Source organism: Sceloporus occidentalis, unplaced genomic scaffold (assembly GCF_023333645.1).
Source record: "Sceloporus occidentalis isolate IW3139 unplaced genomic scaffold, rSceOcc1.0.p SCAF_1, whole genome shotgun sequence".
NCBI lineage: Eukaryota > Metazoa > Chordata > Lepidosauria > Squamata > Phrynosomatidae > Sceloporus > Sceloporus occidentalis.
Window position 1 is genome coordinate 168853698 of NW_028316981.1, and position 140023 is coordinate 168993720.

A 140023-nucleotide genomic window follows, 5' to 3' on the forward strand; every position below is an offset into this window, starting at 1 on the left:
TGCCTAGCAAGTGGAAGAGGCAACAAGGGGATCAACTGTTTGAGATCTGAACAGACAGGTCAAAATAAAGCTGCTTCAGGTCACTTTGGAGGTATGCTGTTTAAATGCTGCATGCGTCCTAAGAGGCTGGAAGCCACATCAAAGCCACGTTCCAGTCCTAAGGACTAGAACACAGCTTTGGCACAGCTTCTGGCCTGTTAAGGTGCATGTGTCATTTAAACAGCATACCTCCAGAGTGACTCAAAGCAGCTTTATTTTGGCCTGTCTGTTCGGGCCTGTAGTTAATGGACGTGGCAGGATTCTTAGGTGGGAATGACTGTGTTCTCCTGGAGTTTGTTATACAGTGGAAAAGAGAAGCTACGCATAGACACATTTTAGACTTTATGAGAACTGATTTCAGTAAACTTGGGGAAATAAGGGGGGGGGGTTGATCCTATAATCAGGAATACTAAAAGAGAAGAGAGTTCTCTCTCAAAGAGAACTGATGAGTGGGGATTTCTTAAAAGTGAAATATTACAGGCACAATTACAACCAGTTCCAATGATGAGGAAAAATGGAGGTATTTAAAGAAAGTTTTTTTTTGTTACATCCATACGAAATGGTAGGGCTGCAGCGTGGAGAAAACGGTGAAAAGCTAACAGGGAACAGAGAAAAGGTAGAACTACTTAACACCTTCTTTAACTTGGTCTTCTCCGAAAAAGAGAACAATGCTCAACCTGGGAAAAATGGAGCAGATGATACAGTAGGGGAAATGGAATAGGTAAAGAGGTAGTACATGAATACTACTCTAAATTAGGGGCTCAACAGACCACCCTAAAGGGGTGGTCTGGAGCTGCCTGTTTTCCCAGCAGAGGGAGCCTGCAGAAACCAAATACTGTGGGTTCTTTCTGGCGCACGTGGGCACCGCCACCAGTGCATCATTGTGCACTGTGTCGTGTCAATGATGCAAGCGCAGCGCCCAAACATGCAGATGCAGCGCCGTGCTTGCATCATCATGGCAACCCCGTATGGATGGGAGGCTGCCATGATGGTGTCGTCCGTACAGACTAGGGTTCGGGAGTGTGCGGTTGCTGCATGCTCTTGAACCCTAGAATCACTGCGGAGACGCCCCATCCCTCCCGTCTGTCTTGGGCCTCAATTCAAGTCTCCAGGGCCATATGAACTGTATCCAAGAGTATTAATAGAACTGGCAGAAGTAATCTCAGAACCACTTCTTTAAGAATTCCTGGCAGAGGTCCCACCAGACTGGAGGAGGGCAAATGTCCCCCCATCTTCAACAAGGTGAAAAAACAGAACGCCAATAATTACTGTGCAGTCAGCCTGACATAAAAAACAAGACATGCCAGACTAATCTTATCTCTGTTTCTGAAACTTACAAGCTTGGTAAATGAAGGGGATGCTTTTGATGTAACATAATTTGATTTCAGGAAGGCCTTTGATAATGTCCCCATGATATTCTTGCAAAACAGCTAATAAAATATGGGCTAGACAATGCTATTACCAGGTGGATATTGTTAGCATACCCTACACACCAGTGGAGCTTTGAATGCTTGTAACATGTGCATTTTGGATTGGTCCAATTTTGTTGATTTTGAATGATACTGTATTTTGCCATCTGGCCAACATTGCTGCCCCCAAAGTCACCCCTGGATAAGTTTTCTGGATGTTTTTATTTAGACAGGGTTTTGATCTCTGAATTCTAATTCTAAATGTGGACTGTAGTATGTGTGTAAGTGGTGTGAAGTTTTAATTTTTATTTTTTTAATTGAAATTATGTTTTGAATATGTTTTTAACTGTTTTAATGCAGACATTGCATTCCTTTTTAACTTTTGTAAATTAATATTTTAGTGGCATCTTTTTGGATTATTGTAAGGTGCCTTGTACACTATTTGTGAGAGAAAGGTGGAATATAAATCAAATAAATAAACAATTTTGGGAGTAACAAACAGCCATGAGTTGCTGGAAGCAGGGTCTCTATAAGAAATTACACAATTTACACTCATAAAAATCATTTCCCAAGCCACAGAGTACCCACCCTGTGCTAAAAGAACACACATACTTCAGTGCAAATGCTTTCGAAAAAGACGTCCCAACTATGATTTTGCCTTGAGGTAAAGAATTTGTGTAACTGGAACTGCTGCTGCACATGGACAAACTTTACACTAGGTAAGGCTATCAGTAAAGAAAAGGTAGAGGTCAAAAGATCCTGTTCTCAACTGAGTAGGTTAATAGATTGCCAGAGTGAAAACTGCAGAGGACTCCTGTGCCTTTAATGGTTGTGTAACAGAGTGTGCCATAGTAATTTGAGTATTGGACTATGACTCTGGAGACCAGTGTTTGAATCCCTGCTCATCCAAGATACCCACTGGATGATCTTTGGTAAGCCACAAGCTCTCAGCCTCAGGGGAAGGCAATGGCAAACCTCCTCTGAACAAATCTTGCCAAGAAAACCCTACGATAGGGCTGCCCTAGGATCATCATAAATTGGAAACTACCTGAAGGCACACAACATACAGCACAGCAAAGGGAATGTCAGCAGGTATTGCTCATAACATTTTCCTCAAGATAGGACTCAGCTGAGACAACATGGCAGATGATGGTCTTGGTGCAAATGGATAGACAAAATGGCTTTGGCTATCAAGTTTATCACACAAAGGAGATTAGGAGTTTATCTTGTGAATATCCTGGGAAAATTGTGTAATTACGTGAAACGATTTCACACGACGTCACACAAAACCCGCCATTAAAGTGGTCACAAAGAAGCATTAACGCACACCATTTTACTTTTGGGATTTCAACAACAATGCATTTCCGATATCACTTTATTTGTGCAATTGTGTGTGATAATCAAATGCCCAATTAATTGCCATTTTCGCTTTATTTGTTTGGCCAAAGCAAAGTGACACTATTCATAGGCAGCTGATTTTTGTTTGCTTGTTTGTTTCCTGGGTTGAGGAAATGCCTGGAGTTTCTCTCCTTGCACAAAAACAAAATCCATAACTATAAACAGTACAAACAATGCAAAGCTTTTGGGTGTGAAATCCCTGCTCTTTAAGAGATTTTGGACTTTAGCTCCCAGAATCCCAGATTATTGGCCAACATGGTTGAGGCTTTTGGGAGCTGAAGTCCAAACTCTCTTAAAGGGCACAGTTTGCGGACCACTGCTCTATAGGAAAAGTCAGCCAACCATTATATTTAGATTGCCGCAGTTGCAGGAGTGTACAATCATGTAAAACGCTTATTAACAGGTAGGTGTCTCTGGACATGAACTTGGAATGAGGTGGTCAAGATTCAACATGTCTTTTCAACAGTCATCACGAGAAGCCAGGGGTTTCAGTTGATGTATATTAGTGTTTATATCATCAATACAGACAAGTTCTCTTGGAAAGTGGTGTTTTTCTTATAATTAGTACAGGACTGAATGTTGCATGAGAGTTTGTCCATCAACCAAAGGTCCCACACCCTTCTCCACCAGCTTTCCAGCTTGAGATTTTCAGTCTTCCAGTGTTGCATAATTTCCATTCTGGCTGCTGCTATTAGAAATGAGATTAAATGCCTGTATATATTTCAAATGGATATTGCCTTTGTTTAATAATATTTAAAATGTTCAACAATAAAGGACCCTGGCAGAAACCAACAGATTGGTTAGTAATATGAGAGATCTGTTTTAAAACATCATTCCAGAATGCTTTTATTTTAGGACATTCCCAGCCACATGTGAGCACATGACCCTGGGGTTGTACATCTCCTGCAATGCTTGGCAAAGTGTTCTTTGTAATCCTTGAAATCTGTATGTGAATCAAGTACCATTTGTGTTTCACTTTCAATGTACCTTCCCTCACTACTGCAGCATGTGACATAGGGGGGAGATGACCAAATCCAAGACCAATTTGCCTCTGAAGTTTCTAGATTCAGTTCAGTTGGTTGCAGAGGGAATTTAAGTAGGTGTTACTTCTTATCTAGTGGTGTGACAAGCAACACCTGCTGAAATCCCCTCTTTTAAACATCTGTTAAAAGTACAGGGAACTTCTCCTGCACTTTTCATGGAATCCAAAGCCTGCAGGTGGTCACTTTGCTCTGTTTAAGAGTAGGGCTGGCCCTGTGTTATATACAAGGGGATGTGCATCCTCTTGTATCATCTGGGATTTCTTCTGCACTGCTAGTTGTGCAACCTTGCCCTCTTTAATTCCATCCATTTCACCTGAGGTCAGACAGATACTTCACAGAGCAAGATGTCCCCCTAGTGCTCAGCTGGACCTCCTGCTACTCCAGCAGCCACTGAACACAAAGCAGGCACTGCAGAGCATGCAGCTGAGTTGTGTTATATCCGGGGTCAAAATCACACTGCCTGCGAGGTGCATGGGCCCAGTGGGCTGTTTTTGTAGGTCGTGGACTACCTTGGAAGTCCTTATTGATTTTTAATTTTTAGTCAGATAAAGAACTGCTGCTCCTGGAAACCTCCTGGAGCAAGGTTTCCACTTTGAAATATAGTGAATCTTCTGCACAGCTTTCTACCAAACGGAGCTTTTACAAAACTGGGAGTAGATTTCCATTTTGTTTTCTTGAGATGGTGTGGACCATGACAGGTTTGGCTATATGTGAGGAAAATTGGCCCCCAGAGTTTACAAAACCTTGGATGGTAACACCATCACCAATCAAGCAAAGCACAAAACAGACAAATCCACACAGGGCTTCCATTTTAGTGATTTTATTATTGATTGGGCATAGATTTTATTAACCCAAATGGGTTGGCCCTCCCATTAAGCAGTGAGGTGATTTCATTAGACTGTTGATATAGGATGTCATCAAAGAGTAGGAAATTGTTGTGTTTTTATGCCCAGGGAGAGGTGCTTTGCCCCAGGAACAAGGAGAAGGAGATCCTGCCCCAGCAATCAAGAAATAAAACAGGAAAAAGTCAAGTATCCAGCTGTAGTACAATGAATATTTAGATAGATTGTATCTGCACTAATAAATAATCCAGTTTGACATCTCTTTAAACTGCCATGGCTCCATGCTATGGAATTATGGCTTTTCTAGTTTGTTGTGGTACCTGTAACCTGAGCTCTCTGACAGGGAAGGCTAAATGTCTCACAAAACTATAATTCCCAATGTTCCATAGCAGTGAGCCATGGCAGTTAAAAGTGATGTCCAACTGGATTATTTTTGCAGTGCCAAAACAGCCTTGGGGTGTCTCGATGTCATATCCTGGTGCCCATTCAGAACATGCAATTATAGTGTTACGATGCCACTTCAACTGCCATGGCAACATCCCATGTGTAGTTGAGGGAGAGGCCTTGAGAATTCTCAGCCAGGGAGCTGCTCTGGTGCCTGTGATCAAACTATAAATCACAGCTGTTCAAGTGGAATATAGCATTATATTTGTGTGGTGTGAAAGGACCCCTAGTCTGACGCAATCACCAAAATGCCATGGATGGTCCAGATGTCCAGGGCAAATTGCCTCATAATAACGTAGACAGAAGGCTGTGATACACCGTCCTCGGGCCTCATGGGCTTGCTTTATCTCATGGCAGCCATGCTATGCAAGAGAGGCTAGCTCACCTCCAACCATCCATGTTCCCATTTTACAAATGAGTCTGGTCGATTGGGGCCTGAGGCTGTGTCCTCACTGCAGAAATAATCCGGTTTGACACTGCTTTGTCAAACCAGATTATTTCTGCAGTGAAGATGCACCCTGAGACAGACAAAAGCCTTTTCAAATGCTGAAGAGGGTATGACTCCTAATTTTATCGACTTTGTACAGCGCTGTGTATAATTACAGCGCTATAGAAATAAAGTTTAATAATAATAATAATAATAATAATAATAATAATATGACAGAGCTATGTTGCCAGTGATGTGCAGATTAATTATATTAGTCTGTCATCTTTCAAGGTTGAGGGATGTTTTAAAAAAATTGTTTTGTTTGTTTTACATAAGCCTGTGGAATTTGTTTCACCAAAGATAATAGTGCATTAAAACAACAAAGTATACACACACCACAGGAGAGAATGGCGCAGTCATTCTATAGGCAAGCGCCTTGAAATGCATAGTCTGTCTCCTGGCACAGCTTGTTTAATTAGACATTTGGGTGAGATAATTCATAAAGGAACAGCCCCCTCCTGAGAATAAGGGGGAGGCTGGTGCTCTGGAGGCATATCCCCTCCATATTTACTGCCAAAGGCACTACGTGATTTAAGAGTGGCTGTGAAATTTTGGTCCTCCAGTTGTTTTGGATATGAAGTCCCAGGCAACATGGCCAGTGGCAGGAATGCTGGGAACGGCAGTCCCAAACATTTGGATGGGAAAAACTGCAGCACCATTATCTTAAAAGAATAATTGCATTGTGGGGGCAAACCCAACCAAATCAGCCTCTCTCTACCATCAAAGCATCACTGTTGAGTCTGCCATGGCTCAATGCTGTAGAATTCTGGAATGTGTAGTTTTGTGAGTATTTAGCCTTTCTTGTCAGAGAGATCTGGTGCCCCACCAAAAATCGCAGAATCCCATAGCATTGAGTCATGGAAGTTAAAGTGGTTTCAAAGTGCTTTATTTCTGTAGGGTGGCAGTAAACTACGAGAAGACAAGCTTCAAGGATTACATTTTGTGGGTTATGTAGCTGACAGGGCCCAAGCTATACATGACATGGAGCCCTTTTCCACTACATCAGGGGTCAGCAACCTCCGGCCCGCGGGCGCCTTTCCGCTGGCCCCCGGTTCTTCCTGCCGCCGAAATCGCCACCGATTTCGGCGGCTTCAGCCGCCATTTTGTCCTTCAAAATGGTGGCGCCCATTAAGAGGCCCGCTGCAGCCTCCGGAGCCCTGAAACGGGGCTCCAGGAGCCACACCGGGCCTCTGGGAGGCCCTCTGCAGCAGCCTGAGACCTGAAACGGGGCTCCAGGAGCCGCACTGGGCCTCTGGGAGGCCCGCTGCGGCAGCCAGAGCCCTGAAAAGGGGCTCCAGGAGCCACACCGGGCCACTGGGAGGCCCACTGCGGCCTCCGGAGCCCTGAAACGGGGCTCCAGCAGCTGCACCGGGCTTCTGGGAGGCCCGCTGCGGCCTCTGGAGCCCTGAAACGGGGCTCCAGGAGCCGCACCGGAGCTCTGGGAGGCCCATTGCCGTCGCTGGGACCCTCCAGGAGGGCTCCGACGGCGGCAGCGGGCCCCTGGGAGGCCCGTTGCCTTCGCTGGGGTCCTCCAGGAGGGCTCCGGCGGCGGCAGCAGGCCCCTGGGAGGCCAGTTGCCGTCGCTGGGCCCTCCAGGAGGGCTCCGATGGCGGCAGCGGGCCCCTGGGAGGCCAGTTGCCGTCGCTGGGGCCCTCCAGGAGGGCTCCGGTGGCGGCAGCGGGCCCCTGGCAGGCCATTTGCTGTCCCTTGGGCCCTCCAGGAGGGCTCCTGCGACGGCAGCAGGCCTCCCAGAGGCCCGTTGCCTTCGCTGGGGTCCTCCAGAAGGGCTCCGGCGGCGGCAGTGGGCCCCTGTGAGGCCAGTTGCCATCGCAGGGGCCCTCCAGGAGGGCTCCAACAGCGGCAGCGGGCCCCTGGCGTCAGGGGCCAGCAAAGATGGGGAGGCCTCCAGCGCTGGCGGTCCCCGCCGGCTCTTTCCCGGCCTCTGACAGGGCCTGGGGCCCCGTCAGGGGCCTGCAAAGAGGAGGTGGCCTGGCCCCTGCGGGTGGAAGCTCCGCCCCTGGGGTGGAAGCTCCACCCCTGGCATACGGCCCCGCCCCCGGGGGTGGAAGCTCCACCCCCCGGCTTCGGCCCCCCAGTTGTCTGAGAGACACCAACCCGGCCCCTGGCTCAAAAAGGTTGCCTACCCCTGCACTACATAATGATAGTGCTATGATTCCACTTGGCCATTATTCCATCCTATGGAACCTTGGGATCTGAGAGACCTCTACCTAGGGTAATGCTGGCAAACCTTTTCAGTTTGCCATGCTGGGGGCGGAGCTTCTGCCATCTGGGGGTGGTGCCATGTGCCAGAGGCGGGGCTTCCACCCTCCAGGGGTGGGGTTTCCACCCTCCGGGACAGGGCCTCTGGGACAGGGCTTTCCCCCACGCTCTTTCCCGGCCTCCAGCTGTCTCTGAGACAGTTAGAAGTCGAGGGAAATTGGGGGAGGGGTGACAGGCATGCGCCTGCTCCTCCTGCCCTTCCCTTGGCCTCCAGCTGTCTCTTAGAGACAGCTGGGGACCAGTAAGGGCCTGTGGGAGGCAGAAGCAACGGGCCTGCAGCCCTTGCTCCTCTCCTCAGGGCTTTGCCAGACCTCTCTGAGGGGCTTTTGCCAGACCTGAGGTGCCTTTCGAAAGACACCTCAGGTCTGGCAAAGCCCCACGGGGAAGAGGAAGCCCACAGCCCCTGCTCCTTTCCTCAGGGCTTTGCTAGTCCTGAGGTGTCCTCCAAAGGATACCTCAGGTCTGGCGAAGCTTCGCGGGGAGGAGGAGGAGGAGGAGGAGGAGGAGGAGGAGGTCCGTGGCACCAGCTCCTTTCCTCAGGGCTTTGCCAGACCTGAGGTGTTCTCTGAAGGACATCTCAGGTCTGGCAAAGCTCCACAGGGAGGAAGAGGAGGAAGCCCATGGCCCCTGCTCCTCTCTGAGGGGCTTCACCAGACCTGTGGTGTCCTCCAAAGGACACCTCAGGTCTGGCAACGCCCCGCAGGGAGCAGGAGGAGGCGCCTGCGCCCTCTCCTCCTCGGTCCTTTCCTCCGCCTGAATGGGCTCCAAGGGGCTCCATTCGTGTGGAGGAAAGGGAAGCTGAGGGGGGGGGAAGAAGGGTGGGAGGAGGAGCCAGATGCACGAGCCTCTGGGTCCTCCTGAGTGCGATTTTCTGGCTTCCCGCTGTCTCAGAGAAACAGCGGGAGGCCTGAAAATAGCAGACAGGAGGTGAAACGGGCATGCGTGTGCCTCTTCTGCCTTCTCCCTCACCCTGTGCCTGGCGAAATGGTGTCGCGCGCCACCCGTGGCATGCATGCCATAGGTTCGCCATCATGGACCTAGGATCTCCTCTGTTGCCTCTGACCAATCTGCAAGCCCCCAGGATTCCACAGGATGTTGACATAGCAATTAATATAGAATCAAAACACCGTAATGCTGTAGTGTGGAAGAGAGCCTAAGCAGCTTATTTGGCATTTTCTTTTTTAATTAAATGGAGGGAGAGAGGCTACCAACTGGACTGAAGCAACAGTTGTGGGAGAATTCTTCCTCAAAATTCCCTCCCTATCTGCTATTTGTCAACCGTGGGAGAGGGAAATACCTCTCCACTCCCATGGATGAAAGAACAGTGTGGAGAAGCTGAACATGAGCCAACAATGTGATGCAGCAGCTAAAAAAGCCAATATGATCCCTAGGTTGCACCAAGAGGAGTGTAGTGTCTAGACTGAGGCAACTAATAGTGCCATTCTATTCTGCTTTGGTCAGACCTCACCTGGAATATTGTGTCAAATCTTAGACACCACAATTCAAAAAGTATGTTGACAAGCTGGAGCGTGTTTACAGGAGGGCGACCAAAACAGTGAAAGGTCTGGAAACCATGCCTTACCATGAGTGACTTAGAGAACTGAGTACGTTTAGCCTGGAGAAGAGAAGGTTAAGGGGTGACATGATAACCATGTTTAACCATTTCAAGGGATATGATATTGAAGATGAAGAAAGCTATCCTCTCCAGAGACTAATACATGGAGCAATGGATTCAAACTACGGGAAAAGAGATAAACTTCAACATTAGGAAGAACTTTCTGACAGTAAAAGCTGTTTGACAGTGGAACATCTTCCCTCAGAGAGTGGTGGAATCTCCTTCTTTGGAGGTTTTTACGCAGAGGCTAGATAGCCATCTGTCGGGGCTGCTTTGATTGTATATTCCTGCATGGCAGGGGGATGGTGGACTGGATGGCCCTTGTGGTCTCTTCCAATTCTATGATTTTGAAACCTTGAGCAAGTTACACTCTCAGCCTCATAGGATGGCAATGACAACCCCCTTCCCCCTGAAGAAAACCCCATGATATTATAAATTGGAATGACTTGAAGACACAGAATCACAAAACAACAACTAACATTAAACATCCTTTCCCCATTGCTCTGTTCCACTCCAGTTAACAGTCTCTCCCCAACATGCTCCATGTTACTAAAAATGAAACTGTCTCCCACTTAAAGAGGGCCTAAGCGAAAATCCTATCATCTCATGAAATAAGAATCACAGCTCACAGTATACTTTATAGATGAAACCCGAGCAGAGTCTGGAATTGCCTCCGTTATTTCAAAATAGCATTCGCTTACTCACAAATTTAATCTCACATCACTTTTGTACTACTCATATGGCCCTCTCTTTACTTTACAACAGAACAATTTAAAACCCGTCAGCATTCCCAGATTTTTAAAAAAGCTTTTTCTTTTTCTTTATTTTCTTTTGCTAAATTTTGCTTAATAATGACTGTCTGTACCAGCTGGAAAGAATCAAGATAATTTTTGCAATGTTTTTATACTCTCCCCCAAGACCATTGTAGGCATAGGAAACATATTTTTAAAAAACAAGAGCTGAGTCAGAAGAAGGCATGGGTGCCATTTGGTGCCTTTAAAAAAAATAAGTTTCAAACTATTTATGGGTGGGAACACAGCAGGGTGTGGCATGGAGATGGACACCACCAAGCTTCCAAGGTACTAATGTCCCTTCTACCAAGAGAGAAGATGAACATTCACATAATCAGATAATGGTATCCATTTTTTTTTTGAACCACAGCAGTTTATTTCAGACTCTGGTAAAGGCTTTAATTCAGACTTGTTCCACACTGTGCCCCAACGAACTGAATACAGCTTCCCAGTGATGAGTTTTGTGCAGATGTTAGTACAGGTCATTTTCAAATTTTATTATCTATCTTTCATTGTTCTTTGACCCTGGTCCTCATATGGACTAGCCTCTGCCTGCACTGATATCCCACAGTACCATCTTAGCCAACAACAGAGTAACATCTGAGACAGAATGTAGTCCTGTGACTTTAACATCTTAACTTTTTTTTCTCCTGTATGATTTTTAACATCTTTGCCTGATGAAGAGGCAGTAAAAATTTGAAAGCTTGTATGATTAATCTTCAGCATAAAGGTATCGCTCTTTTGTGGATTTAGAAGTTTGTTGCATTTTGCCGTATGGTCAACCAGAGCTACTTCTGAATACACACACACATTGCTAACCACATATCCTTGGCTTGTTCCACCAGTGTACTTCATTTGTGGTTCAAGATCCCACATATTCTCTTTTTGTGGAAAATGATATTTAGCACCTGATAAATATCAGGTGAATGTGGTTCCCCCTCTTCGAAATAAAGCAAAGGATATTGTTCTTATAGCTTCCATTGTTTCCACGTAGCTGTTAAGGAGCAATCCTGTTTCTTTCCAGAGGTGGCTTTATCTGCTGATAATGGTTGCCCTAAGTTTATCAGTATTCCATCCAAAGATGTTTGGGGATCTTTTGGGAACTTGGATATCACCCAAAGTGGAGGCATGCTTGTGGCAACCCCATGGGTAAAACCGTGGGGTCGTGACCCTCTCTCAGGATAGCAATGCTCATCAAGATTGAGACGTGGCAGTTCTATTGGCAAACCATAGGACTTCGACCCTCTCTCAAGATGACAATGCTTTATCCATAATTAGATAGATAAGCCCATGTTGATTCGGCTGGCTTAGCTGGTCTCCATATCCTGCTTCCTTGCCTCAAGAGCACGCACCAAGCATGCACTGATCACGCACCTGTCATGCCAGTCAGATGACCTAGGAGCAAGGCTATCATCAATGATTGTAAGGAAGACAATGGACGGAAGTAAGCAAGATGACAATAAAAGGCCCAGCCAGAAGCCTGGCTGGGAGGCAAGCTTGTGAGGAAGCTTGTGCACCCCCATTCCTGTCTCTGCGTCTCTATGCCGCGACACATGCTGTCATTGTGTTTGTTCTAGGAGGGGTATGTAAGAAGATGTGAATCCACTCCCCCAAGGCCAACAGTATCCTGCCACTGACAATGATGGACGCTGTTCCTCCAGGGGAACCAGAGGGCTAGGGAATGTAATCATTGCCTTTGTGCCATCATAACAAATTTAAAATATTTCTGACTTATTTTTGGCAGATGTTCAAACAAGAGGTGGATAGATGGGATATAGAACAGAGATGAGGACGCTGCTGTTCTCCTTGATTCCTAACCCCAAGGGCAAGAAGAAGCTCAGTGCAACTTGGAAGGCAGCAAATGTAGAGGGGAGAAAGGTCTTCATGCACTACCTTCATCTGGTAATGAACATTTCCACCACAGAAACCATTCAAGGCCAAGCATCATAACCTGTCTTTAACTAAATACAATAGTATCTGATAGAGTGGCCCCTGGTGGCTCTCACACCAGCAGGTCACTGCATTCCTCTCGAGGTTTAGTTCAAAGCCATCCAAGGGGCAGAACCTATTTTGAGGGTGGGATTCAGCCCCTTGGATGGCTTCTTTAACATTTGGATTGTAACCTGGAATGGATCCATCACGTCATTCACACAGAACCCACCAGTGGCAAGGGTTCTGAATGTAGCCAAATAGCAATGAGTTTTAAAAATCACTCTGGTTTTAGGATTTAGCTTATTGCTAAAGTAGTTTAATTAAAAACCATTTAAGGCTAGAGAGACGGTGTGGTGTAGTGGGTTAAGTGCTGCACTAGGACTCCAGGACACCAAGTTTCAAATCTCCACTCAGCCAAGGAGACACAGTGGGTGACCTTGAGCAAGTCACATACTCTCAGCCTCAGAAGATGGCAAGAAAACCCTGTGATAGGTTTGCCATATATTGGAAATGATTTGAAGGCACACCACCACCACAATAAATGTTAGGCTTAGTATTTTTTTTAAAAGAAAACCTCCTATCAATTGGCCAGATGAGACAGTGACCAAGCCATCATGGACTTCTGTAGGAATCTGTATAAGCTCGCAATATTACAAAAATCTATGTTATTAGATTCCAGAAAACCATAGTTGGAAACAGTCTTTGAGAAAGAAAGGGATGAGAATCCATGGCAGAAACAAGGGAGACTCCATATTCCAAAGAATCACTGGCTAGCTCCCCTTCCCTAGTTCTCTGCTTAAACTTCCAAAGGAAGGCAGTTCTCATATCTTCAGTCAGATTATATTTGCGTCTCCATGCATTTATTTTCCAAGCAAGACCAGCTTAGTGTGGTGGTTTGAGTGTTGGACTATGATTATGGAGACCAGGGTTCAATTCCCAGCTTGGCCATGAAACCCACTGGATGACCTTGGACAAGTCGTATGCTCCAGCTCCAGGGGAAGGCAATGACAAACCTTCTTTGAACAAATCTTGTCAAGAAAACCTCATGATAGATTGCCTTAGGATTGCCATACATCAGAAATGACTTGAAGGCACACAACAACAACAACAACAACAACAAGCTGTCTTTTCCATATAGATGGCCATCTTAAAAGCATTCATCAGGCCACTAGTTCCTTGCTGAAATCCTTGCTCCATTAACCTCCCAAACTGTTCCTTTTAGATGCAAGCTACAGGAAAAGAGATTCCACCTAAACATTAGGAGAAACATTATGACAATAAAGAGCTGTTTGACAGTGGAAGACACTCCCTCAGAGAGTAGTGGAGTCTCCTTCTTGGGAGGTCTTTTTGTTGGGGATGCTTTGATTGAGCATGGCAGAATGGGGTTGGACTGGATGGCCCTTGCGGTCTCTTTCAACTCTAGAAGTCTATGATTCTGTGATTCTTGATCAAGGGAGCCATTGTGGTTAATGTCATGCAAGACCAATTGTGAAAATTCCTGAGATCTTCAGAGGAGAATGAAAACTACATAGGAAGAAGTTATGGCTATAATCATAATTGAGAAAGGGATGAAAATATAGGTGAGTCTGCCAACTTTAATTTTCCCTGTAATCATTTTTTAAATCTGAAATGCCTTCTGCTTCCTTGAAGAAGAAATTTGCATATTTCTCTAAATTCCTATCAAAAATTAACTCAGTGAAATTTTCATCCATCTACATTTGCCAAATTAAATAGACAGAGCTATTCCCAGCATGGAATGTATGTAGCCCTATAGCGGTTAAAACATGTGGAACCTGTCAGAAAAAAAGGGTGGCAACTCTAACTCAGCTTTACAAGCATAGCTGAATACATTGGGATTCAAACCCAGATTTTAAGAGCTGAGCACTCAGCTGTATGTGAGCGATGGGTGAATCAACCAGTTTAACTTTCTTGCACACTTGATTTTTTTAAAAAAACAACATTTTAAGTTAATGAATAAATTTGCAATTGTTTGATAAATTCTTAACATATAACAAATGGAATGAAATTCTCATCCATCTCTAGGAGGATGGATAAATGAATTCTCATGGTCTGGAGAAAGAATGAACAATGGAGAACTGAGAACAAATCAGAATATATTTGAAGCTGGGTTTTAAAAATAGATTTTCTAGTAAATCAGCATTTGGGTCCACTATGAGAGTCAAGAGCCAGCATGGTGTAGTTTGAGTACTGGACTATGACTCTGGGAGACCAGGGTTCCAATCCCCACTTGACTGTGGAAACCCACTGGATGACTTTGGGGAAGTAACACCCCCTCAGCCTCAGGCAAATCTCCTCTGAACAAATCTCTCCAAGAAAACACTTTAGAGTGACCATAAATGACATGAAGTCACACAACAACAACAAATCAGAGTTTTGGGAACCTTGGTATCTATTGTCCATAACCTGATGGTAAAATTCTGCATTCAATGCAGAACATCTCAGTTTGGGTCATTATTTTGCCTCCTTGACTAAAAGTTTTGCATATGCATGAGCTGCAACATGTATCAGACTTTTGCTAACACTTGGTCTTAGCTCTTAAAGATGTAACCCAGAAGAAAAAGGATCAGTAGGTAGCGTGTTGTTTATTTTTTCTCTGTAACATTTCTGACCCACTCAGCCACTGGAAAGGATCTTAGAACAGAATACATATCAATAAGAACAAGACATGACAGTTTCTGCTCTCAGGCTTATACTCTAAAATGATATGACACAAAAGGAGAAAGGGATGGGATAGGGAAAAGGAGAAAAAAATATTGGCTTAGATCAAGTATTGACAATGGTTGCCTAATTTTAAAAGCCCTCTGAACAAGATCTGTTGGGATCTCTGGCGGGAATAATTTGTCTCTCTGTCTGTTGCATGGTGAAAGAGAGGGAGAAAGACAGAAGGCAGTTAAAAAAAAGAAAAAAAAAAAAGAGAAATGGGGTGAAGAAAGAGGAATTAAAATTGGCTTTACCACCACCTTCCGCTGCTTTCAGCACTACCTACCACTGGCAAGAGGCTTGAGACAGATAACTCCTAAATGAATGCAGTCCTTGGAAGAAAAAGGTTGCCCATCCTCAGTCTGGACAGACCAATCATTATGAGTCAGTTGTTTGCAGGGGTTTAGCCATGGGGAGGCAAATGATGGTATGTTACCTCTTCCTCTATATAAGAATTCTGCTCCTCGTATCTCTGGCATTGCAGTAACTTCGCTTTGCTGGAGCATTAAAACTATAGTTTGGTCATCCAAAGAAAAAGGGTAGGCAAAGTTACCAAAGGAATGGTAATACAGCAAATGTAAGAGTTGACTTCCAGTTGTCTCACTCTATGGAATGCTAGAAACATGGAGATTGGAGGAAAATATCATTAGGAGGCAGAATTCATGTCTGGAGGGGAATTCCTTCATGTTGTCCTTTCCAAATAGCTACACCTCTTCTAGACTAATTTTCCTCAACAAATATACAGTGGGCTCTCCACAATTGCTGGGATTAGGTGCACAGGGCCCCCATGAAAGCAGGAAAATGGCAAATAAAAAACCACTAATATTTTTACCCAAGAGAACACCTCTCTAGGAATCTCTAGGCCATCCAGTGCAATGCTGTGGCCAACATCTGCCAGAAGTTGACTATAGAGTCATGCTGGAGGACCTACAGATGCCTAGAGAAATGTTTTCTAGAGTGATTTCTAGGTCCTCCAGTGCAACTGTATGGTCAACTTCTGGCAGAATTGCACTAGAGGACCTAGAGATTCCTAGAGAGAACATAGTAATCAAATCTGCAGATAATCAAATCTGCAGATGTCAGAGCCACAGATATGGAAGGCCAGCTGTATTTCATCTTGTTTCAAAACCACTGACGACAGTAGCCATCATGGTATACAAGTGTGAAAATAAGGCCTTGTCTGCATGGGCCAAAAGGCCCATTCCCCTTCTCCTGCCTACCTGCCCGCCCTGTACTGGAATCATCATGTCTGGATGATGTCCAGTATATCCCGTACCAGAGTTGGGACATAATGAGGTTAATATTTCCCTTCTCCTTTCCCTTCACCATTCCCTTCTCCTTTTGTTTCGTGTCTTTTAGATTGTAAGCCTGAGGGCAGGGAACTGTCTGATTAAAAATAATAATTGTAAGCCGCCCTGAGAGCCATTAGGGCTGAAGGGCAGGGTATAAATACCTAAATAAATAAATAAAAAATAAATAAGAATTTTCAAAAAAACTCTTACTTGTTGCCATTTCTTTACCACCATGGCTGTCTGCATTTCCTCTGCTGCCACTGTGGGTCACTTGTTCTGATGTCATTCTTCCTCCAAAGAACTTGGGATGATGGTGCATTGTTCTTTTCCCCTGCTCCAGTTTCAACAACAACCCCGTGAGACAGGTCAGTTTGGGAAGGCATAACAGGACACCAATGAGCTCTGGAGCTGAGTGAGGACTGAACCTGAGTTTTCCTCATTGTAGTCTCATTTTGTAACAGGCAAGAATGGAAATTGCAGAACATTTATTGCCTTTGTAAACCATGACCTGGATTTTCACTCTCTTCCTTTGTCACACGTGGATGTATGACAGCAACCTCTTTGTAGATAAAAGAAAACCTCAATTTTTGTCATACAATACAGCTTCTTAGGAGAATCAGTGAGGCACAGTGGTTTGAGTGATGGACTAGGATTTAATGAAGTGTATCATGGTAATTTGTAAAACCAATTAAAAAAATTTAAAATGCTAAATTCAGATTTTTTGTCAAGACCACATTTTATTGGAAGTAATGGGGGGGGGCACAATGGTTCAAGCAGTCAAGACGCTGACTTTGTTGATTGCAAGATTGGAAGGTTGACAGTTTGAGGCCCCAGTGCTAGATGATGGGTTGAGTTCCCATTACTAATCCCAGCTTCTGCCAACCTAGGAGTTCAAAAGCATGCAAATGGACATAGATAAATAGGTACCACTTCAGTGGGAATGTAACAGTGTTCTGTGCTTTCATGGTGGCCACATGACCACAGAGTTGTCTTTGAAAATGCTGGCTGTTTGGTGTAGTAACAGATATGAGCAGCACCCATTGTCAAAGGGGAAAACCTGAACGTTAACCTTTACCTAATTTGGGGGGGGGGGGGTTATTGGTAAAGAAGTGGGTAAGGTCAGAACAAGCAGTTAGGCAGACCTATAGCCAAGATGGGTAGAGTTTTAGAAAAATTGTTCTCCTCTGCCCATCTTTTAAAATACTTTGTCTTGTGTATGTGAAAATTGTGTTATTTTAAAAAACAAAACAAAACAGTGACAGAAAAAAATTATATACACTAAAAGTTTTTTTTTTTAAAAAAAAGCAGTTCTTTTAAAAATCAGTTTTAAATTTTTTTAAAGCATAGCAATTAGGATAAAAATACTGCACCCATGTAAAACAATAACGACTGTCATGCAAGAACCAGTTAACAGCCAAACGCCTGCTTGAATAACAAGTCTTTGCTTGGTAGAAAAAAAAGAACAGAGAGGAGGCTAACTTAGGGCTCAAACAGACAGGCCAAAATAAAGCTGCTTCAAGTCACTTTGGAGGTATGCTGTTTAAATGCTGCATGCGTCCTGACATTCATCTGAAATTTAAAAGCACTATTCTATCTCCCCATAGGTTTAGGGGGGATCAAAAGGAATATATTAAAAAGCTTCAAGGTTAGGCGGAATCTCAGATGGAATTAATGAAACAGTTGTGCAGAGACTTTCCTCGAAAGGGTTAAAGACTCAAGGATCTTCTCTTCTCTCCAGAGAAATGACTTAGATTACAGCTCTGGCCAAACTCCTTTCCTTGTCCATTACCTTGATTGTCTTCTGAAAGTGCTAGATGGATATCAAGCACTAGGAAGGCCTTGGCAAAAATATAATTGGAGTGGCTCTCCTTGAAAGACAAGCAATAAGACCCCAGCTGTCTCATTCAAGACCTTCTCTTTAGCTAAATTTGAGCAGTACATCTGACTTTGCAGCACCATTTCACGCTCCCAGGTTTCCTGGCCCGATGTTTTTTTCTCTAGGCAAGCAAGCATGTCATGGTGACATGTTTAGGATGGGACTGGACAGGATCCTTCAAGAATACCTTGTTTGTACTGTGTCCGGTGATCCCAACTGTGTTTCCTATGTGATTGATCTGGACACTTGGGGCATGCAGGGAAATGCATTCATCTTCTTTGTGTTTGGAGAGTATTTGCTTTGGGGAAGGGGTTTTAGAGGGCTTACTCAGCCTTTGTCATTCACATTTGGAACTGCTAATCCATCTTTTCCTTTTACCCCATTGCAGTTTTACATGACTGTCCATCCACCTAACAATGTCTCCTGATCTTTGAGAGAAATCTGATCACTTTACAACCAAGTAATTTAAAATGGAAATAAAGCAACAAAAACAACAGTGCCATCAAAATTAAAACAACAACAGATCAACAAGGAAGGATTGAATTAACTGAAACACAAAAAGCAAAAGAGAACTACTAAACCAACTCAGAGCACGCTTCAAATCTCACCCAAGTTCTTTCTGAAAAGACATGTGCTATCTAAAATCATGTTTACTGTTGGAGCTAGGTGGGTTTCCCTGGGATGGGAACTCTTGGGGTTTAAGGGGAGGGGGGGAGAGAGAAAAACTCTTGGGGTGTAAGGGGGGGGGACATTGTCCTAAAACAAGAATTCTGGCCCTGTATGGAATTTTCCTCCATTCCCCAAATTTTTAGTATTGAAGTAAGGTGCATCTACAGACTTAATACAGTAATCTTGCAGAATTAATACAGTTTGACACAGCTTCAATTGCCACAGCTTACTTAAGGCTCATGTGGTCCAATTTCCTTCACATTTTAATGACAATCTCCATGAGATACCAATTAGTTTTACATTTACAAAAGCAAGAATGCATGCTCATGATCACAACAATGTATAAGTAGTCTATATTTAGCTATGAATAGGTTTCTGGATCAATTCAAAGTTCTGGTTTTAAAGCCTTAAGTGGCTTGGGGTTAGGTTATCTAAAGGAATGCCTTCACCTATATAACGCTGCCTAAATACAAAGATCCCTTTCAGCTGCATTCAGTTATCCTGGAATGTGTGACCCCCAAATCATGAAATTCCCTTCCAAATTCTAAATTTCTTCAGGACAGATAAAGCATAAATATATTTTTCTTCACTGCTGTCTTTTGAGACAACCAATAGTTTATGTGCCTAGAGCAGCTTTTTCAAAGTACTGTGTATGGCTTTTCTTTCAGTGTTGCTTACTATAATGGGTCCTTGGTATCCACTGGGGTTGGGTTCCTGGGCACCTTGTGGATACCAAAATTCATGGATGCTCAAGTCTTGTTAAATAGCAAATGGTATCCCTTATATAATACAGCAAAATCTAAGTTTGCTTTTTGGGGTTGATACCTTTTTGGAATATTTTCAAACTGCTGATGCTTGAATCTGTGGATATGGAGGGCTGACTGCATATCTAAGTCCTTTTTCGTACATTACAAAACATACAGTAGTTCTAAAAACTGTCTTGAACATACTCGAAAAAAATGAATAAATAATGTGATCCTGCATGTTCAGTCTTGATGACATGTCCAGAACCTTGCTGGCTAGCTGGCTAGCTGGCTCAAGCCCAAATCTGCAGAATCCATTTTTTTCTTCTTAACAACAATTTTTGGGGGGTTGTCTCCTGTTTTCATTACTATTACCATTTCCAGTGAAGTCTACTCCAACTGGAAAAATAAACTGTTGGTAAGGGTGCAGGTTATACTTTGCCCGCCCTGATCAAAACAAGAGTGAGAGAGTTCAGAGAGGTTACTGTTAATGAAATAATGAAATTAGGCTTCTTTTTCAAGACAGACTTTTAAAAAGCCACTTACACTGCAGTCCTTGCTCAGAAGTGGACCATGAAGCTGAATGAGACCCTTACCCAGGAAAACATGCATAGAATTTAGTTACCTGTGGTACACATTAATGACACCTAGGTCAGTGGTGGTTCATGGACCAGTGTCAGTCTCTGGAGGTATTCCAAGAATGAAATAAATAGTTGCAACTAATGGCCAGAAATATGATAGTGGTCTTCATCACATTGGCAAAAAATTGCTGCCCCCTGACATCAAACTGCCAGAGAAGCACTGTTTTAGGTGACCATGCAAAGAACTATCACTTAGATTTTGGGCATTTCCTTCTTTACACAATGATTGATTTATATTCAAATATGTGAGTAAGTAACCTAGTGGCTTTTAGTTATGAGTGAGTTTTGCTGACAGCTTAACTTTAGTAGACTTATTTCCAAGCCTACCTTAGAGTGCTTATGTCACTTTGGATTTTTTAAAAACATTTTTTTAGTCCAAGGATTAAGAGATTCACAATCATTACAGGGGATTATAATCATCTCTGCTTCTTAAATGCTCTTTGAAAGAGTAGAGGGAAATCCACCCACACACCATGTTTCAAACCACCCTGAAGATGTTTATTGGAGCACAATCTGCTCTAAGTGCTTTTCTAAGAAAGAAGGGTGTGGGGAATCCCCTCTGTGTCATTCTCTTTGTTTTATTAGTTGGTTAGAAAAGTGCCGTCATTTTTCTGGATTGGGAGTGCTTTTAGTTTTTTAGAGAGCTGAGTGCTGAGCTGAGGCTTGGTGTCCTCTGTGAAGCGTTTCCAGGAATTGCCCTTGTGGCAAGATTTCAGCACCACGAACAGTGCTTTGCTGGAGCACTGGGTCCTGTCTCACTCACTCTTGCAAAGAACAACTGGGCTGCTGCTGGGGTTTTCTGGCTGTAGCTGTTGCTCTTGCAAACCAAAGCGTCTGCTTGTGTTTTCTCCAACTCCTTATTCCTTTCTTGCAAAGAAAAAGGCATCCCATTGTGCAAAGACACAATAGGAAATTTTGTTTTACAGTATTTTGACACATTTTTTCTAGTTTTTAGATGCCAGCAACTTAATTCAGAATATGGAATATATGGGTCTAGTCTACACTTAAGTGTGCACTTTGCATTCTCTTTGATGGTTAATTGTCTTCCCCTTCCTGCACAATTTTTCATTTCTTTGCCCCTCTGTCAAAAATGCACAGCCATCTGAATGCATGTGAAGTGATAATGTGCATTTCTGCTGATTTCAGTGGATACTCCAATAAAAAACTGCAAAACCCTTTTTCTGTGAAGTTTAAGGAGCCCCCCACCCCACCTTGCAATAAGCCTGAACCTCTGTGAGTCAGATGTGACCAGATCACATTCTATTCAATTGGAAAGAGAAATATTTTAAACATGTGGACTAGCCCATGGCCACCAAATGCTGCACACTTTTCAAAGCATATGAGAAGGAAAACAAGAAATGGGAGAGAAATATTAATCTATGGTGGAGCAGTCTGCCTCAGCAAGCAGTTTACTCTATGTTTAATACTTAAATAAGGTCTTGGTGTAGTGAGACCTAGTCATTGTAATCATTGTTGTTGTTGCTGTCATCACCAGGAATTCTGCTGGTAAACTTCACTGGAAATGGTAATAGCAATGAAAACAGGAGGCAAATGGCCATGGCTGCAGCAGTCATGATGAAAAACAGGCATTGGAGAAGTTTTATTTAGGGTGAGGCAGAGAGCCGGCATAGTACAGTGATTTGATTGTTGGTCCATGATTGAATCCCTGCTCAATCATGGACACTAACTGCATGAACTTGGGCAAGTTACACTCTCTCATCCTCAGAAAAGAACAATGGCAACCACCCTTTGATCTCATCTTGTGAAGAAAACATCATGATAGGTTTGTCTTAGAGCCACCATAAGTCAGAAATAACATGAAGGCATATAACATCAAGAAGAAATTTGGTGAATGATGGGATTTTCAAACTGGCTTCTTTGGCTCTGTAAAACTATTCAGTTAGTGGAGACTCAAAAGGCCATCTAAGGTAACCCAAAGGAATAGCTGGACATTCTATCTGGTCTGCTTGCCTGTTCCTAGCTTGTTTCCCTTTATTTCCCTGATCCCTTCTGGATGGATGTATCCAACTTTCTGATCCAGCTATTCTGCCCTGTCTCAGATTATGTTAGAAAAGCTGGGACTGTCTCAAGTTAGATATTTAATCCACTTCTTTATTTATTTATCAAACTTTGCCCAATAACCAGGATAGTATACTAATAATTAAATTGTAACATACAAAACAATAAGCAACAATAAAAGTACATTATGGCCTCAATCCAGTTGTTAGTCCCAACTAGAGAAACCCCACTGAATCAATAGAAATTGCACATGCTTTTTACTTACTATTCCCAGGTTCACTCCATCTACTCTAGCTGGGACTAACAGATTTAGACCAATAAAACCTAAAGCAAGAAGTAGAAAGAATGTAGCACATCAAACCTAACAGCAAAATAAAATAGTGAGAAGTTGTTTTTAAAGTGTTTTTATCTTGTGAGCTGCCTTGGGTCCCTTTTTGGGAGAAAGGCAGCATAAAAATGAAATAAATAAATAAATAAATAAATAAATAAATAAATAAATAAGAAGTTCTAAAAGGATGGAAAAATAGTACTTGAATTACCAGGGACAATAAAAAACCTTCCACCTGACAAGGAAAAGATCATAATATAGGTGCCAGGCAAGCCTCTCAAGGAGGGCATTCCACTGAGAAAGTGCTTCCAATTCTCTTTCTCTTGTAGCCACATGCTTTGACTCATTTGGCAAGGGCACCTGAAGGAGACGTCTGGATGATGACTTAGGCTCAGCATTGATAGACATGGGAAGGTCCATGTGCATTCAGAAGAGTTGGCAGATCTTTCATTCACGACCTGTGCTGGGTGTCCCCATTCTGTTCCATGAAAGGGAGCATTCTGTGTGTGCAAAGGAATATGCACATAAATTGATTCTCTCCACTGAAGTGAATGGAATAGCAGTTCTAGGCAGGGGTGGTACATGCGTGCCTCTGAGCTCACACAGCTGGAATACAATAATAACAAAGTACATAGTCACTGCTGCAGCTAAGCCCAACTACACCTCACAGCTGGAGTGTCACCAGGGTGTGTGTGGAGTGTGTGGGTCACACCAGGTGACACCATAAGGGGCATGGCACCATTGCTCTCCAAACATCTGACTTTTGGCAGAGCAGACTGTGGTGTTCACTGGCATCCCTTTAAAACACTGAAGAGATGGTGTGAGTGGGGTGATGCTCAGTGGGAGGAGAAAGGAGAGACTCTCATTAAAAAAAAATTTTTAAAATTCTTTAACATTTTTAATTTTTATTTTTTTAAAAAAAATCTGTAAAAAACCATATCCTACCAGATTTTCACTTTAACCACATGAAACTATGTACATGTAAATTCATTTAGTCTGTGTGTATGACATTGTAATTTAAAGATATAATTTTTACTTTGCTAGTTGTTTACATCACAACTATTACCATTCTATTCAGTGATATATGGGAATTCTGATTTATGAGTAACATCAGTACAAAAAGCATTACGAAGGATTCTGAATGGTGTGGCATGAGAGGAGGTCAGTGGGAGAGTGACAACATGCGTTACCACACCGGGTGATGTCAACCTTAGTGACGCCACTGCCTCACAGTGTAAGAGTCTCCCAAGACCTTGCTGTGCCATCATGAGGATTTGGTTAGCCCTGTCTAAAGTAGAGCCACTGAATCAGTTGCTGAATGGGGAGTGAACACATGGGTATACCCCATTGATTCAATGGCTCTACTCAAGACTAATAATACTATATAGGCAATTATATTTAATGGCAAGTGTGGATGGGTTTCAATGTTTATGTATATGTATATGTATTGGTTAAACATTGTGCTCCAGAAAGTTAACTTCTCCATTTAAACCAAGGAACACAGATTCTGTGTACCATGCTATGTTTCTCTCTGTGTTTTTTTTTTAAAAAAAGCTTTTAAAAGTTTTTTTGAAACTAGAAGTGGACTATGGGTCATTTCTAATTTTAGTGCTAGGCTGGTGTAGCCTGTGATGGGCCCAGGAGGTGGAAAAGAGCCCCATGGGCCCACTCAAGGTATCCAATCCTTCTTTAGAAAAAGGATATATATTCCAGCATCCCAATAAAAATTGAACGGCTACACATACAATGAAGTAGTAACAGGTGATAATGGACATGATCTTGCCATAATGTATGGGAAACACTGAAATGAATGATCTTTGGAGGTATTTAATAATTTTTCAGAGGAAGTCCCTGGCATAAAGGAGTTGAATGCTTTAGTCTAGAAGAGGAGTTTAAAATCTGTGCCCCTCTAGGTGCTGTTGTATCTCCCATCAGCCCCATCCAGCATGATTAATGACCAGGGACAATGGGACTAAACACAGTCCAACAATATTTAGAGACTCTCAGGTTCCTTATTCCTGCTTTGGAACACATATCACATTTCTTTACCTCTAATTCTCTGGTCATACATTTTCCTACTTGTTGAACATCCAATAATGAACAATTAAAATCACATGTAGCTGACTGTCAGTACTCACCAGTGTATCTCTTGAGTTTGGGAGCATCTGCAGAAATTCATCTGGGAATGTCAACATTCACATAGAAGTAGCCTCACTTACCAAATGTTGAGCATTCACTGTAATATAATACCTGAAACAGATAAACAGAAAATCTTCAGGAAAACCATATATACTCAGACTAGGCAAGTTTACTTTATTATTACAAGAGCACAACATAACACCAAAAGAAACATACACTGCAAAGCAAAAACTATCACATGACAGTGGCTGTTGCTTGTCTTCTATATCTTAAGAGTTCAGTCTGCTGTCTCGTTACAGTAAAGTATCTCTCAGGAGCTGTCCACAGAACAGAAATAATCCACTTTGACATAAATTTAACTGCCATGTCTCAATGCTATGGAATGCTGGAAACTGTAATTTGGTGAGACATTTAGCTTTCTCTGACAGGGAGCTCTGGTACCACGATAAACTACAGTTCCCAGCATTCCACAGCATTGAGCCATGGCAGTTAAAATAGTGTCAAACTGGATTATTTCTGCAGTGTGGATGCACTCACAGTGTGTTCACTGTCCCTAAATGGGAGTTCTAAGTTGTGTGAAAGGACATAATGTGTTAACCTTGCTGAAATCTAACAGATCCAGACGTGTTGCATTGACGGATGTGATTGTTTTGGAATCCCTGAATGGGATACACATGAATAAAATAAATATGTGCACAGGACTAAAATCCACATTTTTACGACGGCACTGCATAATACTGTGTACTGAATGACAGCATTGCTCGTCACACATGGTGTAATACAGAGCAGAGCAAGGTTATTCACTGCAAATGTCCATGTGGGTTTTCCCCTTCGTTTTCTTTGCCATTTTGTTAGTTTATAGACCTTGTCAAAATTCCAGACACAACCCTCTCCCCGCTCTCTCTCTCTCTCTCTGTGTGTGTGTGTGTGTGTGTGTGTGTATAAGCAATGGTGTTTCCTCTAGTAAAGTAGTCCATTGGATTTCCATGCAAATCCTGTCCTCCATGCTCTTCCAGCTATGTAGGACATAATATAAATTTCATAGGCCAAAAAGAAAAGGAAACTAACAAAACTGAGCTTTCAACATGAGGCAAAGAATAAAGTGTGCATCCCAAGTGCTGTTGCACATTTCATCCGAAGGCAGCTTCCAATGTGAATGGTTGTTGTGCACAAGGCAATACAGTGCAACACAGTCATGATGCAGCATGCAGTATTATAAAATGCAACAAATATGACCCAAGTGCCAGTTAACATGAAGTGTATGACAAGCTACAAAGCACAGTTGTCAGCATGTTCAACAAGGTGCAATGTCAGAAAAGCCATGGAATGTAAAGTGGTTATAATAAAGTGCAAAACAATTAGATGTATTGTTGTTGTTGTTATTGTTGTTAGAAGAGACCCTGTGAATGAGCTGGAAGTTCTTAACTTACTGGATGAGCACATGTAAACCTAATCAGCTTCTTTGAATGGAAGATTACGGGCTGAGTCCCCCTTGTCCGAAACGCTTAGGACCAGAAATGTTTTGGATTTTTTATATCTTGGAATATTTGTATATACATAACAGAATACCTTGGATATAGATGGTTGTTGTTATGTGTCTTCAAGTCACTTCTGATTTATGGTAACCCTATAGTGTCCCTATCATGGGGGTTTCTTGGCAAGATTTGTTCAGGGGAAGTTTGCAATGCCTTTCACTGAGGCTGACAGCATGTGACATGCTCAAGATCACTCAGCAGGTTTCATGGACAAGCTGGGAATCGAATCCTAGTCTCCAGAGTCCAACACTCAAACCATCAGACCACGCAGGATTGGACTAAACATGAACCTCATTTATGTTTCATGTACACCTTATAAACATAGCTTGAAGGTAATGTTATACACAATATTTTAGATAATGTTGTACATAAAACAAAGTTTGTGTGCACTGAACCATCAGAAAGCAAAGGTGTCACTATCTTTGCCATCTGTGTGGACAATTTTGGATTTTGGAGTATTCTGGATTTGAGAATTCTGGATAAGGGGGACTTAAACTGTACTGGAACAGTGAAAAGAGGATACCCTGTTCTCAAAATAAGGAAGACCTCCCCCCAAAAGTAAACTAACAATAAAAGAGTATGCATGCATAGTATGTGCAAGCTTGTGGAAACATAGAGAAAGGTGCCAGAGTCTAACACACTCCTCCTCAAAAAACAGCCTTCTCAGTGGCTGCTCCTAGCCTCTGTAGCTCCCTACTAAGAGTGTCTTACCATAAGTTAGCCCATTATTTCCTATCCTTCTCTCTTACTCACACAGGTCCCTTGCAATGTACGCTTCTGTATTGCTGAAGGGATTACAAATGCTTGTGTCTTGGTTTTATATATATTTTTAAAATAGGATACAGTGTATTCAGTCCACAAAGGATTTCCAGATAGTGTCTCTAAAAGTTAAAATTTTAAATTAAATTAAAATTAAAACTCAGTACAATAAAAAAAACCTTAAGTCTAAACATAAACATAAAACGAAGAGGCTTAAAACTATCCACTAGCATTTAAAAACCTACACATGTAAAATTTAAAATTTACAGTATTTCTTTTTATTGGTATTGTAATTCATTTGTTTTTTTTAAAATATATTTTTAAAAGATTTTGTTTTTAATCTAATTTTTTAAAATTGTTATCCAACCTGAGGAGAAAGGTGCAATATAATCTAAATAAATGAGGATCAGTTATTATGCAAAGATGTGAACTCCAGAAGTCCTCCTAAATGGCTAAAATACAAACAAACTTATTGTCCAAAGACACAATTGTACACTCTCATGTGCCTAATATACCGGTGTGCCCTGGGACATGATTACACAGCATTAGATTTGAAAATTACGTTGTCAGGCACATTAGGATATCTTTAGCTTATCATAAAAGACCATATTCTTCCATATCAACCTGGCTGTGGAGTTTATCGCACGAAGGAGATCGGGAGTTTATCTCATGAATATTCTGGAAAAACTGCTTAATTACGTGAAACAATTTCACACGATGTCGCACAAAACCTGCCATTAAAGTGGTCACAAAGAAGCATTAATGCACATCTTTTTTACTTTCAGGATTTCAGCGACAATGCATTTCTGAGATCACTTTATTTGTGCAAACTGCGTGTGATAATCATTTGTGCAATTACTTGCCATTTTCGCTTTATTTGCGGGATGCCTTAAATGTGCTTTAATCTCCCTTTAATGCTGAAATTAGCCCCAGTGTGATAAACTCCTTATGTTTTGACATCCCTTCTCTCTATCCACTCTCATAGATACACCTGGAGGATACAGGAGCAGGCCTTCTGGGTGGCTGCTCCCAAGCTCTGGAACTCCCTTCCCAGAGTAGATAGCCAGAAATCTCCTTGTTATCTTTCTGAAGGCCATTTAAGAGCTTTTTGTTCTAAAAAGCCTTTGAGAATTGAGTTTTTAGAGAGAAATGAATCTGTATAACATACTGGTTTTTTAAACAGTTTTAAGTGTTTATCATTTGAAACTGTTTGTAATCATTTGATAGTTTAATAACTTTCTAACTTGTGTATATGGGGATTTTAATCTATGTTGTAAACTGCCTTGAGTCCCAAACTTGGAAAAATGTGGAATAACAACAAAAGCAACAACAACAAGAAGAAGAGAGATGAAGTAGTTGCACTGGCATTCACCTCTTCTTCTCCACGCTTGCCCCCCTCCTGTACCTATCTGAAGTTGGGCAAATGAACAGGAGTGGGGAACAAAAAGCCCACCAAAGGAATAAGTGGAAGCAGCCATGTTTTTGCCACTCCAGTTTTATGACTCTGCTTAAATTTACGTGTTAGAAGGTCTGGGTTGCCATTTGGCCACCCCATTCTATGAATCTGTCCAAATTCAGGACCTCTCCCAAGACTTGTTACTGAGTATTTTCACCAAGCCCCCTTTCCTGCAAGCTGGAGGAATATTTTCATTACTTTGACATTTCAATGCATTTACTCATGGAGGAGACAAGAGATAGCTGGTCTGGAAGTACTGATAGCACAAAATACACCACAAAAACACAATGTCCCCGCCCTTTATGATGATGCATCTACTTTTGGATCACCTCCCTCCCTCCCCTTTCACTCAGTTCTGTTCGTGAAAAGGTTCATCTGCTGCCAGCCCTCTTTCTCTCTTCCCACACCCACCTCTGTGCCTTCTGCCAGGCTGGTGACACCTACTACAGCCTCCTCCTCTCTGTTTACTAAGCCCTGTTCTTACAAATCCCCACACCTCAGACCTGTGTACTTTCCCATCCCACTATCTGTATTGCCTAATTTCCCATTGCCTGTTGTCCTCCACCCACCGTCTGCAAGTTCTTCCATCCCTTCCTTATCTCTTTTTCTCCGTCTTGGTCTTGTCTGTCCAATACAGATTGAGTCTCTCTTACCCGGAATTCCAAAATATTCCAGAATCCAAAATTATCCACATGGGTGGCTGAGATAGCGACACATTTCCTTTCTGATAATTTAAGGTACATAAACTTTGTTTCATGCACAAAATTATTAAAAATAATATGTATAAAATGACCTTTAAGCTATATATAAAGCTATATGAAAAAATAAATAGATTTGGTGTTTAGGCTCGGTTCCATCTCAAACATACCTCATTTGCAGTTGTGTGCCTTCAAGTCATTTCCAATTTACGGCAACCCTAAAGCAAACATACGATGGGGTTTCCTTACTAAGATTTGTTTAGAGGAGGTTTGCCATTGACTTCCTTTGAGGCTGAGAGCATGTGACTAGCCCAATGGGTTTCATGACTGAGCTGGGAATTGAACCCTGGCCTCCAGAGTCATAGGACTTTATCCCATGGGGAAAAATTGGGGGTTTTAACAGGCATTTTCCCAGGACAGTCACGCAATTGCAGAAAAGATTTTCCACACACATCGCATTTAGCAAGGACTTATCCTGGGAAGAATTAGGAATGCTCCAGCAACAAATCATTCACAGGGAAATCCCGGTTCTTCCCAGCATAAGTCCTCTTTAATCGTGACATCATGTGAAAATCTTCATTGCGATCGTGCAAATGTCCCAGGAAAATGCCTGTTTAAAATCCCCCCCAGTGCCATAAAGTCCATTGTACAACACTCAAACCACTATGCCATGCTGGCTCCTATATCTTATTATAGATACTCCAAATTATTCCAAAATTTGAAAAACTCCCAAATCCAAATCACTGGTCCTAAGTATTTCAGATGAGGAAGACTCAACTTGTACAGACTGTAGGACCCAATAGCAGGAATGTCTTTCTTTATGTTCATGCCAATCTGTTGGGATTCTGGGTAACATATTGGACTAGAAATGGCAGAAGAGGTTCCATCTTGTCCTTCCCTTAGGCTGAAAAATGGCTTTGCTACCCCTACTATGTATGTTTTACTTCAAATTGAAATGTTCCTTTGTGAAGTTTCAAAAATGTGCAAATCTGACCAATCTGACAGCAATCCATTTACACTCAAAACAGACTGGACAGCAAGATGACTTTTACTTCAACACTGGGTCTCACTTACACTACACAATTATAGGACTATAGTAGTATTGTCAGACTGGTGTAGTTGTTTGAGCACTGGACTATGACTCTGGAGACCAGGGTTTGAATCCCAGCTTGGCCATGGAAACCCACTGGATGATCTTAGGCATGTCACACACTCTCAGCCTCAGGGGAAGGCAATGGCAAACCTCCTCTGAACAAATCTTGCCACAAATACCCCATGATAGGTTTATATTTGGGTTGTCATAAATCAGAAACGACTTGAAGGCACACAACAACAATTCCATTTTAACTGCCACGGCCCTGTCCTGTGGAATTCTGGAATTTGTAGTCTGGTTGAGATACAAGAACTCTCTTGCTGGGAATCCTACATGTCCTTCCCTCAACTGTCAAGTCCAAGACTCCTTAGGAATAGAACCATGGCAGTTAAAGTGGAATAACAGTGCAGCAAATATGCTGTGTGAATGGGCCCCTGGTAATGGAAGAGATCATCCAACGACATGCTTTATAATTCAGAGACTAGAGCTGCATCCGCAGTGCAGAAATAATCTGGTTTGACACCACTTGAACTGCCATGGGTCAGTGCTATGGTATTCTAGGAATGGTAGTTTGTTGTGGCACCAAACCACCATTCCCAGAATTCTATAGGACTGGCCCATGGCAGTTCAAGGGGTGTCAAACCAGATTATTTCTGCACTGCGGATGCAGCCATATGGAGTTTATCACATGGGATGAATCCTGTGCAGAAACTAAATTTAAACTGAAACAACCTGCATTTGTTTTTCAGATGACGTTTGGGGTTAACCTGAACAGAAAGTTGAATAACCCCACATTTAAGTACAAAAGAGCTTTCCATTTGGGTTATTTTCATGTTATTTCTCTTTCACACCAACGCATTTGACAATACCTGGATTATAAAATCCTATTTCTGCATGGGATTTTCCCAATTTGCTTTCCATGTGATAAACTCCATGATGGTATTAGGCTGAAATATCAGTATGCAAAGGGATCTTGGAGCACCTTGGAGACTAACGGCATGAAAGACATTGTAGCATGAGTTTTTGTAGACGTGGTCTACTTCGCTCTATGCATCTAAGGATGTATACCAAATCTTGGAAAGCTCAACATTTCTGTCTTCAACCTGAATTATCTGTGGTCAGAGTAAAATGTATTTTCATCTTCCATGGTCCTTTCTTCTGAACTATCAAACCCTGACTGACCTAGATGTCTGTGTGCACCAAGATGTTCAACGAAGGGGTTTTGTATAATGCTCAAATACTCTAAAGGCACCAGATCTCGTTTGATCTTGGGTGCTAAATATGGTCAGCCCTGGTTTGGGCTTAGATGGGTGAAACCAATGAATACCTGGCGCTGTAGGCTTTATTCCAGAGGGAGAAACTGGCCAAACCATGCCCGAATCTTCCTTGCCTAAGAAAACCTCACGCCATTCATGGGGTCACCATATATTGACAGGAGAGTTGAAGACACATATATACATATTCCTGATCTGCTCAGTGGATGGAGCCACAAGGATCTCTGGAGAAGAAGCCAGGAAAGACTGGCCAGGGTCAAGGAGCCTCCTTCCCCAGAGAAGGAAGGAAGCCTTATCCATGGCTCTGGTGTTCTTTGGAGGGATGGCCCTGATATTTTGGGTAGGATCACCTTTTGAAAAGGCACCTTTTGTTGGGGAGGCAGCGAAGGAAGGGTGAAACTCCCCAGATTTTGAATGTCTATCGGAAGTTCAAAGAATCAATGACTGATATTACCATAATATTATAATAACAATAACAGTGTAACATTTATTATTCCTATTATTTGTTCTGTAATTTGACTCAGTGAGAGACAGTTTATTTATTTATTTATTAAAAACATGGCTTCTTCCCCCCCTCCCCCCCAAAAGAAAGAGCTCTCTCTCTCTCTAGGAGCCCCTCAGAGTTGTGTCTGAAGGAGATGAGGATGTTTCTGGGGGCCCTTGTTTACAAAATGCCCTGTAACTGTGATGCCTGTGCCCCCTCCTGGCCTCCTTCCCTGGGGCTGAGGGGGGCTCCCTGCTGGGCCCTGGGGCTGGGCCCTGGGGCTGGGCCCTGGGGCTGGGCCCTGGGGCTGGGCCCTGGGGCTGGGCCCTGGGGCTGGGCCTCGCTCGGGACCCCCCTCACCCTCACCCCTGCCAGGGCTGCTTTCCCCAAGGCTGGACCGGAAGGGGAAGCCATCTTCCCCAGCCCCAGCCCTCCCTCCGCAGCCAGACAGGAGCAGGGCAGCCAGGGAGGGAGGGAGGGAAGGGAGCAGCAGGGAGGAAGGAAGGAGAAGGAAGAGGAGAAAGAGGAGGAGCAGAAGGAAGAGGAGGAGGAGGAGGAGAAGGCGGAGGAAGAAGAGGAGGAGGAGGAGGAGGAGGGATGCGTGGGGCGGGGGCGTCCTCCTCCTCGTCGTCGTCGTCGTCGTCGTCCTGGTCTCTGGGGCCAGGGAGCCCTCTCTCCTCCGAAGCCTCGGCTGCATAAAGAGCCCCGCCGCAGCCCTGACCCGCGCCCCAGCTGCCTGGTGCCTTGGTGGGGAGCCGGGGCTCCGGGGCTGGGTGCGGGATGCGTCTGCTGGAGGCCCGGTTCCTCCTCCTCCGCCGCGGCCGCTGTAGTCCGGAGGAGCAGAGCCGGGGATGCTGCTTGGCGCCGGGGAGGATGGCGAGGCCTCGGAGGATGCAGCCCGGAGGGAGAGGGCCCCCTCGGCCTTAGCCCCAGCGGAGGAGGAGGAGGAGGAGGAGGAGCAGACAAAGGAGAGCCCGGGAAGAAGGAGGAGAGGAGCAGGAGGACCGGGGGCCAGCAGGGCCCCAGCGAGGCCCAGCGGGAGGAGCAGGAGCAGGAGCAGGAGGAGCCCCCAGCGCCCCTCGGCTGCCAACCCGCCCCTGGCCCTCGGGGCCACTCTCTCAGCCCTCCAGGCCCGGCAGGGGCCCCAGTAGGAGCCTAGGGCAGCGCTGCCCACCCTCCGAGGAAGGAGGAAGGCCCATAGAAAGGAAGGCAGGGAGGCAGGCGGGCCCTCTCCCTTTCCCCCTTTCCCCCTCTCCCCTCCCTCCCTCCTTGTCTCCCTGCCTCCCTTCTGCCGGGGATGTGTGTCCCGGGGGCCTCCTTGGGCGCCGGGCCCTCCTCTTGCTGCTGCTGCTGCTGCTGCTGTTGCTCCAGGGCCCTCCGGGGCCCCAGCTAAGCCCCTCTCGGCCCCCTCGCTCCCTGCCTCCCTTCCCCCGAGGGGCGTCCATGATGTTCAAGTACCGGATCCGCATGTTCTTCAACGAGCTGAAGCTGCTGGTGCTGATGCGTCGGGGCCGGCGGGAGGAGGCCGGCCGGGAGGACTCGGCGGGGGGCAGCCCGGGCCCCGGCTGCGGATGGGCCCCCTTCGCCGACTGCGCCGCCCGACAGGACGACGAGGCCGACTACTACGGCAGCGGGGCCGGGGGGCCGGGGGCCAGGCCCAGGAGCCTGGCCCTGGAGGAGAAGGAGCCCCGGCCCCAGCCCGCCCCCAACGGACAGCCCCCCGCCAATGCCCCGCAGAGCGGCCCGGCCCTGGACGCCGTCTCCCTCAGCAGCAGCCTCGACAGCGGCATGAGGACCCCGCAGTGCCGCATCTGCTTCCAGGGGCCCGAGCAGGTCAGTCGGGGCCCCGGGCAGCGGAGGGGAAGGGCTCCCCCCAGGGCCCTGGCCTCACTTGGGGCCCAGGGAGCCACGGTGCAGGGCCCAAGGGGCGCCCAAGAGGCCAAGGGGGGACAAGGGAAGCTGAGCCTGGCCAGAGGGTAGCCATGGTGCCAAGGGAGAGTAGAAGACCGCCATGCCTCTATCTCACTTCTAATTGGCACATGGTTCCAGAAGGTTTGGGGATGAATTGGTGTGTGGCTGCAGGAGATTTGGGGACAAAAGGCAAAGGTGAGGAGCGTTGCTGCCACCAAAGAACAAGCAAGTGGCCAAAGGGTTGACTAGACTATCGGAGGATGGCAGTTTGAGCATTGGGATCAAGATCTGGGAAAGGGAGCTGTTGAGCCAAAAGAAGAAGAAATTGTTGGGGTTGGTTTTGGGGGGAAAGCTGGGTATATCTGAGTGCTGAGTGGCATTGTGGCCAAGTGTCACTGAAGATGCTAAGGGGGTATGCCAGGCCATCTGATTCCTGCCTGTCTGCCAAGTTGTTATGGGCTCTGGCCAGCAGAAAGAATGGAGAGGAGCAGGGACTGGATGTCACAGACAACACCTGATCTCACCTGGCGCCTTGACCAACATGTGGACCAGGCCCATTTCCTTGTACTCTGACTTTCCAGCATGCCAGGTGACATATAGGGTGGGCAATATATGCACTAGGGTGAGATGCCTGTTGGGTGCCAGGGGAAGTTGAGCCAGGCCAGAGGGATTGGTCTCAATGTGGCAACTTGGCTTCCAGGTAGCCATGGTACCAAGGCATAGTAGGAGGCCATTCTGCCTCCTTGTCCCTTCCAATTGACAATGGGTTCCAGGAGATTTAGTGACAAAAGGGCAAAGGTGAGGGCAAGGCATGGCAGAGGCATTACTGCCCCCAAGGAGCAGGGAAGTGACCAAAGGCTTGACTAGACTCTCTGCTGACTGTCTCATTGTCAAGATCTGAGAAAGGGAGTTGTTGAGCCAAGAGAGGAGGCTAGTGTTGTTGTTGCAGTTGTTGTTGTATTTTGCGGGAAAAGGTGGGTATATTTGTTGAGGGACATTGTGACCAAGTGTCGAGATGCCAAGGTGTGTGCCAGGCCATCTGCTTCCTGCCTGTCTGCCAGGTTGTTATGGGCTCTGGCCAGCAGAAAGAATGGAGAGGAGCAGGGACTGGATGTCACAGACAACACCTGATCTCACCTGGCACCTTGGCCAAAGTGTGGACCAGGCCCATTTCCTTGTACTCTGACTTTCCAATATGCCAGGTGATTCGAGATGGAGACACACAGGGTGGGCAGTGATACATGCCCAGACTTGCTTTGAATGTGCTGTGATGTGTGGTGTAGAATGACCGATGCATATAGTAATCCTGACCAGAAGGGCAATGTTTCAGGTGATCTGCATTATTCTCATTGAAAACACTGCATGGGTCGTCTCTTGTACTGACTGTACTGTCTTCTCTTGTGTTTGTTTATACCACACCTTTCTCCCTAAGGTTGACACATAAAAGCAGCTTATACACAATAAAAAAGAGGTGTATCTAAAAACACATTACAGAGGAAAAAATGGAAGATTTATTTCAAAATGCAAGAGCACTATCGATAGAATTATCACCGTTGAAAAAACATACCCACGATAAGACAATAGATGAGAAAAGTGCAGCCCACGAATAAAAGCCCTGGCCTTGGCAAAGGGCTTTCCTTGGGCACAGGCTGTGTGTATAGGGGAAACTCCACCCTTCTAGAGGTTTTCCTTTCACTTGCCACCTCTTCAGGGGATTCTGTGGGATTTGGTGTAGGTCTAGAAGATTTTACTGTGAGCATGGCAGAGGCCTGCAGATCTCCTTTCAGTGTATCCAGTTGAGGATTACAGAAGCTTGCCACCTGTAGAGATGGCTTGCATTGGCATTTTATGGTGAGGAAGCAGAGGATGACATTGAAGCCATAAACAAGACCTCTCTTTACATAAGTGTGCCTCTTTTGAGACGTTTGATAAGATCGTCTCTCTGGGTAGATTGGCATAGGGCTTGAGGTTGGGGTCTTAAGGGCACTTTCCTGGGAGTAAGCTCCACAAAGCACACTGAGATGCACCTCCGAGTAAACATGCCTAAGGCTGTAGCACCAGGCCCCTTTCCTTGCATGGAGACACCCTTTATTTGCTTATGCTGAGAGGATGCTTCCAGGAAATTTTACTCCTCCCAACAGCGTTAGGGCTTTAAAGACAAAGAAAGAGGCTTCTCCTTTGAATAGTGGAAAGGGTGGCGAGGTGTGTGTGTATTTTGGGGGGTGTGTGAAGGCTGTTTTGAAAGGACAGGATTGTGATTAGCTGCTGGAACAGGGTGTGATGGGGAATTTAGGGGGTTCTGATAGACAGACAATGAGCAGTAGGAGCTTTGAAAAAGCCAAACATGGCCAAGGGCCTCCCAAGTGGTCTGTCAGTGGGGGGAAGACCACACCTTTGGGGGCTGGCTGCTTGGATGCCACCTCTTGATCTCGGATTGCCACCTCTTGCTGCAAGCCTATGTGTCTCCCTGCAATCGCCAGGCTGTTTTCAGACATTTCAGGGATGGTCACCTATGCCTGGGCTGAGGCTTAGAAATATGCACACATCCAAGATGCTGGGCTCGCAAAGGGACAGATTGTGCACACGCTTCTGTTTTGTTTCCCCTCTCTGCGCGAGACAGCATTAGCAGCTTAGACAATGGAAGCGTCTTCCAAAGGGTCTCGGTATCCTAGTTAGAGAAGCTGGAATCTTTGAAGCTGACACAGCTTGTAGCATTCTTGAAGGATAAAAGGAAGGTGGGCATTGTTTACCTTTAAAACCCATGGGGTAGCTGGAGGATGCGAGAGGCAGTACTCTATCCTGGTGCTGGGCGGCTTCTTCCTTCCCTCATGGGGACTCATTTAAATACAGGCAGACACTGGAGCGGAGATTAAGTGTGTGTGTGTGCGCGTATGTGTGTGTCTGTGTGTTGGAATCCATAATTAATCATGTTCTTGGAGATCAGGCAGCCACAGTATTTAATATTGGGCAATTCCCTATGCAGATTGTCTAGGACAAGGAAAGTGTATTTAGAATATGTCTTTTACTGCTTCACTAAGAGAAATCTGGGTTATGATGAAGGTGGGGAATTGGCCTGAATCCTCTTTACAGTCCCAACTAGAGTAGATACAGCGAATCAATGGAAATTATGTGTATCTTGACTTATCAAGTTGCCATTGAATCCGGTGGTTTACTATAGGACTAACAGTAGGGTTTAGGCCTTTAGAATTTTGATGGGAAAACCTAGGGCAAAAGTCCTTCTGGTGAGGGGAGAGGGAAGCAAAGATGCTTCTCTCTGTGTGCATGTATTTATGTATGTATGTAACAGAGATCACACACACATATATAAAATAGTGTGTGTGTGTGTGTGTGTGTGTGTGTGTGTGTGTATACATCCAAGAAAATAATAGCCACCATGGAAAGATACCATGTTTGCAAACTGTACCTTAGGAAGAACAGAAAAATAGCAACATCATTTGGGGTTAAACCAGTGGAAGATGGTTTCTCCCTTTAGATAGTTTGGATTTCACATGCCCAGAAGCAGCAGCTAGCATGGCCAATGCTGATGGGAGTTGTAATCCAAGATGTCTGAAAGGCCGAAGGCGCCCCAGCTGAACTTAAGGGTAAGGAATAAAAATTACAAGGAACCAATCAAAATTCTACTATTTTCACTCTAAGCGAGGTAATCTGGAATGATTCTTACTATGGTTCCATACTTACGATTGCTGATGTAGATTACAATCACTTTCCATTGTAAGTGGACTTTGATAGTGTTGCTTTATACCCTGTAGTCAATATAAAGTGAGATGGTTTGTCCTTTTAGCCCAAGTATTGTTTGGTCTGACCAGCAGTGATTTTCTTTGATCTCAAGCAGAGGTCTTTTCAGTCACTGGCTACCTGATCCTTTTAACTGGAAATACAAAGAATTCATATAATCATAGAGTGGGAAGAGATACCAAGAGCCATTAAGTCCAACACCCTGCTATGTAGGAATACACAAGTAAAGCACTCCCAACAGATGGCCATCCGACCTTGGTTTAAAATCTCCAAAGAAAGTGACGCCACCACTCTGTGAGGCAGCATGTTCCACTGTTGAACATCTCTTACCATCAGGAAGTTCTTCCTGATGTTGAGGTGGAATCTCTTTTACTGTGGTTTGAATCCATTACATGCCCTTGTCTCTGGAGCAGCAGACAATAAGTTTTCTCTATCCTCTACCCTCAAACATGGCTATCATGTTTAACCTGGGGCATGCAGAGCAGGTGCTCTGTCACCAAGCTATAACCCTTCCCCTAATAGGTTGGTTGAAGTGTTTCAAGGAGTTCCTGATCTCTGTTTAGTGACAAAGGTGTGTGCATACACAAGAGAAATACACATGAAGCCTAGCAGGTGGAGGGCTTTGGTGGTATGTGCTGGAGAGAGAAGCAATTGAGTCTCTCATAATTAGAGATTTTTTTTAAAATGCATATACTTTGCAGCTGAAATGAAGGAGCAAGGAGATACTGGGGATAGTGGTGATGGCAAAAGTCATTTTCCTTTCATCCCTGGCCTTGCATACCTGAGTCCTACCAGGTTCCTAGTTGTTTGTCTCCATCAGCAAATGTTATGAATGGAAAAAGTACAAAAATCCAGGCGATCATGAAGACACACTTGTAGAGTTTGGTTGGGTTTCTATTTCTGTGGCTATGAACATTTGTGAAAAACAGTCCTGTATTTTCCCTTCAAAGTGTAGGATGGTAAATAAATATATGAGCACACATGTACTCATAACTTTGTGGGTATATCACTTACATGGAAAGCACCTTATCACCTTGGCCAAACACTTGATTATATTTCAGTGTACTCTTTTGTCTTCTGATACACATGTTCCAGAAGAATGATCCTAAAGTTGTATTCATTTGTTTGTGTATATTCAGATTTGGGAAATGTTTGAATATATTTGCATCTGTATCTGTAATAATGTGGATGTGAGCATGTTTATATGTGTGCATGTCTACATGGGTGGCTGTCCGTATTTGTTTCTCCATGAGATACAACTTCTGTCAAGTTGGTGGTTACGTTGCCTCTGCATGTGTGTAATTGAGTTCATATTTCCACATACACTTGTGTGAGTGCATTCATATCCACTCCTATGTATTATTTATATAAACAGAGACAATATTTGGAGATGAGAGGAATACAGTTATACCTTAGTTTGTGAAAGAGATTTGTTCCTGTGCTTTACTCATTTAACAGTAACTTTTGTACAAGAGACAGAAATAACATGAAAAGAACAGGGGTAGTTTTCTTCACCATGAAAAAGTAGAGCAGTTCAGTATGTTTCAGCACTTTTTATTCAAAGCTAACATTATGCAAATGTGAAATATGTAAACAAAAACATTTTTAACTTTCTAGCTTAACTTCTTCCAAAATATATCCAGGGATGATTTTATATTCTTTCATCAGTTTCCACTTTACTTATGATTTCCATTTTTGTAGCCAAACTTATAGATCTATGCTTTAAATATATATATATATATACTGAGGGTAGGTGGTGAGGCAGGCCTATCTGCACCATTATTTTCTCTCTGTTTTGCTGTTCACACATGTTCAGTAAGGGATTCTAGAGGCAACTGCTGTTTACCTTGTCTGTTGTAGGCAGGCACACAGGGCTACAGTAGGATCAGCTAAAGCAGAATCCCACTCTTTCCCACCTGAAGCTTGACTGCATTGTTTACTGCAGACATACCACTGCAAATTGATGCTGAAACTTTGTGTTTCTCCAGCCCTCCATCACCATTCTCCCAATGATGCTACTGCTAAAAAATCTTTTCTAGCTGGAGAGAGGACAAGGAGGAAAAGGGGAGCTGGGAAGTCATACATAGACTTTGTAAACAGGAACTTCTTTGCCACAGGCTTTGTTAACTGAGGTATGCCTGTATAGAGATGAATAGGTACTGTATGCTGTTCTTTGATGAGTATGTGTTAACATTGGCCTGTTACAGACTGCCAAAATAAAGCTGCTTGGGGTCTCTTTGGAGGTATGCTGTTTAAATGATGCACGCATCCTAAGAATCCGGAAGCTGCACCAAAGCTGCACTCCAGTGTTTAGGAATGGAGTGTGGCTTTGGCGCGACCTCCGGACTCTTAGGACCCATGCATCATTTAAACAGCATATCTCTAAGGAGACCCAAAGCAGCTTTATTTTGGCAGTCTGTAACAGGCCATTGTCACTTATTTTGTGTGTGTATCTTTTGGTGTCCCCAGATGATCATGCCTTCATGTGACCATTTGTTAGCATGAATGTATCCTTATTTTGTGTTTCGGCCATCCCCACCCAGTGTGCAGCTGACATTTCAGGCTTCATCTCCCATCAGCTCCAGCCACTATGACCAATGGCCAGGAATTCTGGAAGTTTTAGTCCAACAATATATAGAAGGCACCAGGCTTGGGGAAGGCTGAAACTCACAATGGGAGTGGATGGTGTTTTCTGGGTCATGATAAGGTCTTGGACCCCATAATCGTGCCGCAAAACTCTTGAAACAGGCAAAGTCATAATGCAGAATTTTTCAAGACATTTTGGCACCCAAAATGGGCAGGCAATGTAAATGGTAGGTATCAACAACACTATTGAGCTGATGTGGGGTCTGTATGGAACAGAGCTATCTTTGTGGGGATCTGCATGGAACAGAACTACCTTTGTGTGGCTCCTTATCGTTTCAGTGTGGTTGGGCCAGGACAGGACAGATGAATTGTTAAAAGATTGGAAATGTTACTTTTTTGGCCTACAACTCTCAGAAGCCCCATGCTGAATAAGGTCAGAATAGTCTTTCTCTTATTCTCCCGTCTTGCAGCCCAGTCTGAAGAAAGTACTTGAGTTGTTCCCAAGGAAGCATGCATAGTGTTGCACGCAAGCTCTTTACCTGGGCTGCTTCACATAATCCACTTTATATATAAAAACACTTACATTTGGAATGACACATTGGAATGCAATAAACAGGAGTTTTGCAAACTTTTTGTATGGTACAGGTGTGATTGCTGGGGAGCTGGGATTGCCTGCAGGCTCCCTTTTGAATACCCACTTGGTGGCACACCTGGCTTTGCCTTTGCCTAAGGTATGAACTGACACTCTGCTGAACAGTGAGGACAAATAAAAGTTTGAAAGACCTGTGATGCACAACAGGAGTGCCTTGTGATTGGTTCAGGGTGGTCGCTTGAAATAGAAAAGCGTTGCTGGCTTCATTCTGGCCCTGTCAGGCCCAGAGTGGTAGTATCATCTGAGTGTGGCAAATGCAGGAATATTCAAAACAATGTTCAGGAGTTGATACTTTTGAGCAAAGCCTTTCCTTACTGCACAGGTTTGAAGACACATCCTGAGGCTTCTGGGACTCAGTGATTATGGAGATGAATTATGTTTAGACATGCTGGGTTGGGGATAGTGGGAGTTGTAACCCAACAGATCTGGAGGGCACTGGGTTTATAGAATCCCAGGGGGGATGGCAGCACTACCTCACTTTGGCTATGGTATGCCTGTTCTGCCATCCCCTGTTATTTTGCATTCAGTGTTCCCGCTCAGTGTGTCTGAGAGGAAAGGAGAGGGAGGCCCTTCATCTCCACTCCACACCTGCCATTGCTTAACAAATGTGGACTGCCTTGATTTTCATCTCTGCTCATACAACCCGCTGAAACTGTCCTGAAGCAAAGCTTGAGACATTCTGTCTGAAGGAGGGCCCAGCTGCTTGCCATTTTCAAGCTCTGAAGCACCATATATCTCTTTTGTGCACCCTAACCTGGCCACCACCAGAGGATTAAAATATGGGATAGAAGTGGTCAGTGGAAAGTCATCTAGATATGAACAGAGCAATCTGTTTCATTCTCAGAGAAATCAGTCTTAAATGTGCCACAAGATTATTCCCATTATTTAAAGAGGGATTATTCTTATTCCCTCTTTAAAAAAATATTCTGAAACAGACTAACCATCTGTCTCTTTGAAAAATCATAACCTCTCTTTTTGACACCTTGAGAAAAAGTGGAAAGTAGAAAGCAAGTGTGGCTTAGTGGTTTGAATGTTGGATTATGATTGTAGAGACCAGGGTTTGATTTGGCCCACTGGGTGACATTGGGCAAGTCACATGCTCTCAGCCTCAGGGGAAGGCAATGGCAAACCTCCGCTGAACAAATCTTACCAAGAAAACCCCATGATAGGTTTGCCAGAACCTTGGGACTTCAGGTGGCCATAACTTGGAAATAGCTTGAAGGCACACAACAACAATAAGTATACCTTTATCTATTCTTTGTTATTAACTGCCTTCAAGTTGACTTTGACCTATGGCCACCCTATGAATGAGAGACCTCCTAGTTACTCTACCCTGCTGAGCTCTTGCAGATTCATGGCCATGACTGAGTCTATCCATCTGGAATGTAGTCTTCCTCTTTTCCTTTTCCCCTCAACTTTACCAAGTATTATAGTCTTTTCTAGGGAGTACTTTCATCTCATGATAAGGCCAAAACACAACAAACTCAGTTTAGTCATCTTTGCTTCTAAGGAGAGTTTGGGGTCTTATTTGCTCTGGGACCCATTTATTGGTCTTTGTAGAAGTCTATAGTATTCACAGAACTCTTCTCCAGCACCACATCTCAAGTGAGTCAATTTGCTTCCTGCCAGCTTTCATCACTGTCCAACTCTCATAGCCAAACATTGAAATATGGGAAATACAAAGGCATGGGCCATTCTAACTTCACTGATATATTTTTACACTTAAGGATCTTGTCTACTTCCTTCATAGCTGTGCTTCCAAGTCCAACTCTTCTTCTGATTTCTTGACTGCAGTCTCCTCTTTGATAGATGATTGAGCCCAAGTATGGCAAAACTTGAACTATTTCAATGTCTTCATTGAAATAAAGACCTGTTCTTTACAGGCATTTTTATCCTGCCATTCCAGAATCGTAGAATTCAAAGGAATGTAAAGAGTACTTGATTCTGTTCTTTGGTCAATGCAGGACCTGTGAGGTACAAAACCAGCATCCCTGAGAGATGGCTGCCCAGGTTTTGCTTAAATACCTTCAGCAAAGTGGAGCCCACTACTGCAGCAATCTTGAGGCAGTTTGTTCCATTGTCTAATTTCCCTTGCCTCAAGGTGTTTCTTCTAAATGCTTAGCCAAAAATGACAGATGAACAATTCTACGTATTTTTGAAATGAATACAAATACAGTTGAAACTGAAATATCATAGATTTTTTACATTGGGCCCGTGGAATAAATTAGCTATTAATATCCTGAGTGTTTTGTCATTTCCTAATATATTTTGATTTATTGTGCTGTTGTTTTAAATCAAGATTTACTGGCCGCCTTGGGGTGTGTCTTTTTTTGTTAAAAGGACAGGAAGGCAGGATATAAAGGGTTTTTAACAACAATAAGAATAAAATAAACAGAGAGGCTGAAACCTCTGTCATGGTTTGCTTAATGATTTCTCCATTTGCTTTTATTTCTGCCCTGCCTTGCCCCTGAAGCTCAAATTCAGCACTGATATTTCTTTTAACTCATTCCTGGTTGCTGGAACATTGTGAAGTAGGCCACCTCTTGCCCCCATTTGCCACATGATGATTGTGAGATAATGACTTGCCCAGAACTATTGAGGGATCTTGGCAGAAGCTAAGTTTGGGCATCTCCAAATCTTTGTGCTGTTAACTTATGTAAGTGAGCCATCAGGAGTGCAGGTAGTAAGGTTCCTTGGATAATTTACTGCTGTGTCCTTCCTCCTGACTTGAAAAGACTGAAAGGGGTTCCAGGTCAGCCCACAGCAGTTGAAGCCTTTGTTGCATCCTACTGAATGAAAGATCTAGGCTAGCACTTGGGCAGGAATGAAGATTCATTCTACATCTCTGTCAATGAGTTCATAATTGAAAATCTCTTGTGCTGCAGTTTGTGTCATCTGCTATCACCCAATACTGTTTTGTGACTGGCCATTTGTTAATAAGGGAATTATCGCTGTCTCTACCTTCTATATTTCATTCCTTCTGACCTGTCCACAGTCCTCTTTCCCCAGTTGTATATAAATGCTTGTAGCTCAGTGTTAGTGAACCTGTGTGACTTAGTGGGCTTGAGCATTGGACTATGACTTCCATCCAGAGTTTGAATCCTGGCTTGACCATGTAAACCCACTGGGTGATCTTGGGCCAGTCACACACTCTCAATCTCATAGGATCACATAGGTTTGCATTAGGGCTGCCATAAAGCGGAAACAACCTGAAGGCACACAACAACAGCTCAGTGTTAACATTTCACACATTTGATGAAAAATGTATGGCGTAATTAGACTCTAAGGCGTCAAAAGACTCTTTGCTGATTTTGCTGCAACATACTCCTTCACACACTCTGGCCCTTACCCTGTAGCTGCAGAGTAGACAGATTTGAATCTGGGCCTCTCAGGCTGACATTGAACAAATTGTTTTGGTGCAACAGATTGAAAAGCCTATAATTGTACTGTATTATACTATGCTGTTGGATTCTTTGGAGGTATTTCAATAGAGGCTGGACAGTAATCTGAGGTGAGCTTTAACTCACCATGGCAAGCGGTTGGACTATATAGCCCTTGCAGTCCCTTAGAGCTAGAAATGAACAGTTTATCTCAGAATGAGAGACTGAACATGTATGTTATGGCTGAAAGAAGGCATAAGAACATGTTTTACTGTTTTGTCCAAGACAGTAAAAAAGAGCCAGCATGGCATAGAGGTTTCAGCATTGAACTATAGAGACCAGTGTTCAATTCCCAGCTTGGTCATTAAAAAAAACACCACTGTGTGACTTTGGGCAAGCCACACACTCTCAGCTTCAGGGGAAAGCAATGGCAGACCTCCTCTAAACAAAACTTGCCAAGAAAGCTCCAGCCTTAGAGTTGCCATAAGTCAGAAATGACTTGAAGGTACACAACAAAAAAATACAGTAAAAGGAGTAAAAATTAGGGAAGGGGAATGTGTGTTGTTGGACTGCAGTCCTTATCATACTACTGTAAGTGTAGTTTTATACCACTTTAACTTAAGAAAACCTGGGATTTGTGGTTATATGAGGAATGTAAAATTCTCTGCTAGAGAGAGAACTCTTCCTATAGCACAGAGCACTCTAGCAGAGAATTCTAAGGCCCTCACTGCACCAGACTACAAATCCCAGAATACCACAGGATGGAGCCATGGCAATTAAATAGTCATTAAACGGTTGTACCTCCATAGTGTGGATACATTCCTAATGCTTCCTGTTCCTCTATCTTGACTTATTTGGGTCTGAAAGAGATGGTTCCAACCTGACCCCTCCTCGGATGTATGATTTCTGTCATACATTCTGGCTTCATTGGGAAAATACTGTGCCAGGGTACTGTAGTGGTCAGAGTTTTAGATTAGAATTGACAAAATCCGGGCCAAATCACAATTGGCCATAAGTCTCCATCCCTGGTAAGGAATTAATACAAGGTAACCCTTAAATAATAATAAAATTGCAGGCTGGAGGAAAGGATAATAGCCATCAGAATTGGACAAAGAGCAAAAATAAAAGCAACTGGCTGAGACCAAAGGCTCAGGTTCACAACACACTGCACAAATAATCCTGTTTGAGACTGCTTTAACTGCCCTGGCTCAATGCTAGGGAATTCTAGAAACTGTAGATTAGTGAGACACTTAGCTGCCTCTGTCAGAGAGCTCTGGTGTCACAATCAACTACATTTCCCAGTATTCCCGAGCACTGAACTATGTCAGTTAAAGCGGTCTCAAAGTGGATTATTTCTGCAGTGTGTTTTGGACTTACATCACAGGCCATCTAAAAGGCAGCAAGGAGTGGGGCAGTTAAGCCTCTCCTATTTAGGTCTTGCTACTAAAAAGGCCCTGCTCTGCATCTGGGTATGTAAATCTTTACTTATTTTGACATTGCATGCAAGAGTGAATAGTTCACAGAGTTTCTCCCCTACTAGGGAAAGATTACAAAATGTTTTGGACATTTTATAATGATTTCATTTCATTTTCATTTTATGATTTGTGTGTGTGTGCTTCAGGACTTTTTAATGTGAATATATGCACACATAAAACCCTTTTTTGTTTTTGCGCAGAAAAATCTATATAACAGGAAGTATTTGGGTGTGAACCTGTGTATTTTACACAAGTGATGGCTTTCTGCACAAAAATGTTTTTTGTATTAATGATTTTTGTGTCAAAAAATGGTCTCAAAATGTGAAACAGCTCATGGGCAGCTATCCTTTTCCTCAGTAAGGAGTTACTCCTTTTCATCATGGGCAAGAATGTTTATAGCAGTCTTTACATTCATAGCTGAATCTAGCCAGCCAAATGCCAAAAGCAATGGAATGTAGACCAAGGCTTTTGCTAGTACTGTAATTTGTGTTGGTGAATTGATCGATGTGGGCAAAGGCAGGCGTGTAAGTATCATGGTCCCAAATTGTCAGAAAGATTGGATAAAGTAAAATGTAACAACCAAAAACAATGGAAGTTCCGTTGTGCCAAAGCAGAACGCAGTGTTGCATCCTTCTTGTGAACTTCTAGAGCCACTTATCTAACTGCAGTTGGAACCAACGAAGAGAGCAAATCAGACCTAGCAGTGGCTCAGCAAGACAATCCTTTTGAAACCTGCAAGAAGAGAGAAGAATATGCCGTAGCAGGATGTTGGCTCACACTAAAATTTAGAGTTTGGCTAAATTATAGTTGTGAGACTATTTGTGCTCTGATGCTGGTTTACTTGTTTATGATATTAAGAATTGGGATGGAATTTTCTTCCAGGTAAAACTAGGTAGTGACACTGTTCTTTTGTTTTGGTTCCTCAGCCTTCTCCTCTCTAACCTGTACCTCAGCCTGCTTGCTATAATTTAGAGCAGGAGGAGGCAACCAGGTGCCCCCCAGGTGTCTGAACTACAACTTCCATCAGCACTAATAATCAGTGCCAATGATGAGAGACTGTGGAAGCTATAATCCAAGAATCTGGAAGGCATCTAATTGCTTATCACTGATCAATGACATGACACCAAGGTCTGAACTAAGCTGAACTGTATCAAAATGGAATGTGTGAACTAGGACTGTAATCTACATTGCAGAATTAATGCAGTTCAACACTGCTTTAACTGCCTTGACTCAATGCTGTGGAATTCCGGGATCTGTAGTTTTGTGAGCTATTTAGATTTCTCTGTCAGAGAGCACTGGTGTCACAATAAAATACAAACCCTACAATTTCACAGGATGGAGCCATGACAATTAAAGTGGTGTCAAACTGCATTCATTCTGCAGTGTGGTCCCAACCTGGTTCAAATCTCTCCTTTGCCATGACTTCTTTGAGCAGCCTTAGGCAAGCTATTTTCTCTTAACCTCAGCCTTCCATTCACAATATGAAGGATAATGGTACTGAATAACCTTACAGGATTGTTGTAAGAATTCATGAGATATTATCTGTGAAACTCTTTTAAAACACAGAGTTATGTCAATATTTGTTGTTATTTTTTGCTTTTATTTTTACTACTGTTAGTAGTTTGAGCAAGTTATGGAGAATGTTCTTCAAGATTGACGTTGGTAAATTAATGTTTTTGTAAGCTGGGAGGGGAAATGTCTTCTCTTGGGGTGCATGCAGGCCCAAGGCTACATGTGCAGCCCCCAATCTCCCTCAAACCATCCTTTTTTTTTCTGGCACAAAATGTCGAAGAAAGCTTTTAGGATGAGCAATTGTCTTTTAAATAGGTAAGGGAGGGTGCCTACCTTTTCAACATTAGAAAACCTCACTTTTGGAAATCAGAAATAGGATGCACCCAAACTGCAGAAATAATACAGTTTGACACCACTTTAACTGCCCTCGCTCAAAGCTATGGAATTCTGGAATTTGTAGTTTTGTGAGATATTTAGGCACTTCTCTCAGAGAGCTTTGATGCCACAACAGACTACAGATTCCAGGATTTCATTTAACTGAGCCATAACAGTTAAAGTGGTGTCAACATGGATTATTTCTACAGCCATAGACTTCAGTTTTTGCTTTTGATATTCTCCCCACCCCTTGCAGTCTAGAAGGTCTCCGAGCAGAAAATTGGACCCTAGACCCACGATGTTTGCCCTTTTTTGCTGTGTAACCAACCATAATGCATGTGCCTTCAAGGTGTATTTAAAAAGTACTTTCCTAAATCCAAGACCAACACTACTATCCATAGTGTGTTGGCTGAGGAGAAGGCCTGATCATTCCCAGCACAGGCGTCACTGCAATTCTCTTCCTGACTCATCCATCTGATTTATCTGGGAGATTTTAGCATAACTTTTCAGGGGGATGGTTTAATGTCAAAAGCCAAATGTTTTCTTGTCTCATGCTAAAGAGAATCTGGTGCTCTCCAGAACAAAAGGTAAAAGGCAGGACTCCTGGGTCTTCTTCTCACTCAGGTAGAGTTGGAACAATGTTTTAGATTCTTGGGTGGGAGAATCCAATTTTTGGGAGCTAGTAGGGCCAAGCCTTTTCAGGGATGGCAGTGAGTTGTAAGTTGGGTGTGGAGTGGGGATAGAAGTAACTTGGCTGACAAAATCAAATTGCTTCAGCTCCCATGCAAGTACTGTGCTGTCATTCTGTTTAGCCAGTTAGACCCAAGGCAATGCCTCCAAATCTTCCAGTGATTTGATGATCACTATATGGAATTAACCACCCCAAGAGGCTGTGATGGTAGCCATTACAAGAGGTGGCTATACTTTTTGGGAGGGAGGTGGTGGAAGGTAAGTACCATGGGCTCTCTACACTCCCTGGAGCTAAGGGTGCAGGACCTCTGTGAAAGTGTGAGAAATCACTATTATTTTAACCTGAGAGAAAACCTCTCTAGGAATCTTTAGGTCCTCCAGCACATTTCTGTGGTCCACTTCTGCCAGATGTAGACCATAGAATTGTGCTGGAGGGCCTACAAATGCTTAGAGAAGTTTTCTTTTTCTAGGAATCTCTAGGTCTTCCAGTGTGACTCAATGGTCACCTTCCAGAAGAGTCATGCTGGAGGACCTAGAGATCCTAGAGTCAAAACTCAAAGCTGCAAATGTGAAGGATCAACTGTATTGGAAAGTTTCCTGGTGGATGAGTCAATGAATTATTATTAGTCATACAGCTAGGGAGGTTGGTAGCTCCACTGTCAGCAAGGGACCAATCCATTCCAGGTTTTAACTAGTTATCAGAGATACTGAACTGCTTTTGGGGATAAGGTTGAGCATCTTCAGTGTAAGTATGAAATATCCACAGCATAAGTAAATAAAAACATATTGGACCAGAACAAACTGCTGAATTAATGTAGTTTGACATTGTTTAAACTGTCATGGCTCAGTGCTATGGAATTCTGGAATCTGTAGTTTTATGAGATGCACATCCTTCTTTCTCAGAGAGCTCTGGTGCCAAAACAAACTACAAATCCAAGGATTCCGTAGGACAGAGCCATGACAGTTAAAGCAGTGACAAACTGAATTAATTCTGTAATGTGGCAGCAGCCTTGAAGTGCCTTCAAGTTTTGGAGTAAAACCTGGAGCAGATTTACATGGGATCCACTAGCTTCTCAAGATATTTATTTATTTATTTAATATCTTGTGTTTCTCTCAGCATATGATTCAAGGCAGCCTAGAGAATTTAAAAATGCAATACAGTTTTAAAAAATTATTAATACAATCCTTAAAAGGCTCAAGCTTAGGACCCTTTCCTCTGCAAACTTGGATTTTTCTTGCATTTCCATGGTATGGTAGAGTCACGTCAGATCAGTTTTATCTATTGAGTGGGCCTCAGTATCTGGTACTTACAGCTCATATTATTCCCATTTAAAAAAAACAACACACACAGAACAAATATATAGTTGGCCCTCTGTATCCATGGATTCAACTATTCATGGGTTGAAAATGTCCAAATATATATATATAAATTCAAAAAAGCAAACCTTGATTTTGCCATTTTATTTAAGGGACACCATTTTACTATGCCACTGTATTTAATGGGACTTGAGCATCCACAGATTTTTGTATTTATGAGGGTCCAGGAGCCAAACCCCACCAGATACCAAGGGCCCACTATACTGACATATACCAGCAGAACACTTGTATTATGACCAAGACTGAAGGCACGAAGAAAGGGATCATAAGTTCAGTGGTAGGACACATGCTTTGTAAGCAGAAACTGCCAGGGCTCAGTTGTCCAGAGAGTACCTTAGGAAGCAAAACACACATAGTGGGACTTGGGCATCCATGGATTTGGGTATCCATGGGGGGTCCTGGAACGAAATCCCAGCTGATAACAAGGGCCCACTGTATTTAAGCCCATAGCCATGTTATTCTGTATCAGTATACAAAGGGATCTTATAACACTTTCAAAAATAACTGATAGAAAGAAGTTGGACGCTTCCTTCAGCTTTTATATGCTAGGTCTACTTGAATCAGTTGCATCTGATGAAGCAGACCCAGTCTATGAAAGTTTCTGTTGCAAATATAAGAATCTTAGAGTTGGATGGAGCTGTAAGAGTCATGGAATACAGTCCTCTGCCATGCAGAAATACACAACTAAAACAGTCCTGAGAGATGGCCACCCAAATTATGTTTAAAGACCTCCAAAGAAAGAGTCCATTCCACTATCAAACAGTTCTTACAATAAAGAAGTTCTTCATAATGTTCCTCCTAACGTCTTTCTCCTTATACAATTATACTTCAATATACAGTACAATGATGTTTCATTTTATTTTTCTTACCTGTAAAGATTTTATTATTTTATTGTGCTGTCCAGTTCTGCCCAATGGCTGAATCCTTGCAACTGCTTTTGGATTATCATTATAGTGGGTGCATAGTGATCTGGCTGGAGGTAGATATTTAAGCTACTTTGGGCACTGTTGACAGGTGGAGGTGGACTCCTAAGCCCTTTGATCTGAGCATTTGGGCCCAGCCTCTTATCTGTGGAACAGCTGTGTGCCCTCTGTGTGCCTGTCTCCCTGTGCTTGTTGGATCAGATAGGCTGGAGTCACTAGAGGCTTTGCAGAGAGTAGAGTCCAGTGGAGGAGTGAGTCACTGTCAAGGCACAGTGCACAGTGAAATGTCATTTTAATGGTAGGCTTGACGTAACTGTGTGGGCTTCGGGCAATGGGTGAGACATTTCCCAATCCATTCCATGCAGAACTGTACCTGTGGGAGACTTGGCTTCATTGGCAGGGCTGTCAGGGTTGGCTCAACTCACAAAGTGTTGTTGCACTTGAACCCGCATAAGCCACAGGGATTGTGGGAGCTATAGTCCAAAGCACTGGCTAATTCCTTACTCCTGATTAAACCAGGACTTAGTGCTGGTAGTGCAATGGTTAAATGTTGGTACTGCAGCCACAATATTGTGAGTTTGAACCCAGAGGCTGACAGAGCCTTCCATCTTTTCATAAGTTGCTAAAATGAATACCCAGCAGGTTGGGGGCAATTGGCTTACAGATTGTAAACCACTTAGAGAGTGCTTACATCAGGGGTCGGCAACCTACGGCCTGCGGGCCGGATCTGGCCCAGTGAGGCCTTGGGACCGGCCCCAGCCCGGTCCTACCGCCGATTGCCGCCCCCGCTGCAGCTTCCGTGCCGCTCCAGGCGCCATTTTGAGTTCGGCCCCCCAGTTGTCTGAGAGACAGCAACCCGGCCCCCGGCTCAAAAAGGTTGCCTACCCCTGGCTTAGATCACTATTAAGTGGTATAGAAATGTACATGCTATTGTTATGCTATACAGGAGGCCCTTACTATCCACTGGGGCTTGATTCCATGATCCCCCATGAATACCAAAATCCGGGGATGCGCAAGTCCCATTAAATATAATGGTATAGTAAAATGGTATCCCTCATATAAAACTGCAAAATTAAGGTTTGCTTTTTGGAATTTATATATATTTTAAAATATTTTCAAGCCACGGATGCTTAAAAAATCTGTGGATTTGGAGGGATGACTATATTCTCAGTTCTGCATGACTTAATCACGGAATGAGGAGAAGGCCTCTGATCGGCTACAGAGTACCTAATAAAAATTGTCTGCACAGATGTCATAACCGCAAAAGAAGACAAGGCACCATAAGACATAGGACATTCCACAAAAATGTAGGGCATTACAAAATAAAAGCTAACACACTATTACAGTGGGCGATCCTTTATGTGAGGGATCCGTTCTGGACCCACCCCCTCCCCGGCATAAGGGAAATAGCACGAATGCTTGAGCTCCATTGAAAACAATGGGGATTGCTCATGCGGTGTAGTGCGGCATGGCATGCGTACCATTACCACTACCAGAGTACGGCTTTCAGCATAAGCTGAAAGCCGCATATGGCATCCCCACATATGATGCAGGCACACTGTATAAACATGCATTCATTTCATATGGTTTATTTACAGCTATATTACATATAGCTGTATTACATATACTATACTTTATTATGTATTCAACTCTATTTTTCTGATGAATTTATCTTTGTCCTCAAGCAGCCCATTGCTTAACATGTTTGCTGTCCTTTTTCCCTTTGAGAAACAAACACATCCCAAGCTGGGGGGGGGGGGGGGAGTCTTGTCTGCTGCGATGCCTAGGAAAAAAGAACTTTAGACAGATCTATCCTATTTGCACTGAAGACAGGCTGTCAAATAGACAAATTTTTCAAAGGGAAGCAGCAAACATGGTGCTACTCAATGGCTTTCTTAGTCCTGATCAAAATGGTGGACATTTTGGAATTCCTCCTGGACAGAAGGTTGAAATGTACATATGTCCTGGAAAAGGAGGACACCTGGTTACTCTACACTTGCATTTCTGAAGTGTAGGTTAGTCATTTCTACCAGTGAAGTGGAATGCATTAGGGCTCATTTCAGCAGAAAGCCTCCCTGTGCAAACCTATAGGCATGGCAATAGATGTGATTGCAGGCTGGAAGGAAGGTGGGATATAAATCAAGTGAAATCAATATATGCTCCCCTCCTCAAGGTTACAAGTGGCCTTGCGGTGACAACTATTCCCATCCACAGAAATTGAGACAGCCACATTTCTGGGCTATAACCTCTTTAGTCATTCATTGATTTATTTATTAATACAATTTATACCCCATTTTCCTCCCAAAACTGAGGTTTAAGATGACTTACAACAAAATTGAATTAAAAAGTACAGATACAAACAGGGAAAGTTATAATTTAAAAGCAGAATCAAGCAAATGATTCGTATTCATTCTTTGCTACATTCACAAATGGGTATCTCTCTGTTTGGACTCTTCCCCCTGTTTTAGACACCAGATTTTTCACATATGATAATCTAGGAAGACACCTCCACAAAGTCCTGCTTCTCAGTTTTTGTCCATCTCCATCTCTAGCCTAAATTGCATGTATGGATTTTATGACTGTTGTTATTGTGTGCTTACAAGTCATTTCTGACTTATGGCAACCCTTGGCAAGCTTCTTCAGAGGGGGTTTGCTTTTGCCATCCTCTGAGGCTGAGACAGCGTGACTTGCCCAAGGTCACCCAGTGGGCTTCCACTGGTGATTGGATAGTGTGTCTCAGTTTTTTGGGACTGGGATTGGCAGGCAGATGATTTTTCACCTTCCCTTGTCTGCTGTTCTGATGTCAGAGAAGACTGAGGCAGGCAGAATGGGCTAAGAAAGAAGGGCCAAAGAAAGCACTGGTCGAGGAAAGGAGGTGGTGGCGGTGGTAGTGATGGTTTTCCTCCTCCTCTTCTTCCTCCTCCAATTTACAACCCACCTTTCTCCCAATAATGGGACTTGAGGGAGCTTATAAATTATTAAATCCAGTAGTGTGGTGTAATGATTTGAATGTTGAACTGGGACACTGGGAGACCAGGGTCTGAATCCAGGCCCATCCATGGAAACCTAATAAGTGACCTTGGGCAAGTGACACTCTCTCAGCCTCAGAGGATGGCAATGGCAACCCCCCTCTGAAGAAACTTGTCAAGAAAACCCAGTGGTAGGCTTGCCTTAGAGTTGCCAGAAGTCGGAAAGGACTTGAAGGCACTCAACAACAACAACCAGATTAAAAATGTGCAAACCATCAGTAAATCAGTAGGAGAGTGGAGACATATTGCAAGGGAAGGCGGGATCGATGTGTAATATCTATCCCACCTTCCATCCACTCTCCTAACCAAAGAGGTCTGAGGGTCAGTCCAACTGTACCACAAACCTTGTCTCTGCTCCTGTGCAATGCCAGGTTGGTTAAGAAAAAGACCCACATAGTGCATGATCTTTTGGAAGATAAGAACTGTGACCTGGCTTGCATTACCGAGACCTGGCTTGGGCCTGAGAGCAATGCGGTGTGGGCACAGGCCCTCCCTGCCGGGTACTCGGTTAAGGACCAGATCAGGGTAAGTGGGCGGGGGGGGGGGGGTGTTGCTTTGATCTATAAGAACACTCTTCCCTTGACCAGGAACCATGTGCGACAGACTGATTACATTGAGTGTATTTACCTGATCCTGAAGGCCAGGGACAGTTTAGGGATTCTGTTGGTCTACAGGCCACCCCGTGCGCTAACAGACTCCCTGGCCGAGCTGACACAGTTGGTCTTGGAGCTGGTGCTGGAGTCCCCCAGGCTTCTTGTCCTGGGGGACCTCAACATCCCCTTCGAGACCAGCCAGGTTCCAACTGGTGCAGCTCGGGAGTTCATGACTACCATGACAGCCATGGGCCTGTCCCAACTGGTCTCAGGGCCCACGCATTTGGCTGGTAATACACTTGATGTTATTTTCTGTACGGACATGGAGTCTCCGTGGGCAGAGGTAACTAATACCTATGCCCTGTCATGGATGGATCATTTCTTGGTCGAGGCTAGTATCAAGGCTACTACCCAGATCCCCCCTGGGGGTGGCGGACCTATTAGGATGGTCCACCCTCCAAGGCTGATGGAACCCAAAAGATTCCAGGAAGTCCTAGAGGGCTATCTGGTTGGAACTGACGGCGACTCTGTTGATGCCCTGTCTAACATCTGGGATACTGATCTCTCCAGGGCTTTATACAGTATCGCTCCCAAGTGTCCTTTCCAGCCTGCTTCCAATAAAAAGTCCTGGTACACGGAAGATCTCAGGGCAAGGAAGCGGGCTGCGCAACGACTAGAGCGCAAATGGCGGACACATCAGAACTTAGCCGACAAGACACTCCTAGAGTCTCATTTGAAGGCCTACGGTGTGGCAATAGGTGCAGCCAAGAATTCGTTCTTTGCTGCACGTATTGCGTCCGCGGAGTCACGTCCAGCAGAGCTGTTCAGGGTTGTGAGAGAGCTTACTCAACTGGCTCCCCCCCTGAACCCATTATTGGAGCCATCTAAAGCCTGCTGTGACGAGTTTAACAACTTCTTCGCGGATAAAATCTCTCGGCTAAGGACTGATCTCGATGCTGTTATTGGTTCAGAATCGAGAGTAGAGGCGTCCAGCGCTTCCGTCGATTCAGTTATACTGGATCATTTTGAGTCTGTTAGTACAGAGGATGTGGACAAGATCCTCCGTAGTGTTAGGAGGACGCCCTGCTCTCTCGATCCCTGCCCTTCATGGCTGGCAGTTCAAGGGGGAACGGCGACAACTGAGATGTTGCGCCGTATTATCAATTCATCTTTCAGGGAGGGCCATTTTCCAACTAATCTTAAAACGGCCATCATAAAACCTTTATTAAAAAAGCCCTCCCTTGACCCCCTGATTCGAAACAATTATTGGCCTGTATCACTGCTGCCATTTTTAGAGAAGGTGATCGAGAAAGCGGTTGCCCTCCAGCTACAGAGGGTCTTGGAGGATACGGATTATCTGGACCCATTTCAAACCGGCTTCCGGGCGGGCTATGGGGTTGAGACTGCCATGGTCGCCTTAGTCGATGATCTCCGTCTGGGCATGGACAGGGGTAGTGTGTCCCTGTTAGTGCTCTTGGACATCTCTGCGGCCTTCGATACCATCGACCATGGTATCCTTCTGGATTGCCTGGGGGAGCTGGGTATCGGGGGCACCGCTTTGCAGTGGTTCCGTTCCTACCTCTCAGGCAGATTCCAGATGGTGGAGCTGGGGGACTGTCGCTCCGATAGGAGGGCCCTTACATCTGGGGTCCCTCAGGGAGCGATTTTGTCCCCTGTGCTATTCAACATTTACATGAAGCCGCTGGGAGAGATCATCCAGAGACAGGGGGCGCGGTGTTATCAGTACGCTGATGACACCCAAATAGTCTTCTCTGTGTCTGCGACTGATGCAGTGACTAGGGATGGCATCTCTCCGCTCAATGCCTGTCTGGAGTCGGTAATGGGCTGGATGAGGGAAAACAGACTCAGCCTGAATCCAGAGAAGACGGAAGTACTTGTGATTGGCTCCCCCGGTCCCGGGAAGGAAATTTGTCCACCTGTCCTGAGTGGGGTCACGCTCCCCGTGAAGGACACAGTTCGCAGTCTGGGGGTGCTTCTGGACTCGTCGTTCACTTGACTCCTCAGGTGGATGCGACAGTCAGAGGCGCCTGTTATCAGCTTCGGCTGATACGTCAGCTGTGACCCTTCCTGGGCCGGGGGGACCTTGAAACAGTGGTACACGCACTGGTAACCTCTCGACTCGATTTCTGTAATGCGCTCTACATGGGGCAACCCTTGTACCAAACCCGGAAGCTACAATTAGTCCAGAATATGGCAGCTAGGCTGGTCACTGGTAGTTCCAGGGCCAGCCATATAATACCTATACTGAAAGATCTGCATTGGCTGCCAATACGCTTCCGGGCGCAATACAAGGTGTTGGTCGTTACCTATAAAGCCCTAAATGGCTTGGGCCCAGAGTACTTGGAGGACCGCCTCTCCCCATATAATCTGCCCCGCACTCTCAGGTCAGGAGGGAGACATCTTCTGAGAGTTCCCAATGTGAGATATGCGGCATCTGTGCATAGGGCTTTCTCTGTATCGGCCCCGCAGACTTGGAACTCTCTTCCTGACGAGCTCTGCTCTGCCCCCTCCCTGGAGTCTTTTAGAAAGAATCTTAAGACTCATCTCTTCCGCCAAGCCTTCCCTCAAGTGTCCTAACTACCACTCTTTTCCCTGCGCACTGTGTGTATTGTATTATGGTATTTAAACTGTTTTTACTGTGTTTTATTAGCTTATTGGATTGTATGTTGGATTTTATGAATTGTACTGTTTGGTATTAATAAGGGGGTCTGATTGGGCTATTTTGTATTTTGTATTTGTTGTACACCGCCATGATCGTAGGAATGGCGGTATATAAATGGAATAAATAATAATAATAATAATAATAATAATAATAATAATAATAATAAATATATGTGTGTGTATGTTATTTTAAAACAATCAAACAATCCAGAGGGTATAAAACATTTAAAATTAAATTAGAAGACAATGTTAAAAAGATCAGTGGTACAGCATAGGATATCATTAAAAGCCCATCACGATCAATTTCTAAAAGTCTGATGGAACAGGAAATTTTTTACTTGCTGGCAGAAGGAGAGCAAAGAATGAGCCTTCCTAGCTTCCCTAGAGAGGGAGTTTTAAAGTTTGGGAGCAGCCACCAAGAAGGCCTTCTCCCTTGTTTCCATCAAATGAGTCTGAGCTGGTCATGGGACAAGGGTTGATATGGGGCATATTTCATGGCATGAGGTGCTGATAAAGGCAAGGAAAGGGAGTGGACCAGATTGATGAGAGGATAGTACATGTGAAAGGGATCTAGCAGTCCTAGGACACCACAAATTGAACATGAGTCAACAGTGTGGTGCTGCAGCTAAAAAGGTCAATGAAGTTCTGGGCTGCATCAATAAAAGTATAGTGTCTAGAATACATCAAGGGAGTAATAGTATTGCTCTATTCTGCTTTCACGAGGCCTTACCTGGAGTACTGTGTCCAGCACCACAATTCAAGCAGAATGTTGAAAAGCTGGAGGGAGACAAAATGGCGAAGGGTCTGGAAACCATGCCCTGTGGGTAGTGACTTAGGGAGCTTGATATGTTTAGCCTGGAGAAGAAAAGGTGAAGAGGTGATATGATAATCTTGTTTAAGTATTTGAAGAGGTGTCACATTGAGGATGGAGCAAGTTTGTGTTCTGCTGCTCCAGAGAATACTACATGAAACAGTGGATTCAAACTAAAGGAAAAGAGATTCCAGCTCAACATTTGGAAGACCTTCCTGACAGTAAGAGCTGTTCAGTAGTAGAAAACATTCCCTCAGAAAGTAGTGGAGTCTCCTCCTTTGGAGGTCTTTAAACAGAGGTTGGATGGCCATTTTTCAGGGATGCTTTGATTGTGAGTTCCTGCATGGCAGAATGGGGTTGGATAGGATGGCCTTTGGGGTTTCTTCCAACTCTGTGCTTCTATGGAGGAAAGGCAATCTGAGAGAAGAGATATAACTGGGAGAATATCCAAAGAGCTGCTGTAGATGTTAGTAAAGGCTAAAAGAGGAATCTTTGTAATGTCAATGACTGCATTCTCAAGGAGGAGGGAATCTTGGGGAAAGGGCTTGTTTACACAAGCTAGAATACTCTGGGCTGCATTACCTCCACCCTCTCTAGCACCACCGAGAGGCTGTCTACACACATGTACCACTAGGCTCCCTGCTGCTGCTACTGAGGTTAGAAACAAGGTTCCCAGTGTCAACCCAGTGCCCCATTGTGAGGAACCCCCCTCCCCCCCCAGTTTTAAAAAACTGATTTGGTGCGGAACTGGCTTCATGTTGTGAAAACAGTTTGCAGTTGAATTCAGCCTGCATTATGTAGACAGGTGGTGAGGACACAGGGAAACCAGGTTAATTGGCCCATGTAGACATGCCCAAAAGTTAGGGATCATGGTGCAGGATCAAAGCAGAATGGAGCCAGAAGCACCTGTTAGCAATTTCCTTTTTCTCTATGTTTCTCCCCCTTCTGTCCCTTGCCACTTTCCTGCTTCATCCTCTCTCTCTCTTTCATTCTTCTTCCTTTTTCTGCTCTCTTTTCCCTGTTCTTACTCAACTTATTTCCTCTCTCTCTCTCTCTCTCTCTCTCTCTCTCTCTCTCTCCCTCCCTCCCTCCCTCCCTTCCCGTCCTGCTTCGTTGCACCCTTCTTTCTCTGTGCTAAAGATTTGCCTTCCAAATACTATGATGTGGGCTGTAATGATCTCACTGCCCAGTGCAATATCTTGGCCTTGCCAATGTCACAGTGCACTTTTAACATGGCCTCTGATTTATTTGATTATGGGGCAAACCTATTAATAAATTTCTCTTTTTCTGCTGTAGAGGTTCTGCTTAAGCTTGCCCTGAAAGCTTGTGCTGTTGGACAACTGAGTTAGAGAAGTACAGAGGCATGCATTAACTTAGAGCATCTTAATAAAGAAATATACAAGTATTCATACAGGTGGAGTCTCCCTTATCCTAAATGCCTGGAGCTAGAAATGTTTCAGATTGTGGATTTTTTTAAGATTTAGGAATGCCTGTATTTGTATTTACATACATAATGAGGTATCTTGGTGATGGAACCCAAGTTTAAACACAAAATGCATTTATGTATCATATTCACCCTATACACATATCCTGTAGGTAATTTTATACAATATTTTAAATAATTCTGTGCGTGAAACAAAATTTATGTACATTGAACCATCAGAAAACAAAGGTGTTGCTATCTCAGCCATCCCCTGAAAAAAACTTTTGATTTTTGAAATATGTTGGAATTTTGGAGAAGGGAGACTCAGCCTGTACTAATTCCTTACGACTCCTTTTAGTCTTTATATCTCATTCTCCCAAAAGATAACAATAAAAAATCATGGAACAAACAGTACAGGATCTTCCTCTGCAGTCAGACTTATATGTAACATGTTACATGTTTGTGTGTGTGCGTGCATGTGTGCGTGTGTGCACCTTCAAGTCACCTGTTGACTTATGGCAATCTCATGCATCTAATAGGGTTTTCTTAGGCAAGAAATACTCAGCCATACTACCAATTCTTTCCTTTGAAATGTACTCTACAGCATATGATATTTGTTGGCTTTCTTCCATCCAAGTACTAACCAGGGCTGACCGTATCCTGCTTAGCTTCCAAGATCAGACATGATCTCGTGACATTAGGGTTTTGTAATTTTTTGTATGTTAAACATTGTTTCAAATTATGTTTCATTATATTAATTCTATGCCACCTTCAGCCAAAACACTGCAGAAAATAATAACAAAAATATTACTATGAAAAATTAAAATCCAGTTGATTCACAGAGCTACAAAACAGAGATATTTTGATTTTAAGACAAGTGGGAGTATATTCTGTATGGGAGATATATATATATGAGAGAGAGAGAGAGAGAGAGAGAGAGAGAGAGAGAGAGAGAGAGTTACAAGTGTTGTGTGACTTCAGCTGCCTTTGGACCAGCCCTTTTATACTAGAGGTTGTTTCCCTTATCTGAAATGCTTGGGACCAGAGGTATTTTAGATTCCCGCCTCTAGATTTTAGAATATTTAAATATACATGAGATATCTTGGAGATGGGACCCAATAAATAAATAAGTCCAAATGTGAAATTCATTTATGTTTTGTACACACCTTGTAATAGTCTGAAGGTAATTTTAAGCACTATATTTTAAATAATTTTGTGCATGAAACAAAGTTTGTATACACTGAACCATCAGTAAGGGGATTATTCAGACAGTGAAAATAATCCAGGATGAATCTGGGTTGAATCTTTGTTGTTCACATGCAGCCTGAATGCACATGATTACATTTTTGGGGGGAGTGCCAAAAAACCCCATTTAACCTGGGAGAATCGATACTCGTTTTTCCCCCTGAGTTTTTAAAAAAGACTCTCATTGTCAGCAGTGTGAATAACCAATGTGAATAGACCCAGGATTAAACTCTGCATGCCTTAAACGTGTTTTGAATACATTTGCATCGTTGACTCCATGTTTATTTGAGTGCTCACATGTGTGAGCGACAGAACATGCAGAGGTGTGCAGAGATGTGGTTCCATAGTGTGAATAACAAACCTTGAATGCCTGAGTGAGGTTATTTGCATCGTTCTGTTAAAAAAAAAATGTCTGAGTGACCCCAAGCAAAGATGTCTTCATCTCAGCCACCCATGTGGACAGTTTTGGATTTTGGAGTATTTTGGATTTCCGAATCCTGGATAAAGGAGAGTCTACCTATATACAATTATAGAGCTATGATTCCATTTTGATTGCCATGTCAACATTTTGTGGAATCCTGGTATTTGCATCTGAGGGAGAGGCACTCAAAACTGTCGATCAGAGAACTCTACCAAGCTATAAATTTCAGGATTCCAGAGGATGCAGCCATGACAGTTGAAGTGGTATCATAGTGCTATGGTTGTGCAGGGTGAAAGGTCCCTTATTCTGCATGTGCAACAGGGGAAGGAGGGAGCATTAAATAAACCTTCCTAGTATTCTAGGCCTTCCTTCTCTGGAGAACCAAAATGGCTGACTCCCTTCTTTATTAAGAGGACTGTTGCTTGGAGAGCATAGCTGCAGCCTCTGAGTGAAGGCTTGCTTTACTGCCTTGTAGCATGTCTTTAGTGCCAACAGCTTGCCAGGAGCTGTACAGAACATTGATGTGACAGTTCTTTGCCTGCGGGGCTGACTGTCTTAAGGTTGTGTGCACACCGCTACTCAGATTCTTGGTGAGGTATATCACGCATTGCTGTTGAGTGGCCCAAAAGAGTAGCCTGATTCTGAGGTTGTCATCGTGGTGTGGTTGCCTCAAAAAAACCCACAACAGCAACAGCAAGGCTCTTATCTACATCTGGGTCTAACCTTTTCTCCACTCTGCTATCCTGGTCTGAATAAAAATGGGATTTCCTTCATTCAAACCCTGTGTCTTTATGGGAGCATTGTTATGTCCAGAGGTGATAGTTTATGACCTGTTCAAAATGTTATTAAGAAGGATGATTTTTAGTGAGGCAGCTACATTTGTGTAGCCCCCCAGTGATGCATGTTTTCTGGGGCTGGCAACTAGGCATCGAGCACAATTTGCCTTAATTACTTGTTGACAGTATAGTGTGCGTCCCTGCTACATTTTCATGGTTTTTTGCCAAAAACTATGAGAATGAGGCCAGTGTGATACAGGTGTGCTCAGCAGTTGGAGAGGGATCTGATGATAGATTTCTGGGCGAAAGGAAGTAGATGCTGAAAGGTTCTGGTTCTGGTTCTGAACTGTATAACAGCCACAAAAAGTTGGAAACTCCCGCACCAACAAATTTGTTCACTTAAAAGACATGGAATGAATTTTTGGTTGGAAGCACTTGCAAATTTGGCTATGGCACTGATCACAAATTCATTGGCAGAGCATCTGCTCAGAGGCACCCTTTTCCTTCATGTTTAGTGTATGTCTGCCCATCTGAGTCAGTATGTTGTATCTGGCTCTGGTTACTAAGTCTTGGAGTTCTGGTTAAAAATAAAAAAGACAGCTTTCAAGTTTGAAGTCTACTTAACTCTTGTTTGGTGGGTAGAAAGTGAACCCTGAACTTGGGCAGGGTGCGCCTACAGCAAAATCTCTACTCACCTTTTCTTATCAGTCCATTTTTTAAATCTGGAAAACAAGAATCTTAATGAACTGTTTGCAGAGTTGTTATCAGTATAACAATTGGTCCAACATTATGAGGAAATCACTCTCTATATCATTTCCCCAACTGGATGCCTTGAATATATTTTAGACTGCAACATCTGTCATCCACAGCCAGCATGGTTGATGAGGATGATGAGAGTTGCAGTTCAACACATCTAGAAGGCACATGGCTTGGGGCAAGTTTCTGTAAAACTGGCATTGTTAGCAATGTAGTACAGAAATGTAACAATATAGCCAGAATCTAGTTGACAGATTTTCCAGAGTCATTCAGTTGTGGCAGAGAAAGACATACATAATATGTCAGCTCCAAGTACCCTTTGTTATTGTTGATGTTATCTGCCTTTAAGTTGAGTTTGGCTTTTGGCAAGCCTCTTCTAGGGTTTTCTTAGCAAGATTTGTTCAAAGAGGGTTTGCCATTGCTCTCCTCTGAAGATGAGAGAGTTCAGCTTACCCAAGATCTCCCATTGAGTTTCCATTCCTGAACAAGGATTCAAATCCTATTCTCACAGAATCTTCGTCTAACACTCAAACCTATTGCATTATGCTGGCTCACTGTCTTACCCTAAATAAAATCTGTCCATTGCTTGTTTTTCCTCATGACTATTGCACCCATGGCCATTTGCCTCCTGTTGCCATTTCTAATACAATTTTCAGGGTAGTACACCAGAGGAATTCCTGATAACAGCAATAATAAGGATGATTGATGATGATGAATGGGACTATCTGTACTATGCAGTTATGTTGTTCCAGCCTAAAATATAGTATTCAGAGCAGAATTCAGCATCTTGAGAATTTCCTTCAGAAGTTCCTAGTTGTTGTGCTTTGGAAGCAAGAAGTCAAATCCAAGTGAAATTCTATTTTCCCCCTTGCTTATCTGTAAATTCAATTAATTAATAGACTTTACATTTGTCTTTGTGTCTGAGTGAGTGAGATTTCAGAAGAGGAACCAGGCAGAATCTCCTGAAGTGAGAGTTTGGCACTTGTGGATATAGGTAAATCAAAAAGAAATGGAATACAGCATAGACCCCTGAATTCTTGCATGCAGATTTTCCTCTTGGCCTGATGCATCCACACTCTGTCTGGTATTTCTGTTATTTTGTCCCTGTGAACCATGTCACTGGCTTGTAAGTTCAGGAGAATGTGAGCAGGAGAGCAGAGCAATGTGGGAAAGAGAGGTCTTGTTAGAGGAACATGTTTGTGTGATAATTCTCTGGGCAGTGATCCATAGTGGTCATCTTGTGTGAACTGGTACTCAGCCCCAGTACCTAGGGATTCAGGCCTCCAAACTCAGGAACAAAAGGGGAATGGGAAAGTGCAGCATCATAGGAAATGAATATAAAATCTTGTAACGGGCCAAATTGGGGCTGGCCTTTTATTGTACCACTCGCTAGTTGCTGAGACCCTGTGTGCCTCAAGAGGTCCAATTGGTGCAGAGCATTGCCCAGAGCATGAGCTCTCTGACCGTCTTTGGGCACCATCAAGAGTTCAAACTGAATACCAAATAAAGTACTATTTTTTTTATTGGACACCATTGGCTGTGTGTGGAGTCCCTCTCCCCCCATACTGTGTACTGCTTTGCTGCTCATCACATGTAACACACTGTGCAAGCATGCAAGTGAAACTGGCAACAGCAGCCTCTGCCTTCTTGGCCCAATCCCATCAAAGAAGAGGGTGGAATGGAGGGCAGGCTGGCAAGTATGAGGGCAGGCTGGCAGATGTGGCAGTGGCAGAGGGCCCACTAAGGGCATGCTCCTAAACTTGCCTTTGTCCCCCACCAAAATCTGGAACTGGTCCAGGATCTTGATATAAGTGCTGGGATTTGGGAATATAGTTCATCTTTGTTCATCCAATAAAGCAGAAAATTCAAACTGGTGTACCTCACTTCCATTGTAGCAGAGGATAACAAGCTGTCTCCCAGCTTGGAAAACAACACCCACTCTGGAGTTGTTTGCAGTTGTGCTTTTGACACTAATTCAAAGGTTGGTACTGTGAAATCCTTGGTTCAAATTTCATCTTCTTGATGAACTCAACAAGGAGGCTTTGTGCTTGCTTCCCCTCATCCAACCTCTCTGACTCTCACCATTTCCAATACAGCCCTCCATCTGCAATAGGAGAATAGTAATACAGGCCTGCAATTTTGGCTGTTTTTTTGGTAATGATAGCTAGGAACAGGGGTGGATGTTATTTTGCCACAAGTGAAGTAAATGTCTGTGATAATTTTGCACCCATTCTTTGAACCATGTACCCTTTCACACTTTACAAATATAGCACTATGTTTCAATTTTAACTGTCATGGCTGCATTTCTATGGAATCCTGAGGTTTGTCATTTGGGAAAGGGCATTTAAAATTCTCAGCTAGAGTGCCCTTCTTGCACACAAACTTGTCCAGAAAACATGGAAAGGGATCTGTGCCAAATAAATTACAGCATAAGCTTTCATAGATTTGATCTACTTCCTTAGATGTATGGAGTGAACTGGTGCATAAAGGTCAACCATTCACTCCATGCATCTGAGGAAGTAGACCAAGCTTGCGAAAGCTTATGTTATAACACTTATGCTCCTTTTGTCTCACTGGTGCTACAAGAGCCCTTTGCATACTGATATTCCAGACTAACATGGCTCTGTCTCTGAATTATCTTATCCAAAAAGTAATTTTTCCAAGCTTGGGTTTGGATAGACTCAGTCGTAGCTGGTGTCTCTCATTTCAGTAGGGCAGTGGGATTCAGAGAGTTTTCCACAGTGCTATAACTTGGACAGCTCTTTTAAGGTTATGAAAAACAGAGTAGAATCACTGACCGACTGACATGGGCACCATCATCTGCTACAGGTTAGACTTTGGCTCAAGCTCTCTTTCACCCTACAGGTGGTGGCATGCAGGGTCCCCTCATTGTCTGGCCACCACTGAAGGCATGTCTGACAAGGATGCAAGAGAGACCTTCTCAGTGACTGCTCCAAGAAGGCCCTCTCTGGAACTGCCTCTCTGAAGGCTTGCTCAGGAACTCTTGGCCAAGGAGTTGGCTTGGTTGGCACTCTGTCTTTGTTGTTCTACCACTGGGGGGAGGGGAGGATCAATTTTATTTATCTCCAGATGAGCTTTTGGCATGCAGGCCCATCTGCTGTCAAAGCAATTTGATGCTGGTGACATCTTCTGTTATTGTCATATATTAATTTGTTTTATGTCATATTTTAATCACACCTTTGTTTTTAACCCATATTTTATTAATTTTAGTCCTCTTGAGCCCTAGGGCCAGGGATGGAGGGGAGCAGGAAAGATGTGCATATCAATGAACTAAATTTGAGGCAGGGATCCAAACTCAGTGGGACCAGCAGTCCCTGTAATTTTTCCACTGCTGCATTCAAGCATTATGTGTCTAGCTCTGTGACTCTGTGGGTAAGGGGTGTGTGTGTGTGTGTGTGTGTGTGTGTGTGTGTGTGAAAGACAGAGAGGTTGCAGTTTGGAGGAAGAGAGTGCCTGTGACTGAGTGTAAGCAAGGCAGCAGCAAAAGGAATTAGCCAGCTGTGAAATTGCCGATTACAATATCCAGCCAAGCCAATGCTATATCCCTGCTCCTTGTTGGCAAATCAGTTCCTGACAAACCTTCCCAGTGAGAGAGGTTGTGGCTTGCATCCTGGCTTCTGATTAGTAATTGCAGAGGTCTGGGCACGGTTGGGGGACCTTGTGCCACTCTAAATGTCCATAAACTGCCACTCCCACCATCCCTTCCTACTGGCTAGGCTAGCAGGGACTCAGGGGAATTGGAGTCCTACAACATCTAGGAGATCACATGTTCTCCAGTTCTGGTCTAAGGTTTTGATATCTTCTGAGACATCAGGAGAATGGGCAGAGGGAGCTGCTAGTGACCAGATGTCTGAATGCAAGCAAGAAAGAAAACCGAAGGGGGTGGGAGTGAACAGCAAAAATGGGCAGTAACACCCGTTTTAGTAATTTTTTCCTGTAGTGTGAAATAGTCCCCCATTTTTGTGCTGAGGCCTGTGTCGTGAAATGTAAAATCAAGAAAAGCCAAGCAAGGTGGTTATCATCACATGGTAATCATATGGTGGAGAATGCCTTCAGATAAACAATTGGTGCCTGTTCATATTGTAATAAAATGCCTCACTGAGAAGCTTTCCTCCCATCAGCAGCTACTGCCTACTGATTTTGTGGCTGATGTGAAGTTGGTCTTTTCAAATCTCAGTTCCATATCTGTTGGGGAGAGAGGAGAAATGTTTTGTTCCACTCCCCTGTTGCCTGGTTAGAAATGAAGGGGGGAGGAAATTATTTGGTAAAGACATTTTTCTTTCACAGTGAAGATCTGAGTGTGTTGTTGTGAGTCAAGAACACCCCCCCTCACCAAGGTTTGCTGTCTTGAATGGATGCGATGGATTTTTTTAAGCTTCTGGAAAAGGTATTAAGGCCATTGGTAGTGGCCTGGATTTGGCTTGCACATACTAAACTCGATTAAATGATGATCTAAACTTGTAGTTTATATGCAAAGAGAGATCAATAGTTGGAGAAGAACTATTGAACCATAACTAATTTGGCTGGCAAATTGCAGGCATTAATTTTGGCAGCCAAGATTGTAACTAGCAATGCCCAGTGGTTGCTTCTGTGCCCTGTGCTTGCTCACCCTGGTCATGACAAATATACTATATGTTGCTAATGAATGCTCTCTTTCCCCAAGGGAAATGATTATGTAAAAAATAACCTTGAACTTTCCCTTCTCTCTGCATGTGGAGCATTCTTTTTTTTAAATTAAAACAATAGGATGCTTTCCTCTGCAGATTTGGATTTCTTTTGCATTTCCATGATATGGTACAGTCAGGGCTGATTTATCTATTGCAGGGCCCTCAGTATTTAGTACTGATAGTTCATATTATTCTCAGATTTAAAACACATACGCACAGAACAAACATACAGTCACCCCTCTGTATCCGCAAATTCTTTATCCATGGATTCAGCCATCCATGGATTGAAAATATTCTAAAAATATATAAATTCAAAAAAGCAAAACTTGATTTTGCCATTTTATCTCAGGGACACCATTTTACTATGACACTGTGTTTAATGGGACTTGAGTGTCCATGGATATTTGTATCTAAGGGGGTCCTGGAACCAAACCCCAGCAAATACCAAGAGCTCTCTGTACAGTACTGACATACACCACCAGAACACTTGTATTATTACCAAGACTGAAGGCACGAAGAAAGGGACCATAAGTTCAGTGGTAGGATACATACTTTGTAAGCAGAAACTATCAGTGCTCAGTTGCTCAGAGAGAAACTTAGGAAGCAAAAGATTTCCTTCTTGTAAAAAAAAAAAAATAGATCTTGGTATCTTATACTAGCTTTCTAAGCAAAAGGAATATTTGTGTATACAGATGTACACAAGTATTCTGTTGCATGAACTCTGCCATTACCAGCTGTATTCCAAATTTCTAAAGTCCAGGTAGAAGTTGATTATCTTAGTTATGTCTGAGGTGAGTAAGGCGAGGCTTGGACATTTAGGCCTGTTACAGACAGGCCAAAATAAAGCTGCTTCGAGTCACTTTGGAGGTATGGTATTTCAATGATGCATGCGTCCTAAGAGTCCAAAACCCGCACCAAAGCCATGCTCCAGTCCTAAGGACTGGAGTGCAGCTTTGGTGTGGCTTTTGGACTCTTAGGACTCATGCATCATTGAAATACCATACCTCCAAAGTGACTCGAAGCAGCTTTATTTTGGCCTGTCTGTAACAGGCCCTAGTAACAGCTAGAGCTGTGGAGTTGGCTCACAGGGATCAAATGGTTCTTTTGAAGTCCATCCTCCAGCCTATTGGCTTGGTGCTGTATAGGACAGAGGACTAATGCCATGCAGAAATTAAGGTGACACCAAATAATAATAATAATAATAATAATAATAATAGGATTTATTTATATGCCGCCCAATCACCCAAATAAGTCTAGTTTTCCCATCATCTTTTATGTGTCTCACTTAGCTGGTGATTTTAAAGGTGCTGGAGAATCTTATCTAATATCGAAAACTCAGGAAGTTGTGGTTGGCTTATGGATTTGTGAAAATCTCCCCCGTTTTTTCTCTCTCTGTAATTCGAACCTTGATGGAGAGGTGATCAACAGATCTTCTGCTTCAGAGTTCCCTCAAAGTACCTTTGCCTATCATGAGGTTTTCTTGGCAAGATCTGTTCAGAGGAAGTTTGCCATTGCCTTCTCCTGAAGCTGAGAGCATGTGACTTACAGGTCACCAGGTGGGTTTCATGACTGAGCTGGGAATCAAATCATGGCTTCCAGAGTTGCAGTCCAACATTCAAACCACTACACCATGCTGTCTGACTAATTGCGACCCTAAGATGAAACTATTATGCGGTTTTCTAGGCAAGGTTTGTTCAGAGGAGGGTTGCCATTGCCTTCCCCTGACGCTGAGAGTATGTATGTGACTTGCCCATGGTTACCCAGTGGGTTTCATGGCTGAGCTGAGAATCAAACCCTGGTCTCCAGAGTTTTTGTTCAACACTCAAATCACTACTCCATGCTGGCTCTATATATTCATGTATAAATCTAGAAAGTTTATTTTTTTAAAAAAGAGCCCAAAAACCTGGGTCGATTTATCCATGGTCAATGTAAGCATTGTACTTAAACTCTTATAAAAAAGTAACTGTCCTCTTCTCTGAATAGAGTGGCAAGAGGCGACAGCTTAGTTCATCCCAAGAGAACCTAAAAGGAGCACCAGTCCCCTCTACTCTCTCCTCCACATTGCCATCTCTGGCTTTTTTGAATGCCTGAGTGGGAAAATAACAGCAACAGCAGCTGTATGGTGCAAAATCCACAATTCTGGCTCCAAAACTTGCCCCTGACACGAGGCCGACTTATACACGAGTGTATACGATGGATGGTTACAACAATCTGGTGCACCTTTGGTGCAATTCTCAGCTCTTTAGTTTGTCAGTGTCTCTCCTTTAAATGAGGAGAGGGGGAATGGTGTAAAATAGCTGGAGATGTTGAAGCCAAAATAAATACTTTTCCTTCTCGGGGGGAAAAAGCCAAAATTTTGGAGATAAAATGAAATGTGTTCAATTTTTATTCTCATATTGAGTAATCTTATTGCACTGTTTTGGCAATATAAAATGCTTTATTTCTTAATTTAGCATTTCAAGTTGTACTATTTGATATAGTTATGAAATTTAAAATTACAGAAGCAAAATTGTAACTACAGCCTATACCAGAAGAAGAGCTACAAAATCTGTATATGTGCTGCCTCCTATGGATCTTAGTTTTTGCAATGGGAAAAATAAAAACAGAAATAAAAAATTTGTAATAAAGAGCTAAACAGATAAAGTATAGTATTTGAAAAGAAACAGCATCATGCAGTTACAGTCTTAAAGATGAGGATAGCAGCGTCTTTAGACAGTCATAAAACTAACTCAAAATGTGGGAAAATGAACTCTTTAATAGTATACTATCAACATAAGCAGGCAAGTTCTTATTGTATGCTCCTCTTGTGAAGATGGTGTCGCCAACTAGGAACAAAAATTCAACAGTATGCTCAGCAATGATCATTCTTTAATTCTATAGACTGTTTTGCATACAAGTCTTCATATTATGCAGTTCTTGGTATTTTACAAGGCATTACACTCATTCCAAAAGAGAAAGCACTTCATTTGAATTTTTTCTACATTTCCCCAAAATGTTTAGTTTTTTCCACCATAAAAACTTCAGAAAAAAAATTGTCATTGGAAGAAAATGCAGGGGATCCCCAAATTTTCCAACTCCTTCCCCTGGAGATTCATATTTCTAAGCAGACAGCTGCCAGGAAGTTTTTCCTAGACTTTCTGTTATAATCTAGTCACTTTTTCTTACATGTGTTGAAGACTGTAAATTAATCCATAAAGTCTAGGCAGATCTTAGAAGCAACGAGTTACAGATAACTAACAATGAATTCCTTTTCCCAACCATGACAACTAAGTTACTTTACTATTGTAATTCAGTATGGGATAATACCACACCTTGGCAGTGTAACTGATTTTAAAGTTACTTTTATAGTTACAAGGGTGCAGCCCCACTGAATGCTGGAGGAGATTTTATCCCGTGCTGCTTCTTTGTATTGAGGGGACGATGCAGTGGATCATAGGAGTGTGTGTTTTGTACCATAGGCCAGCTGCTTGTATCATTCACATTTTTTTAAAAAAAAGTAACTTGAGTTACTTGTTTGAGTTATTTTGGAAAACAGAAAAACAAAGAATTTAGCTACATAGCCATATTAGTCGAGAATATCAGTATGCAAAGGGATCTTGCAGCACCTTTGAGAATAACTGTGTGAAATTGGCTTCAGCCCTAGCCTTCAGGCTGAGGAAACAGAACAAGAAAGGTCTTGCTACAACTTCTTTCGCCCAGTTAATCTCAAAGGTGCTGCAAGATCCCTAGGCAGAAAAATAGTTACTGTTTAAACTTATAGCTATATGGAAGTTGTTTTTGATGCACATGAACCTACAGCCATTACTATTTTTAAAAGGAGCTTTTTGAGTTTAGGGGCTAGGATCAAGCTCTGTCCTTTGAAATTAAGACTTGCCCATCTTTATTTCCCCATCTGTGGCATCCCTGTCATCCCCGCTGGCTCTGCTTGGAATGTGAGGGGGTGGAGGCTGCAGGCAGCATTAAATGCCTCTATGAACAGAGTCTGTTTTCCTCTTTCCATCCCTTGCTAAAACAGTGGGAGATGGTTTGTGTCTTCTCTGGCTTGGAAGGTTGCTGTGTCCAAGCTGTTCCTTGTGTGCCCCCTCTTGCAACATCCCCACCCTCACTGCCCCCCAAACAACACCCCTATCCTGCTGCTTCCTGCATTGTTCAAGCATTCCCCAAATAGTAACTATGGTTCAGTGCAACATGGATGAAAGGAGGACAAAAACCTCAGGCTTGTCTGAGGTTTCTTACCCTCCCTTGGTTGCACAGACAGTGGCATCACTAGGGTTGGTGTCACTCAGTGCGGTAACTCATGGCGTCATCTCCCCCCATTGCTCTCCTCCCACATCACACCATACAGAATCCCTAGTAATGTTTTTTTGTTCAAATGTTACTTGTAAATCATAATTCCCATACATCACTGAATGTAATGGCAATAGTTGTGGCATAAACAAGCAAAATTAAAATTATACCTTTAAATTACAATATCATGCACAGCCTAAATATATTTACATTTACATAATTGCATGTGGTTAAAGTGAAAATTTGGGAAGATGTAATGTTTTTAAAGAAAAAAATTAAAAGTAAAAAAAAGTTTAAAACCTGAGGCCTCTCCTTTTCTTCGCCCACTGAGCCTCTTCCCACTCATTCCTTCTCTTCTGCTGAGCTCCAGCATTTCAAAGGGATACCACAGCCCATTTCTGCTAAAAGGCAGACGTTGGAGGAGCAGTGGTGACACCCCCTCTTAGGGCGCAGAACTCACTCCAAGTGCCCCCAGTGATGCCGCTGCATACAGAAATGCAGCAAAGGGGCTGCTTACTCCACAGTTCCTGTCTGATTCTTCATTGCATATTGGTTGTTAAGATCTGTTGCTCTCACCCTTAGAAATGGCCGATCAACCCAGGCTTGGGAACACAGTGGTCAATTGGTACCCCAATACTTGGTGCGGGGATGCATTGTCACTTTGCCGTTTTTTCCATCATGACAATCAGGACTTGGCTTTGGCTGTTATGCTAACAATGGAGCCTAACAAGCAGACTGGTTTTTTGGAGGATTGTCATTTGGTAAATGGATTGGCTAATGAAATGAGAAAGTGAAGAGTTGTCCCTACTGCTACAAAGAAGTAGTGATGGCCACTGGGTTTTCTTTTCTTTTCTTTTTTTGTCTTTTGTATTCTAGCTGTAAGAGATGTGGGCTGAAATATTCAATTCCATGGGGACCTCCTTGATTCTAAATTGATCTGGTTGAGAGAAGAATAATTTTTAGTCTGTTGTTTGTTAGATTTGTAAGCATTGTAATGGCTGGCATCTCAAGAGTTCAAGGCAGTGGCTGCTAGCTCTGGGGGAAAGGTGTTTGGCAGAAGGAAACACTGGGTTTTATAGACTCTGTTCTAGCCCTGCTCTTTCAGTCTGACCAGTCAGAAGCAGGCTTAATGCCCAGTAGATATTCCATCTACCTCACCCCATTCCAGCTTCTCTTGGAAGCACAGTGGGATGGAAGGGGCTGAAAGCTGTTCCTATTTTGTCTACTTGGGTGCATATATAGGGGTGCATCTACACTGTAGAAATAATGCAGTTTGGCACTACTTTAACTGCTGTAGCTCCATCTTGGGGAATCCTGGAGTTGGTAGTTTTACAATGCCTTTAGCCTTCTCTGCCAAAGATTGCTGTTGCCTCACCAAACTACAAATTCCAGGATTCCCAGGATGGAACTATGGCAATAAAGTGCTGTCAAGCTGCATTATTTCTACAGTGTAGATGCACCTTACGACAGTCCTGTAGCAGTTTTGACCCTCCAAATATTGTTGGATTTTCCATTCCTGCCTGCCTGGCTATGGTGAGCAATAATGGGGGAAAGCAGATCATCTCCATCTCGAGGGCCAAGGATTCTCAAACTTTGATATAAAATGTTTTGTTTATATATATCCTTAGAAATGTAAGGTGCGCATGCATCAGATTGATGTATCTGACAGGTATGTGCCTCAGGAATCTAGGACTGGCCAAATCTTTATCAAGTGCATGTGTGCCTGCAAACAGGTTTCTTGCAGGCTCGTTGTTTCCTCAGTATATATACTGAGCTTGAAAACCTGCTGGGGGAGAGAGGGTGCAGATAGGGCCAGCTCTACCATTAGGGAAAGTGGACTAGTTTCCTCAGCAGAAGATGTGAGAGACAATAACAATGAGCCAGTGTGTTATAGTAGTTTGAATGTTGGACTAAAACACTGGAGACAGGGTTCAATTCCCAGCTAAGGCATGAAACCCACTGGGTGCCGTTGGGCAAGACACATACTGTCAGCCTCAAGGGAAGGCAATGGCAAACCTCCTCTGAACAAATCATGCAAGAAAACCCTCCAATAGGGTCGTTTTAGTGCCACCATAAGGCAGAAAATCACTTGGAGGAACACAACAGCAAGGGGCTCTTACACACTGCACAGTTGTAGTACTGCGTTTCCACTTTAATTGCCATGGTTGATTCTAGGGTGGTGATATTATAATTTACGGAGGCACTGGAGCTTCCTGGCTCAGAGTTTTAAATGCTCCTCCCTAAACTGTGAATCCTAGGATTCCATAGGATGCAACCACAGCGGTTAAAGTTATAGGAGTTTGTTATATGGGACGGAGCCTATGCAGAAACTAAATTTAAACTAGAAAAAAAACAATAAAAGCAGGTAGATTTTCAAATGATGTCAGGGATCAACCTGAACAAAAAGTGTACAAAACCCACAAATGAGGATAGGTTTTCAGATGATGTTTGTGGGAAGGCAAAATAATGCAACATTAACCTGAACGTAAAGTCGTCAAAACCCGCTCCTTTTTACTTTTGGGAACTTCTGAAAGTAAAAAGGAGTGGGTTTTGGTGACTTTCTGCTTGGGTTAATGTTGTGTTATTTCTCCTTTACACAAATGTGTCTGAAAAACAAACCGCAAAAGCGGTCCCCCCCCCCCCCCCCCCGACTTTTAAATCCTATTTCTTCACAGGATTTTTTAAATTAAATTTTTATTAAAACACACCAAATATGAAACACATACAGACTTTACATACAATCAGATACAGACTTTACATACTGCACAGGGTTTACGGTATGTAATTTGCCTCCGTGTGATAAACTCCATAGTTGGATTCAGCTTCCTGGAGGGGAGAGCTCAGTGTATGTCACATATCCTGCCCAGCACTGCCTTAGATAGCTTGCTGCCTTAACATGTGGTGGAAGATTGCTGTAGCCCCACCAGTACTGAAGAGAGATTTAGCTGCCAGTCTGCATAGTTTACCTTTGTACAAGGAATGACCCATCTTGTCCTTCACCTCAAACACTGGAATGTCTTCAGCTGACAGTGGGGTGTTGGGATGGGGTTTGACAGGAATAGTGAGCTCTGTAGTTGAATAAACAGGGTGTATATTTTGAAATTCCTTTTTGAGAATGCAAGCTCATCATTGCATCCCATAACAGGGTGCATTCTAGTTTTCAATCCCTGCCTCCTCCTCCTCCTTTGTCTGCCTCATTCACAGGAACCAATGAGCTATTGTTGCTGGGGTTTGTGCCAGAATATGGTGAAACTAGGTCAGCCTTCCCTAAACTAGTCCCCTCCAGATGTGTCGGACTTCAGCTGCCAGATCCCTAGCCAGCATAACTATGCCGTCGGGGGAAGATGGGATTTGTTGTCTAGCACATCTGGAGAATGCTAGACTGAGGAGAGCTGAATTAGGTAAAGGCTTGTTAAGTTCAAACTGGCAAAAGTGTAGACAGTGATCAGCAAAATAATCAAGAGTTACAGCAACTTCAATATGAGGAACAGAGGGAGGTGGCATTTTTGCATGTGACCCCAGGGCCATTTTATGGGCCCCAGGGATCAAAAAATGCCCCCCCCCCAAATTTGCACTACAATTCCCTCTAGGAGACATAGGAGGTATTTATTATTATTAATATTATTATTATTTATTATTAACCTTTATTTATAAAGCGCTGTAAATTTACACAGTGCTGTACATACAATCTTTTTAATTGGACGGTTCCCTGCCCTCAGGCTTATTTGCGCCACATTTTGGGGTGTGGTGGTAGACTAATTTAGGCCCCATGCCTCTTTTTCAAAGGTAGATATGGCAGGGCATGTGTGGCCCTCCAGTATCCCCTGGGGGATCTTATGACCTCCTAACCTTCCACAGTTGCCCACCTCTGGGATACAGAGAGATCATTTCCCCCCTTCCCTTCTCTTAATAAAAGAACCCGAGGCCATCCAGTGGAGCCAAATGATGGGAGATTCAGGACAGACCAAATGGAAATATTTCTTCACACATTAAACTGTGGAATTCATTATTATGAGATGGCCACCAACTTGAGCATCTTGAAAATTGAATGAAACAAATGGAAAAGAAGAATCCTGAAACCGATTTTAAGCTTGAGGGAATGTCAAAATGGAAGGCAAGTTGTTGTTAATTTTGCCCACTTGCAGGTACTCAAAGGGGAAGGGCAAATTACTTATATTATCATTCAAACATTGTTAAATGTGAAGATTCCTATAAGCAGAATGGGTATGTAGAGGTTCTCCTCCATGTAGCATACTCCTAAGTTAAGAGTGCACAGGATAAACTGCAGGAAGCCTTATAATATTATAGTTTTTTGTGGGTTTTTTTGGGCTATGTGGCCATGTTCTAGAAGAGTTTCTTCCTGGTGTTTCACCAGTATCTGTGGCTGGCATCTTCAGAGAATTCTTGCTTGGAAAGGACTTGGGTATATATATTGTTTGACCTGGAAAGGCAGGAGCAATTTGCATGTATATTCTTCTGCTGCTCATGGCAGGGTGGGAGGGTCTGCAAAAGAGGATTCGTCTGCAGTGTCTCTTGTGTTCCTTGATTCTTGTTTGCACACTGCGTTTGGTGTTCCCTATGTAGACTTGTCCGCAGCTGCATGGTATGCGGTAAACTCCTGTGGCTGTGTGAGGGTCTCTCTGGTCCTTGGCTGAGCAAAGCATTTGCTGTATTTTCTTTGTCAGTTTGTAAACCGTTTGAAGGTTGTGCTTCCTCACCACTTTGCCTATTCTGTCTGTGACTCCTTTGATCTACGGTAAAAATACCTTACTTTGAGTGGCTGCTTGTCTTCACTTCTCTGGGTTTTCCTGGGCCTGTCTGAGCTGGAATAACCATTAGCCTGTAGAGCCCGGTCCAGGTGCTTCAGTTCTGTCTTCCAAGAAGTGGGATTCGCAGATGCATTTTGCTTGGTCTACCAGTGTTATGATTGTGCTTCTTTATTGTCCTGGGTGATGGTTGGAGTTCTTGTGCAGGTATCGGTCTGTATGTATGGGTTTTCAGTATACTGTGTGACCCAAACATAGGTTCGGTTTGCGGATGACTAGGACATCCAAGAATGACAGTGTTCCTTCCTTTTCTTTTTCCATAGTTAATTTGATGTTGGGGTGGATGTTGTTCAGATGGTTCAGAAATACAGCCAGATCTTCTTTTCCATGGCTCCAAATGGTGAAAGTGTCATCCAGGTATCAGAACCAAGTTGTGGGCTTTTTCAGTGCTGTTTCCAGGGATTGCTTTTCAAAGTGTTCCATGTAAAAATTTGCTGTCACAGGGCTTAGAGGGCTTCCCATTGCTACCCCATCTCTCTGTTCGTAGAATCCATCGTCCCACTGGAAATAGCTTGTGGTGAGGCAATGTTCGAACAGGGCTGTGATGTCTTCTGGAAAAATCTGTCGGATGAGTTTCATGGTGTCCATTATGGGGACTTTGGTGAACAGGGAGACCACATCAAAGCTGATTAATATGTCTTCAGGTTTTAGTTCAAGGTTATTGATTTTTCCTATGAAGTGAGCTGAGTCCTTGATGTAGTGGGGTGGGGGGGGGGAGGGTCTGCCCTTTATGGGTGTGTAATTGTGTGGCCAGAAACTTGGCTAAGTCATATGTGGGGGATCCAATAAGACTCACAATGGGTCAGAGTGGAATGGAATCCTTGTGGATCTTGGGAAGTCCATATAGTCTTGGTGAGAAAGCTTCAGATTTGCACAAAATCTGTGAGGAATCAGTGACAACAGTTGTCAGCTAATATTTCTTAGAGCTTGATCACTGAGTCCCCTTCTTATTGATAATTCCTGAGGAAACTTGGCTACCTAGAAGTCTTGGTGATACAATTTTGTTAGATCTTTTGGGGGCTCAAACGCCCACCCCACAACCTCTATTTCAGCATTCTGTATAAAGAGGATGGAAAGACCACCTGATGGGCAACTATGAAAGCATGGTCAAAGTACACTAAGAGATAATCAAAAACAAGAACAGAAGGAATAGTGACCATAAGTAAAATACAGTTGGTCCTCTCTATCCATGGATCCTTTATGCATGGATTCAATCATCCACAGCTTGAAAATATTCCAAGAAATATACGTTCCAAAATGCAAACCTTGATTTTGACATTTTATCTAACAAACACCATTTTACTATACCATTGTATTCGATGGGACTTGAAGATTTTCGTATCCATGGGGGTCCTGAAGTCAAACCCCAGTGGATAAAAAGGGCCACTGTAGAGATCATTATCACCCTAACTCTACAGGAAAATGAGGCAGGCCACTTGGTAAGTATGTCTATGGCTGCTGCCACATGGCAGAATTTATGCAGTTTGATACCACATTTACTGCCATGGCTCAATGCTATGGAATTTTAGGATCTGTAATTATGTGAGATATTTGTCTTTTTCTATCACAAAGCTCTGGTGCCACAACAAACTGCAAATTCCAGGATTCCATAGGATGCAGCCGTGACAGTTAAAGCAGTGTCAAACTGCATTATTTCTACAATGTGGATGCATCTTAAATGTGATGGAGAGACAGGGTCGAGAAATTGCTTTGCCATGGTCAACACCTGTTTCTGCACCAATGCAATCAAGAGACCATTTGAGCATATTTATGCACTGATTTATACATTGCTTGTACACCTAGAATCTTTTAAGTGTACCCCTAACAGTGTAGTAATGTGAAAAACAAAGGGGTCAGACTTCTTTTTGCAAATATCTTCTTGTAATGCACACACAATGAGGAGGCCAGCCACAGCTGTGACTCCCTGTCAAGTAACCATTTGCTGCCAAACCTGTTTGCTGCTGAATAATGTGCACAAAGTCTCTGCATCTCTAGGATTTATATCAGAGGTTTTAATGGCTTGAGCAGCAAGAGGAGAAAAGGAGGAAGGCTATGTTGAGGGATCTTGGTTCTCTGCCAGGTAAAAAGCAGACCTCTGCAACTTTAAAAGCCGAATCCTGATTTTTCACAATGAGCAGGATAGATTATGAAAATGAGACAACATCGTTTGACCTTCTCATTCAATTAAATTTGATTTATTAGACACAAGTTCCACTCAGCACCAGAAGAAGCAGAACGTGCAATTTGTGTGGCAAGGAACCCTGCTCACGTATTTGTTGTGGTTGCAGATAAACAAGGAGTGGAGGAGGGAATTAATGCTACAAGCAGGATTGGCCCTACTACTACTAGGCAGAGTGAGGCAGAAAATGCTGGGAGTGGATGTCCGAGTTTTGGAGGAGAAAGCTTGGGGATTGTTTTCTTTCCTTGCTTTTTGTGCCTGTGGCTGTTTGGGGTAGGAAACCACCTTCAACTATTTTGGTTTATTTTTATTTTTTTAATTGCTGTTTTAAATTAACAACAAACATGTTGCCAACATGTTAATGATATTAACATAACTAATTACTAGCATTGCTTTCTCTTACACGTTTTGATGTCAATGAATTAGTTATGTTTAATGATATATCATTAGTGTCTTATCAGAAATGCCAGCATTTCCAAACTGCTCAACAGACATTCGAATGTACATGGGTAACACACATTCTTGGATGCCTGGAGTGAGAGACAGCATGAGTCTGTTAATCTTAGGGTCAGTATCTATGATCTGGGAGGGATCTAGTTGCTGATCCCTTTGGCTTCTTCCTATCTCCCTGTATGTATGGATGCAAACTTTAGGGGTGTGGGGTGGGGGAGAGGATTGTGTGGAAAGGCCCATGGAATCTGTCGGGTATCTTGGTTGAGTCTACACTGTAGAAATAATACAGTTTGGCACCGCTTTAACTGCTGTAGCTGAGTAGCTCCATCCTATAGAATCCTAGGATTTGTAGTATATAAGGTTGTCCAAAGAGTGCTGGTGCCACACAAAACTAAAAATTCAAGGATTTTCTAGGATGGAGCCATGGCTGTTAAAGTGGTGTCAAAGTGCATTATTTAAACTGTGTCGATGCACTCTTGGTGATGGACAGATGGTCAGGCATGAATGGACATTGAACAATGTGCATATGGTATAGTGTGGAATGGGCTGATGGGCCACGACAAATGTATTATTGTGGCCTGCCAGACGTTGTTAGATTGCAGCTTCCATTCACCATATCCTGCATAGGTAATTTTGCAGGATGATGGGAATTGCCTCCCAACAGTATCTGGGGGCCCACATATCTGCTTTTACAGCCTTTTTCCAGTCTAGTGCCCTCCAGAATGCCCACCAGGGAGCATAACTGCCAGCCTCCCATACTCAGAAGGCAACACTGTTTAATTCTATTTTGATGCTTACTTTTGTATTTTTAAAATTGTATTATTTAAAATTATAAGCCATTTAAAGTTCCAGTTTTTTTGGGGGAAAGTAGGATATATGAATATGACAACAACAACAACAACAACAACAACAACAACAGGAGGTCATTGTAGAGCATTTCACTACAAGGTTGAGGAATGATAACTTTTCCAAGGTTGCTAGAAGCTGTTTTACATACTGTTCTCCTTACATAGAAAGCCTTTCCATATCGGAAAAAGTGTGAAATCTTTTTGTGTATTGTTGTATGCGATTGTGTGCACACACCTTCAAGCCACCTGTTGACTTATGATAACTACATGTATTTCATACAGTTTATTTAGGCAGTGAATCCTGAGAGGTGGTTTTGTCAGTTCCTTCCTCTGACATGTAGCTTATAGCACTTAGTACAGGCTGAGTTTCTTTATCCAAAATGCTTGGAACCAGATGCGTTTTGGATTTCAGATTTATTGATTGATTGATTGGGTTTTTAAATATTTTCATATACATGGTGAGGTATCTTGGAGATGGGACCAAAGTCTAAACATGAAATTCATTTATGTTTCATATACACTTTATACACAAAGCCTAAAGTAATTTTATACACAGTATTTTTTAATAATGTTGTACATGAAACAAAGTTTGTGTCTATTGAACCATCAAAAAAAAGCAAACGTGTCACTATCTCAGCTACCCATGTGGTCAATGTTGGATTTTTGGGGTATTTTGGATGTCATAATTTGATATAAGGGAGACACAGACTGTATTCTTTGGAGGTTCTCCACCCAAGTACTAACCAAGCCTGGTGCTGCTTAACTTCCAAGATCAGACAGGATCTGGTGCCTTTAGGTTATTTTATTTACTGAATGCATAGTTATTTCTTAAAGTGTATATGCTGCAATGTTACTTCTGCAGACTCTTGAAGTGGCCCACATTGAGAAAGCAGAATAAAATAAAAACCATGTTAAAGTATTATAAGTCTGACAGAAGGCAGCAAAAAATGAACAGGGAAAATGGGTCTCAATTAAACTAGAGTGAGTTGCCTCCCAGTTCATTGAGGACTTCCAGAATAAAAAAATAAAAATATGATATGCTGGAATATAAATGTTTCTAATTGGATGTAAGGTAATTTTTCTAAACATTTTATTATTTTATGCTGGCTGTATGCCATAATAAATTCATTCAGAAGGATATAACTAACTTGCTAAAACACTCTAGAGATAGTCCAGGGCCCATTTCACACTTTAGAGGTATATCACAGTAATTCCACTTTAACTGCCATAGCTGCATTCCTATGGAATCTTGAAATCAACATTTTGTTGAGAGCTCTTTAGAGTCCTCAGCCAAAGAATTCTCCTCTGGTACCTCCAAGCAAACTACAGCCAGACTTCCGTATCTGTGGGGGATCCATTCCAGACCCCCCCCCCCGATACCAAAATCCATGCATGCTCAAGTCCCATTAAAAGTAATGGTGGTGCAATGTGCCCACTAGTGCAGCTGCGTGCACATGCCACCATTAACCAAAATGGGGGTTTGCCATCCTCTGATGGTTAAATCTGCGAATGGCAAGTCCGCTGTACAAACTCCTGGATGCAATAAGAGGCAGCCAGGGCAGTTAAAGTGGATTCATGGTGTGAAAGAATCTTTTGAGATAAATAGTCCTCCCACTGGCATACACACATCAAACAGCAGAGGCATGCACAAATACAGTGGCCTCTGCACATTCACTGGGGTTAGGGATGAAAAATCCCTGTGAATGTGGAAAAACCGCAAATAAAAAAAAATACTATTCTTTTTACCTAAGCGAACACATCTCTAGGAATCTCCAGGTCCTCCAGTGCAACTCTGTGGTCAACCTCTAATTGACCATAATACCCCAGAGGGGAGGATCAAAATTCAAAATGATCTCAATAGATTAGAAAGCTGGGCCAAAGCTAACAAAATGAATTTCAACAGGGAGAAATATAGGGTACTGCACTTAGGGCAGAAAAATGAAATGCATAGATAAAGGATGGAGAACACCTGTTTTAATGAGACTACATGTGAAAGGGATCTAGGAGTCCTAGTAGACCACAATCTGAACATGAATTAACAGTGTGATGTGGCAGCTAAAAAGGCCAATGCGATTCTAGGCTGCTTCGGTAGAAGTATAGTGTCTAGATCAAGGGAAGTAATAGTGCCACTCTGTTTTGCTTTGGTTAGACCACACCTGGAATACTGTGTCTAGGCATGACAATTGAAAAAGGATGTTGACAAGCTGGAGTGTGTCCAAAGGAGGCGACCAAAATGGTGAAGGATCTGAAAACCATGCCTTATGAGGAATGACTTAGGGATCTGGGCATGTTTAGCCTGGAGAAGAGACAGTTGAAATGATATGGTAGCCCTGTTTAAGTATTTGAAGGGATGTCATATTGAGGATGGAGTAAGCTTGTTTTCTGCTACTCCAGAGAATAGGACATAAAGCAGTGGATGCAAATTACAGGAAAAGAGATTCCACCTCAACATTAGGAGGAAATTCCTGACAGTAAGAGCTGTGTGACAGTGGCGCACACGCTCTCAGAGAGTGGTGGAGTCTCCTTCTTTGGAGGTTTTGAGACAGAAGCTGGATGGAGATCTTTCACAGGTGCTTTGGTTGTGAATTCCAGCATGGCAGAATGGGGTTGGACTGGATGGCCCTTGAGGTCTCTTCCAGCTCTGTGATTCTGTCTGCCAGATGTTGATCATAGATTCACACTGAAGGACCTACAAATGCCCAGAGAAGTATTTTCTCTAGAAACTTCTAGCTTCTCTGGTACAACTCTATGCTCAACTTCTGGAAGAGTTACACTGGACGACCTAGGAATTCCTAGAGAGGATACATTAATCAAAAACACAAATAATCAAATCTGCAAAAGTCAAAACTGCAAATGTGGAGAGCCGACTGTGGTCTCATTTGGCAGTGTTAAGATACAAACAGGAATAGCAAGGAGAAAGCCTTCCTTCAAGTACAGTGGGCCCTTGATAACTGCAGGATTTTGGTTCCAGAGCCCCCTATCAATACCAAAATCCATGGATGCTGAAGTCCCATTATATACAATTGCACAGTAAAATGGTGTCCCTTACATAAAATAGCCAAAATCAAGGTTTGCTTTTAGAGTTTTTTTTAATGGGATATTTTCAAGCTGTGGATGGTTGAATCCGTGGATACAAAGAGCCAGCTGTACCTGGGTCTTAGCCCAAAAATGTGTGTTATACTTTATGTCCATGGGGTGTACACACTGTGGAGACCTGCTCCAGTTTTGATTTTCTAATATCTAACTGCAGTTATTCTGAAATCCAGAATAATCCAGATGCTTTCCTGTATCTTTGTGATGTGCAACTGTATGATCTGGATATGATTTTATGATACTGTTCCATCCAAAAACCAGTTGGGCTTTATCTGTGCCTTTCTAGAAAGCTTTGAAAGCAGTGATAACAAATGTGTCAGGAATCAGCTCTTTTGAGAGACTTTGCCTGTTTTGCATTTGTGCACCAGAATCTGTCTTTTGATGGACAGATGCAGATAATACCTTATATGCACATTTGAAAAGTGTCCCCCTTTTTCTAACACATGCAAAACACTGCTGAAATGCATTTTTGTCAAGGAAAAGAATGCATTCAGAAATTAATTTCATGCAGTAAATGCCCTGAAGGCACCAGATCCCATCTGATCTTGAAAGCTAAGCAGTGTCAGCCCTGGTTAGGACTTGGATGAGAGACCATCAATGCATACCTGGCAGTGTAGGCTATATTTCAGAGGCAAAACCACCTCTGAGGATTCTTTGCCTAAGAAAACCCTATGAAATTCATGAGGTCACCATAAGCCAATGGGTGACTTCTAGGTGCATGTATGCACACGCACACCCATTAGTATACAAATGTATGTACACTTGCAAAAATAAGTAGAAAAGTGAATGGGGCTTTCCTCATTTAAAAACAAATATGACAAGACACAGAGATGGAGTGGACATAGAGGGGAGAAAGGGGAAGAAGACCTTGGATGTGCCCATCCACAGTAAGTGCTACATGCTTCCAAACAATGACTACTGTGATCTACTGTATTTGCACTTTTTGGCTAGCTTAATGAAGTTGTCACTGTGATGGGCATTTTGTTATGGTTGTTCATCGCGATCAAGTCAACACTGACATATGGTGACCCTATGAATGAGAGACCCCCAAAGTCCCTCTATCATCAACAGCCCTGCTCAGGTCTTGCTCACTCAGGGCCTTGGCTTCCTTGATAGCGTCTATCCTGTTCCCTGAGGGATTCTGGGAGTTGAGGTCCAAAAAGATGATTTTCCAAAGCTCTAAATATTTTAATTTTTTTCACTTCTATGCTGCCTTTCTCCCAAAAAGGGGTCTGAGGTGCCTCACAAGATAAAATATTATAAAAACATCACAATAAAGTTTTAAAAATAAAATACAAGTGGTCAACTTCTGCAAAGGTGTGTATGGATTTGTCTTGCTTGCTTGCTTTACAGCCAATGACTACTGATCTTGCTTCATTCTGTCCCTTTTCTCCCTTGTGGTTGAAATTGGGCTGGTGAAGCTGAATGGTCATATCAGGAGTCTCAGTACTAACTCTGTGCTCCTGGTGCTCCATCTGACAGGAATCCAGAGTAATTTCCTTGTTCAGGGCATATATATCTATTACCCATTGCTAATACTTCCTGCAACTGGGTCTGAAATATTGATGCTAATTGCTGCTCTTGCTCTCCTGGTAGCACATTAAGCAGGTAGAACTAACAAACTGCTTTCCATTTTTAAAACAGAGGGGGACTAATGGACTACAGACCTAGAGATACCCTCTTATCTAGACTTTTCCTCTTGGTGGGCTTTGGGAGGGGCAGTGTTGGCCCAGTTTTGACTGATTATGGATCAACTGAGTTGCCGTAATCCAGAAATAACTTAAAGGCACAAAACAATAACAACAACAAACAATGATGGGTGGCATCTTTGAGGAGTGATGGCATTCAGGAGGTGTTCAGATATTAGGACCAGAATGGATGGACTTTAGGCCTATGCTTTCCAGTTCAGGATTGCCCCAGGTGCTGAGGTTTCCAGGCCAAAATCTTGGACCTAGGCTCCTGGTGGTGTAACGGAGCATTATCCATTAAGTATTAACCACAGCTGTTCACAGCTTGTAATTGAAATAAAGATACACATACAGGGAAATATTTTCATTTTTGGAAATTAAGAATGGAAATGTTAGCTAAAAGGGCTGCTCTCAAGAGCTAAGTGATTGATTTGAGGAGATTATGTCTTGTCACTTACCTAGGGGGATTGGATAAGGACTCTTTACTTGCTTCTAGCCAGAAGGTCGATGCTGAGCAGAGCAGAGCAGAGGGTGAACCCTGTCACTACAATAATTGGAAGGGAATGAGGAAGCTAATGAAGTAAATGCATAGTCCTTTTGGAGTATCCTATTTGCAATTTTTAGCACGGCTTGCAAACTATAGCAAGTTGCTGTTTTAATAGCTGAGCTAGAGATTTGTACACAGTCCTGTTCGTCTTGCCTGGAGTTGAGGAAACCAAAACAGGAGAGGCTGCACTAGTCCAGATTACCCATGAAAACAGGAAGCTCAGGGCCAGGCCCTGAGACCAGTCAACCCTATTCAGACTGAGCTTTGATTTTCACTGGAATGGAGAGTTCAGAAAATGGAACTATGACTTACTGGTTTATTGAAATTGGAATGGGATTAACATAATTTTCATCCAGGTTCCAGTCCTTTGTCATCTTCCTACACTGCCTTTCAGTTGCAGCTGTCCTCCTGACAACACAGCTTTTGCCTTGCTATTGGAGAGCAGAGGTGGCACAGAGCAGTGCCCAGCACTGTTTGTGTTGCCAGACACTTGTTTGTGTTCTCCTCCCCATCTTCTCTGGTAAGGCCATGGTCATGTTGGAAGAGAATGGTTGAGGACAAAGATTGGCATTTGAAAGGTGAGAGGACAGGTTGGGGTTGGAATGGATGGTCTTGTGGTCTCTTCCAACTCTAGTATTCTACGATGATTCTATGATCAGGGACAGGAACAGGTTGAATCTTGCTTACCTGAACTGTTTCGGACCAGAAATGTTTCAAATTTCAGAATTTTTCAGGTTTTGGAATACAGTTGTTCCTCCACATTTGTGTCTTTGACTTTTGCGGATTTGATTATTTGCAAATTTGATTAATGCATTCTCTCTAGGAATCTCTAGGTCCTCTAGTGCATCTCTGCTGGAAGCTGACGATAGAGTTGTTCTGGAGGACCTAGAAACTACAGGAGAAAACTAGAGAAAACGTTTATTTAGCCATGTATAGGTTCTCCAGTGGATTCTATGGTCAGCTTCTGACAGATATTGAACATAGAGTTGTGCTGGAGGACTTTGGGGCTGTACAGATTGGCAGAAAGGGGTGGCGAGACCCTGCCCCTTTCTGCCACAGATAGAGACCGTGCCAACCAAATGGCGTGGCCTCCAGGAGGCCTAAAAAGAACCTGCTCCCAGGGCGCCATTGGTGCATTCACATGCGATGATGATGTCTGCATGGCATGATGCTGTTTGGGTGCTACACCATGCAGACATCATCATTGTGCACCTCGTGTGGATGGGGGAGCGGCAAGATGGCGCACAGGTGCCGATATAAGGACTGGGCGCATGTGGATGCCCAACCCTACCTAGCCCTAATTTCAGCCCCAAACCAGCACAGACCTCCCATCTGTACTGGGCTCTAGATTCCTAGAAAAGTGTTCTCTTAAGTTAGAAAGATAGTGTTTTTTTTATTTGCGTCTTTTTCACATTCAAAGGAAGCTTCTACCCCTAAGTCCAGTGAATATGGAGGGCCCACTGTATTTGCACATACATAATGAGATATCTTAGAGATGAGACCCAAGTCTAAACATGAAATTCATTTATGTTTCGTATCCACCTTATACACATAGCCTGAAGGTAATTTTATATACAATATTTTTAATAACGTTGTGCTTACCATAAAGAAGACAACTAGCACATGCAGTAGACCACAGTGAGATCACCTGGACTCCCAGTCACCAAATCCAAGAAGATATTCTGAAGGGGGACTTTGGAAACTGTGGAGTCAGTCTTGGGAAGGCCAGTGTCATTCATTCTCTCTCTCTCTCTCTCTCTCTCTCTCTCTCTCTCTCTCTCTCTCTCTCTCTCTCTCTCTCTCACACACACACACACACACACACACACACAAATATTCTGGGAGTGATTGTAAAAAAACCCAGCACCCAAAACTTTTTCAAGTGCTGAATTTAGGAAGGGTTCTTTACTGTTGTCAAACAATTCTGAGTCTGAAATATTTATGTGTTTCTGGAAATCATCTGCCAGTCTCCTAAGAGAACCTAATGTGATGATTACCAAACTTTGGTCCTCCAGGTGTTTTGGACTTCAATTCCAAGAAGCCCTAGGCAGCTTGTCCAATGGTAAAAAGCTCTGGGAACTGTAGTCCAAAACATCTGGAGGACAAAAGTTTGGGAGCCAGTGACTGACCTAATGTATCTTTTGTCTGTCTCTGAGACAGGAGGCTATATAGAGAACTAGAATCATAGAGTTGGAAGAGACCGCAAGGGCCATCCAGTCCAACCCCCTGCCATGCAGGAAATCTAAATCAAAGCATTTCTGACAGATGGCCATCCAGCCTCTATTTAAAGACCTCTAAGGAAGGAGACTCCACTCCACTCCGAGGGAGTTCGTTCCACTGTTGGACAGCCATTACTGTCAGGAAGTTCCTCCTAATGTTGAGGTGGAATCTCCTGTCGCTTGCATCCATTGCTCCGGGTCCTAGTCTCTGCTCCCTAAGTTGTTCCTCATAGGGCATGATTTCCAGAGCTTTCACCATTTTAGTCGCCCTCCTTTGGACACGCTCCAGTTTCTCAACATCCTTTTTGAATTGTGGTGCTCAGAACTACATACAATATTCCAGGTGGGGCCTGACCAAAGCAGAGTAGAAGGGCACTGTTTCTTCCCTTGATCTAGACACTATACTTCTATTGATGCAACCTAAAATTGCATCGGCCTTGTTAGCTGCCACATTGCACTGTTGACTCATGTTCAACTTGTGGTCTATTTGGACTCCCAGATCCCTTTCACATGTTGTTTCATTCAGCCAGGTGTCAACCATCCTATATCTGTTCATTTCAGTTTTCTGCCCTAAGTGCAGTACCTTACATTTCTCCAAGTTAAAATTCAGTTTGTTAATTTTGGCTCAGCTTTCTAATCTATTAAGGTCATTTTGAATTTTTGTCCTGTCCTCTGGGGTATTAGCTACTCCTTCTAATTTGGTGTCATCTGCAAATTTGATAAGTATGCCCCCAATTCTGTCATCCAAGTGATTGATAAAGATGTTGAATAGCACTGGGCCCAGGACAGAGCCCTGTGGGACCCCACTGGTCACTTCTCTCCAGGATGAAAAGGAGCCATTGTTGAGCACCCTTTGGGTTTGGCCAGTCAACCAAATCTATGTAACAGTTACGTTGTCTAGCTCACATTTCACTAGCATGTTTGCAAGCATGTCATGGGGACCCCTGTCAAAGGCCTTACTGAATGCTATATCCACAGCATTCCCTTCATCTACCAAGTTGGTAATTTTATTTTTAAAAAAAAGAGATTAGATTTGTAATGAGCACTTGTTGAATGTCCTGACTCTCCCATTGCCTTTTTTCTTGACAGGGGGAGTTGTTGAGCCCGTGTCGCTGTGATGGGTCCGTCCGTTGCACCCACCAGCCCTGCCTGATTCGTTGGATCAGCGAGAGGGGCTCCTGGAGTTGTGAGCTGTGCTATTTCAAGTACCAGGTCTTAGCCATTAGCACAAAGAACCCCTTGCAGGTAAGCCATGGTTAGCAAACTGACCTTATCAGTTGACCAGTTTGGGGGTTGGGGTTGGCAGCAGGCAATGATAGGCTAAATGCACATCTGGCCATGCAGTCATGTCCATGCACAAGCCTACCAGGAAGTCTTATTTATTGCTTTACCTGTTTCTCCTCCTATTCTCTTGAATGATGGACAGGAGCAGACTTGGCATCATAGAAATTGAGATGATGCTGAGAACTGGTAGCAAGGTACTTGGAGAGTGTAATGAGTGTTCAGTACTCCCCCTCCTGCCATGCAACTTGTAAGCCTGCGGTTCTCAACTTGTGGGCCGCGACCCCTTTGGAGGTCGAACGACCCTTTCACAGGGGTTGCTTAAGACCATAGGAAAACACATATTTCAATGGTCTTAGGAACCGAGACACCACAATTTTATGGTTGGGGGTCACCACAACATGAGGAATTGTATTGAAGGGTCGCGGCATTAGGAAAGTTGAGAACCACTGTTCTCAGCCTTTAGGTGCAATGGAGGATGCTATCCCACTGCCATTGTGTTGAAGATTTGGTTGTCAGTCCAGTACAGTTGGATTTTGTATGTGAAATTGGGGTGTTGAGGTGGGGAAACGCCAGCTTCTCCACCTCAGGCAACAAAATGTTTTGGGCGAGCCCTGACTATTGGGTGTGGGGCATGGCAAGAACAAACTGTTTCCCCCTGTACAGACTCCCATGTGGTAAATTCTGTGACTTACCCAGTCCCCATGGAAGGAGAATGTTCACCATATGAAAAGTGACATGTGAAAGTGTCATCATGGCGACTTTGTAGTGTGTGTGGGGGGGGGAATGAGTCGATTCTGATTCATGCACAGATGGACAATTTGGCAACTCCAGTCATTGTCCTCAACACTGGGTACATGCTGTTCTGAAGAAACTCAGCAGCTCCATCGTTCCCACCTCTTATTCTAGGGGTGGGAATCATGTGGCCCTCCAGATGTTGCTGGCCTGCAGCTTCCAGCAGCGCTAGCCAGCATAGCCCCAGTGGCTAGGAACACTGGGAATTGGAGTCCAACAAAATCTGGAGGGCCACACAGTTTCCATCTTTGCCCTACTCCTCCTGAAAAGAACCTTCAAGGTATGCAGGAATTAACATCAGGTATCAGAAAAGTACAGCCTCCAGTGGTCATGCTGGCTGGGGGATTCTGCAAGCCACCATGCTCAATAGTAACTATTCCAAGATCTGATTAGATTAGCATTCAGCTCTGATATTGCTTATCCCATTAGATTTCAGCTCAGACTCATGCTCTCAAAATTGAGATGTGGCCAGCCCATATTGCAAAATTATGAGGGGATGAGTCACAGCCTAGGTATGCACTCTTTGAGTTCGAGCCATAAAGGCTCATGGCTTTCATAGGTAATGTTTCCATTAACACAGCTGTGTGTTTCTGTGCACAAAAAACCCATAACATCAGGAAAGAACCATGTTGGACTTCAAGAATTAGTGCTGTTAACTCCTATCATCTCTGTGCATTGACTATGCTGTCTGTGGTTGATGGGAGTGGTAGTCCAACAGATCTGCAGAGCCATTGATTCACCAAACCAATGATAGGAAATCCTTTTGAAATCATTTGCCACAGAATTTCAACATGTCACAGTGGCTACTACACAGCATGTTCTGTGACAGTTTTCACTGAGTTGGCATTCTCATGGTATGTTGGACTACAACCCTCACCATCCCCAGCCAGCATAGCTAGTGTTGGGAATCGATTACCTTGGAGGGTGGTGGGCTCTCCTTCTTTGGAGGTCTTTAAACAGAGTTTAGATGGACATATTTGAGGAATGCTTTTGTTGTGTCTTACTGCATGGCAGGGGGTTGGAGCGGATAGCCCTTGTGGCTCTTCCAACTCTATGATTCTATATAGTACAACACACCTGGAGGGGCATCAAATGGAGGGCAGTGGTTCTATCGTATAGACATTTTAACAGGCCAAGCCTTGCCCAGTTTTTTCAAGGCCTTTACCCTTGGAAAGTGTGATCTAGAACAGCACTTCTCAGCTTTGGGCCTTCCAGATATTTTGGGCTCCAACTCCTAGAAGCCCAAGGTACCACTGCTAATGCTCAGGGATTCTGCAAGTCTAAAACACTGGAGGGCCACAGGCTGAGAACCTAAAAGGCATTCTTCCCTATTGCTGTCATTGCATGGGGAGACAGATAGTAAAAGTACAAACTCTCTGCCATTGTTGATCTCCTTACTGAGGAGCCCTTGATAAGCTCCCAGAGAACCTGAGGCTACTTGGAACATACTTTGTGCAGCTTGGTTCTAGGGTTGTTCCTGCCAGTTTCATTTCAGTAATCTCATCTGTTTGCAAAGGAGAAAGAAGAAACAGAGGCCCTATCTGCATGGGTCAGGATACTCTGGGGGCAGCTCAGAGAATCCTGGCCATACAGCTGCTCTGACCTTCTCCTGTTACCTGGCTTTCCATTTGTGCGCTGCAGCAGCAGCAGCTGTCGACATGGACTCCCACTGAGCTATCTGGCACATTTGCCACCACTGTAGGTAATTCATTTTTGAGGTTAGAATGAAGCATACAGCCTTGATCATTTGGCTGGGCACCTCATTCTGACCTCAGAAGCAGGCAACTTATGGCAACAGTGGCAGACTTGCCGGGTGGCTCAGCGAGATGCCCGTGTAAACAGCCACTGTGGCACAGGAAAGGAAGATTCTGGGTTTTCTCAGAAGATCCAGAGTAACAGGTTTTCAAAAAAAAAAAAACACAAAAAACAAACAAACAAAAAAAAATCCCCAACATTTTAAGGGTGTTATACCCCAGTTCTGGTGCTGAACATGTTCGATGCCATCCAGACTGCTCAGACCAGAGCCAGGGTTTGAGACATGCATCGTCCAGAACAGAGCGGAAATTGGCTTTTTAGTACATACACACAGGGCCAAACAGAACATGCAATATTTTAGAGCATGAATGTGTACCAAAGCTGTCTACCCTGCATCTGATGTCTTGTGATTCATTACTCCTCGTAGAGTAATCCCAATCTGTTGCTCCTCCACCATTGTAGTCAAAGCACTCCCAGCCAGCATTAACCTCCATGTGATGTTTTTCCCTCTACAGTGGCAGGCCATTTCCCTGACAGTGATTGAAAAGGTGCAGATTGCAGCAATCATCTTGGGTTCGCTCTTCCTCATCGCCAGCATCTCATGGCTCATCTGGTCATCCCTTAGCCCCTCAGCCAAATGGCAGCGGCAGGACCTACTTTTCCAGATCTGCTATGGGATGTACGGCTTTATGGACATTGTGTGCATAGGTGAGAATTTCCTTCCCGCTTTTTGATGTTTAGAAAATGGAGCAGGGAATTGCCTTACTTCTTCCAGTTATCATGAACCGACAGGATGCTAGAGGCAGGAGAAGGGAAAGCAATTTTTCACTCACTTTGTGATCCCTCTGTGGAACTCAGTGCTCAGGAATGGAATGGTGGATTTCTGAAGATTTCTAGGCATTAGAGAAGTTCAATTCTCAAGCACTGCCTCAAAGGAATAGTTGTGGGAGCTTGCTAACACACCAGATGAAATTAGGAACGGTAGTGTATGTGCTTCCATTGAGGTCAGAAAGTACTTCTCTGTAGACATGTTTTATTGCGTCCTGTTTTTGCTTGAAATTGTAACAATTTGCTACCATGTGTTATATGCCTCTCTCTTCCTCTCATTCTCTCCAGTCTGGCCCCTCTGTGGCATTTTTGTAAAAATAGTACTGCAAATAGTTTTATACTGCAGAGTTATTTCTATCCCTGGGCTTGATGAAAGCACCAAATTGTGCATTTCTTTCAGCTTTCTGAGAATTTAAGTCCCTTTTTAATATATTAAAAATATAAGCCTCTAGTTGACATGGATGTGGAGACAGCAAGTGCAGTTGGCTTTTCCCTTCCACAGGCTTGCCATCTGCAAGATGGCCCCTCCCCATTCTCTCCAATGGTGGCACATGCACATGGCCATGCCAGTGTGGTTGTGTGCAGATTGTGTCTCCATCAAGGATAGTGAGAATTCAGGTCCTGCAGAATTTGCTATTTGCAGAGGGATCTGGAACAGAACCTCAGCAGAGACAAAGAGGCAACTGTAATAACAATGTCTGATTAAATCCTAGAAGCTCAGTGGCAAGAAGGTGAACAAGATTTCCTTTGGCTAGATGTTGTGCTCCACTACATCTGTATCTGCATGGACCAGAATACTCTGGAACCAGCCTGGAGTGTTCTGGCCCTGAAGCTTGCCATTATCTGAACACTCTGGAACAATGCTGGGCAGCTGTTCCGCACATGTGTCCTGCATTACTACCTGCTGTTGCCAGCAGCAACACAAGCCACTCCCTCTGAGCCTGAAAATGTTGTGTCCAGTGTTGATCACATAGCTGGGCTCCTCAAAGGGAGCAATGGCTGGCACAGTGGGATACATTATGAACAGCCACTGGGCATTGCTCCAGAGGGCTCCTGATCTTCATTGAAGATTCAGAGCAAACAGTAACTATTTAAAATCTGTGTTAAGGGTGGTATGTCATGGGTTTGGTGCTGAACGGGCCATACATCATCTGGACAGTTTGTGCCAGAACCAGGAATTGGGCCCTGCGCTCTTTGTGGGGCTGCCCTTGAAAATTGTTCAGAAGCTGCAGCTAGTGGGAAATGTAGCACCCAGGCTGGTGTCAGGTGTGCATTTTAGACACCATATAATACTGATCCTACAAGAACTGCACTGGCTTCCAATTTGTTTCTTATCTCAGATCAAGATGCCGGTGTTGACCTGGTGTTGTTGTTGTTTGCCTTCAAGTCATTTCCGATTTATGACAACCCTAAGACAAACCTACAGGCAATCCTATCATGTGATTTTCTGGGACTCAGAATATGTAACTTGCTCCAGTCACATACTCAGTAGGTTACCCAGTCGGTTGTCCATAGCTAAATGGGGAATGAAACCCTGGTCACCAGAGTCGTATTCCAATACTCAAACCACTACACCACACTGGTGCTGACCAACAAAGCCCTAAACGACTTAGGGCTAGGATATCTGAAAGACAGCCTCCTTCCATAAGAGCCTTCCCTGTTCTCTGTCCCAACACCTTGTGAAGTCAGGTTGGTGGGTATATGTAACAGGGCTTTCTCTGTAGCAGCACCTCAACTGTAGAACTCCTTACTGAAGGAAGTTAGGCTGGCCCCATCTCCTTTAAGCATCCGGTGGGAACATGCATCCAGCAGGAGTGGGGAACATGCAGCCTGCATGAGACCCCAAGGCTCCTGCCCCCCCAATTTTTTTTTTAAATTTTTACTCAGCTCTGTCAGCATGGCCCAGAAAACTCTGGGGGCAGTCTGGACTATTCTGGCCCTGGAGCTCCACTCCGTTGTGACTCTGGGTGGCTGTTCACTTGCATCCCACTGTGCTGCCCATCGCAGGTCAGTCACTCGCTTGGAGGTCAGAACAAGGCCCCCATCATTGATCACATGGATGAGTGCCACAATATGACCTCAGAGTGAGTGACTCTTACCAGTAATTGTGGCAGTGTACAGTACAGTGGAACATGTTTTAACCCTAGCATCTTTTAGTTTAGGAGGTCAGGGGTTGGGGATGTGTAATCCTCCAGATGTTGGACTGCAACTCACATCATTCCTTTCTATTGGCTATGCTTGCTAGCACCAGTTCAGTCCAAAAGAGGCATGTTCCTCATTTCTGACTTAACCCTAGCATCTTTTAATTTAGAAGCTGAACATTATTCTTGTTGTTGTTGTTATTATTTAATTTTCTTATATCCTGCCTTTCTCCCAGTATAGGTAGGGACTGAAGGCATTAATGCTGAGGTTGCCTTTTGTTTTCCTTGTATCAATTCCATTCCAGATGATAAGGTGTATCTGTTAGTTTTGCATATGTGTCTCTAATCAACATGCCTGTTAAAAGCAAATAAATAAATATAAATCTGTCAATCAGTCTCCCCACATTAATATGGCTGAAACACCTAGGTCAAGGATGGGGGATGGGTAATCCTTCAGGTATTGAACTACAGCTCACATCGTCCCCTTCTATTGGCTATGCTGGCTAGCACTTATGCAGTCCAATAGCTGGACACTGACATGTGCCTCATTTCTGACTTAGGGTATGTTTGAATGGTGCACTAGCATCAGGAATCAACCATTAGAGTAGTCTTAAAAAATACAAACCATTCCACAGCAGTTGAATGTAAAAAACTAAAAACTTTCAGGAACTCAGAAGCCCTTATTATAATCCATGGAATCTCAGCTTTTGTTTTCTTATCTTTCTGGACCTCAAAGCTGCAGAAATAAATCTTGAAACTGTGATGGCATGAATACTGAGGTTGCTTAAACAAAGAGGCAAATACATGCTCAAAGCCCTCATGTAGGCATTATTTGCATGAGCCAAAATACTCTGAGGGTAGCCTGCAGTGTTCTGGGCCCAAAGCTACCCTGATGTCCCTCCAGTTACTTGGCACTGCCATTGCAATATGAGGTGGCTGTTTCCATACCCATCCCACTGTGCTGCCACTGCAAGTCACTTGCTCTGAGGTCAGAACGAGACATCCAGTGTTGATCACGTGGATAAGCGCCTCATTCCCATGTCGGAATGAGTGACTTGCTGCACCGATGTCTGCACTGGGCGGCACAGCAGGATGCATTGTAAACAGCTGCTCAGTGTCATAATGGTAGGCTCCAGATCATCCAGGAAGATTCAGAGCAAAAACTGAGTTATTTTAATCCATTATAAGGAAGGTATAAGGAACCAACGTGGTGTAGTGGTTTGAGTATTGGACTACGACTCTTGAAGACCCAGGTTCAATTCCCAGCCTAGCCATGGAAAGCCCCTGAGTGACCTTGGGCTAGTCACACTCACTCAGCCTCAGAGGAATACAAGGGCAAATTTCCTCTGAACAAATCTTGCCAAAAAACCAACCCATGATAGGTTCGCCTTAGGGTCACCATTACTCAGAAATGAATTGAAGACACACAACCCGCACAAGGGTGTATACTCTAGCTTCACTGCTGAATGAGCCAGCCATCATCCAGACTGTTTGCACTAGCACTGGGATTTAGGTTGTGCATTGTCCAGACTCCCCACCAAGAAGATAGGGGCAGGACATAATATTTGTCCCATGAAGACATGGCTGCAGTTCAGCTTTATTTCCTTTATTGTTCATGCATTTATAGACAGCAGGGAACAAGTGCATGATTTCCTGAAAAAAAAAAAAACCCAAACCAAAGCAGCAAGAACGTGGAGTTCAGGGCCTACCAGGAAAGTAATAACACAAGTTAGACTCATGATAGGCCTCCATAATGTATATAAGTTAGTCACGGGTTTCTAGCTTGTGAAGTATTTCTGACATGACTCTTGAAGCTGAACACATGGCCAATCCTTGGAAGGAGAAAGATCCATCTGTCCTCCTAGGCTGGCATGTCGTAGTATAGTTTACAAACCATCCCGGCCTCCACCCCTGCCCACTCGCATCCACCATGCAACCTTCTGGTTCCCTCTTCCCCCTCACTTCTGTTTCCCTCCCGGGTGCCAAGCAGCCCATTATGATCTCAAGCATAAGTAAGCCAGTTACTTCCTTTTAAAATCCCTGTCTGATTCACATGCTTCACTTCCAGTCCTTTTAAACTAGTAAAATATGCAGCATTAGGCTGAGTGCAGCAGGTGGACAGAAAGAGTCCTGAATGATTTCAAGAGCCCATGGCGACTGAGCACTAGCCCTGCTCCACTGTAATGGTGGCCTGTCTAGGACTGTGCACAGCAGTGGAGCCAGATTTTTAACTTTTGTGCTGTATATCTTAGAGTTAGTCTTCTTTGTTTGTTTTCAAAACATACTACAGTGTGTCCTTTGATTACGCGGGGGGATCCGTTCCGGACTCCCCCACGTAAAACAAAAAACGCCTATTCTTGAGCCCCATTTAAATGAATGGGGTTTATGCACGCGGTGGCGTGCGTGCGCCCCCATTCATCCCTATGGGACGCGCCACCCCTTCCTCCCCATGAGGCTTTCAGCATATGCGTACTATACTCTATCATTATTATTGTTTTCATAGTGTAATAATAATATTGTTGATATGGGCCTTCTAGTTGACTCCAAGGTATGTCAACCCTGCCATAGGTTTTTTTTTGTGGCAAGGCTTATTCAGAGGAGGTTTGCCTTTTTTGAAGCTGAGAGAGTGTGATTTTCCCAAGGTTGCCCAATGGGTTTCCATGGCCAAGTGGAGATTTGAACCCTGGTCTCCCTGAGCCCTAATCCAAAACTCAAACCACACCACACAGGGCCTTTCTGTCAGAAAATTCTGAGCCCTTCCCCAAACTAAAAATCAGTTTCCATGGAATGGAACCATGTTAGTTAAAGTGGTATCAAAGTGCTACAATAGTGTAGTGTGGCTACAACCTTACATTAAAGGTCTGGAAACTTCAGTAACTTTTGGTCAGGCTTTAACTGACTATTGAAGGCCCTGTTTTATATAAAGGACACCATTATTGCATATAATGGGATCTGAGAATCCACAGATTTTGGTGTCCACGGGTGTCCTGAAACCAAACCCCAGTGGATACTAAGAGCCCACTATACACCCAATTTGAACAAATGAATCTTCTTCCAGTTTGGTCCTAAGAACATGAGGAAACAAATGTAGTCATTTCAGAGGTCCTCTATTTGCTGACTGGCTTAATTTCCTTGGGACTAGGGATTTCAGGAGGGTCATCCTAAGTGTATAAAATTATGCAGTTTGACTTGGGAGGGAGATGTCATTTAATACTTCACCTCAGGCAAAATGAGAAGATGATGATGATTGTTTCCATCACCATTTGTAAGTCAACCAGTCTTTGACGTTTCAGTGATTATGACAGGATGAATAAATATGTATTTGCATCTTTCTCATAGAAATGAGTGGGATCCTAAAATTGCTTGCTTTTATCTTGGCTTTGTCCGATTTTACAATTAACTTGCTGTTTCATATTCATTCTATCTGAATGATGGTTGGAAGTTAGATGTATCATTCTATTTGTCTTCTACAAGTAAACAAATATCCTTTTAAACATAATCCACAAGGCATAAATAATTTCCAGAGAGGAAGCAGTGCAATGTAGTGCATTGAACTACAATTCTGGAGATCAGAGTTCAATTCCCTACTCAGCCATGGAAACCCACCGGGTGACCTTGGGCGAGTCACACACTCTCAGTCCCAGAAAACCCTGTCATAGCGTTGCCTTAGGATTGCCATAAATCAGAAACGACTTGAAGGCTCACAGCAACAACAAGCCATGTTAAACTGCTACAGGTCCAAGTCTCCTTGTAAACTAGAGAGCTTAAAAGAAAACCTAGGAATGTGCCTTATGGCAGGTCAAAGAACTGGTCCATCTAACTCAGTAGAAACAGTGTTCAGTTTTGCCCCTGGGAGGCTAGCCAAACCCTCAGTCCGGAGTCTCAGTATTTTCAGTGAGAGCAAAAGGGAGCTTGTCTCACCCAGACATTAGTAAGTGGTCATACAATCCAGTCCAGATTTGTAATGTGGCTTCAGTCTGTCCAGTACAGCAGATTCAAATGGAAAATCATATGGAATGAAATGGAAAAACAGTTGTCCAGGTTTGAGTAGAGTTCCAGGCAAAAGGCAATCAGTCCAGATTCAAGACAACGTTAAGGTATTTCCCAAGCATGAAGCATGGTTGTCAACCATGATGGACCAAGAGAGGTGCTGGGATATTTATAGCCCATCTGGGTCTGGCAGGTGCTCCCTGTTAGCAGCCTGCTTCCTACTTAACTGCAAATAATGCAATTGTTTCTCTTTTTGCTAGTATCTCTCTGTGGAAGTAGACACTGGTAAGTCTGGCTTGTGTGAGGGAAATCTTGTTCCTTGGTCCTGGTACTGGAGTGGTTGCAGTCCTGCCATGTCCCCTGGGCTCTCAGCCTCTTCCTCAGGCTCAGAGGACATGCCTGGCTCCTGGAATCTGTAAAGTCCAAATGTTGACCCCATCATGCCTCACCCTTGGCTTGACTGTCTAAGGTTTAATGGGAACTGGAGTTCAGTACTACCTGGAGGGTCACATGTTTTGCAGCCCTGGTCTAGAGACAGATGCTGGCAGTGGCTCTCCAAGGTTCCTAAGAAGTATTGGACCTGGGCCTTTCTGCATGCAAACAACTACAAAAGGGCTCTTAACTTCTAGGAATGAAGGTCCCTGGACAGCTATCTGGTGCTTGGAAGGAAGGCATTAGCAGCAACCTTGGTACCTGTTACTTTGAAAGATAGATAGATGGATGCTACTTTAAAAGATAGATGGATGGAACAGTTACTTTGAAGTAATACACCAATGAGTAACATATTGCTCTTCAAATAATCAACAGCTACTTTAAATGTATAAATAAACAATGGACAACAAATTGCTTTCTAAAAATAGCATTCCAATTGCTACACCTGTGTTATGTCATTTTTGTTGGGATATAGAGTCACAAGAAAAATGTACAATGTGGGTTTTAATAGTAACCAGGCATTAAATGGTTACTGTGAGCCATAATGATTAGGCATTTAAGCAGGAAGTGACATCAAGAGATAGTCAATAAGTGCTGTAAAGTCCTGTAGGATGCTGCCAGTCTGAAGTCACTCAGGCAGAGGGCTGGATCCTTTGTGACCCCAGAGGAAGAGGCAAGGCCTAGTGGGCCTTTGCTAGAGTAATGACAAGCATTTTACCCCAAAGTGGGTTGCTATTAGTGTGGATGTTGGATGGTGGATGGTGTCGATGTATATATCGTTGCACACAGTGGAACGTCTGCTAAGAATAAAAGCCTCCTCTGAGAGAAGATTACAGTGTCGCTTTGCTCATTGAGAAAGGGAGAGGTGTTTCTCCAGCTCACAAGCTGCTGACTACAGTCACGAAGGGGAAAATCTGGTGCCAAACATTGACGTGTTGCCTCATGCGCTGCACAACATCAAAAGCGTTTTAACAATATTTCCATTGCTGTAATTTTTTTCTGCGTGTTTTTCTTTTAACACCCTATAGACAAAGTCTTCCTAGACTATGTTACAGATTAAAGCATGTCAAAATGCAACAAAAGCCACAATCAGTTAAAGAAACAGCACAGCTAACAAATTGGGCTGAGTCTGTACCAGCAAAATACCATACAGTACGCTGCAGATTACCAAAGATAAACTAGCCAATGAACCAAGTAGTCTGCTCAGTGATCTTGTTCTTCTCTCTGATGGTGGGCTCCAGTAAAAAGACTGCTGACAGTTTCCATGTCACATGTTTGTGAGAATGGCCTCATACATGGCTGAAGGGGCAGATGGCATAATTAGGACTTGGTACACCCGGTGGCTGTCTTTGCTTGCGAGTTGCTCAGCAGATGGCTGGATATTTTACCTCTAGTGCTACACACCCTCCATTGGAGAAGAAATCTTCTTTAAAAAATAAAATAATTGGAGGCTGATGACATTCACGAAAGACAGTGAATCACATTTGTGGCACTGATGGATGAGCTCTGGCGAGACAGAATGATAACAGCCAGATCTTGTGTGAGAAGGGAACAGTGCGCTGTCATTGGGAAATGAATGAATGACTTTTCCATTTCCCATTGATTTAAGAGGGACACATGTCGCATGGTAACGACCCACTGTAGGGGAGTGTGGGAGCTCAATTGATTGTCATTGGGTGGTGACCAGTTGGAAGAAGATATTTATAACTCATTGGAACATTCAAAGTTTTTAGCATGTGGAGAGGCTTGGATGTAAAATAAATCCTTTTTTAAGGAAGCTTATCTGTTATTATTTTTGCAACACACATGCACACACACACACATGGTTTAAAAAAATATCTGTTATAGGCTCTCTAGGACATGATCTATACAGACCATTCCATTTATATCTCCATACAAAAGATCATCTGCCCATTGATCAAACTGGGAAGTCACTTGGCTAGTTTTGATTTTGTAATCCTTGATGTATTTTATGGTATTATTCAAAGGTATAGCTGCGTTAGTCTGGAAAATCAGTATGCAAAGAAATCTTGTAGCACTTTTGAGACTAACTGAAAGAAAGAAGTTGGTAGCATGAGCTTTTGTAGACTTCAGACTACTTTCTCAGATGTACGTTTGGAGTGGAGAACCCAGAGATAGACCTATGTAAGCGATTTGTGTGTGAGAATGTCAATTTATGGTATTGTATTATTGTTGTTATTCTGCATCTTCAAGTCATTTCTGACTTATGACAACCTTAAGGCAAACCTCTCACGGAGATTTCCTGGCAAGATTTAATCAGAGAAGGTTTGCCATTGCCTTCCTTTGAGCCTGAGAGAGTGTGATTTGCCCCTGCTCACCCAGTGGGTCTCCATGTCCAAGCAGGAAGTCAAACTCTGATTTCCAGAGTCCTACTCTGACATTCAAACCACTACATCATACTGGTTCCCTCTTGTTGTTGTTGTTGTTGTGTGCCTTCAAGTCATTTCCTCATCTCAGGGTTGAGATAAATCAGCTTCTGTTCTATAATTTACTAAATAATTCCCACCTCCCAATACTGAGCTAAACAGATTAATGATCTAACACACTTTGAGGCAGCTTCTTATGTTACATAGTGGACTAGAGCATTCTTTTCCCAAAGAAAAAGGATGATTGTGGATTTTTTTTAGTGTTATAATGGTTCATGGTGCATTATAGAGTATTGTAAGAACAGTCAGCCCTTCTTATCTATGGATTTGTTATCTATGGATTCCAGCATCCATGGCTTGAAAATATTGCCCAAAATTATAAATTCCAAAGTGCAAACCTTGATTTCACCATTTTATATAAGGGACAACATTTTCTTGTGCCATTGTATTTAATGGGACTTGAATATCCACAGATTTTGGTATCTACAGTGGGTCCTGGAACCAAACCCCAGCGGATATCAAGGGCCTCCTGTAAAAGCTTAACTCCCCCACAAAACATATAGTAAACATTTTATAATAGGAGAGATAATAAAATGGAGGGAAGCAAGTAAGAATGGTGGAGACTGTTTCTATTCATTTTTGGATATCATATCAAACATAGTTTTTGGCTTGGGCAGCCATTCTGTACAAATGAAAAGATGGTATATAATTTTTTTTGAGGCATGGAATAAGAGGAAAATAGCACATACCTTGAATCCAGATTCTGTCCAAAAGGAGCCCAGTTGTTTTTTATGCCAAGAAATTTCAAAATTGCATAATCATGAAATAAATTATACAAGCTGAAGTAATGTATATACATGTGTTTGATTTGCATATGAGCTTCTCAAAATGTACAATTTATTTTGAGCCTGCTATTTGAGATATTTCGGGGCTAAGAATCTTTGGGATAAGCAGCAGTTTTAAGTCAGGAAGAAACTAGAGTCTGGGAGAATCAACTGAGTGGCATTCTTCTAAGACAGAGAATCTCTACCATTTGTACACTTTTCAAATGTCATTTTAGAATAATGAGGACTAGATATGCACACAATTACTGTGCCATTGCTGATACCAAGTATTGCGTTCATTATCTATTTTTAATTCCATCCTAGCTCTATTTTGACTAGTCAGTGTATGTTACAGGTTATTGGTAGTAACTTGCCCAGGGCTACTCAGTAAATAAGCTTTACAGTTGAGTGAGAGGCATCAACTTGGATTTGTCATATGCAAATGTAACACACTGGCTCTGTGTGGAAATTGCATGTATACACACACTTGCAGGAAATAAACAACTTTGGGTGTTATGGGTGCTTTGTGTCAGAGTGATAAATTCCAGCTGGAGTTGGAAATGGAAGGAGCTGCACTCCAGGTGCATATAGTGAATCAGCTTTTCACCTTATATTATGTATTTGTTTGTTCTTTCATTTAGTTGTATTGCGATACAGTGCTCATGGCAATTTTTGACATACAAGATGATGTGTCCCTTCCCCTAAGGAGCTTACAGTCTGAAGTTCAAAGGGAGGAATGTGAAGGAAAGGATATACCAAGATTTCCACTATGTGTGCTTGGATTTCTTTACATGCTTATAATAGGGCAAGGGAACTAGGATGTTGTGACCATAAAATTTTTGGAAAAGATCTGAAGAAAGCAAGGAGAATGGCATCAAACAAGTGCTCTGAGGCAATATGAAAACCATAACTGAGAAAGAGAGAATGGGCAGAATTGCTTGAACCATTAGGAAAGCTTTTTGGGTGGTTGAGAGGGCAGAACTACTGGACATGGATCTCTACACAAATCAAGGATAGGGATGTGTTAGGGTTGTGACCCTGGGTCCTCCTGGTGGTGATGATGCTCTTGAAATTGTAGTCCAAAAAGTAACTTTACTAAGCTATGATCAACATATAAGACTCAGTAGAGAGGGAGAAGGAAGGAGAAGTCATAGAGAAGTAGACGGTGAATCTAGAAGAGGACAGGAAATCGGAGAAGGAGAAAGGAGGCACTACCACTAAAGATAGGCTCCACAATTTAAAAAAACAAACCCAAAAGATCAAATGAAAATAACAAAAAGTTTCAAAATAAAGCAGTTTTGCATATTCAAAAACAAAACAAAAAGACCCCAAATATACAGTATTTGTATTTTCAACCAGTTTTCAGCTGAAAGTTCGACAGTGGAACACACTTCCTTGGAGAGTGGTGGAGTCTCCTTCTTTGGAGGTCTTTAAACTGAGGCTGGATGGCCATCTGTCAGGGGATGCTTTGATTGAGAGTTCCTGCATGGCAGGGGTTGGACTGGATGGCCCTTGGTGACTCTTCCAACTTAGTGATGCTATGATTTTATGCAAAAGAAGCATGGTAGCCTTCCACAAATCCCAGGGATTTCAGGACATTGAGGTAAGTGATTATTTTGGAGGCAGCGTGTTGGATAGAGTTGAAATGATGGAAGGTGAGAGAGGGGAAGGTTACACTAGACCAACAAGATGTAGACCAGAGTGTTTTGATGGGAAAGGTCTTTATTTTTGCATGGTTGTACAGGGAGACGCACATGACTAATTGACCTATTGGATATTTGGGAACCGAGGAGAAGAGAAAGTGAAGAGTTAAAGCTGGTGTTATGGGACGTTATATGAAACTGAAGCTCTAATGATGAACATCATATCCATTGTTCTAATAGCTATGTCTGAATTCCTTGTTAGTGCAAAAGTCCTAAAACAGTCCCATGCTGTTGTGAAATATTTGGTGTTCTAAATATTCAAGCGCTTTTCTCCAGTAATCCTTCCTCTTATCTATGTGCTGGCCAGAATCAGACTTTCACCTCTCTTTCTTTCTCTCTTCAGGTCTGATTATCCACGAGGGATCCTCCGTATATCGAATATTTAAGCGCTGGCAGGCAGTGAACCAGCAGTGGAAGGTGCTGAATTATGACAAGGCCAAGGACCTGGGGGAACCAATTGGTGGGAGCACAAAGCCCGGAGGGCGGAATTCACGGACGAACCCTTCCTCAGGGAGTGAGAGGAACTCCCAACGGGGCCAGCGGGTTAGGACTATTTTGAACCATCACTGTGGTTACACAATTCTGCACATTCTCAGCCACCTGCGGCCTAACGAACATCGTGGGGGCTCTGGTTCCAGCCGCGAGGTTGTTATGAGGGTGACGACTGTATAATAACAGCCTATGGGGCCTTTGCCAAGTGGGAGAGGCTCCGCTGTTCCCATGAAAGGAAGAGGCCCATGCCTTCACTTCCGCACAGGCTCCGTTTTGAGCCCCTACAGGGCAGACCGCACGCTGTATACTGTCCGATGCAGGGGGTCCTGGGATCTGTGGCATTGCCGCGGACCCTGCCCACCTCTTCCTCATTCTGCGTGGGGAGTGCCTCAGCTGGGTTGCACCTTCCTACCCTCCCATCAATGTGAATTATTTTCTTCCCTCTCCTTCCAGGCTTGTGGTGAAAGGAGAGACCTCCTCCTCTCAGCTCTCCTTGTTATGACTAAATTCCTTGGAAGTGTGATGGGGTTTTATTTATTTGATTTTTTAAAAACCGCTCCTACTGGGATCCTTCTGGATGTGTTGTGGTGCCGAACGGCCCAGAAATTTGAAAACATTTTTACCTCATCTTTCAACGGAAATCCTGCCAGAAGACCCATGCCTTTCCAGCCATCCCATTGGTCTCTCTCTGTCCAGGAGATGCCAACCAGAGAGGTTTTGAACTTTTACCCATCCAAAAAAAAAAAAATGGTGCAATAAACATGTTTCTTAAAGCAAAATGGCATTTCGCAATAAGATACCTGTACATTTCATCTTTAATTTAATGCATGAAAATGGGTTTCTCTTCTTCCCTCCCTTTCCTAATTTTTCCTTTCCTGTTGAAGGATAAATAATTGTTTATACATTACAAATAGGTGTCTTTCAACTGCATTGTGCATTTTCCTTTTACAAGCTCACTTCAGTCAGCTGGAAGTTTGTAGAGTAGGTCATCAAGAGGATGTTCAGAGCTGGGTGCAGGCATAACCAGCTTCTTGAAATCTGGGGGCTGTACAAACACACACCTGGAATTTGGAGCCCCACAACTCTTTGCAACACATTTTAAAACACTAAAAATGGCCCATCATGTGAAAGACAGTTTAACTGTCCTCTGTTGTTATTGTTGTTATGTGCCTTCCAGTCCACTCTGTTATGGTGACTCTATCTTAGATTTTTATTGGCTAGATTTATTCAGAGGAGGTTTGCCATTGGCTTCCTCGGAGGCCAAGAGAGTGTGACTTGCCCAGTGGATTTCCATAGCTCAGTAAGGATTCAGACTTATCCCAGAGTCCAGCGCTCAAACTACTGTGCCATTCTGGCTCACTCTTCTAAAACATGCTGGAGGACAACAGAAAATAGACAAATTGTCACTCATCCTCCCCAGGCAGTGATTTCTTTTGTTTGTTCATTTTTGTAAAAATATAAAATAGATGGTGCAGAGCCCCACTTTGCTCACCCTTGCTTTAGTGATACCAATTGGGAGAATTTGTGCAGCATGGAGAACTCCTGTCTTTAGTTGTAGGGCCTGTTCTGAGAAGAAAGAGGTGAAGGCTGCAAGCCCCATTAAACTTAGAAATTCAGTGATTTACTTAGGAGTTGACATTGATAAGACAGGACTATAAAAACTTATCTTTACAAAGGTTTAGTATAGTTTAGTTTAATTTTTGCTTTGATTTTAATGATATAGACACATCGATAGCTTGATCCTAATGTTTTGTTAACTTAGAAGGAAATCTTTTCAAATTCAGTAGGGCTTTATAATCAGGATCTGCATGTGGGATTACATCCTTAACTGTCGTAGGCATCTAGCTGCCATCTCTTTCTTTCTGCTCTGCACGAAAGTGTTTGGAAGAGTGGACTTTTACCACAGTGAACAAGCTCCACCATTCCTTTCACCCACATGACCTTGGCTTCCCCTGTACCTAGTAATTCTCTCATATAGACCTCATGTTTATATATGTGAAAAGAGGCAGTCTACCTCTGGTACAACCTATGGCATGGAAGTTGCATGACAGTAGTCCTTCCTATCAAGTATAGAGCCATTTGTCTGTGAGATGGTAGTTTTCTGTGTAGAGGGGTCAAACATTCTACATCTAGGATGTTCCGTCCCCCTACACAGGTAAAACTCTAACATGTAGAAACTTATCAAAATAGCAATTCCAACCTATCTTTTCTGACATGCTAGAGTTTTACATGCAGAGATTTTTAAAACAACAACACAGCAATATTTACACACTGCAATTATGACCTGATATTTGATGGTCCCAAGAGGACACACTATCATATGTGTGTGGTGTTTTCTCAATCCCCCAATTTTTTTGAAGCTATGAAACTTCAGAGCAATTGTACGAAGGTGAATACAGGCCTGTGTGTATACTTTGCAGAATTGATTTTGAGTATGTGTTTAGAATTGCACTGGCACACTATGTGTATATTTTTTAGATGCCAGTTGCACTTCCAGGCCTATATGCATGCGTAGGGGATTATTTACAAAATGGGATCCAGATTCAGCAGTCAGAATGTATTTGTGCAAATTAAGCATACTACACAAACATTTTTGTGACATGGTTAGGATGTTTGGAACATGGAACTTTAAAAAAAGTATTTAGAAAATTGTAGTGTGGGTTTTCAGCACAACAGAAACAACCAAAGCAGTGCAAGACTGAAACAGGATATACTATAAATGTGACTTCCCACCCCAAAATCCCTACTTTTATTCTAAAACTACACTATAAACCAGCCACCAGAAAAATTACAAATTCAAACCTTTATGTGGTAGGAATGGGTGACCATCAATATGATATGGTTCTCTCTTAGTTCTTAGGGTTGTCTTTGCATTTTACACCTTTGATATTTGGGCCTGAATTACAAAATTGGTAAGATTATCTATAATATTGAGCCAGTTTAAAGATCACAGATAAAAGTGGCCCTTGATCTTCTTCACTGATCATCCTGTGGCCATAGATTGGTTTCTTCAAGGAGTCTGTAGCTGTCAGAACTCCTAGAATTTTACTCCATTCTGTAGCAACAAATGTACATGCCTGTTCACAGAACCTTGGGTTTATGCAGCCCCAGGCAGGAGTTTGCAAAGAGCAGATTCAGTAGAAGAATATGAGGGAACACACTCTGAAAGTGGTAGCATGAAGACAAAACCAGAGAGCAACAAATAATTTTGCTAAAACCCCAGACAGTCCAGAATTAATGCAGTTTGACACCACTTTAAGTGCCATGGCTCAATGTTAAGGAATTCTGAGTATTGTAGTGTTGTGAGATGTTGCCTTCTCTGTCAGAGAGCTCTGGTGCCACGGTAAACTACAAATCCCAGGATTCTATAGCATTAACTCACGGCAGTTAAAGCTGTGTCAAACTGCATTAATTATGCAGTGTGACAGCAGCCCTCTATCTGGATATTTTTAAAAGCAGGGTAGATCAGTGAGGGATGGTTTTGGTACAGCTAATCCTCCTAGGATGTGGTGTGGAGAGATGCTTTTATTATGAATCAGTTCTTCTATGCCTGTGCTAAAGCTTCCAGTGCTACACAGTACCCATGGAACCCTGTTGTGTCATTTCTGACTTCTGGCAACCCCACAATGGGGTTCTGTTGGCAGGTTTCTTCAGAGGGGATTTCCCATTGCCATCCTCTGAGGCTGAGAGACTATGACTTGCCCAAGATTACCCTATGAGTTTTATGGCCGAGCTAAGAATCAAGCCCTGATCTCCAAACCACTATGCCATCCTGGCTCTCTACATCACTAAAAGTGTTTGAAAACACAGTCTGGCAGATTATTTGTACTAAGTAAAGGAAAACTGAATTATGCAACAAGAGGTATCTCTGGGCTGGTGCCACACATGGCCATCTTGGGCAGCTTCCAAACCTCAGAAACCACCACTGACTGAGGCCTGCTCTGGCCCATCCTTTAACTGTTTCTCCAGCCCCAAGGATGTGGGAGCTGGTACTTCAGCACCCTCAAAGCTTCTGATGTATTCTCAGACCAGGGCATATCATTGGGAGTGTTATTTTTAGACTACAACTCCAAATGGGGGATCCTGCGAGTTGCCATCGGGAAAAAAATAACCTTTCAAAACTCTGGGTTTGGACTGGATGGCCCTTGTGGTCTCTTCCAATTCTACAATATGATTCTATCCAAAGCACGGTGCAGAGTTTAAATGTCTGCATTGAAGCCCTGCTACCACTTGAGGTCTCCAGCAGGGCTGCTGCCACCATGCAGAGATAATCCAGTTTGACACCACTTTACCTGCCATGGCTCAATGCTATGGAACTCAGGGATTTGCAGTTTTGTGAGATATTTCACCTTCTTTGTCAGAGCTCTGGTGGCCCACCAAACTACAAATCCCAGAGTTCCATAGAATTGAGCCATGGAAATTTAAGTTAAACTGCTTTATTTCTGGAGTTTAGCAGAAGCCTAAGTTCATGGGTGGCATGGGGTGATGGTCATAGTTTACCAGGAGTTATTTCACACCTGGAGCTAGCCAGTGTTGACAGGCCAAATTCTTGCTGCTCAGATACTACTGTCAGGGCTAGCCCATCAGGTAGAGTGAGGCAAATGCCTCAAGCAGCAGATGCAGGTTGGCAGTGTTGGCAACCTCCAAGCTGTTCCTCTTGGATTCTCCAGCCATCTTCGGTTTGAGCTGTATATGTCAAAGAATCTGTCCTAAACTGCACAAAGTAACCCACTGCTTCAGGTATGGTAGAAGATGCTCATTCACACAATTCTTCCCCCTTTTATGCCAATGGCTATGCCCTACTGCCAATGAATGTGCTCTACTGTGTTTGATTGTCAGTGCTGATGGAGCGGATTGATGGTACAGCCAATGAGAAATGGCTCTAAAACTACTTTGCCCAAATTTCTGGCTTCAGTGCATTTCTCACTAGGCCAATTCCTGGCTTTCCATTTACTGCCTTTGGAAATGCACCTCAAGATTCTCAACTTAAAAGCATCTATAGTAGTGGTTTGAGTGTTGGACTATGATTCTGGAGACCAGGATTTGATTCCCAGCTTGGCCATGAAACCCACTGGGATCTTGGGGAAGCAATGGCAAAACTCTTTTGAACAAATCTTGCCAAGAAAGGCCCATGATGGGTTCATCTTAGGGTCGCTATAAGTTGAAAATGACTTGAAGGCACACAACACATACATGGCACATGGCTTTTTTAATGTCTCTTTTGTGCCACCCCACTTTTAATAGGTATGTGGATGAAATAGGTGCACTATTTCTCCATCCATTGGCAACCCTTTGAACCTGGGCCCTGAGATCAGCAAAGACAGGTGGGAAGGAGTTGATAACTGACTACCAAAGAATGACCTTTTTTAAAATCAATGTTGCCCTTTAAAGAAATGCCCACTAAACACAGAGGCACTTAACAAAGCATTGGTTGAGAGGATGGGAAGCAATGGAGGCCTATTCCACAACTCTCAGTCATCTTGTAGCAAATGGTCAATAGACCCACTACGGACCATACTGATGGAGTGTGCTGGAAAACACTGACATGATATTTCTAGTAGAAGAAAGGTGAGCTCTGGGGAGCAAACAACCTGTCTTTTCCATTTCCACATACAAAGTGGACCTTATTCAGTATTTGATGGTGTAGTGGCAGGACATTTTAAAAGGATGTCTAAGACTTTATGCATAGATGGGGAACCAGGCATCAATGATATTAAAAAAATATTCTATAGCATCCTGGGTGATATCCTACAGAATCCTGGGATTTGTAGTTTTGTGAGGCACCAACACTCTTTGGCAAAGAAGACCATGAAAAACTACAAATCCTATGATTCCATAGGATGGAGCTACAGCGCTAAAAGTGGTGTCAAACTGCATTGTTTCTACAATGTAGATACACCCAAAGGCACCTAGAAGTATAAGAACATAGTATTCAGATCTATAACCTGTTCTTGCATCTGGGTGGGTTTCAATTGAAGTGGCTGCTTGAATGTCCAGGTGGATTTTAAACTTTCATTGGTGTTATCAGATAGATCAGAAAGCTTCAAACGGCCCTCAGGACATTTTGGACTTTAGCTCCCATCACCTCCAGCCAGCATGGTCAATACTCAAGCCTCCTGATCCAGACTATCTATAGGGCACCAGGTTGGGGTAGAATGGAGTAGATACAGGGCAAGGTGAAGGCCAGTCAGAAGAGATTGGTGTGGGTGGGTAACATGGTCATGTATATGTTTACGGCACCATCATTATATACATATAGTAGAATTACAATGTGGGAGACAAGACTTACCCTTCTCCAGATGCTCATGGAAAGCTTGCAAGGCTAATGATCCCAGAAAGGGTTTGTCCATCTTTAATGCCTATGCTATACAATATAACAGGGGCCAGAATATGAAACCCTCCAACTACTGTTGGACTGCAATTCCCACCAGCACTAGTTATCTTAGTCAATGGACAAAGATGATGTGAGTTGTGCTCCAACATTTGGGAGTGGTGGCACACATCCTCCATTCTCACTATCAGACATAGCAAATTGTGGCAACTACCTAGGGTGGATAGAAATAGAGACTGAGGTGTGAGAAGAGGACTTTGAGTGACTCACATTGGAGCCATTTCCCAGTCTGCAGACCCTAAAACTGCAGTTTTTTCTACACGTAGCCTGAGGGTAAAACCAACTTTAGTATTTATCTGTGCTTGGAGAAAGAGTAAATTGCTTCACAGCAGCAGTGTTAGTTTCTGAAAAGAGTTGCTTATTGGAGGAATAATATGGAGGAATAATCTCTGGTCTTGAATGCTTTTGAAAAATTGGCTCTTTCTCCTATGCTTTCAGGCCACTGACTACTACCCTCATCAGGTATAGGCAGCTGGGTTAGATAAAAAAAATGTATGTGGGCAGGTTTGGATCTGTTCACAAGACTGAAAGCTTTTTTTTTACAAGCCCTTCAACTCTTTCCCTATATACTAGCCCTCTGGTTAGCATATATAGTGGTCCAGAAGAGCAACCAAATGAGACCCACAGTCCCTGTAGCACTGAAGTGGAAGAGCTTCTGGTTTAGGATTTTATCACACAAGACTATAAAAGCAGAATTTTAACAGGATAAAAGATTCTTTGGCCATTACTTATCACACAATGTTGTGTTCGTCCTGCTGCTGCCTTGCATTCCATTTGTTACTGTAGGATACCTTTTCATTGACAGGCAAAACTTATCAAAAGGCTCTCAGTCTCACTTCTATTCCTTTACTGCTTTAGTGTGATAGGTCCTTTCCATTGCTGTTCTGTTCCTTGGGCAGTCATGCCATGTGAGTAGGTGTGATTCTGCTCCTCTCCCTCTCCCTCTTCCCCTCCCACAGCAGTCACCAACAGCTCTCCAAAGTCGGCTGCTGTGTGCATATTCACACAGCAGCCAGCTTTGGGAGGAAGTTGGCAGCAGCAATTGCACAAGGCTCCTGTATGAATGTGCACTCAGCAGCCCTATGCTTCAGAAGGGGGGCAGAGCAGTGATCGCAGCAGCCAACACCTTCTCGAAGCCAGCTGCTATGCGCACATGCACACAGCATCGAGCTTCAGGAAGCAGTTGGAAGCTGCAACCACTCATTCCTACCTTTCCTCCTGGAAGGTGTCATTTTACAGTGCACAAAACAGATCAGGTGACCATGGATTGCCAAAGCGCTATCATGGGGGAATGCGTGATAAGAAATGATGCCAAATCAGTATGCTTCCATTTTTAAACTAATACAATTGTGGCAGGACAGCAGACTCTGTGTGATAAAGTCCTCATATAATCCAAGGCACAACAACATATTCATTCAACTTAAAAGGACCACTATGTGGCCCTCTAACCTCTTCCTTCCTTCCTGCTGATAGAGCAGGTTGTTTTAAACATTCTGCAGACAATTCATGGATTAGCAAAGAATGGTACCCTAATCTGTGTCATTTGGGTTATCTCTCCTCCACCAGTAAGCCCTTTTGTTTTTCTCATTCTTGATTTTTGTTTTGTTTTGTTTTCGGTTTATGACTTTCAACAGGCCACTGTGTGTGCCTTTCAGTCTTGGCCAGCTGGTTCCTGGCACTGCCACTAGCTGGTGGGATAGCCTGGAGTGGGAAAGTTTTCAAGGGGGAAAAACCACATTCAGATAAACAAGAAGCAAGGGCTGACTAGACCACTGAGCTGATAGAGTCTGGCAGGTCCTAATTTCCTCCCTTAAATCGTATCCTTATAACAGCATGGGAAGTTTTGCATTTTATGTGGCTTTTAATATCTGAAGCCCAAGGGTTGGATTATTACCCTTTTCACCCTGGCCCTGCAGGTTTCTTTCTCCTTGTGCTTTTGAGATTCTCTTAAAAAGACAGAAGAATAGGACTCAAGCTTCAGAATGTTTCCGTTCAGAGAAGCGTGAGGCTGCTTTGAGGCCATTCAGAGCTCCAGTGCAAAAACATATTTGGACATTTTAAAATAAAATCTTCCTCCTTTACCCGGTGGGCCCTTTCCCAACGTCAACTGGGATTGGAGCTTTCTGGCACAAAGGAGGCATTCTCTGTTAGAAAGGGTCACTGCTGTCCATGGTGCTGAAAGAGCAACTGTGATTGCAAGGACAAGGCTGGTGGAGGGGTTCCTAGGGAAAAGGCAAGTCTTTCTCCATGAATGGCTCTCTCAGGAGCAAGGCAGGTTGGGTAAATGGGTGGCTGGTAGGGCCCAAATGCCCTAAAGGCACCAGACCCCATTTGATCTTGGAAGCCAAGCAGGGTCAGCCCTGGTTACTATGTGGAGGGGAGGTGTTGTTGATGTTATTGTTGTTATGTGCAAGCAAGTCATTTTTTATTTATGGTGACCCGCAGGCAAACCTATCATAGGGATTTCTTTGCAGGTTTCTTCAGAGGGGATTTGCCATTGCCATCTGAGGCTGAGAGAGTTTGACTTCTCCAAGGTTATCCAGTGGATTTTGATGTGCAAGCAGGGAATCAAACCCTGATCTCCAGAGTCATAGTGATAGTCCAACACTCAAACCAAATACACCATGCTGGCTCACTAGATGAGGCTGCCAATACATACCAGGTGCTGAAGGCTATATCTCAGAGGAAGGATCTGGCAAAACCACATCTGAGTACTCCTTCCCTAAGAAAACCCTATGAAATTCCTGGGGTCACCATAACTAAACAGGCAACTTGAAGGCACATGCACACACACACACACACACACACACACACAGAGAGAGAGAGAGAGAGAGAGAGAGAGAGAGAGAGAGAGAGAGAGAGATCCTCAAGAACCAGGATTAGGAGTCTTGGTTAGAAAATGATACCCATGGTATTTCAATGTGGTAACGGAGGGATTTTTCTGTGCACCCATTCTGATTGGCTGCATCCAGATTGCAGCCATCCCTCAATAAACCCAGTTTGAGATTTAATTGATGAGGTACATGGCTGTGATCCCACACAGTGTTAGATCCTCTGTAAGTCCATTGGTCTTAATTTTTGTTCAGTACCTAGCAATATGAAGTGCCTTAAAGATAAATAATACATTACTTTGTTACTGCACTTGGGAAACTTGCCTTGGGGACTACAGGTCCCAGAATCCCCTAACAATGATGGTTGGCTGATTCTGGGAGTTCAGGGGTACATCTACAGAGTTTCCCTGCCTACTGAAATGTATTCTGTACTTTCAGGTGTTTCACTTATTTTTTTAGTTTTTTGAGATGGGGTGTGTGTGTGTGTGTGTATTGGTGCTACCATTGACTGAGGACACCCACTGGGAAAGGATAACAATGGCAAGAATGTGTGAACTGTTAATTTAGTGTGGGCCTGCAACATGGAAGCTCTCCATATCAAGAGAATAGTGCAAGTGTGGGGTTGTTCTTTTCTAACAGAACTGGAATTGTAACGCAGGGGTGGACAGCATGCATGCACACCTGCACAGATTCACATAGATTGATATTTCCAGAAAATGTAACAAACAGAAGATGGTCTTTGGGTGGTACTAAAAATAAGGAGTTTTTATATCATTTTGTTCATTAGTGAAGAGATTTAAGCACTGCCTTTAAGTCTCTCTAGGGAGTTTGTGTACTAAAACAATGCAAAAGTGACAACAGAAACAAAAAATGCCAAAACACTAAAACAGCCAACAAATACAATCAGAAACTCATGGTGTGCAAAAAAGGCAAGCTAGCTCATTCTTTCAAGAAGGACATTGGCTTTAATATTGGGTTATTAACACACTAATCTCTGCTAGGATCCTCCTGCTCCATTGTCCAGGTTCAAGCAGGAGGTTGGACTGGATGTCCCCTGTGGACTCTTCCAACTCTATTATTCTATGAAAAAGCAAGGGCTATAGCTGCTGCATTTTCATCCTTGATTGTTCTTTCCATCGCTTCCCATATCCAAAAGCCCCACTCAGCTCCATCAGTTTACAAGCCAGAAGCCATTAGTTTACAGGCCAGAAGACTGTATGGGCAGAACACCTGTCATTTTAGCAGGGTACAAAGTAACCAGGCAATCTGTGGACAGAAGAAATGGGTCTAGATGCAAACACTAGAAAGAACAAAGAGAATAATAGAATCATAGATTTGGAAGAGACCTCAGGGGGCACCCAATCCAACCCTCTGCCATGCAGGAATCTACAGTCAAAGCACTCCCAACAGATGGCCATCCATCCTATGTCTGAAAACCTCCAAAGGAGATTCCAACATGATCCAAAGCAGCATATTCACTGTCAAACAGCTCTTACCATCAGGAAGTTCTTCTGAATGTTTAGGTAGAATCTCTTTACTTCTAGCTTACAAATGTGCTACCCCATGGAAAAGTAATGTAATGAACCATCAATAGTGCCTACAACAGAAATCCACTTTCAGACTCAAGTCTGTTGTAATAATAGCTATAGACCTAGTCCTGTGCTACACAGCTGCACTGATTTCATTGGTAGGGCTTTCCCTGCTGTTTCTTCTGTGGCATGTATTCTTGCAAGAGGCCTAAGGCCCTCCTGATCTAATTCTCACCAATCTTGCAAACCTCCAGTTCCTGGCTAGCCTTGTGCATGTAAAATAAATGTTCCCTCCTCTGTTTTTTTGGCACAATTTTTGTCCTCTGTCTCGCCTTTAGCACCCCTGATGGCTTTGTGTAACAACAAGAGGCCCACAGGCATTTACATACAGAGACTGATGTAATGCTGGGGGGATGCCAGCAGCGTAGGATAGAGTCACCTGGTAGCTAAGAAGCAGGAATCAGCTGATGGAGGAGGCAGCAGGTGGCTGAATGAAGTGGGGCCAGACAGTTTCATTAGAAGCAGATGGATGGCTCATCTATCTACCAGTCAAAGTTACTGTAAAGGCATGTAATGAGGCTAAGCCATTCACCCTGGAAGGAAGATTTGTGTGTGCATCTGTCTCTCTCCCTGTGTGTGTGTCTGTGTTGTGTGCCTTCAAGTCATTTCCAACTTAGGCAACCCTAAGGCAACCCTATATTTGAGTTTTCTTGGGGAAAAATTCAGAAGAGGTTTGTCATTGCCTTCCCCTGAGGCTGAGAGAGTGTGACTTGCCTAAGGTCACCCAGTGGGTTTCATGGTCGAGCTGGGAATCAAATCCTGGTCTCCAGAGTCACAGCCCAACTCTCAAACCATTATGCCACAGTGGCTGAGCTGGAAGGAAAATTTACTGTTGCCCCCCAAAAGGTTATGCGTATTGCCCCTGAGGTATGAATGCAGACAAAGCGTGGGAAATGGGAGCAGGGCAGCAGAGTTTAATTAGAGTTAGGATCCTGCTGGGATGTCTTTCAAATGTCAGGGCTATGCCTTGGAAGATATGAAGTTGTAGAGAGTCCTTTTGCATATCTGCAGAATGCCTCCTTAAAAAAACCAAACCCACACCTCAGAGCTTGAAAACATTACTAGAAACCACTGGATTCCCCTATCAGATTGAGGGATTCTGCAATTCTGTGAAAGCAACTTTTCCAAATCTGCAACATCTTCACATACCAGTACACGTGGAATTATAGGGCAGCCCTTCCAAATAGTGCTGGTGACTTGGTTTTTAAATAAAATATAGACTGAACAATTCATTAATTTATACATTAAATGTTAAGAATGCTGTGATTGCTGTCAAAATGTAAGGCGAGTTTCACTCTGGGTCCTTTTCATGTTACACAGTTAGAGCATCGTAACTCTATTTTAACTGTCACGGCTGTCTTCTGTGGAATCCTGGGATTTGTAGTTTGGCTGGAGACTGTTGAACATCTCTTACTGTCAGGAAGATCTTCTTAATGTTGAGGTGGAAGCTCTTTTCCTGTAGTTTGAATCCTTTGTCCAGGTTCTGTTCTCTGGAGCTGCAGAAAACAAACTTGCTCCATCTTTAATAGGACTTCCTTTCAAATATGTAAACAGGGTTATCATTCACCAATTTTGGGAGTGGCTGTCTCCTGTCCAGAGTTCTGTGTGCCTGTCTATCTGACTGATTGATAGACTGACTATACCGAGCCAAATTGATTCAACATGGCTGATAAACATGCAGTAGAATGCTTCCTGAATGTACAATTTCAGACTGAATCTGGGTGGGTCATATGGAGAAAGGCTTTACCAGGTTAAAAGATACCAAAAAGCCACAATTCTGCCTCAGCATAGGCAAAAAGTAAGCAACAAATCCCCCTCACTACAGGAAGTGTGAACATACGGAGAAGATTCAGAAGCCATTATTCTGAATGATACACCAGTTTTAAATTTGCTGAGAGCTTTTTTTATTTTGCTTTGTTTCTACAAAATGGGGGAGTCCACCCACAAACAGTCTGAAGTGATTGCTCCTGGGTTCTAATTTGAATCTTTGAATCAGCCCATGTGTTTGGGAGAGGAAGTGGAGAACCATTTTTGGCAGGCTGAATAAACTCACGGTAATAAAAACCTTATGTGCCAGTGTGGTGTAGAGTTTGAACATTGGACTAGGACTCTGGCACCCAGGGTTCAAATCCCTGCTTGGCCATGACCTTGGGCAAGTCATACTCTCTCAGTCTCAGGATAGTAATGACAAAACGCCTCTGAAGAAACTTGCCAAGAAAACCCCATGATAGGTGCACCTTAGGGTTGCCATAGGTTGAAAATGACTGGAAGGCACACAGCAACAATAATAATAAATACCCTAAAGGCACCAGAGCTTGTCTGATCTTGGAAGCTATGCAAGGTCAGCCCTATTAGTACTTGGAAGAGAAACCACTGACTAATGCCAAGTGCTGTGGGCTTTATATTTCAGAGGAAGGAACTGGCAAAACCACCTCTGAGTATTCCTTGCCTAAGAAAACTGTATGAAATTCAATGGGATTGCCATAAGTCAATAGGTGACTTGAAGGCGTGTGCACACACACACACATAATGTTCAGGGGACATTTGTTGGGTAACTATGATCAGCCTAGAGAGTGTTCATTGCTTGTTTCTTCACATCTTCCCTTATGCCATGTGATGCTGTTGATCCACACAAAATACTGGTGCACACATGGCAAGCAGAAGCCAGGCATTTGGTGACTCAGCCCTCTAGATTCAGCACTGGCATGAGTCAGCCCCTGCAAATTCCTCCTCTTAATCACATACATGAGAAGAAGCCAAAGAGACATCCTGCCAACTCCCATCACTGCTCCCCAACAGCCCCATAAAGGATCATTTCTGATATTGGTCATGCTGGCTGCACATTCTGGAAGCTGTCATCCAAAAAGGACCATTCCTGAGATTTAGATCAACATGCTGAAAAACCCAAGCACTTTGCTGAAGAGCAGTTGCAAAGAAAGTAACTCTAGATACCTCATGCAAGTGAGCCATGCTACATGGTGAGGATGAGGACTGATTGACAGGCTGAGTTTCACAAGTAGTCTGACCCAAAAGAAAATTACCTGAGAGTCTGAAAGGTGATAGATAGTCACCACATACCTTGTGAAAGTTGATTTTTCTGAATTGCCCTAGTTCAGCTACAGCAAAGGGCAGGTAACTCATCTAATCTTACTACTACCTCACATGGGCCCTCAAACATAAGTGAAGGAATAAGCAAAAAGCAGACACACAAAAGGTATGGAAGATCCACACCACACCCACCGTGAAAATGTTGGAGCTGTTCTGTACTCTCAGCTTTGTCTAGTGGCAGAAAGTTTGAAAGGCCACTTACTCAGATATTGCTTGTACATTCTTTTCTACAAGGCTGAAAGCTAGCTGCTTATTTTTAATGAAGCTGAGATTCTCTAGAATGCCATTTCTCCAGCAGAGATCAGCCTCCATGGGGAATTCTGTTTGCATAAAAAGGCAAAAAACCAACAGCACGGCTCTTAAACTCTCATACATTCCTCCTTCACCTCCCCAGCCTTCTGTTTTTTTGCTAAGTGGAATGGAGCCTTCCCCAACCTGGTATCTCCAGATGACTGTGAGTACAACTCCCATCATCCCCAGACAACACTATAATTTCCCGTGATAAATGATTGAGGTTATGTGATCTAACACATTTGCAGGGTGGCAGCCACAGAAAGGCTGGCATACAAAATTAGCATGAGTTCATCTTCTAAATTCTAAGAAATTTGGGGAGGGCTTTGGGAAGAGATCCCTGTGGGCCTCAAAATAGCCTTTGAGGTTACATGTGGCTCAGGCTGAATTTTAGCCATCACTTCAACCTGCAAACAACAGATATAAACCTGATAACAATGAATTATCAATAGGCACCAATCCCCCCCCCCCGACCACCCAAGAACTGTGAAGTCAAAAACTTTCATGGCAGGCATCCATAGTTTTTTGTGGGTTTTTCAGGCTATGTGGCCATGTTCTAGCAGAGTTTCTTTCTGATGTTTCGCCAGCATCTGTGGCTGGCATCTTCAGAGAATGCTTTGCCTGGAAAAAGTTAGGTGTATGTATACTGTGTGAGCCTGGGAATGCAGGAGTGATTTGCATGTGTATTGTTCTGTTGCTGATGGCAGGCCTCAGGCTGGGAGGCTAATGCAAAAGAGGATTAATGCCTGCTAATTGGTGATCATTATCTGCTGGGAAAGCCCCTGACTCTGAGTGGGTTCCTATTTGCATTTGCTGAGTCCTCATTTTGCTATTCCTCAGGACTGGTAGCCAAATTTTGTTTACTTCAGGAATAGCAAAATGAGGACTCAGCAAATGCAAATGGGAAACCACTCAGAGTCAGGGGCTTTCCCAGCAGATAATGATCACCAATTAGCAAACGTCAGGAAGAAACTCTTCTAGAACATGGCCGCATAGCCCGAAAAACCCACAAAAAACCACCCAAGAACTGTATAAAACATAAAGAGCAATCCACACCCCCAGACACAATTATAGACTCTATCTCCTGATTATTGAGAGAATACCTGCTGAGTCCAAAACTGCAGTGTGACTAAGGGTTTGTCTACACAGGTTATTTAATCCAAATTCCCTTTGGGTTCACTGTGTTTTGTTTACATGATGCAGGGCCAAAACCCTGAATTGGGCATGGTCTGTCTTCATGAAGTTTGCACTCTTTTTGGTATTTCCTACCCTTAACTCAAATTTAAAAACCTTACCTTTTGCTCCAGGTTTCCAGATCTCTCCACTGTGATGATCAGTGGCTGCCTTCCAACAGGGGTCTTGCAAGCTGCCAGTGCCACTGCTGTAGACATAAGGAGCCCTGGTGGCACAGTGGTTAAATGCTGGTATCACAGCCACAAGTTTGATCCTGTTAACTTTGATCCTGGAGGGCTCCAAGATCAACTCAGCCTTCCATCCTTTCATAGGTTGGTGAAATGAGTACCCAGCTAGTTGGGGGCAATTGGCTAACACTTGGAAAACCACGTAGGGAGAGCTAGTTCACTAATAAGTGGCATACAAATGTACTTGCTATTGCTATGAGTCGCTCAAGCTACCTAGTGTCAATAACATGGCTGGCCCGTCTCATTGTGACCTCAACAACAGCACTGGGTGATGAATGGGGATCATATGGGAGAGAGCACAGGTAACAGGGGAAGTTGTGGGGAATTTGGAGCCAGAGTGTTCTGGTCCCTGAAGACAAGCCATAAGTGGACAAACAAAGGCTGTACCCAAGTAGCATTAGCAAAATAGAAGTATGGTGAACAGGAAGACAGGAGATTTTAACAGATACAGAAGCATGCATGAATTCCAGATGCAGTCACCTATGCTTTTCAAAACACAGAGCACAGAAGTTCTAAAAATGCAAAAACAGGATAGACCAGCTGATGAGGACAAAAGTGAAAAAACCCACTCTTTCTTTGTCTCTCTTCTTGCCTTCAAATATGTCCATTCTCCCCTTAGACATAGTCTGCACACTTTTTCCCCCTGCGCATGCCTTTGCACCATGAGGCAGAATACTGCAGACTTCCTCTTCCTGCTCCTCCCTCCATCTTTCCTTTTCTTGTTGATGTCTCTAGTGCTTTATGCCACTCATAGCTCTTGTTCATCACAAAATTGGGGGGAGACCCTTTAGCAAAGAAAGCAGGAGGGTGACAAAGGGAGGGGAAAATGTAACAAAAAAAACCTCAAGTCCTTTGGCTGTTCCTTCCCAAAAAATGCCTTCAAACTTACATTGAATTGGGAGGGTGTATTTTAAATATTGCTTTAATATTTTTTGTTTTCTTTAAGAAGCACAATTTAATTGAACTGAATATCAGTATTTTGATTCTGATTTTTTTTTCCAGTCAGAATAGGCCCTACTCCCTAGCACTTTGAGAACCATTGAACAACAACTTTTAGACGAACTTCCAAATCTACAGGACTTCATCACCTGATCTGTCAATATACGTAGTTTAATCAGAAGGGAAATGAGCAATCAAAACTTGTCCTTTTTCCTCCGTAATCAAGTACTGCTGTAGTACTCAGACATTTTACCCTTGGGACCCTTCTTTACATCTACATGCAGATGTCACATCCTCCCCTCTGCTCGATGTAGTATATGAATAAAAATATTTTGTTTATTTAGTGTGTGTATTTTCATTCACACATTCATGTATATTCATATTTTAACATTTTATAAGGAAATGACATTGTTCAAATTAGAATAGTTTTACTTGAATGAATTCAAAATTTAATGCAGTGCATGTGTAAATTTTAAACATAAAAAAGTTTTGGAAGAGGAAGAGGAGGAGAGATCAGAGCCCCTAAGTCTTGTGCCCCCCCCCCGCCCGAACAACTTCTGTACTCCTCGAGGGGGGTGCCCTACCATCTGAGAACCACTGAAGTACTGTATTTTGTAAACACAAGATAGTTGTTTTGCTTCCCTTCTCTGGATTGTTTTTACCCTCAGTAACAAGGAGCAACAGATGGTGAGAAATCCACATTGACGGGCTGGCTCCTTCAATTTCACCCCTTCAGAGGCAGGAGCTTTTTGTGTCATTCCTCTCAGTGGCATCCCAACAGTTGGTCTCATCCAGTGCAGGGGAAGGCAGTGGAGATGGCCGACTGCCGCAGTCTCAAGAGAGTTGTTTGGGGTTGCACTGGAGCAGCTGTGCTGGATCCCAAACAGAAGGCACTGTTCCCCCCCAGCAGCCTGGACTGCTGCAGGGGCAGTGCTGTGATCTCTGGAGGGCCATTTGGGGTCTGGCACAGTTGTTGGGCAAGTGTGAAAGGGACACAATGTTCTTTCTCACTCACCCAGCAGCCACGCTAGTACCACAGGGTGTACCACCCCACTGGATGTACACCCTTTCTGGGCTGTCACCCGGTGTAGTCCGCACTCCTTGCACCTCCCTAGTGACACCACTGCTTCCTCTTACTCATTTCCCACATTCCTGCTGAGGTAGGAGGCAGCCACTTTTGTTAGGTGCCAGATCCTGTCTAATCTTAGAAGGCAGAAGAAGTCCATGCCATCTCAGGAGGCCATTGTGTGAATTTCCACAATGATGACTTTAAGGGAGAAAAGGTTGAGAGGCCAAACAGTGGCAATGGGGGGGGGGAGCCTTTTCAGAAGGGCACCTGTTACTGCCTGCCAGACCTCTCCTGCCTTTGACAGCTACTGTTTCTGAAGGTGAACCAGCTTTGCCCCATCATCAGAGGAGCCTGAAATGCCTCCTGGATCTGGTGGCAGATCTGGGTCACCGTCTCCTTCCCTGTTGCTGCTGTTTGCTCCTAGTTTCCTGATGCTACAAGTGTGGAGGGGGAGATGAGAGAGGAGGGGGTCAGGGAGACGATTAAATTACGATGCTATTATCTCCCCCTCATCAAGCTGCACTAACATCCCTGACTGGAAATTGAAGAGACAGAAACTGACTCAACTTAATGGACTCCCTGGTTCACAGAAAGAAAGAGAAAGGGAGGGAGATTGGACAGAATACAAGAGAGCTGTGGGTCCTCTGGGCAGCAGATAATTTGCTGCCCGCCCAGGCAGCACAAGCAGGTTCAGCGCCAGGGGCAGCGTCTCTCTCCGCTGCGTCTCCGATGCTTTTTCCTTTAGCTGAAATCCAATTATCTTCCAGATGATGAGAGAGGCTGCACAAGAGGTCCCTTGATCCCCGGCCAGAGATGCGAGCTGAGGAGGACAAGAGGCTGCCAGAGCACATGGGGCGGTGGGTGGGTGGCTGCTTCCTTTTAACCTCTGGGAAGAGATCATTGTTGGCCTGTTGAGCTGGCTGAAGGCCGGGACACGTACAAGGGTCTGGGGACTTGTTTTGTTTTGTTTGGGGTTTATTTTTATTTTTTTATCCACGTCACCACTTTCAGCAAGCACACACAAAGATAACCAAGGAGTAGCTTTTTCTAAGTAGGAGACCCTGGACCTGTATTTAAGGCACAGGGACTCAACACTGATAGGCAGGTTGGTATTAATTTTGCTTACTTGCCAGTATTTGCAAGGGAAGGAGAAATTACTTTCCCCATTTGTTATCAATGAAATCACCCTAAATATGAACCCTTTTACAAGTACAATGATTACTTAGGAATCCCCTCCATGTGTTCAGTAAATATGCATATGAAAGATTGCAGTTGTTAAGTGTTAAGTCTGGTTGACTTTGGCTAATAGTGACCATATGAATGAAAGACCTCCAAGTCACTGTAGGGTAATTTAAGTTCCCCAAGGCTTTAGACTTTGATAAGGAAACAAAAATATTTAAATGCCAAAAATATCAAAGCCAACCCTCTTAGGGTCTAGCTTTAAATCAGCAGAGTAGCGGAAATGTGCCTTTGTCTAACTATGGGCCCAAACAAACAGGCCAAAATAAAGCTGCTTTGGGTCACTTTGGAGGAATGCTGTTTAAATGATGCATACATCCTAAGAGGCCGGAAGCTGCACCAAAGCCACAGTCCAGTCCTAAGGACTGGAACGCAGCTTTGGTGCAGCTTCTGGAGTCTTAAGATGCATGTGTCATTTAAACAGCATATCTCCAAAGTGACCTGAAGCAGCTTTATTTTGGCCTGTCTGTTTGGGACCTATGCTTCCCTAAGAACTGAGACTGATTCAAAAGCAACAAACACAAGTAGCTTGCAGTTTAAAATAAAAGTTTACTAATGGCTTTAATCTATATATACAGTGGGCCCTCCCCTTACATGGGAATCCGTTCCAGATCCCTCCATGTAACGGGAAATATGCGCGTGCTGTAGCCCCATTAGAAGTAATGGGATAAGCACCCATGGCGCTCTGCGGCGTGGTGGCATGCACGCGCCAGGGGCACATGCCCCATTACTTCTTCTGAGACATGCAAGGGGCTTTTTACATATGCTGAAAGCTGTGTATGCTGCGCCCGCATAAAATGCGGGCACACTGTAGATAAAGCCTATATCCTAAACTAGCTAGTGAATGTTTCTGGTAGAAATAAACCTTTATTTCACCATCTTTCCAAAGAAAGCTGAGAAAAGAAGAAGATGGAAAACATGTAGTTCAGTTGAAAATCTTGAGAGAGAATGCCTGCCTCAAAGGGGAGTGACCTAAGTCACATGGTTAGACTGAATGAGAGAGAGAGAGGTAAGTTTGCATGCAGGAGATCACTATCTATTTAAGGAGGGGGAAGTGAATGCAAAAATATTCCAACAGTCACCCTATCACCCTATCATCAACAGAAGAAGTACAGTTTATTGAATAGCCCGAGGGCCGTTTCAGAATATTAGTAATGTAGTATTAAAGCAGTGCCACACACCTATATATAAAATGTAAATATAGTGCACTAGGTGCAATAAACCCCAATACCCAAAACCCTATCATCAACAGCCCCACTCAGGTTTTCAGACTCAGGGCAGCAGCTTCCTTGACTGAGTCTATCCAACTGAAATGTGATTTCCTGCTTTTCCTACTGCCTTCCACCTTATCAAGCAGAGTTTTCATAGTGAGTCATGTCTTCTCATGATATGTCCAAAGTACAACAGTCTCAGTTTAGTCATCTTGGCTTCTAGGAAGAGTTCAGGCTTGATTTGCTCTAGGACCCAATTATTTGTCTTTTTAGCAGCCCACAGTATTTGTAGAACTGTTCTCCAGGACCACAAGATTTTCTCTGTGTCAGCTTTCTTCACTGTCCAGATCTCACATCCATACATAAAAATGGGAAATATAATGGCATAGACAATCCTGTCTCTAGTATCCAGTGATATATCATGACACTTCAGGATCTAGTCCAGTTCCTTCATAGATGCCCTTCCAAGTTCTAGTAATTTCTGATTTCTTCACTGTAGTTTCCATTCTGATCAATGACTGAGCCAAAGAATGGACAATCTTTTCACTATTTCTCTGTCTTCATTGTCTACTTTAAAATTATGTAAATCATCTGTGGCCATGCTTTTGTTTTTTCAATGTTCAGCTGTAAACCTACCTTTGCACTCTCTTCCTTGACTCTCTTTCTAGTCATTGCTAGTAGTATGCTGTCATCTGCAGATCTTAAATTGTTAATGTTCTTTGCTCCAGTCTTCATGCCTCTGTCCTCCAAGTCTAACCCTACTTTACTTTTGATATGTTCAGCATACAAGTAAAACAAATAGGATGATAAGTAGCATCGTCTGACCCTTTTGCCAGTTCGAAACCATTCAATTTTTCTGTATTCTGTCCTGATGGTAGCCTTTTGTCCTGAGTACAGGCTACACATCAGGATAATAAAATGTTGTGGTATGTTTGTAATATGATTCCTAGTACTTTGATCCCATGGCTGAGCCTTGTGACCCCAAAAGGAACAATTCGTACCAGTGGTGGCAGCATCAGGCAACACAGTGGGACATATGTATTAAACAGCCTCCTTACATTGCTATGGAGGGAGTGCTCTGAATTTTCCTGCAAAATCCAGAGCAAAATGTGAGATTTTAAAATCCAGTTTAGCCAAGGATAGGCTGAATTTCGTATGGAACTGACCTTTCCCTGTGAAGACAGTCCATACTTAAACTGGGGATTTAGCCCTGTATCATGGAGATACGTAATGGTGAGGTCAGAGGAAAACTGGTGTAATTGGTCCAAAGCAGCAAATTTTAGTTAAAACTAGGGTAGATTCTGTCAGGATTTGAAGGGTTAAAACACAGCACACAGGGAAATGCTTGATGTGTGTGTGTGTTTGGCTATGAGCATTCAGCAGAGTGGCAAGGTTGATCTAGCACAGCTGAAGCTCATTGTGTCAAGGACTCTTCAGTGTCCAAGTGCACGTAGCCATGGATGATGAAACCATGTGTCTGGATTGCACAGGAGACACATGACATGGCTACACACCTGAACTCACTGGGTTTGGGAGACCACATGGTCTGGAGTCTATATAAACCCAGGGGTTGCAAGGGTGTGGTGTGGGTTTGAAGTAGGAGTTGGATTGGTATGTTGTGGAGTTGGAGAGATCTAGTTTTGTATTATAGCACTGTGAATAAAGAGCACTTTGGGGACTTTTGTTTCTCTGGTGGTTTATCAGAAGAAGCTACAGCATCGGTTTGCTGTGTGTCCCTGGAGGTTCCTGCATTGCTGCAGTTCCTGGAAGACATCCAGTTGCTGTCATCCCAATTGGACTCTGGGAGCCACGCTTCGGCTTCTGGAAATTTGCCAGCTCTGCTCCAAGGGTCTGATTTAACCCCAGGACTTGTTTGAGTTGCTGACAAGGGTTGTTGGACCCCAGCAGTTGTGCTGACAGATTCTGTCTCTGTAGCTTGAAGCAGCTCCATTGGTATGTCATTAGTTCCTGGTGTCTTATTCTTCCCAAGTGCTTTGAGTGCAGCTTCCATTTCACTTTCTAAAACTATAGGTTCATCTTCAAATAGTTCTCCCTTGAATGAATCTGTCATCCTGTCATCTCTTTAATTCTTGTTTATTGTTTCAATTGGCTTTTTATTTCTATATGGCCATGTTTCCCTGCTGGTCATAGAGCATGGTGTCTTGTGGCTTAAATTTCCCTTTGATTTATTGGATCTTGTGGAAGAGGTCTCTTGTTCTTGTTCTAGGACAAACTTATGCAACAAAGATGAGAGGAAATATGTTTCTTAAAGTCAAGGTGAGTAGATAACCATAAAAATGGTGGAGGAAGTTATTGGAATGTAATGGGATGCTAGCTGGGAACCAAAAAGGAGATATGATAAACTGACCAAGAATATTCTCATGAGGCTGGGGTGTTAATTGTGTTGTGTTATGTGTAATGTGGCAGGAAATCATTGTCTCTGTTCATCCCCCAGTTGATGTACTGGAGCTTATGGATATACTCCAATTCTACTGTTTCTTTTTCTAATCTTCCTTTTAGTTTTTTTTCCTCCCAAGGACTGCTGTTCAGATGTCTGAGATGGAATGCCCAGGAAGATTGGAGTGTTCTGAAACTGGCTTTGTGTATTCCCATTCCTAATGTCTGATTATTCAGGGGATAAATGGACATAAACCAGACATTAGGAATGGAAATACACAAAAAACAGTTTCAGAACTTTATTCTTCCTGGCCATTCCAACCTGGATCTCAGAACAACAGCCCCTGAACAACAACAACAACCCACATTTCTTCCTGCCTCTATTTCCCAATAACCTTGTTAACACTGAACATGTCACCTCATCACCATACCCACAAGTTTTGTCTATCTGATACTATTCACACATACAACCAGCTCATTCATAGCTTTAAAATTCTGCTCCTAGGCACTTCACTTACATCTGATGAAGTAGGCTTAAGTCTACAAAAGCTTATGCTATCAACTTCTTTCACACAGTTAGTCACAAAAGTGCTACAAGATCCCTTTGCATACAGATCCAGACTAGTTTGGCTATGTCTTTGAATGTTGTCACATATTGTAATTTCCTCACTTAGGACTGAGAATTTTCAGGAGCTGCATGCTTGAGCCAAGGTTACGTTTTCTCAAACCGAAATAACTTGCAGCTATGATGTAATATATGATGTAATAGGATGCCATTAGCTGCTCTGAGAGCCATTAGGGTTGAAGGGCGGGGTATAAATACCTAAATAAATAAATAAATAAATGTAATATGCATTATTAAAACCAGCATGGTGTAGCAGCTTGAGCAGTGGACTACAACTTTGGAGAGCAGTGTCTGAATCGCACCCTCAGTCACAGAAAATTATTGGGTGACTTTGCACAACTCACATTCTCTCAGTCTCAAAGGAAAGCAAAGGCAAATCCCCACTGAACAAATCTTGCCAAGAAAAGCCGGCATGATAAGTTTACTTTAGGGTCACTATAAATCAGAAATTATTTGAAAGCACACAACAACATATATTTTCATATATAGGGTTGTTTGCAGGAGTCACTTTCCATGAACAGAAGGGCTCTTCTCCCAAAAGGCACCAATGCCCAATGTGGAGGGAGGAAATTTGCCCTCCTCACAGCACCATAGCTCATCCCATTCAGTTGTATCCCACACCCCTCTGTATAGCATTTTACAGAGCCTCTGGGGCTGTTGAGGGGAGAAGAGGATGGGAGAATCTTCTTCTGTTCATCCAATTGCTCATGTATAAATATGGTTCCAACCCATATAAGATTCATAGCATTAACTCCCCAACCAAGCCCTGGAATCCCATCTGACTTCTAACCCATAGCAACACAGTATTTCATACAGAAAGGAAAGTACTTTTTCTGCTTTCTTTTAGAATCTGTTTCCACTACAGACCACCACAGTCTCCTCTGCTCCCTCACCTATACCTTCTTGGACCATCCAAGAAACGTCCAAAATATAGGCAGCTAACAACTGTCTTTTTGTTTAGTATAAAGTAAAGCTGCCAGGAAAGACCTAAATACCCCATCTTGGAAGCTAAGCAGAGTCAGCTCTGGTTAGTAATTGGATGGGAAACCACCAATGAATACCAGATGTTGTAGGCTATATTTCAGAGGAAGGAACCGGCAAAGCCACCTCTGAATATTTCTTACGTAAGCAAACTGTATGAAATTCATGGGGTTATTATAAGTCGACAGGCGACTTAAAGGTACACACACACACATGTATGGTTGCCAGGTAGCCTTTATTATAAGAGATGTCCTATGTTTGAGAAAGCGGGCTTATACAGCTAGCAGTTTCTCTAATTATAAAGAATGTCCCCCTTTTAAGAGTTGGAACCCTTTTTGCTTTATACAAACTGAACAAAATGCCACAAGGTTTTGTATATGTGGGTGTGGGCCCTTCATAAAGACAGGAATTTGTGCACCATGCAATTTGTGAGTGTGGACAGTGTGTTAATCTTACAGAGAAGTAAGTGGCTAAGTGAACTGAAATCAATATTTTCATATTGGTATTTAAGTAGGACACAAATTTGTTCATCACTACTTCCTGATTGTCAAGCCTGCATGTCCTGGATTTCAGCTGCCTCCTATTGCTGTTTTGAAAACCTGGCAACCCCAGTCTTAAGAGGAGACATTGTCTCAGGACCTGGACACTGCTGTTCTTTGGCAGTTAGGGACACTGTACTCTGACAGACTCATCAAAGGTCATTCAGACCAACCTCATGCCAAGTCTGCCCTCCTCTGTAGCCTTTCTTAAACGATTCACTTGTTGGCAGGAAATCCAACAAGCGGCTTCAGCAATTCAAGTGTGCTTACTGAAGAACCAGATGACAGATGCTACAAATCTGTATATTTACAGTTTGTTCAAAAGCAGTTGAAAGCTGAAGGGAGAGCTTTGTAGGGAAAAAAGCTGGAAAGATTCAACTTGCCCTTAAGATATTACAAAATGGCTTCTGACCAACTATCGACACATCTGTGAGATGTTTGAAACAAACTTGTCTAGAAATGCTGCCATATTGGACTGGCTGAACAAGCTTCCTATCCGTCATTGTTCTACAGACGTATTTTGACCTAGTTCCAAAAGGAGGCCTCTGTTTCCAGCAAAGATGAAGTGTAGATTAATCCCAAATGACAGAAATGTCTAACTAAAGGTACATCTGCACTGTAGAAATAATGCAATTTGACACCACTTTAACTGCCATGGATCCATCCTACAGAATCCTGGGATTTGTAGTTTTGTGAGGCACCAACCTCACCATGTAAAACTACAAATCCCAAAATTCCATAGGATGGTGCTACAACATTTAAAGTAGTAACCATTGCATTATTCCAACAGTGTAGATGCACCCTAGGACTAGGAGACCCAGATTCAAATCCCTATAGCCATAAAGCTCCATGGGGTAATCCTGGACCAGTCACTTGCCTTCAAACTGACCAACTTCACAGGTCAAGGTTTGTGGATAAAACTGGCAGAGAGGAGAAACATGTATTGTGGCCTGAACTTCTTGGAAGAAGAATTAGATTACAATAAAGGAAGTGAAGTCCATATTCGGAAAAGTTGTGTTTGGGGCAAATTACTATGAAAGGGACAGGATGGGAAGGGAGAAGGGAAGAAGTAAGAGCCCTGTTCAGGACAGTTGTCCTCTGCTGTCTCTTTTTGTGAATCAGTTCAAGTGATTGAGCAGCTTGTTCTTAAGGCAATGTTTTTCTCCAGGGTGATTCCACCCACACAACTCACCCATTGGTCTGATCTGACAGGGTTATAAAAGCCCACCAGTTATGCCTAAGTAGCTAAATATCCTAAAGAGCATGTTAATAAAGCAATTTTATCATGGTTAATATTTACTTCTTTTCCACAATAAGTGGCAACACTTTTATTTTTTGATCATAAAATAATGGCTTTTGAGAGCCCGTGTGGTGTATTGGTTAATGTGCTGGACCTTCAGCTCTTCAAGATGGTTACCCAAAAACCTAGGTTCCCAGGAGGTCACCCAGAAATTCAATTCAGTGGTTAAATTAATTTAGCTCAATAGGGAGCAGTAAGAGGGCTAGGGTAACTAGCCAGGACTTTCAGCCTATGCCTATCAGTTCTGAACCCAAAGAACTCCAAGGGAAGGTTTCAAATAAATTCAGTTGATTCATAATAAGGGCTCGCTCTCCCCCCCCCCCCCTTTCTCTCTCACACACACAAACTAATATATAAAAAGGTGGTAGTGGATATCAATTTTTAGGGTAGGACAATACCTTATCAATTGCAGAGGTGATGCTTAAGACTAGGGAAGACTATGTGTTGAATGTGGTTCAGCATTCTGCCTTGGCTGCAATATTGAGGAATCAAGTCTGAATCAGACAGGGTTTCTGCCTGATTCCAAACTGAACCAAAGTGAAAGTGTCCAAAGTGGGCATATTTATGGGCTGAACTTGTCTTGAGGCAGTTGGAGTTGATTCTCCAGGAATCCCAGAAACAATGGGATTCCCAGGTAGTTAGTTTTAATTTCAGAGTTAGAAAAGGAATTTTTTTGTTGTTGATGACAGTGACATTGATTTAATCAAGCAGTTATAAGATCAGGACAACTCCAGGGAGTTTGGGACAGGATGAGGTGTTGGGAAGTCAATGGAGGCTAGCAGAGAGATTGGTTTACTGCTTTATGTTGACAGATTTCTTTGTCTTTGACCTTCAAGAAGAAATGCACATGGCAGGCGGTTGGGAAGCAGCAATACTCACAGCCATTAAGTTATATGAGTCCTTTCCAACTGACCTCAGGTCTTTTGCGACCACTCATGGGAAGTTCACTTAAAAGTCATTATGACCTTTCCAAGTTTATGCTTTTTGGCCTCTATATAACTACTGTTATAACAAAATATAACAAAATATTTGTGCCCCAAAACAATGCAGGGTATGCAGGGTATGTCATGCAGAAATAAAGCAGCTTGACGCCACTTTAACTGCCGTGGATTCATTCTGTTGAATCCTGGGATTTGTCATTTGCTGAGGCACCAGAGCTCTCTCACAGAGCAGGCTGAATACATTGTTGTTGCTGTTGTTGTTGTTGTTGTTGTTGTTGTTGTGTGCCTTCAAGTTGTTTCTGACTTATGGCAACCCTAAGGCCATGAACCTATCATGGAATTTTCTTGGTAAGATTTGTTCATAGGACATTTGCCATTGCCTTCCCCTGAGGCTGAGAGCAAGTGATTTGTCCAAGGTCACCCAATGAGTTTCATGACTAAGCAGTGAATTGAACCCTGGTCTCCATCACAGTCCAGTACTCAAACCACTACGCCACACTGAATATCTTACCAAACTACAAATCTACATGTGATTGAAGCTGGGTGCCTTGTTCTGACCTCAGAGAGAGCATCATGTGGTGGCGGTGGATGTGCTGGGTGACACAGGAGTACATCCATGCAAATAACCCTCCAGCATTGCAATGGAGGTCCTTGGGTAACGGGGGAGTGGTCAGGACAGCTTTGGTGCCAGTATACTCTGGGTGGCTCCCAGAATAGTTCTGGCCAGTGCAGACACCACCCTAGTCAGCCTATTCAGACCACTATGCCACATTGGCTTACAACAGGGATAATTCATAACAATTCCCTGCTGGTAGGAAAATCCAGAGCCAGTATGGTGTAGTGGTTTGAGCAGTGGACTATGACTCTGGAGATCAAGGTTTGAACCTCAGTTCAGCCATATTTGGACAAGTCACACTCTCTCAGCCTCAGAGGATGGCAATAGCAAACCACCTCTGAAGAAACTGGCCAAGAAACCCCTATGATAGGTTTGTCTTAGGGTCACCATAAGTTGGAAACAACCTGAAAGCATACAACAACAACAACAGGGAAATCCTTTCACCTGTCTCCCTGCCCATCTACCTCCACTACCTGTGTGGACTGTACTTGAACTCAAAGGAAACGGGGAAACCTGAGAGGGGAACAGAATGGCCCAGCATCTGAAGCCAGTGAACGCTAGTTCTACTATGACGCTGCTGTATTTATTGTCCAGGACAGAGTGCCTAAGTTGCTAGGTTTCCAGTATGCAAGTAATTTTGAAACTTTTGCTTGATGTACCTTTGTTTACTAAGGTTTTCTTGGCCAAACTGATTGAGAGGAATTTGCTATTGCCTTCCTCTATGGCTGAGAGGGTTTGACTTATCCAAGTCATCTAGTGGGTTTCTGTGGCTTAGCAGAGATTCGAACCCTGGTCTCCCAGGATGCAAACCACTACACCATGCTGGCTAATACTCTGCTGTAGTGGTTTGAGTGTCACACTGAAGTCGATGAATGGTATCCATTCGATAGCCTTTGTGTCTTACACTGAGAAAGTGGCTCCATCTAGTGGAACTTTCTTTTCCTCACAAAAGAGGGAAAGTAGGACCAAACTAATCCCTAGAGAATGGAAATGAAAGAAGAGGCAATTTCTGCTCCAGTGTTGCAGATATTAATAACCAGCACGCCAACCAAGAATCAGAATGATACATCTTTATTTGGATTAAGAAAGGGCCAATCCTGGAGAATGTTGTCCTGTGTTCAAGTTCGTTAAAGGATAGATCTGATTAACAATGGGGGAGTGTATCACTCAAATCGGGTTCCCATATTTTCCTTGGCAGAGCTCCTGCATCCCATTATAAGCTTCTTAGGAGGCAGAAATTCACCTCATGTAAATTCCATGCCACTGGAATGAAATGATGGTAGAAGATTTGTCTTCTTGCTTGCCTGCATGTTTAGTCATTTATTTATAGCAATCTTCTTCTGCTCTTTAGCATATAAGGCTCCCAGAACAGCTTACAAGTAACAAGCCAATCCATGCCCTCTGGCTTACAATTAAAATGACATGGCATGCAAGGAAAAGGAGATGTGGAGGGAGGAGGGAGAAAAAGTCAATTTAGGCACCAGTTAATCAGTTAGAGAACTGAGAAAGATCTCCCCATAAGACCCCACAGGGCCTATGCCTTCCAAGGCAGATAGCACTGAGCTAAAACTCTTGAGGGTGCATCTACACTGTAGAAATAATGCAATTTGACATTACTTTAAGTGCTGTCACACTAGCCTGTACACACCTTGAATCTATAGTTTTGTGGGGCACCATCAGTCTTTGATGGAGAAGGCTAAAGACCTTGTAAAATCACAAATCTGAGGATTCCATAAGATGGAGCTACAGCTCTTAAAATGGTGTCAAATGCATCCTAAGTGACGCTTAATCACTAGCTTACAAGTGAGTACACCCTGAGAGGATAAACATAGGAATTGGGAGCCACTGGTATAACACTGAGCTTCTTGCAGGAATGGTGGGATAGAAATGAAGCCAAGAAACAATGCTATGCCAAAGAGAGAATGTTTGGAAGTACAACCTTCTGTGTAGGGTGAGAAAAATTGTGCTTTTGGAAATACCTGTCAGGGATGATGGGAGTTGTTGCACTTCACCTCAGGCTGTAACTCACCACCAAGTTAATGAAGCTGAGCTGACCAGTTTTGGCCAGTGGTTATTGCTTTCTTCCAAAGCAGCAGAGTTTCTGAGAATAAGCTGAAGACCCTGACAAACCTCTTCAGGCTTTCTCACTCTTCTTCCTCTGATGTCTCCAACACCATCAGGATTTGCTGACTCTTGTTGTTTTCACTCAAGATACCAAACGACTTTGTAGGCTTAAACAAAAGTACTATTTTATTCTACTATACACTATATACAGTTACAATTCTTGCTCTCAGAATATGCCCAACTATCCTACCACAATTCTACCAATCAACCACAACCATCCACAACAACCAGCAGCACATTAACAAAACTGGCAATTATTATAGCTATTGTTAGGTGCCACCCACTGGGTGTGTACATTCACATGATTGGTTGACTTTGTTCACCCCAGACTCAAGTCCAATCCATGAATATGATCTGATTATCTTGTCCATGAAACAAGTCTCAGGTGTTGCCAATATTCATTCCAAAATTTGTCCTTGGCTCCCAAGACTTCCAAATTAGATCACCTTTTACACCTGTGTGATTTCTCTGTCTATACATGCTTAGTCATTTTGCTTCTCACATACATATTTTATTTCTATAACTGCATATCCCATGTTGTATTTCTTGTCAATACCTTATTCTGGATAACTTACTAGAAGTGTGGTAGCCCTCCCTCCTTTGCTAATTGTCACTTATTGCCTATAATTTTTGAATCAAAGTAACTCTCTATATTAATTTGCTCAGACAAGCCCTCTCCTTCCTGCATGTCCAGTTGCCCAGAGACAGACCTTCAGGAAAGTAACTTTTTTGGACTCTAGTTGCTAGTATCCAGAGTAGCTGGTGGATTCTGGGAACTGTGGTCCCAAAAATAGCCTTTCCAAATTCTTTCTGGAGGCCACAGAAACCTTTAAAGTTCCATCAAGATTGTAGTGGAGCATGATGCCCAGAAAGAGGCAGCAAAGCACAGCCTTTTAGTAGCAGGCGCTTGGAGGTGTTCCAGTCCCCTAGCAATCAGCTGATCACACCATCTCTTGCAAAGCTCTTGTGCAAAATGCTAGTCCTACTTCCACTCTTCACCATGTACATTAGTCTCAACTGTTTAATGCTCTGTGACACATGACAGTGAACATCCCCAGCGAAGAGCAATGCCAGGATAGCCACTGGGGTGGAATGCTGGGAGACACAATCCAACAACATCTAGAGGGGTATGAAGTTCCCACACTTGTTTTATGTAGATTTTAAACAGTGTGAAACCCATACGACTCTTTACAGTACCTTCTCCAGATTGCTGTTAGGTTCAACAGATGTGTTAGACATCAGCTTCATAATCTCCAGTCATCAGAGCCCATAGCTATGGAGGTTGCAGTCCAGTGGCTTGTTGGATATGAGTGATGGGAGTCCAACACATCTGCAGGATAATCTAGCTGGGGAAGGCTGTTACTATCTAATTTCTTGGGAGAGTAAATAAACGTGGTGATGTGGGCTGGGAATAATACCAAGAAGTATTATTCCTGAACTCTAGCTATGCACACTCACCTACGCACAGGGCCAACTGTGTCCCCACTCCACCACCCAAGCCACACTGAAGTGCATTGTACCCAGGCAAAGCCAATTTCCTTCAGTATCCAAGACAGAGAATCTCACAAATAGCCCTTTCCCTTCTTGGCAATTAAAATAAACACAATACATTAACTAACATGATCATGACCTACAATCAGTGAACCATGTAATTGTGCCTAATGGTAGTACCAACTTATTTTTTATTTTTTAGAGTGTGTAAGGATGAATGTGTATGTTCATAAATATACAATATATCCTCTTTTTTTCTTTTGGTAGAAGCAGTTCTAAAAGACTAAGGGAGGGTGATGTGACTCAGTATGTGGCTTGCAGATGTGTGTACACATACACATTCTTGGGAAACATTACAATGGTGGAAACATTACTTTTGAGGTGTACAACTTCCACGATGGGAGATTCTAGTAGCTGTCATCCAAAGAAGTAACTTTACTCATTCTCCATGTGAGTCAGGTCTCAACGCTGGGTTCACTGTGGAGATGTCGAAATATCTCATTTTATTATAACCATGTTTTGCCAAATCATGCCTGCAGTTTCCTCCCATCTTTATTTTATTATCAGGTTGTAACATTTTTTTTTCTTCTCCTAGGAGTTTATCAGACATTTCAAATTATTTGATTTTCTTCTTATTAGTTTTCTTCATTGTCCATCTTACACAACCATACATAGACATCGTAAATACAATGGCCCAGACACTTCTCACTTTAATATTTAGTGGATATACCTTTACAATTCAAGATCCTGTCTCGTTCCTGCATAGCTGTCCTTCCCAGTCCTAGTCTTTTTTCTGATTTTTTGTCTGCGGTCTCCATTCTGATTAATGATTGAGCCAAAGTATGGAAAATCTTTAACTGATTCAGTGTCCATTGTCTACTTTAGAGTTATGTAAATCATATGTGGTCATTTTTCCTTATGTTTAACTGTAAGACTGCCTTTGCACTTTCTTCCATAGTGTCATTTGCATATCATAAATTGTTGATGTTCCTTCCTGAATTTTTATGACTCTTTCCTTAGCTTTACATATAATATGTTCAGTGTATACTCTGTATAGTGCATAATAGATACTTTATTTATCACTGCTTTGAATTTTTATGATTGAAAGAGTTAAATGATAGATAGATGGATAGATAGATAGATGATAGATAGATAGATAGATAGATAGATAGATAGATAGATAGATAATTGTTGAGACCACAGTGAAGAACATTATGTCTGTCTTCACCTTTGGTGCTTTATTCAGCAATGCATTCAGGAGTGAAGAGGAAAACACTTTAATGGGGACAGAATCCCTGTATTCTTCCATGAATGGCACTGAAGAACTATCCTGTGGCTGGTTGCCAGGAGGCTTGGCTGTGATTATGATGTTTAAGGAATGGGGAGAGTCTTCTTCTAATGGTTAATCAGCCAAGCATGCCAAAGGTTTGTGTCTTGACATTTCCAAGCTGCCCTTCTGTGCCAGTTAATGCCACACTGCATGATCCGCTTGTGTACGCAGGAAGCAGAGGAGAGGACAAGGCAGCAAACGCTGACTAGCTGACGTCAATCGCTGGGGACTCTGGACCCTAAAATGGCCAGGCTTGTGTCTCTCACACACAAAGATCCAGCTGGTGTTCAGTGGGCCATACACAAAAGAATCACTGCACCTCAATCCCAGATAATGCTGCCTTTCCCTTGCTCAGCATTCCCTGTGCGTAAAGTCCTTCTCCCAAATCCAAGGGTGGGAAACCTCTGAACTTTCAGGTGTTGTTTGACTCCAACTAACATTACCCATGGTCAGGATGATGGAAGCCCAACTACTTCTAGAGGACCACTGCCTTCCCAACTTTGCCATCAGCTCAGTGCTAGAAACTGTCTGGTCCTATAGATGTGGTTGGACTCTAACTCCCAGCATGCCTCACCATTAGCCATGTTACCTAAGAGTTGCAGCCTTACTACATGTGGAGGGTCACACCATTCCAGCCCTGCCCTAGCTAAATGGGAAAAAAATGAATCACAAATGGACTGCCAGACTGCAACAAGGAGAGGATTCCTGTGAAAATGTTTCCCTGCATGTCATAACTGCAACCACTCTTGTAGATTTCTGTCAATTTTGTATCTATTGAAATTAAAGACCTGAAGTTGGAACAATGCATAAGGAATGATGTTGGACTACAACCCCTAGCAGCCTTATCCAGCACAGTCAGTGGTGAAGAATGCTGGGAACATCCATAGGGCTGCACAGTTCCCATCCAGAGTGCAGGGACACACCAGCCTGTTTGCTTCCTTCCTCACTGGTTAATTGGCAGCCATGTGAACAACATAAGCAAGGCAGGCACAAAACTAAGCTTCTAAAGCCAACATTTTGTGTACCAAAATTAGTTTAGGAATCAGCTATTTCAGAATGGTTTTAGTCCAGCCAAGCCTTGGAATACCTGCCTGACTTTTATTGGTTTAGATCAAACTGAAACTGTTGTACTTTGGCCCTATCGTGAAAAAGCACGACTCACTAGAAAAGACAATAATGCTAGGAAGGTGGGAGGGACATAGAAACAAGAGGAAGGCCACGTACTAAATGGATGGACTCAATTAGGGAGGACACAAGTATGAACTTGCAGGATCTGAGCAGAGCAGTGGAGGACAGGGGGGCTTGGAGGTATCTCATTCATAAGGTCACCATGAGACAGGGTCAATTCAAGGGCAGGTAAACCCAAAAAGGGGGAGTGTGTGGTCCTCCGGCTATTGCTGGACTCCAAGACCCAGCATCTTTGACCATTGGGCATACTGGCTAGGGTTGACAGAAGATGCAGTCAAGGGACACTGGAAAGTCCACTGGTGCTCTCTCCTAATTTACATGCAACACAGGTTGTGTGTTGAACAGGTGGAGAAGCAGCACAAAAGGGTAGTTGTTCCCCTTCCCTGCTCCTTGCCCTGGAATTTCACAACCTTTCTTGCCTCCTCTTCCTCTTGCTCACAGTTGCTGCTGAAACCAGAACCTGACTGGCACCAAGCCCTCTGGTGCAGGAACTGTTCTGCATCTGCTCTTTTTGCTTTGAATGCCCTTCCTTTACCTTTCTTACAGGGACCTCAGGCAGACCACTTTCCTGCTCTCCTTTGCCTGAACTTTGCAGCGTCAGCAGCAGCAAGATATAGTCTGTGTGTCAAAGCATGCAGAGGGTAGGCAGAAGAAAAGAGAGATTTAAAGCAGATTTATTAGCCACGCTTCCATTCTGGCAACCAGTTACTGTTGAAACCTCTCTTAACTTACGTGGGAATCTCATACAAGATCCAAGAGGCTGATTTATTGTCAGATGAGCCAGTGCATGACTTAAAGATACTGTTTTTGGATATAGAATTGTAATGCTGGAACGGAACCTCAGAGATTTAGCCCAATTTACTGCTGTTGCCTGGAATCCATTCCCACAATGGGTACCAAGAGTCAGCATTTAACCCCTGGTTAAAAACTTCAAATGAGGGAGAGTCCACTGCCTTCTGAGGAAGACTCTTCCAGTGTTGAACAGCTGGTACCATGTGGAAGTTTTCCTAAGGGGAGGTTGAAAGCCCTTTCTTGTCATTTGAAACCATCATATCAGGGCCTGGCCTCTGGAATAATAGAAAAACAGATTCACTCTTATAACGAGAAGAACTTTGGAAGTTGATAACTACAGTGTGCATATGGCACAGGTGCACTGTAAAACTATCAAGGGGGATAGAGCATTTTTTCCATGACAAAAAAACAACAAAAAACCCGGAGGCACATTTACTGCTTTTATTTTGAAAGAAAGGGTGAAAGATGCATAAAAGCGTCATGAAATAAGTATATACAAGTGTGAATGTTGGATTGGGAGAGGGTACCAATTGATGCTTTCCAATGGCTGGAATTTACTTGGACAGTTACAAATGCATAATGTAGAGTTATGTATTCATGGGTGTTTCATAATCACAATCCCTACATATGCCCTAATTCAACAGATACCTTGGACCGTGAAAGTCTTCCAGTCCCCATTTACTGGACAGTGTCTTCTGCAACTGATGGGATCTGTTCCCTATTGACTGGGAAGCATCTGACTGACATTTCCAGCCATTTCCTCATGTGAGCAATCTCTAGTGCAAGGGAGAATTGTGACAGGGACCCCACTTCTACCTGTTGCATTCGTAGGAGGAGATACAAATGTCAGCCAGTTGCTTCCCAAGCAACAGGGTGGGGAAAACCCATCAAATGCAGCAGTATGTGGGGATTTGTGGGGGTCAGGCCAGAAGCCACTGTGTAGCACTGTAAGTACAGTGGTTACCCATTCATAATTGCCCAAGTGGATTCTGACTAATGAAATTATTATTATTATTATTATTATTATTATTATTATTATTATTATTATTTATCCTCCTCATCAACATACAGACAAATTCCTTTTGAGAAGAGCTATGAAGATGGTCAGCCTATGAAAAACACACCATGTGAGGAAAGAAGGAAGGGACTGTGTATATGTGCCTTCAAGTTGCCTGTTTCTTGTTGACTTATAGTGACCACACGAATTCCATAGTGTTTTCTTAGACAAGGAATACTCAGAGGTAGTTCTCCCAGTTCCTTCCTCTGAAATATAGCCCACAGCACCCGGTAGCCTTTGTCAGTCTTCCATTCAAGTACTCATCAGGGCTGACCCTACTTAGCTTCCAAGATCAGATGAGGAAAGAAGGAAGGAACTAGGTATGTTACACTCAGCCAGGAGAAGAGGAGACTGAGGAGGGGATAAGAAGCTGCTCCTGAAAAAGTCAGTTGGGCTGCTACACAGATGAGAGCTGCCTCAGAAAGGAGAATGGATTTACTTTGGAGGAAGTTAGATTTTGGTTGAAGACTAGGAGAAATTTCTGCATGACACAAAGAGTTTAACAACAGAATTATTTACCTGGGGGTTGTTCTCCTCCATTCAAGCTTAGGGGCAGGAAGGAAATCACATATTGCTTGAAACATCAACACTACCTCATGGTAAAATGCTGCTCCAAAACTGGATCTTTCTTTGATATATTTTCTTCTGGCTTCCTCATCACATTGGACAGTACCATTAAATTTCATTAACACCATCGTACTGACACAGAAGCAGTCC

General features: G+C 43.2%; 1 protein-coding gene across 1 annotated transcript; it reads left to right on the forward strand.

The window, feature by feature from the left end:
* Window positions 1-33425: 33425 nt before the first annotated feature.
* Window positions 33426-104723, forward strand: LOC149322696 (E3 ubiquitin-protein ligase MARCHF9-like). Its single transcript, XM_089509052.1, has 4 exons — window positions 33426-33840; window positions 88298-88453; window positions 91555-91747; window positions 103688-104723. Exons 1-4 carry the CDS (start codon window positions 33451-33453, stop codon window positions 104014-104016), a joined length of 1068 nt encoding a protein of 355 aa, XP_089365178.1. The 5' UTR covers window positions 33426-33450; the 3' UTR covers window positions 104017-104723.
* The last annotated feature ends 35300 nt before the right edge of the window (window positions 104724-140023 follow it).

Coding starts and splice junctions, on each gene's coding strand:
- LOC149322696 (XM_089509052.1), top strand. CDS start 33,451: ATGATGTTCAAGTACCGGATCCGCATGTTCTTCAACGAGCTGAAGCTG. Junction 33,841..88,297: donor GCTTCCAGGGGCCCGAGCAG/GTCAGTCGGGGC, acceptor TTTTCTTGACAG/GGGGAGTTGTTGAGCCCGTG. Junction 88,454..91,554: donor GCACAAAGAACCCCTTGCAG/GTAAGCCATGGT, acceptor TTCCCTCTACAG/TGGCAGGCCATTTCCCTGAC.